The sequence below is a fragment of the Pan troglodytes genome, chromosome 17 (genome assembly GCF_028858775.2).
Source record: "Pan troglodytes isolate AG18354 chromosome 17, NHGRI_mPanTro3-v2.0_pri, whole genome shotgun sequence".
Classification (NCBI taxonomy): domain Eukaryota; kingdom Metazoa; phylum Chordata; class Mammalia; order Primates; family Hominidae; genus Pan; species Pan troglodytes.
This window is the reverse complement of record NC_072415.2, coordinates 61,431,884-61,576,062: the sequence shown is the minus strand read 5'-3', so window position 1 is coordinate 61,576,062 and position 144,179 is coordinate 61,431,884. Positions and strand designations below refer to the sequence as shown.

Below are 144,179 nucleotides of genomic sequence, written 5' to 3'. Positions count from 1 at the left end.
ATTAGCCTCTTTCATGCTAAGGGTCACGAAGATGGGTCTTTTCCATGGATGGCTCGGGGTTGTGTGTACTGCAGGAAGCTCATGACCCATGAGCCACTTGTGCATGATTTGGCCCAAAGAACCGTGCTAATTGGTAACAGGTTGCAACTCTTCATTTCCTTCTCACTCACCTTCTACAAGCACCTTTGGCCTTCTCCTTCACCCTAGCTGTTGCTCATTTGTTCTGAAAGATTTCCCTTCTGCTTTCAAGGGCTAGCCTGGCTTAGTTAGCCACAATGCCCCCACTTCCTACCCAGATGCCCCTTCATGAATAACCCCATTCATCCCATGCATGGGAGAAATTGGCTCATCCTCAAGCTCTGATTAATACAACCTCCAATACTAGTTTCTTTCCAACAAAGTAACCTGGTTTCCTATCAACAGACCAGTACCTAAAATCTAGGTAGGGTGAGGGGGTAGTTTAAAACAATGAGAAAGTCCAAGAACTTTTTGTTTAATTTTCTATTTGCTAATGACTTGTGCAACTCCCTCCTTTCGTCCCTTTTGCTTGGTTGATTGGTTGGATTTTTCTTTCCTTACTGGGGAAAATTCAGGCTATAACATTTTAAGAAGATTTTCTCTGGTTTGTATGTCAAAAGAATAGGTAAATCTTATGGTCCAGATGGGCCTGTGGGCGTAGTGAATTCCTGAAGAGATTCCAATTCCTAAAAATGTGGGAAACTCCCTCCCTCTGCCTGTAAGTGGCTGATGGGACACAGTGGTGATCATAGACTCAGGAAGACCACAGACAGAGAGGAGTGCATCAGATCGTCATGTACTAAAAACCTCCAGTATTAGAATCAAGACCTGGCTTAATCAAAGATATTTACCCACGTCCAGGCACTGTGTGGGTTGCTGTTGAGAAATTGAAAATTGTCACATTGCCCTTGTCACTAATGGGCTCACAATCTATGGTGAAGAAGAAATACATATACAAAGAACTCCAATCCAAGATAGAATGATATAAATTCCTTAAAAGTTCAAAATAAAAAGATCTGTGAGTTAAAAGGGAAAGAAATAGACAAAGACTAAATGGGGAGACAAAGAATGATCCTATGAAGGAAGTTAGGCTTGAGAAAGACCTTAGAAGAATAAGGAAGTAAGGAGGAATTAATCAGACAGAGACCCTTGCACCGGCTTTGTTTATCTTCATAAGGTGAACCATAAGGAGACATGATGTTATACATCTACTTACTCATCAATCGGTCGTCTCTCCACCCAATAGAATATGAGATCCATGAAGACAGAGGCTCTAGATGTCCTGTTTTTGTCACAGCACCAAGAGCAGTGCCTGCCACATAGTAAGCACATCATGGCTATTTGTTGGATACATGATTGAAGTGTCCAAGTAGTCCAGGCAGAAGGGACAAAGTAAGCAAAGAAAGACTGAGATTTATAAAACGAACAAACACATACTCATTTGTTGGCTATTCTGTTTCAGGAATTAAGTGCTTCCAAGGTATTCACATTTACTGTCTGTGTCTAACGCAGGGCTCAGCAAACTTTTTCTGTAAAGGGCCAGATAATAAGTATTATAGGCCTTCCAGGCCATACCGTCTCTGTGGCAACTACTCAACTCTGCTGTGGGAGCACGAAAGCCACCATCGATGATATGTTAAAAAATGGGCATGGCTGTGTTGCAACACAACTTTATTTACCAAAACAGACAGCAGGCCCAATTTGGCCCACAGGCTGTAGTTTGCCAATCCCTCCATAAATCAAAGGTAAATAAATTATTGCACTATACACTATTAACCACTGCACATAAATATGTGAGTAAAGAGAGAAAGAGACATATTATGAATCTGTTATGGACTGAATGTTTGTGTTTTCCCAAAATTCATATGTTAAAGCCCAACCTTCAGTGTGGTAGAAGGTGGGGCCTTTGGCAGTTGATTAGGTCATAAAGGTAGACCTAAGCCTTTAAGAATAGTATTAGTGTCCTTATAAGGAGAGGCCAGAGAGGGACCTAGCTCACTCTCCTTCTGCCTTGTGATGATACAATGAGAAGTCGGTGGTCTGCCACCCAGAAGTGAGCCCTCACCAAGAACCCAACCCTGCTGGCACCCTGATCCAGAACCCAACCATGCTAGCACCCTGATCTGGGACTTCCAGTCTCCAGAACTGTGAGAAAAAAATGCCTGTTGTTTACAAGCCACCTGGTCTGGGGTACTTTGTTACAGCTGCCCAAACTAATACACAATATCTGCACCACTGATTGATTACCTGACTACAGGTATTTTAGTCCCACATTATCCTAAGGAATAAAGGATTTACTCAGTCACATTAACGTTCCCAGGCATGAGTTGAAAACTCAGCTCAGTTCCCTCCAGAGCATTTTGAACCGTTATCAGATAGGATGAGCAAATTCCTAAGCACATGGCAGAGACACTGGAGCAGATGTCCCCAGAAGAACTTCCTTTCATGACTCAAGTTTAAATTTTCATTTGAAATATATGGATGACTCAGCACACCTCTCGTCAAGTGCAAATATATATGTGTGAATGTGGGATAAAATATTCATGTCTTTTGTGGGGATTTCACACGGAAATTCCAACTATTAGTAGACCATAATCACTCTGAGATGAAGACAGCAACAGTATAATATCGACCAGGTTGTACCACAACCCAGATTTAGTGACATGGGAGGTGGCTGGCCATGTACTCAGACAAGTTAGAAGGAAAGTTGATACAGGCACAGCTAGGGCTGCAGTAACTGACACAGAAATTCAGGCTGTCAGGAAGTGGAAGCCAAGGAAATCAGCCAGAGCAGCAAGGGTCAAGCAAGTATCAAAGGTGTAAGAAGGTCAGGGGTAAAACCTAGAAAACAACCAAGACTGAAAGTTTCAGACAGCTTGCCACTGGTTCAGAGAAGTCAGGAAAGGGAGCCAAAGGAGCCCAGCACAAAGCTGACCATTGGCCTTTTGGCCACATCCCAGGAGATTTGTCAGGTGGAGACTTACCAGCCCTTCCAGTGTATAACATTGTTCTGTTCGTGTAGTTCTCCTTATCTTGTGAGCAATGAATGTTGGCCAGGAAGACTCAAAAGTCACATCCAGGTTCTTTACCCAATGTCAAATATATCAAGTTAAATCAAAGGTTTAATTCCTTGCACCTTTATCATTCCTCATTTCTACACCTTCTATGGATGAGAGATTGATGCTAATGAATAAATAAATGGGAGTCTTGTGGGAGACTCATCTTCCCTGCCTGAGCATGCAGATAGATGCATGCCTGCCTGCATTCCCCACCTTCCTGTCAGCCATATGACTATGCATAGTCATGCATTCCCAACCTGCCTGTCAGCCATATGACTGTGTACTAACCGACGGGATGAGAATAGGAAGTGATGGGCTGTAACTTCCAGGCCTGGCCCCTAAAACTTCCCAAATGTGGTCTTTCATCTTTTTTTGTTTTGTTTTGTTTCGTTTTCGTTGTTGTTGGTGTTTTTTACAAAGAGAAACTCAATATTCTTCTTCCAAAAAAATGCACCAAAAAGGATTGAATACAGGATCACCCCTGGCCACATCCCCCATCCTAAGCAGGGTCTGAGATGAGGCCAGGCCTGACCTGGGCTTGGGAGAAACTGAATGGGCTCCCTGTAGCCTTGGCGAGGGAATTAGGGAATCAGGCAGGCCTGGGAGTGTGACTCTGCTGTTAGTACCAGGAGCCGCCCGAAGCTGGGCTCAGCGACAGGGCAGCACATGGCCTTGTTGGCTCTACCTGAGGGTCTGGGGAAGGGCTGGTGTCAGAAAGCTCCCTGCAGGAAGTCACCTGAATGACTCTCAGATTCCCAGACCCCCTCCACCCCCCACCAACCGCTGTAAACATGAGAATGGGCTCGAGAGCCCCCCACCGTTCCAAGCACCTCAGGACAAGATGAGGGTCTGAAATGTGTGGCTGGGCTTCAGGCAGCCCAGGAGCTGCCAGGCTTTCTCCCCTTCCACTTGGCTGGAATGGAAAAGACCCCCAGGGAAAAATGGGAGTGTATAAGATGGCAAAGGGACAAGATTGAAGGAACCCGGGTTCCTGAATCACTGTGTGGAGGGGAGCCAGCAGTCCAGGAGAACCATCATTGTTCTGTGATATGGGCTTTAAGCCTCTGAGATTGGCGGTATATCTATTGTGGCAGTCCACATTACTCTAACTAATGTACAGTAGAAGAACACACTTAGGTACTGGAAAATCTTTGCAACCATCTCCTGACTTCACAGAGCCTTCACACTGTAAAACTCAGTGTGAAAAAAATGAATAAGAAGAAATAAATGAAATTAAGTTAAATGAACATTCTTCTCATTTAAGCAAAGTTCAATCATATTTCCTATGCATAAAGAAAATAAATAAGTAGACAAATAGCCCTTGGGAACTGAGATAGGACTAAAGGATCTAAACTGATCTAATTCTTATAGACCATTGAGAAAATGGTGAAAATAAGAGACTTCTGAAAATGACCATACTATGAAATGCATAGGAGGACCACTAGCAGACACCAAAGAATATTTTCTTTTTCTTTTGCCTCAAAAATTACTGTTATTTTTTCTTTTTTCTCTCTATTCTCTCAACTATCATAGTTGTTAGTTAGTCCCACCTAACACTTGATTATGTAATATCTTTCCTTATTAGTTTCATGCAAATAACTGCAACTAAACTGCAATTCCCTAAGGGCAAGGACCAAGTTGTCAACACTTTTCATTCTGTCCCTTACCAGCTTGTAAACTGAGTCTACCATACGTCTCGGCCCAAGATCCACAATCATCATTGATCTGTGACCAGGTCCCTGTTTTGTTGTTTGGTTTGGTTTGGTTTGGTTTGGTTTGGTTTGGTTTGGTTTGGTTTGTTGTTTTTCCCCTTTATCCTCCAACGCCAATCTCAATTTCCCTTTCCCCAATAGAATTACTCACTTTAGTTTATTAAATGCATATATTCCCATTCCATCATTCATATTGTCATTTAGATATGTGTTCAACCTTGAAAAATAGTTGACATTATTTTGTGTGTGCATATTATATTTATAAATGATATTTTACTATTGATCCCATTGTGTACCTTGCTTTTTTCATTCAGTCTTTTGTTTTTGAGGTCTATGTATGTTGCTACATGTAAATTTAGCTCACTTCTTCTGACTCATCCATAGTATTCTCTAGCATGATAATTGATTTTGAATCCATCCACACATCATAAAAGTAAGTATAACAAAACAACTTGATGAGAAAGTTCCTAGTTGGCCATGAATTGTCTGGAATAGACTGGAATTTTATAAAATTTAACTATTTGGTTAATGACTCAGAATCAGATTTGGCAGTGTGTTCATTTCATTCACAAATGATAAGAGTTTTGGAGGTAAAGAGAGTAACCGGATGACACCCCACTCTCACCCCTCCCAGCCTGCTGTCTCTGTCATAATGTCCTCTGTCTTTATCTGATAGTAAATTTGTGAGAAATTAACTTCAGTAGTTTCCTGTTTTGCACAGCTTCTGTAAAATTGGCATGTTTGGGCAGTTCTTGGGAAGACAGAAGCGACTTACTGATGTTTTTCTTTAGATATCAAGAATACCATATTTTATCTTTCCTCTATCCTACACCCTACCATAATCACTCCCTCCTTTATGCAAAAAAGCGATGGTTATGATCTGAAACATGAAGCCCTAATTCAGTGTTTCTTAAGGTATGGTTCACGATGTCACAAGAATGTCACAAGAATGCCTCACAATGGCATCAGAAAGCCTCAGCATTTGTTAAAACGATGATCCCAGAGCCTTCCCCAGCTGAATCAGACCCTCTGATTGGGAGTAAGACCCCAAAAATTGCACTTTTTTCCACCTCCTTTGGTGACCATTGTGCATATAAAGGCTCAAACTCCTCCGTTATTTATTATGCATATAAAGGCTCAAATTCCTCTGTTAGTTATTCAGTGTGGAAATTAATGGTATTTAATGGGTCCAGATCGCAGCATACTTCATGGTTTTAGAATACTGTAATGAAAGCTACTCACCTGGCTTTACCACCTGGGCACTTGATCTTGAAATGTATAGCAAGAAGGATCCATGTAAGTACAAGCATTTATATGAAACAATATCCAAAGAGGCTTGTTTCACTTCAGGACTTTATAAAGATAACAGATTACTTCAAGATATCAGTTCAAGTTCTATATTCTATGCAGAAAATCATACTCTATTTTCTACACACATTTCTAGGTAACTGAATTCTGAACAGAGTTTCCTAATTGAGGAAATGGTGACCTCCTTTAAAGCTAAAAAGTCAAGCCTCATCCAATCCACATTCTCTTCTCCTGGAATACAGATGCTCTACTGTTAGAATTTTGTACATTCATCTTTGTGCACATGTTTGCCAATACTTGACTTAAAAAAATGGTGCCTGAGCCTGCTCTTTCCACAATTGGAAAGATTCTTTTAAGTTCACTGTAACCGGCAGAGATCCTTCCTACTACAATCAAAACAGAAGTGAGATCCCTTGTTACTTAGAATGTGAAAGCCCTGCTGCTTCTTGTGCAATCCCATTAAACATGACTCCAGTGATAATGAGGTTCACATTGGCTGGCACATGTGAGAAGGCAGGGTGTATTCAGCTCTGCCTCCTGCTCCAGGGCCATCTTTAGCAGGGCAATAGTAGAGGGAGCAGCATTGTCAGTGGGGGGAAAGACACAGGTCCAAGCCTCATGGGAAGTCCTGATGCCCAGGCGTGTACTGAGCCACACAGCATGAGCCAGGCATCTATTTGCCTCTGGCTGCCACATAGCACCCGGGCACTGAGGGCTAATGGCTCACAATTCAATGAAGTATCCTTGGAAGGGTTCGATGCAGCTTGCCTCATCAAATCAAGGCTCAGATGAAGGCTTTATTTTTTGGACAATAATCACTTAAAAAATTGCAATCAGCATTTCTGATTATCAACAAATCATTTGGAAATTATTATAATGATCTGATGAAATTTGTAGCTATTCTAAGCTACTTCCTAAGCAATATTTTAATACATGCATTTATATATGTATTATACATTATATTATTAAGTATTTTTAACATCACCTTTGAGTGCACACATATGCATGCTTGTGCACACATGAGTGTGTTTGGGTGGGAGAATGCAGTGAAGATTAGTATTTGATTTCTTTATGCCCAGTTTTGTGTAAGAAAAATCTGACTTTAAATCATAGAACTAGGTTTATATTTTAGTGGCGAGATGTTCTCAGCCTGATACCAATTAAGTAGATTGGCTGGGCTTCTAATCATTCTTTTAAATCCAAAGGCTGAAAGAGTGGTGTATCTTATTTTAGCTTATAACGCTTAGGAAAATATCTGTCCCTTTATCAAGACAGATAGTCCTTAGTCTCCTTGCACATCTTAATAAGTGTTTGAAGACACCCAAAGATTTATGTGAGATTACACTTATCAAGGGAATGGAGATCAAATACCTTGACCACTAAGAGCCCCCATAGTCAGGCTTAAATCACCCAACCTTCCACCAACACACACCTTCACTCCATTCCAGACAGGCTCTTCTATTCACTGTCTGCAAAATATGCATGCTGTTATGTGCCTTCTTGCCTCTTTCCTTTGCTATCTCATGTATCAACATCTCTACCTTTTCCCAAACTGGGTTACCTTACCCCTTCCTTTTAGCTTTTCCAAATCTTGTTCACTCTTTAGGATCCAAAAACTGTTCCCATTGCTTAACACGCATGGCCTTGCCCCATGCCCAGCCCTCAAAAGCCCTGCTCCATCTGAGTTCATGTAGCATATACCACATACTCATTTTACATTTATCATGTGCTGTCATGATGTCTCATGTCTGTCCTAAATTTTTGTTTTTGTTGTTGTTGTTGCCATGTTGCCTGTTCTATTGCCCTTAACTTTTCAAATGCATTATGCCTTCTATGCCTATGTAGATTGTAAACTCTTGAGGGCAGGGCTTATTATTTTTGAGTCAACGGTAGCCCTGGGTTCAGGAACCTGCACAGAGAAGTGTACATCAAAGTCCCCTTGTTTAATTTCTCTTGAAAGACTTCCTCACTGCTTCAGGCACTCCCTTTGTCAGCAAGTCTAAAAAAGTTGCTTGTTGTTGCCATTCAATCCCTTCATAAAGTGGGCAGTGTCCTCTCACAGTAAATGCCTTTCTTCTCATTTATGACATTTTTTAGCAGAAAATATATGAACTACATCACTTAAAAATACATTTAATATACCCTTTTTCAGACAGGCAAAAATAGTTATTCTTAGTTAAAATACATTTTGAAAGTTGTCACCTAGGGTCGAAGATTCTAGATTGTAAGCTCCGCTGGATATAGTGAGCATTTTAAAGATAAGAAGTAAAAATGATACCTTTTAATTTATGCATTATTTTTAGACTACATCTCATAGGCAAGATTCAATCTATAGCAAAGGCACCTTAACTTTAAAAAGAGCAGTTTAGTAAATCATTCCCAAGGATGCTCAGACTCACTGGTGTAGTTTAGGAATTCATGACAGCTTAAATCTGCTTTGGGGCACATAAGTGCTTTCTCCGGAATGCAAGTTTCTCATTTACACTTCACTTAATGCACAGACTCAGGAACAGAATGGTTGGGAAGCAGCAGTTCTCTGTGTGTGACCCACTGAGGATTGATACAGGAAAGGGAAAGTTTGCTTCATTAAAGTTTAGGTCCTTGGTGTGATTTTGCAAAACATTAGATCTCTCCTAACTGTGATAGTTAAGAAACTAGCATCAGTCAAACAATTTTTTCACTCAATCTTGTTTTCCTCACCTGTGGAATGAATATCCTAATATTATCACTGCCTCATAAGGTTCTTGGGTTGACCCCAGAAGAGGCAAATACCATCAACAGCATCTGGGGAGTAAGTTAATGAATAGACTTCAGTGCCTGCACTCTTGCTTTTGAAATCACGCTAGTTCGAAACTCTCACTTTCTCTTGAATTACAATATGTGTTTCCTTGAAGGTTTATCTCTCAGGAAAACTCCCTCAATGCCAATGTAAATTCTGTTCCAAGCCCAAAATTAAATCACATCCTAGTGCAACTCAGATGTCATAAAAGTAGATAAAAGGAAAGCTGAGTGAATAAAGGACACCAGTTCTTCTTGGAGGGAAAACAAAGTTTGATTGTTTTTTTTAAACTCTGAGACTTCTGAGATGCAATTCTTCTAATCTCTGAGATGTGCAGCCTAGAGATTTTCAAGAATTGAAAAAAGAAAATCCAAACAAAGAGAAAATACGTTTTAAAATTTTAACCATGGTCTTGAGGTTCTGTGGGGATAGCACCATCTAATCTGTTGTCTGTTGATGCATAACATACCATCCCAAAACTTAGTGGCTTAAAAATAACAACCATTTTATTTGCTCATGATTCTATGGGCCAACAATTTGAACTGGGCTCAGCTGAGTGGTTCTTCTTCTGGTCTCACTTGAGATCACTTACGTGGCTGCAGTTATTTAGTGGCTCAACTGCAGTTGAACGATGTAATGTGACCTCACTCGCTTGTATGGTGGCTGTTGAGACTGTCGGCTCTGTCATGTGTTTCCAGCAAGCTAGCCTGGGCTTGGCCACATGGCAGATGATTTTCCAAGAGGGTGAGATCAGAAGCCTACACCTAGGCTTGCAATTCCCACAGTGTCCCTTCTGCTGCATTCTATTGGTCAGAGCAACCACAAAACCAGGCCAAATTCAAAGGGAGGGAAATAGAGCCCAGTCTCCGTGGGAGAAACTGCGAAGAATCTGTGGCCTTTCTAATCAACCACACAGTCTAGTTTCCAAAACACAGAGGTGGGACTAAGTATTCTGACCTCAGAAGAATTTTCTTTTTTTAAAAGATTACTTCACAGGACAAAAAAAAAAATTGTTTTTTGGTAGAGATGGGGTCTCTCTTTGTTGCCCAGGCTGGCCTCAGGAACACTTATTTTGTGACAATATCAGGACCACAGGTATAAAAAGACTCAAGGTTAAGATATACATAGCATGGAATCAGAACACAAATAATGAAAATTGATTATTCATGAACTGAATAGTCCAACAGTGATAAAAAAAAGTGTGTGTACATATATATATATATATATATATACATATATATATATATATACTTTTTTTTAAATAATACATGACCATGGTATGAATATGAAACTTGATGAGTGATAGGGTTAAATCCCCTTGGAAATAAGCTGGGAAGATTTTGCAAAATATTCATACCCAAGCCTCACCTCAGATATACTAAATAAAAGTTCCCTAGATGAGAGTTTTTCCTTTATTGCTTAAATTTTTATAATGGAAATTTTCAAAGATACGCTAAGGTAGAGAGAATAACATCATGAATTCCCAGGTACTCATCACCCAGCTACAACCATTAACAGTTTCCCAATCTTCTTTTATCTTTCAGTGCTCCACACTCTTTTTTCTTTATGGTATATTAAGGAAAGTTTCAGACAATATGGTATTTTACTTGATATGTGTATCAAGTAAAGACTTCCCAGATGATTGATACACAAGTGGCTGTGACAGAAATAGTTGGTGGTCACCATGTAGTCCATGAGCTCCTCTACAATTCCCAGCCTTCTTTGTACTTGGGTCAGGGCCATGTGACTTTTTCTGGCCAGTAGCATAGCCTACGCTGATATTTAAAAAAAAAAAAACTGGTAAAAAAGAAACACAATGTTAGGGGCCCTATTTGCCACTAGCTTACCATATGAGCAGAGGCAAATCAGCAAAACTCTTTAAGCCTCAATTTCTTCATTCATAGAATGGGTAACAATCACATCCGTGGTCTCTATCTCACAAGGTTATCATGAGCGTGATATAGTGAAAGTAAAATCATTTGACAAGTTAGAAATTATTGTAAAATGTGATGTTTTACATCGTACCAGCAATAATTTTAAAACATAGTAACAGCTATGCACACTTGTCAGAGAGAAAAGCTTTTATAATTTATAATGTTCATATTTTTAAAATTACTAACATTGGAGTTGCATGTGTCTATATCCACGATCTGAAAACTTTAGTGGTAGAGTATATGGAGAAGAGATAGTTTTGAATCAAGCGATCCATTCTCTGCCACTCTTTGTTTATTTTGACAAATTTTCTTGAATACTGTATTAGTATTTTTATTGCTGCCATAACAAATTGTCACAATCTTAGTGGCACAAATGTATCATCTCACAGTTCTGCAGGTCAGAGGTCAGGGCTCATTGTGTTAAAGTCAAGGTGTTGCTGGCTGTGTTCCTGCTAGAGGCTCTGGGGGAGAAGCTGCCTTCAGGCTTATGCAGGTTGTTGACAGGATTCAGTTTCATGTGGTTGCAGGACTGAGGTCCTGCTTCCTTGCTGGGTATAGCTCTCATCTCGCAGCTACCTACATGCCTTGGCTCATGACCCCTTTGTCTTTAAAGCTAGGAAGAGCAGTTGAGTCTTCTCATGTCTCAGGCCTCTCTCACTAACTTCAGCTGATTTTAAAAGCTCATGGGGTCAGATTGTCTACCTGAACAACGCAGGATACTTTCCCCACCTCAACATCTGTAACGTTAATGACATCTGCAAAGTCCCTTTTGCCGTGTAACTTAACATATTCACAGGTTCCGGGGATTGGAATGCCATTATCTTTGGAAGGTCATTATTCATCCTATTGTAGCCATTGATTCTTGCTTTATGTTCTCAGTATCCTATCTTACGTCACTGGAAATATTACTATGGCTGGGTTTTAGCTTTTTATTTTTAGCATACTGTCTTTTCAGTAGGTTTAGTTAGATCTAGTTACTGTGACATATTCCATTCTATGTTTTACATTGCATTCCACTTGTTGTCTTTCTTATATAGTGCTCGGGCTTCTTAATGCCTCATGAAGTTTGCCAGGGAGCTCATCCACATGACCTTTAGACTGTAGGCTGCCTCTCCTTTTCACATCGTGTGTGTACTCTTGAAAGCTGTGACTCAGCTTGTGTTTTCCTCCCCAGGACTGAGGCTTGGGCAGGCCATGTCTTGCATTTGAAGGGCTCACATTTGAGGGCCTCTCCTGATATCCTGTGAGAGACTGGTTTGGGTTTTTGAGCCACTCTGCCTCTAGCTGGGACTTCTATTTTCTGTTCCTCTCCCCAGTCCCCATTGAGGCAGTGCTAATTAAGAGGCTGAGGCTTGAGGCAGGCAGGTTGTTTTGCCAAGCCCCTGCATTATAGGGATGCTGAGATGCAATTCTGTCTATGGATGAGAGGCTCAGCTTAGCTCTTCCTGTCCAGAGGTTGAGATTGGAGCTTCCTACCCAGTCAGTGCAAACTGATGTTGGAGGGGAGAGTATATGCCCAGAAATCTCCGCCTGCCCTTCTGTAGTCTGTGGCCCTCTGGTCTTCTCCCCTGGTCCTCTCTCACCCAAGGCTGTCTCTCCACCCTACATCATGTCCCATTAGCTTCAGATGGTAAGGGCTTTTCACAGCTTTCTCCCAGTCTGTTGAATGTAGTTGGGTATTCCCTCTGGCTGTCCATGCCTTTTCTGGCAACTTCCTGGCTGGTGTTTGGTGAGTGATGCAATGCTAACCTTAATCCCTTCGAATCACTTGGGCAGTGTCTAGCTGTAGCAGCCACTCACTGCATTAGGGACTGTCTATATCCATCTAATTCTTTCAGAACCTCCTAAGCTTCCTGTACAGTGTACATAATGAAAGTCAAACTGGGTAAAGCCAGATTACATTTGCAAGCTAGGAAACACACACACACAAAATCAGAAGGAAGAAAGACATGGAAAATATACAAACTATGTTAACGAATATGAGGTCAGGAGTAAAAGTGTCCATAGCAGCTTAATAAAAATCCCATAAGAACAGGAAAAAGAAGCTACAGAGGGGGCAATATTTGAAGACATAATAACCAAGAAATTGCCTCATAATTAAAAATAATTATAGTACATACTGAAAGGGCTAATAGAATATTTACCAAGAAGACATAATAATATTTCAAAAATATAAATAAATAAGCAACCAAACCCACACCCAGGTATATCATAATTTAGTAACATCAAGAAGAAAAATTGAAAACTAAAAACTTTACAGAGGGAAAAAGCAGAATAAAAATCAGAAGAACATCATTCTTCTCAACAGAATACTAGCAGTCACAGGAAATTAAAGAATAACTTCTACCACTGAAACAGTACATTTTAAGTGTTCTCACCACAAAAAAATGCTAAGTATGTGAGGTGATGGATATATTAATTGGCTTGATTTCATCATTCCACTATGTAAACATATATCAAGACATCACATTGTTAGGCCCCATAAATATATAATTATCATTTGTCAATTAAAATAAAAGTAAATAAATTTTAAAAGTGAAACACCTATGTAAAGTTTTTCTTAAAAACGTTAATGGTTTTAATTACATGTGAGTGATGAAATAAAGGTGTTTTCAATAATACCAGGCCTTAAAAGTATTCCAAGAGAACCAAGAGCAAACAAACCCCAAAGCTAGCAGAAGACAAGAAATAACCAAGATCAGAGCGGAACTGAAAGAGATAAAGACATTTTTAAAAACCCTTCAAAAAATCAATGAATCCAGGAGCTGTTTTTTAAAAAATTAATGAAATAGACAGACTGCTAGCTAGATTAATAAAGAAGAAAAGAGAGAAGAATCAAATAGACATAATAAAAAATGATAAAGGGGATATCACCACTGACCCCACAGAAATAGAAACCACCATCAGAGAATACTGTAAACACCTCTATGCAAATAAACTAGAACATCTAGAGAAATTAATAAATTCTTGGATACATACACCCTCCCAAGACTAAATCAGGAAGAAGCTGAATCCTGAATAGACCAATAACAAGTTCTGAAATTGAGGCAGTAATTAATAGCCTACCAACCAAAAAAAGCCCAGGACCAGATGGATTTACAGCTGAAGAAAAAGAAGTTGTCTAAATTTTCCAATGAGGTTAACATTATGTTGATAGAAAAACAGAGAGACAGCACAAGAGACTTTTGTTTCCAATCTAAAAGGGACTAGATTTACCCTCTCACCTGAGACAGTTTTTAAAAATAGAAATATTAGACATTAGACACATTAGACAACAAAAGACAATAATCCCTGAGAAAGGGTAAACAATGTAAGCTCCATGATTGTCCCAGATTATTGCCTGCAGAGTTTCCAGAGAAAGCTCAAGAAATCAGCAGAGGCTCCCCATCAAGTCTTCAGCTGAGTACAGCTCAGTGCATACACGTGAGGAAATTAGCTAATGATGAGGAAAAAACTATCCAAAGAAGACGAGGAAACGATGCTTAAAGCTCACATAAGGCTAAAACTAGTATGTATTCAAACCAGCCAGAGTGGAAAACCTTGTAATTTCACAGAGCATTTAAGTAGAGTATATGGAATGGTATGGTTTCAGTATTGGGGTAAAATTAGCCTTAAAGGCCTCTCTAGTTCTGCCTAACAAAAGTTGAAAGCAAGCCTTGAAAGGAACAACTGTTTCTAAGTAACTTAACTGCTTTCTAGAACAAAGTTCAAATATTTATAGAAGAATAGATAAAACTTTCAGCATCCCATATAGTAAAATTCTCAATATATAGCATCAAATAAAAAATTACCAAGCATGCAAAGAAATAGGTAAAGATTAGCCATCATATAGAATAATATTAATCAATGGAAACTGATCCAGAAATGACACAGAACTACAAAATTAGTAAATAAAAATAGTAAAGCATGTAACTATATTCTATATGCTCGGGAACATAGAACAAAGATTGAGCATGCTATGTAGAGACAGAGATGGTTTTTAAAAAATACATGACAAAATTTTAGAGATAAAAATATGACTGTGATGAAAATGCACTGGGTGAAATTAACAGTATCTTAGATACTAAAGAAGAAAAGATTAGTGAACCTGAAAACTTAGCATTAGAAACTGTCTGAAATGAAGCATAGAGAGAAAGAAAAGTTGAAACAAAAGTGGCCAGAGCATTAATGGGCAGCCTAATATACATGTAATTTAAGGAGAGTAAAATGTTTGAAGAAACAATAGCCAGAAATTTTCAAAATTTAGTGAAAGAAAAACACGGATCTAAGAAGCTCAGCAAATCTCAAACAAGAAGAAGCATGAAGAAAAGTACACTGCAACACATCATAGGCACAGTACTTAAAACCATTGATGAGAAATTCTTGAAAGCAGAATTATTGTAATAAAAGTTGTATTATGTACAGATAAAGATAATAGCCAACTTCTCATTGGAAATAATACAACATTGTAAATGTTGAAGCAACATTGCTAAAGTGCTAAAAGGGAAACAAATGCTGACTCTGAATTCTACACCAAGTGAAAATAATTTTCAGTAATAAAGGTGAAATAAAAATGTTTTTCAGATATACAAAATCTGACTAAATTCATTGTGCACAAACTTGCACTACAAGGCAGAAGGAAAATGATATTGGTACAGTGTACATTGCTAGGGTAACAGATGCACCAAAATCTCAGAAATTACCACTAAATAATGTATCCCTGTAACCAAAAACCACCTGTTCCCCCAAACTATTGAAATTTTAGAAAGATGGAAGTAGGGGTCTACACAAAATAACGAAGAGCACTAGAAAAGGTAAATCTGTGAGCAAATATAAAAGACTACTTTCCTTGTTTTTAAAATATCTTGAAAAGATAATTGTTTAAAACAAAAATAAAAAAACAATTTTTAATATATATAAAATGTATTACAATAATAGCACAATAGCCAGGAGGGGGACATGAAAATCTGCTATAATGAGGTTGTTATGTCTCATGTACTATAATATTACTTGAAGGCAGACTATGATAGGTTAAGGAGGTATACCATAAGCCCTAAAGCTATCTAAAAAATAAAAATAAAATAAAAATAAAAAAATAAAAGAGTTATTGCCAACAAGACAACAAAGGAGGTAAAATGGAGCCATAAAGTGTGTTTACTTGGTCCAAATAAAGACAAAGAGGAAAAAGGGAACAAAAAACAGATTGGAAAAAAAAAACTGAATAAATAGCAAAATGGTAGATTTAAGCCCAACTATAGCAATAATAACATTAAATGTAAGTGGTCTAAATACCCTAAAGAAAAGACAAATTATCAAATTGGATAAAAAATGAAGACCCATGTCATGCAGGCACAGTCTTGTTTATAATTATCTAAACTTAGACCCTAAACAGATACACACAAAATTATGAAATAATGTTGTATGGATTTCAGGAATACAATTACCTCATAAATTTTTAAAAGACTGCATTTTGATATTACTTTAGAAGTGTATCATGATATTTTTAACATTTTGCAAAATAACATTATCAACACCAACACTTCTCACAGCATTTGAGACACATTTCAACCTACCTAACGTGTCTAAATTTGCAGCTGTTGATTTGCAACAATTCTCCAAATAGATACAAACCTCTATAAAAGGTTTTTTTTTTTTGGATAGCTAATGACCAGTCATTTACATATTGAAAACACACTACTTTATTAAGCAGCCAGGGTGGCAGTTAAAGAAAAATTTTAAAAATAAATAGAAAACATGTTATTTTATAACGAATTACTTCCTTTCTATTTATTTTTCTTTATCACATTTATGACATAGACTTTTAAACATTATATGTATTGGTGGTTTACATTATATATGAGTTCTATTTCAGGACAACAAAAGTAGCATTCAAGCTCAACCATATCAAGGAAACATTCAAAACGTTTCCCACTGATCAATGTTATTCCATCTAATAGACCTGGAAACCACTGGCATTGACCAGCTTTCATAAATCACAGTTGAGACAGCTGAAGTCTAAAGAGGGAAAAACGGACTTATCTGAAGTCACACAACTAAGTTCATACTCCCAGTGATGATATATATGGGATTTTTCAGGACAGTCTTAAATTTAATGTCTCATTGTTCCTACAAATCACTGAACTATCTTTATTACAATTTCTAGATTACTTATTATAATGCGAAGAAAGACTGAAAAATCAGGACACCAGTTCTTTAAAATGTCATAGATAATGTCTCAAGCAGGAATTAAAACCAACAAAATTAAACACAGTAAATAAGGTACAACAACAGGAGGACAGATACTCTTCTTTATGAGCATTCAAATAATCTTGGTGGGGGATAGAGAAAGTGGGGAAAGGCTTCTGTCAGTTGAAGACTGCTGGGAGCAAGCCCCCCAAAATCTGGCCATAAACTGACCCCAAGACTGGCCATAAACAAAATCTCTGCAGCACTATGACATGTTCAAAATGGCCCTAACGTCAAAGCTGGAAGGTTGTGGTTTTATTGGAATGATGGCAAGGAACACCTGGCTCCCCCAGGGCAGAAAACTGCTTAAAGGCATTCTTTTTTTTTTTTTTTTTTTTTTTTTTGAGATGGAGTCTCGCTCTGTTGCCCAGGCTGGAGTGCAATGGCACAATCTCGGCTCACTGCAAGCTCCACGTCCCAGGTTCACGCCATTCTCCCACTTCAGCCTCCCAAGTAGCTGGGACCACAGGGGCCCGCCACCGTGCCTGGCTATTTTTTTTGTATTTTTAGTAGAGACAGGGTTTCACCATTCACGGGATCGTCTCAATCTCCTGACCTTGTGATCTGCCCGCCTCAGCCTCCCAAAGTGGTGGGATTACAGGTGTGAGCCATCACGCCTTGCCAAAGGCATTCTTAAGCCACAAACAATAGCATGAGTGATCTGTGTCTTAAGGGCGTGTTCCTGCTGCAGTTAACTACCCTAACCTATTCCTTTAATTCTGCCATCCCTTTGTTTCCCTTAAGGGATACTTTTAGTTAATTTAATATCTATAGAAACAATGCTAATGACTGGTTTGCTGTTAATAAATATGTGAGTAAATCTCTATTCAGGGCTCTCAGCTCTGAAGGCTGTGAGACTCCTGATTTCCCACTTCACACCTTTATATTTCTGTGTGTCTATCTTTAATTCCTCTAGTGCCACTGGGTTAGGATCTCCCCGACTGAGCTGGTCTTGGCAGAAGACAAAATTGTTTACTAATATAACACTTTGTATTGGAAAGAAAAAACTTGTTTTGAAACTAAAAAGTTTCACGAAAATATCCTGGCTAGTGAAAATAGAGACTAATAAAAAATTGAATGGTTCAATGGTTCTTAATCAGAGCTATGCCCTGCTAGGATTATATCCAAATATCAGTACAGAATGACAATGAAATTATTATCCTTATCAAAAGATGTTTTAGAAGTTATAGAAACACTAATATAAATTATCTTTAATGGTTCAAACTGGAGTGCCCAGTTTGCCAGCAGCAGCAACCAACACTGTGCCCCCAATATGGTACCATGACCCACCCAGGTGGCAGCTTGGGTACATTGAACCTCTGCCATCAAGAAGGAATTCTCACTGGAATAGACACTTATTCTGGACTTGGATATGTTTTGCTGCTCACCACCCTTCTGCCAACACCACTATCCTAGAACTTACTAAATGTCTATTCGTTTTCAATAGATCCACAACATTGCTTCTGACCAAGGAACTAATTTACAGTAGGTGTAAGAATTTATTGATCTTACCATGTATCTCATCTCCAGAAGTGACTGAGCTTGTAAAACAGTGAATTCCCCTGTTGAAGAAAGATTTGAATCCCCATCTTGGAGACAATTCCTTCCAGGGATGAAGGGCTGTCCTAAAGTGTGTGGAATATTCTCTGGGCAGCAATCAATATATGGTGCTTTCTCTCATAGTAGAAAGATTCAGATGTGGAAAATGAAAGGTGAACTCAGGAGGGCATCTTTTCTTACTCTCCTATAGCACTGATCTATGTTGGTTCAGTAGTGGTAGCCCCCATAGAGAAAAATACTGCCACCATAAGACAGAGCAAATAGTTCCACCAAATTCGGAGCTTGTGCTCTTCCAGTGTCTGGGACCTTTTTGCTTTCTCGTTATTTGGGGATGTAGATGCCTACTTCTGAGAGGCGTATTCGGCTTTGGAAATTCAAAGTAGTGGCTAAAAACAAGTAAACAGGTCAGTCCCTGCTTAGAACAGAAGAGTACACTAGAGTTAAAGAGGAAAGATTCAAAAGGAAAGTCAGGATTCTTCTAGGGTTTCCAACGTGACTCAACAGAGTGAATAAGAAAGTAGAGAGACACAGCAGAAGCTGGTCTTGGAATAAAGCATGGGTATTAAACCTGAGCTTCCTTCTACAGGGAGAGAATGGTTGCTTTTCCCATGTTACCGATGAGCAAATTCATGCTTAGAGAAGTTAAGTAACTTGCCCAAGGGTGCACAGACTCAAAGCAGATGTGCCCAGAACCCAAGTCTTAAGAAATAAAACATGCTATCTCTGACTCAATAGCTCTTTAGAAAAATAAACACATACTCCAAAAAGAAGTCACTAAATGTTCTGGGGTGAATTTATGCAGCTGCTGCTTTCCTGTTTACTGGAGATGAAGAGTAAGGAACAGAATATGTTCAAGGGGACAAGGTTGCTTGGTGACCATAAGATATCCGTTGGAAAGTCCATGTACTTTGAGGCTAGCCTTGGTTTTGAGAGCAAGCCTGAATCAAAACCACAGCTCTCAGGAAAGCAGAGGATGAGTTTCTCCCAGGAAACTGGCATCAAGTTATCTCATTCACCTTTCTCTCTATGCCCCAGATCTGACCAACGGGAACTTCCTGCCTGGCACTTTTAATCTCAAGGGAGCAGTGTGCAAAGGTGTAGGGACAGTCTAGGTCACCATTTGATACCACCTTTCCTCTGAACTATTGCTGCAGCTAGCTAACTGATCTCCCTTTTGGTCACACCCCTTACTCCCTCAAATCTCTCTTTGCAATAGCCAGACTAATCTATCAAGAAGGCAAAACCAACTGCAGTCCTACACAGACACCTGCATTGGCTCACTACACACACAGAATGCAACCTAAGCTCCTTAACACATTCACTGCCTCCAAGATCTGGTCTCTCTGCAACTCTCCAGCCCCATTGCTTACCACTCTACCTGTTCCACCTTCACAGTAGACTCTACCATCATTGAACCCGTTAGACTTTCTCACTAATGCCCATTCTGTTCTTTTACCTTGCCAGGCCTTTTTGCCTGGATAACTCTTACTATTCTATTCTTGAATCACTCGGATATTTTCTCCACTACGAAACTTTCCATAGCCATCCCCAACGTCATGCAGAGGCCCAGACTGGTTTAGATGCTTCTCCTTTCTTCCAAGGTCCACTCTGCACACTTCTGTTTCAACATTAACCACAATTAAATTATGTGCTATATTTGTGGCTGTATCCTCAGTGAGCAATTTGAGGACAAAAAAATTAATTAATTAAATAAATATGTCTTATTCATCCTGGGATGTAATAAGGATCATTTGTACAAGTGAATTGCAAGCATAGGAGTTCGGATTTTTTCTTATTATCTCTGTAATAAGCTTGCTCTCCTGTCTCTCACAATGATTACTTCGTCCCTTCTTCCTGACTCTCATAATTCTGATTAATTTCAGAATTAATCTTCACTTGCAGAGACTCTCATCTCTTACTTCATAATAAAACCAGAAGTCCACGAGAGGGAAATGCCTGCATCTGTTCACCTCTAAGTCCCCTAGCCTGCCTATATCCCCACCCATCTTCTCCTTTCTTCCTTCTGTTATGATCCCTCCCCCGTCGAAAGGCCCAGTCCACTTTCGTGTGAATATTTTCATGGTTAATGATAGCATTAATATTGGCTCTAAATCCTTCAAGGACCTTCAACCTAGTTTATTTCTGAGTCCAAACAAGCTTTATTCTCTTCCATCTTAAATTAAAAGCAAACAAGGCAAAAAGAACTGAAAACCTTCCCTAACCCAACAATTGCCCTATTTCTCTACTTAACATTCACAGCCCGCCTACACAATAGAATTTTCTGCATATCATGTCTCCAATTCTTCATTTTACCTTTCCTCTTCAGTTTATTCCAATCTATCACCTATTTCTTGCATTCCACAAAACTTGCTATTTTCAAACACATCAACAGTCACACAACTGACGAAATCTTACTAACCCTCTCAGCAGCATTCAACACAGCTCTGTTCTTCTTTTTGAAAAATTATCTTTTCCCGGCTTATGTGACACCACACCTTACTTTCCTGGCTGCCCTTCTACTTTTCTGGCTATTCCTTCTCAGTCTGTATGCCTGACTCTCCTCCTCTATCTGAACATTACTGGAATGAATCAGGGTTGGAACCTGGGCCCTCTTCACTCCTCACCCATCATTTTCTCTCTTGGCAATCTTAGGCACTCCACAGTGCCTATGATTTAGCCCTTTAGATGCCAAAGACTCTCAAGTACTGATCACCAGCCAAGACCTCGCTTCTGGGCTTCACATGGGAATATCCAACTGCTTAGTTGATATCTCCACCTGGGATGTCTCAGGAGCATTTCAAACTTAACATGTCCAACACTAATCTCTTGATCCTCCCAGCCCCAAACCCTCCATCATCTCTTCCAACATTTCCCATTTCAGTAAAGGCCCTTTCATCCATGCAGAGCTCATGCCAGAAACCTGAAAGTCATCCTTGGCCCCTTCCTTTCCCTCAGTGCTTATATCCAACCAATGACCAAATCCTGTAGATTTTACTTTCAATATAAACCTCTAGCCCATCCATCCCAGTTGCCACCCTGCTAGTGTGACCACCGTCAGCTCTCCCCTTATTTACTAAAGACTCTCCTATCTAGCTTCTATTGTCTGCACCCTCTAGAATCATTTTTAATTAACAAATATCAAATCTTAACATTTCCCTGTTTAAGACACACTGATGACTTCTATTGCACTTGAGATAAAATCCAAAACCCTTAAAAAAACCCACAAGATGTTATATGATCTTGTCCCTGCCTAATTCACCAGCCAAAACTCATTTCACCCATGCCACAATGGCCTGTTTTCCTTTCCTGAAAACTATCTAGCACATTCCTGATATTGGGTCTTCCTATATCCTACATCCCTCTACCCTGCCCCTGGCTAGTATCTATTCATCAGGATTAATCCTAAATTCATCCTCATTAAAGAAGGCCTCTCTCCTCTCCCAAGTTAAATATAATCTTCTTTTTTTCATATATCTTCCATAGTTCATAATTATTTATTTATTCATGTGAGTACTCATCTAATGACCATAAGCTTCATGGCACCAGGAACTACATTTATGTTGCTCAGAGCTAAGTCCTAGTCCCTAACCCAGTTCCTAGAATGTAATAGGCATTCAAAATATACTTGTTGAATAAATGGCCAAATGAATTGTAGACAACAGAAAGCTACTAGATGTTTTTGTACAAGAGGCTGACCATGTGAAGTCATTATTTGGTAAATTAAATCTTGTTAGTGAACAGAGAATAAATTGGAATGTGAGAAGACTAGAAGTCAGTGATCTGGTTTATTTAAATTGGGGATACTTGCAGCGAATATAGAGAAGAACATTTGAAGGCTATATTTCAAGAAAAAATGAACTGACTGTGGTGGCCTGAAAAGAGGACTACTTAAAGATGATTATCAATCAACTATTACTTAAGAAACTATTATGCATGTTTACTATGTACCCAGCACTATACTAGCTGCTTGTGGTACAGAGATAAGAATCCTCCAGCCTGCAATGGAATGTTATTCAGCCATAAGAAGAAATGAAGTACTGATAAATGCTGCAACATGAACAAGCCAGATGCAAAAAGCCACAAATTATCTGATTGCATTTATTTGAAATGTTCACAATAGGGAAATCTTTAAAGACAAAAAGCAGAGGCATGGTTGTCAGGGACTAAGAGAAGAGGGTGGTGGGGAGTGCTGATAGGTATGGGGTTTCTTCTGGGAAGATGAAAATGTCCCAGAATTAGAAATGATGGTTGCACAACTCTGTGAATATACTAAATAGAACTGAATTGTAAGTGTTAAACAGATGAAATATATGGTATATGAATTATATGTCAACAGAGATTCTTTTTTTTAAAAAAAAAGAATACAATAGCCTTGCCCTCAAAAGCTCACAGTGAAGATATTACACAAGTGCAAAGCAAAATATGAAAAGTGCTTTGAGAGAGGGAACCACTAAGTCTCCCCAAGATGCTGTAACCCTGGGCTTAATCAGGGTCATCTAGATTGCTGACGCTGGGAGGGGGTTCTGACCTGATTAGACTGGCATTCTAAGGGATGAACATTTACTGCAGGGACAAAGAAAAAGGGATGCAAGATGATGAGGAATTTTCTTCCCACCCCCTCCATACTTTCCCTGGTCACTTTGCAAACCTAGGAACAACCTTCCCTTAAACAGAAAGATATCTTTCTGCATATGCACATTTCAGTGAAATATCAGTTCATGAAAAAGACACACAGCTCAATGTACAGCCTCCAACCTCTATTGTCAGCCCAGAATGATGGCTGACATACACATCGGGGAGGCCTGGAGACCACAGTACTGCCAATATCAAACAGCCAGTAACAAGCAAGTCTTCATCTCAGATCAGCCTCTGATTGCTTGATATAAAATTATATAAGGTATTTTCCCTTCATTATAAAAGTGTTTGTCATTTTTGCCTTTTTCCATGCAATAATTTTATTTTAATATAATCATAAAATGTGTATAATTTAAAATTCTATACTTCCACATAACATTATGGCATGGGTACTTAAAATGTTATTACCTACTTTCTTAAGCAATTGGCAACTTTATGATGTTCCATCAAATATATATTTCACAGTTATCTTAACTAATCCCTGATGGTAAAACATTTAAGTGGCTCCCAATCTTTGGCTATTATGAAAATGCAGCAATAAACATTTGTACATAAAACAGTTTCATACTTAGCTTTATTTCACTAAGATAGATTCCCAAAAGTATCATTTATATTCCAATTTATTCTTTTTTTTCAGTCCCCTAGCAAAGGCACATTATTTTGTTTATATTGAGCTGAGTACTTTGATCAGAACTTACAACAGCCTGCTCCTCAAAATGACAATGCAATAATTAAAACTGGGAACCTGCCGGGCATGGTGGCTCATGCCTGTAATCCCAGCACTTTGGGAGGCCGAGGTGGGCAGATCACAAGGTCAGGAGTTTGACACCATCCTGCCTAACACGGTGAAACCTCGTCTATACTAAAAATACAAAAAAATTAGCTGGGTGTGGTGGCGTGCACCTGTAATCCCAGCTACTCGGGAGGCTGAGATGGGAGAATTGCTTGAACCCAGGAGGCGGAGCATGCAGTGAGCAGAGATGGCGCCGCTGCACTCTAGCCTGAGCGAGAGAGGGGGACTCCATCTCAAAACAAACAAACAAACAAACAAACTCTGGGAACAATCTCCACACTTTCTTGATACATTTAATACAACTAAATGATACATAGTAAAACACCCCTTTAACACTTGTATTGGACCTACTCTGTGCAGAGCATTGGTCTGTTTCAAAAATATTAACTCATTTAACCCTTTCAACAACTCTAAGTAACAACTGTCATTCTTTCCTGTCCTGGTTTTAGTGATGAGGACACCAGGGCAAGGCTGCACAGGTAGTAAGTGATGGAGCCAAGGTAATCCACACTGGGTTCAGAATCTGGCTGCAGAATCTGGGTTCTGGGCCACTACGTGGCACCCACATTTCGATCAGAAGATCCAGGTTCAGGTTCTAGCTCCTCCCCTCACTGACCTATCCGCAGGTCAGTAGGCTGCTCCAACTAGTTCTGTCAAATCTCTTACTAAAACATAAGCACACATGATTTTCCATAAATTCATGTATGTTATCATATAGTGCATTTTTAGTGCAGTCTTCTTTTCTTTTTTTGCTTAGCTACACCCTTCCCCCTTTCCACTCCCTCCACCCAACAGGCACTCATAGCCACCTCTGGATTCCATGTTAATGACCCAATACTTATCTTTTTATGATTTCCCCATTCTCACAGAATCATATGCATACACATACACCACACACAGTCTCATTTTATATGGGTTATCATTGTTTACACAGGAAGATCATATTTGTTTTAGTCAGGATCCAATCAGGAAAAGAGAAATCACGCTAAGATAATTCAAGCAGAGGGAATTTAATGCAAGTTATTAGTTACACCAGTGATGAGAGAGCTAAGAAACCAAACATGGAACAGTGAGTCAGCTGAGAGATTCGCAAGAGTAGGGAACTGCTACCAGCCCTAGCTGGAAGTGCAAAAGAAGGAGGTAATGTTATCTCATCCCAGCCCTGGGGTCACCTGGTAGACGTGGCAGCATGGCAAAGCTGTCCAGAGCCATGAAGAAATAGCACCCCTAAAGATGCAGCCTGAGGTGGATACCCTGGCTTCTCTCTTGCTTCTAACCCACAAATGACTCCCATTGGCTGAATTCAACTGTAGCCAACTGACACAGAAGCCTGGGAAACACATCCTTCAGGAGTCGGCCACCCTGCAGCACAGAGGAGATCAGAAGGCTGCGGAATGGATCAGAGCGCCAACATGCCAATAACCACCATGGTGTTATACACACTTTCCTGTACCTGCTTTTCTCAATCACCATTACCTTGGGAAAATCCCAGCAAATCAACAGGTAACCATCTCATACATCCTTTTCATGGCTACTTAATTATGTATGTAACTATTCTGCTGTTAATGATTATTCATGGTCTCATGTTCTTAAATGGGAATAATATTACCTTTCCTGCCCAGTTCCTCTAAATATAAGGTGCATCATGTAAATTAATGGAAGTGAAGCTACTTTATAAACTAGAAACCTCAGTATCAGAATGTAAGTTTATTTAAAAGTAGTATGTCACTGTGAGGTGGCATTCATGCTAATTGCTGAAAACCTGATGAAACCACAGTCAGGCTGTAAGACATGACTGAATCAGAATAGACTCAAATTCTGGGCACCAGAGAAATGCTCACTGGCTTGTACTTAACCCCTCAGGGAAGGCAAGTCCTAAGACCTCCCTCCACACTCTCACCTTGTTCTGCTTTCCAAAGTGCTGTTTCTTCATTTAGAATGAACAGTAAGTAACATTGGATTTATGCGTTGTAACAGCACTGTCCAACATAACTTGCTGTGATGACGGAAACATTTTACATTTGCACTGTTGGATACGGTAGCCACTAACCTCATGTGGCTATGAGTACCTGAAAGTGGTTAATATGACTAAGGAACTGAATTTTCCCCTTTATTTTACTTTAATTAATTGAAATTTAAATTATCACACTAGTGATAACTTAATGACTAGTGGCAACTGCATTCCATGGTGCAACTTTAGAGCCTCAAAAATCATTATCTCATGACAGTAATATTTCTTTTTCTTTTAATCAATAAAAAAGCAGGTTTTTATTTGCATATTTTGTTACATTTAAACCTAAGTATTTCATTTGGGGAGCTGCTAATGTAAATGGCACTGTGTTTTTAATTTTGAATTCCAATTGTTCATTGCTGGTATATAAGAAAGTGATTGAATGACTTTTATATATTAACCTAGTATCCTGCCATCCTGCTACAATTGCTTATTAGTTCCAGGATGTATTTTTATTAATTTTTTTAAATTTTCTACAGAGACAATCACATCATCTGTGAACAATGACAATTTTATTTTTTCCTTCTCAATCTGTATATCTTTTTTATTTTTCCCTCTTCTCTTGTTGCATTAGCTAGGATTTGCAGCATGATGTTGAAAAGGAGGGGTGAGAGGGGACATCTTTGCCACATTCTTCATCTTAGTGGGAAACATCTAGTTTCTCACCATGGATTATAATCTTATCTGTACGTTTTCTGGACATGTTCCTCATAAAGTTTAGGAAGTTTCTCCAAAAGTCCAAGCACCAGATATTCTGATTCAGAAAATCTGGGGTGGAGTTAATTGTATGTATCTGGAAAAATCTTCAGTTGACCCTCACATGTCACCCTGAAATACGTGTTTTTTTTTTTTAACATGGGGTTTTTTGGAGGGGGATTATAACTTACAATATATTTTCATTTTCTCCCCAATTCTCATCAATTCTAGGGCAGTCATCTTACATTTTTTGGAGAGTTTAAGGTTTTAATTTGTTCTACTTTCAAGGCAAAATGTAAGTATTTTTTGCATCATGGAATGTTAGGATCTCTCTTTTAGAGTGTAGTATTTCTTACTCAGGGTGACATGTGAGGGTCAACTGAAGATTTTTCCAGGTACAGATTCCTAACCCCACCTCAGATTTACAGAATCAGAACCTCAGGTGCTTGGACTTGAATGGTCTGTTAGGTGCCTTAAAGCTATAAATTCTCTATAAGAAGGAGAAGAAACAGAGAGAAGGTGCCTGCATTGTGTTACCTGGAAAGATTAATACATTAGCTTACCTACTGATTAGTGGAGATTAAAATTTCTTGGACTGACTTGTACTTATTATCTCGTATGGTCATCCAGCCGAGAACAAGACCCTACAGCAATGGAAAAAAGAAAAAGAGCAGCAGGTTTTAATAGAGTAAAAGGCAGACAAGAAAGTCCCCAGAATTTGGCAATTCCTTCTGAAGCCTTTGTGTTTGGCATCCCTAGGCAGCCCAGGGTCAGCATAAAGGCACTAGAAAGAGAGGCATGTTGTCTACAACTTTTACCTACTTAAAATGTTTCCCAGGGTCACCTTGGCAGTTCAGGGGGCAATGCCAGGGGATCTGGAACTTAACAGGTTCACAGTGTGAAAAGGAAAGGTGGCCCATGCCAAGATGCATCGTGGCTAATTAAGCAGTCAGCTGCTCCCATTGCACAATGGGATGGCTAACAGTGCTGCTGAAAGACAAACGATGAAGCAAAGCACTTATTAAATATCAACACAAAGTTGGAGGTGAGGTGTTAATTTTCAAGGCAATAGACAGTTGCCAAGACCTGTCACATAATTCTATTTCATCTTAAACTTATTATAAGCAATAATATAATACTGTCAATGACTTACCTCTATTCCTCAACAGGAAAGAAATTAATGGTGAGCTAAAACATTTCCAGCCCTGAAGTTAGTACATGACTTGAGGGGATAAAATTAGAAAGGGAGAGATATGAAAAATGCAGAATGAATGCTGCTAATGCTATCCTGGGCCCGATTGTTCAATGTTGCTAAGAAAGCATTAGCATGCCCTGCTCTGCTCTGGGTTCTGCCTGCAGCAAGAAGGAAAACTTCTTAGTCCTCATTACAATGCCTTTAATAAGTGCAAGTGTGGTTCAATGGAGCCTCAGACACTCCACCTTCTCCCTTCCCCTTGGAGAAAGGGTATAACCTAATAAACAAATTAGGATTGACAGGAACTACTGTGGAAACCTGACATTTCAAAGATGAGCTGAGGGATTTGCACCTGTCAGGTTAAAGCTTCCTAACTCACTTCTTTTATTATATCAGAAACTTCATTCCCTACCTACCTCCCAAACTGAAAACTTTGAAAGTGTTATCATTGCCTATAAGGAGAGCACATACTCTTCAGTCTGACTTCGAAGCCTTTACAAAATTTTCCGACCTAACCTTTCTATCTAATATTAATGAATTGTTCCCCTCTGAACCTTCACAGAATAATACAGATGGGAGAACATACTGGTGAGGTGACCAATGACAGGTTAACTCTTATGAGCTGCTTCCTTATCTGTGAAATGAATGGAGAATCAAGGATGTGATGGAATTGCCATGAACATGAAGTAAAGCTCCTGACACAGTGTTGGCTTTATAACATGCAGGCTGTCTTCATCTTCCCACCCTAGCTCACCAGTCAGACTTGTCTTCTCATTATCTCTAAAACACCTAGCAAATTCCCACTTCCCTTTCTCCCATTCCTGTCCCCCTTCCCCTCCATCACCCCCAAGCTCCTGCTAGAATCTGCACAATCTCCATTTCCCAGTTGTTCACTTAGCCAATCCTACAGTCCAGGCCTGACGGTCCAGGCCTCTCTGCCCCCTTCCAAAGTAAAGTCAGACTCAGTTTCTGCATTAAAAGAAGGACTTAAGGCAACTTAAATTTTTCTGTCCAACCCTAACATTTTATGACACAAAGAATACTTAGATTTTGCTTTGAAAGGAGAACAAATTAAGACCTCAAACTCTCCAATGAATATAAGATGACTGCCTTAGAATTGATGAGAATCAGGGGGAAAAAGAAAATACATTGTAAGTTATAACCCCCTTCCCAAAAAGACCCACCATATTATGTAAAAGGTTGGTATTTTAAAGTCTTTTGTAACTTGGAGCTTGTTTCATGCCAGGTAAGGACTCTACCATGTGTGTATCTTAATCTTTCCTGCAAGGTAGTGTTAATCACCCGTAGTTTCCAGATGATCGGAATACTGAGGGTCAAACCACTCAGTTAGTAAGTGAAAATCTAGACCGTGAAATCTAGACCATGGACTATGGTTGTGGTCTTGTGTAGAGATCTGGAATCACCCTTTCCATGATGTTCAACTTCCACAGATCCACCTATTTATCCAGCGCTGTAATGTACAGGATTCTTGGTTAGATACTGGGAAAGATGGACACTTGTATATAAGATGTGCTTCCTCCTCTTAATAAGTTTAGAGTCTAGAAAGAAAAATGAGGCACTATGTAAATATAATATAGAGGAAAGTCTCAGGACGTATCTTATTGGCATAGTATTTGAAGAAAATCAGAGAAGTGGGGACTCCTTGGAATGAATATGATCAAAGAGCTCTGTCCAGTTACCTACCTTTTCCAAACTGCATCTACCCCACTCTAGAGAAAAACACAAAGCTCTAAAAGCTCTGCAAACTCTTCAAAAAATACCTCAGAAGCTTATTTTTTTATACGTCCTTCATGATCAACTTTTGGAAGTCTTTAAATCTCCTCCCTAGCAGTAATTCTTCTGTAATTTCTCATTGCAAATGTGCTGAAGATAGTATATAAAATCAAAGTGATAAAGTTGGATTTTGTGACATGAGATTGAAATGTAAAAGCTAATACTTCATCTTAAAATGACCATGATATAAAAGAGAAGATAAAACATTTTCTCCAAATGGACTAAAGAAATCCCTAGTCATATTAAAAATTACTTACGATTCTCTTTCTTGGCACTCAGAAAGTAAGGTAGTAATAATTTTCCTCAGAACTCCTGAATTGATCATGCTTCCTTTGTGTCTGAAATCCATCTTTCAGAATCCAGTGTGATTCATCAGAGTCAAATATGAGCCACATTTACACACCAGCCTTACCCCTTAATAGTCCAACCTCTGCACAAGTAGCCCCGTGCATCAAAATTTTCCATAAGAGTAAACAGAAATTTTACACTTACTCTTCACCTTATTATGAAGCATATCTTTAAACTGACAAAACATTTGGGAGCTGGGCCAACCTGACAGCTTCAGTCACTTTGGAAAAGAATAGTAAAAATGTGTAATAATAAAAATAATAATAGGTTATGTTCATTGAACACTTTGCTATAAGCACTTTCCATGTTTTATGTTATTGAATAATGTTTTCCATCATTTAATCCTCTTAAGTGACCCCATAATATCAGTAGTATTATTGCAACCACTACGCAAATAATGATTAACCACTAGCTGGACTAGTGGTTAATATGCCAATGTGACAGCGTGAATGAAGAGCCCTCTCCACTCAAGTGAATCAAGCTAGGAAGAGGTTTCCTCTCCTACCTCCCACTCTCACCACCACCTCAACCACAGAAGTAATTTCATATTGGTACAATGTACACTATTCGGGTGATGGTTACACTAAAAGCCTAGACTTCACCACTACACAATATATCCATGTAACACAATGGCACTTGTACCCCTAAATCCATAAAAATTGATGTTTCTTTTTAAATGAATCATTTTATAAATCTTCCTTTTTCCCAGGGGGTAAGGAAAAAGACAATAGGTGCTGATCTGGGTGAGGATGAATTTTTTGGGAACCCAGAGATGGAGAATGGCCATAAAGGAAATAGGCATGGTGGGGTGTGGGGTGTGGGGGAGTATGCACAAAGTAGGTACACAACCAGACCTGCAGCAACAGTAGGCGCTCCAGCCAGTTCCTAGCATGGGGTGGGGAGGAAGGAGGTTTACTCACTTGGTCTGAATTGGCTTAGGATGAAGAGAAGTTCCAGAAAGATAGAAAGTAACAGCCTGTGATGGTGCCTAGAAATGATGGCCAAGTGTCTATTACTGTTGGTTAGCTAGTCAGACAGAAAGACATAGACAGAAATAAGCAGGCAGTAGGGTAAAAGCCAAAACTCGCCACCTCTTTCTCCTGAGTTTTTCTGTTGCTTGAACTCTCATGTGTGAGCACACATATTTCTTTACAGACTCCGTTGCACCCATTTTGCTTCTCCATCTCTTTCTTATCATCATGTGGTCTCTCTTTCTCCTGCACAACATGCCTCTCTTACCAGTGTGCCTCAATGCCCTGTAATTCAAACACTTAACGAAGTTTCCATTACTGTGGGAGAAATAAAGATGTAAGGGACTCAATCATTGCTTTTTTTTTTTTTTCTTTGAGACAGAGTCTTGCTCTGTTGCCCAGGCTGGAGTACAGTGGTGCGATCTCGGCTTACTGCAAGCTCCGCCTCCCAGGTTCATGCCATTCTCCTGCCTCAGCCTCCTGAGTAGCTAGGACTACAGGTGCCTGCCACCACGCCTGGCTAATTTTTTTTTTTCTGTATTTTTAGTAGAAATGGGGTTTCACCATGTTAGCCAGGATGGTCTCGATCTCTTGACCTCGTGATCTGCCTGCCTCGGCCTCCCAAAGTGCTGGGGATTACAGGCGTGGGCCACTGCACCTGGCCAATCCTTGCTCTTAAAAGGCTTACAGTCTAGTGGGAGAAGCATTATAAGTCAAATATAGAGCAGTTGTGTGATGCATCACTATCTTCTCCAGAATTCTTTCTGTTGCAAGCGATTGAAACCCAACTCAACATGGTCTAAGGAGAGTAAAGCAATGTATTGAGTTTCCTAGCTGGAAAAGGTAATGAGGTATCTCATGGGATAGAAGGATGAGCTGGAAGAACCAAGACTTTATAGACTAGAACTGGATCTCAAAACGAGCAGAATTCTATTCAGTCAACAAATATTCACTGAGCAGCTATTATGGGCCACACACTGTGCTAGGCACAGGAGAAACAATAGGATGCAAAATTGATGTTTCTCATCTTCCATCCCCTTGCTTTCATATTGCAGATGACTTTCTCCATATGGCAGCAAAGATGCCTGCCGGAAGCTCCAGAGTCACAGTTTGAATCAACAAACACAACAAAAATAGAGTTTCTTTCTCCCAACATCCATAAGTCAATTTCAGGGAAGACTTATTGGTTCACTTAAGTCATATGTTCAATACATGGCCTAATCAATATTCGGAGAGAATGAGGAGCTCTGATCAGCTCAGCTGGGTCACATGCCCTCCCCTGTGTTCATGAGATGACAGTCCCTCTGAGTGAATATAAGTGTGAGATGAATCCCGAAGTAAAGGTACAGGGCAATCCTCTGGGTGGTCTCTCCCCTTTCTTGTTTGTAATTCTCAAGAATAATTATAGAATGGGCTGGGAATACAGTATCCTAAGACAGGGAGAAACTGCCTGAAACAGCTCGGGTCTTGCTCCTGTTGCTTTTAGAGATTGTAACATCTTGAGTTAGGGGGTAAGAGCTGGGCCTTGTTTCTCTCTCCTCTAGAAGCAGGATGTCCTTCAAACTTTAGTCTAGTGAATCAAGTACACCCTGAGTTACATAACCAGGGTGGGCTAACTTTTAGGATCCCTAATCTGTGGTTCAAGTGAAATTGAGACTCAATCTGTCCCAGGGAAACTTTCTGAGCCCTGGGGGACTGGCTCACAATGAATCCTAGGATTCTGTTTTCTCTTGCTTCACATCTGTAACTAATAATTCCCTTCATATAACTTGTCACATGTGACTATATTCTGTCTCACCAGACTCAGAGAAGTTGGAAACTCATGCACAGTGAATTTGCTTCACAAAGGGATGCAGTAACTTGAAGCAGGAAAGTAATAAGGAGCAAAAACCAACACAGACATCAAGAGTAATGCTTAGGGTTGGGCACGGCGGCTTATGCCTGTAATCCCAGCACTTTAGGAGGCTGAGGCGGGCGGATCACCTGAGGTCAGAAGTTCGAGATCATGCTTGCCAACATGGTGAAACCCAATCTCGACTAAACATACAAAAATTAGCCAGGCATGGTGGTGCATGCCTGTAATCCCAGCTACTAGGAAGGTTGAGGCAGGAGAATCACTTGAACCCGGGAGGCAGAGGTTGCAGTGGGCCAAGATTGCACCACTACATTCCAGCCTGGGCGACAGAGCATGACCCATTACCCTGTCTAAAAAAAAAATTTAAAAAAAAAAAAAAAACTATGCTTAGGACAAACCGTTATGAGAGTTTAGATGAGGGAGTAGGTTGGGAAGATAAGGAATAGCTTCATAAGAAGAGGTATCTTGGCAAATATGTCATCTCTGTCCAGTGGTTTAGGTTTCCTAATGCACTGTGGTAGGTGAAATAACATTTTCTCAAAGATGTTTATACCCTAATCCCTGGAACCTATGAGTACGTTGTGTTATGTTGCAAAAGAACTTTGCTGATGTAAAGTTATGGACCTTAAGATGAGGAAATTCTCCTGGACTATATAGGTAGACCCAGTATAACCACATGAACCCTTAAAAGCAGATAATTTTTTCTGGCTGAAACCAAAGAGATGTGTCAGAAGAGGAAAGTGGAATGATTCCAAGCACGAGAAGGAGTCGATGTCCATTGCTGGCTCTGAGGCGTAGCAGCGTGGAAGGACTAGAGGTCTCTAGAAGCTAAGAGCAGCCACCAGTTCCAGAAAGTTCCAGAAATGCAGGAACTAATAGCTTATGATGGTGCCTAGAGATTATAGCCAGGTGCCCCATTGCTGTGGGTTAAATCAAGGCTTGGAAAACTGCAGGCTGAATTCAGCCCACCACCTGTATTTGTAGATCCCAAGAGCTAAGTATGGCTTTTTACACTTTAAAATAATTTTTAAAAGCAAAAGATGAATAATATTTTATATGTGAAAATTACATAAAATTCTAATGCCAGTGCCCATAAATAAAGTTCTGTTGGAACACAACCACCTGCATTCATTTACATATTGTCTATGGCTATATTTGGCTGCCATGGCAGAGTTCAGTAGTTGGTATCTGAGAGCAGAGGGTTTGGGTCTACAAAGGGTATCATGTGAAAATGTTTGACCTATTGAGGAAAACACTAAAGGAAGAGGTGAATACTAGCTCAAGCATTTTTTAAATCTGTGATACGAAACAGAGACCACAGCTACAGAAACCCAGAATGTGAGAAGTGGAAAGGCTATATAGCCTAACTCGGGCCTGGGAAAGACATTTCCAGTGGCCTGAGAGAATCCAGGTCTCTGGATTCTAGCCTGTGTTCTTTGCACGGTGCTACAATCTCCACGCTGGTGTTTCCCATTAAGCTCCTGAATCTGTCCCAGGGCCTTGTAGTTGGAGAGGGAGGCAGGGCCATTGTCTTGGCTGAATTCCATCAGCCACAGCCATCTATGTCAGGCTGACCCAGCAACTTGCCTTCCTAGGGCTAGCTTGGGTAGTCCCCTTGGTCATTCAGTTCATCGCAGACAAAAACAATGCTGAACATCTATGCAATGCTTTTTCTAATTAACCCACAAATTCCCTTTCCAAGCACTTCTGGCAGGTCAGGCAAGATGATGATGATTCTCTAGGTTAGTATTCACCATCAACACTGCACTACACACTGAAATCAGATGGTCTCTCTCTTACTCAATTTTCCCTTTAGAATAAGCAAGGTTACATCATTCACCCACAAAAAGCCAATGTCCCAGCCAGTAATTTTGAAAAGGAGAATTCATTACGAGAATCAAAGAAGAAGCAAGGCCAAAAAGCACTTGATCTGGGGAGGCAGAATGGTGCCCTAAGAAGTGCAGTAGACTTCAACCTTAGTGAAAATCCCACATTCTTTTATTAACAGGGCACCTCATTTTTCTAAGCCTGCAGTATGGGGGATAAAGCCTGTATCCCAAGTAGAGAGAATGGATAAGACAATGTGTCTGTGACTCCCAGACACTGCTCAAGGAAGGATTCACTAGACATTAGTTGTACCTAAAATGAAGTAGGTGGGCATAAGGAACCCGGGGAACACTAGAGACTCAAGGGATAAGAAGGGAACCTAGTAATGCATGCTCCCCTACCCCTGCCTCACCATCAACTACACCAGGAGTTGTTCACTTATGCCAAGTTGTTGCCTCCTCCCTCCCAGCCCTTAGGACATAAGAGAGGGATAATTGGAAAGGATGCACCAGCGAAGTAGACAGCATACCAATGAATGAGTCAGAAGGGCTAACAGGCTTAATTCTCGTAGGGTTAAATGCAAATCATTCATGCAACCTGGTAAATTGCTCAAACCATGTAGTGGACTGCCGCTTTGCTGGGGAGAAATAAAAGTTCTGAACCATAATCCAAGTTTCAGAGGAAAAAGTGGCTTCTAGACACTTCAAGAGAAGGAAGGCTGGCCACGTGGACACATTCCCTGGGCATTCAGATACTAGAGACTGCATGAGGCAGGCGTGGAACAAGAGGAAACCAGACATCAAGAAAGACGGCTTGGAATAAGCAAGTGAAACAACACAAGGAAACTATGGCTTGATTTGTCATTCTGCAAAGAACACTGGTGACCATCCTGTGCAGCATTGCACTGATGTTCACAATGGTTTACATGTTGACCTTGAACCCCAAGACGCCCAGCGGAAGCTACAGTGAGGTTACTGCTAGACTTAGAAGTGCATGCAGTTTCAAACAGGAAGACCTGGTTTTGACTACTGTTTCCATCTCTTGCTGGTTTCGTGACCCTGGGAATGTCACAGTCCTTTCTTTAGACCTTGATATCTTCACTTATAAAATGAAGGTTAGACCAGGTAAACTCAAACCTTTCTTCAGGCTCTGGTTCTAAGAGGAAAGGGCATATGACTAGGGAAAAAAAGCTTCCCTCCCACACAGAGTTTGCTGCATTCCTTGTTTATATTTTTCTGGGGCAGGGAACATGGTTCTGTAAAATTCTCACTAAGTTGAGAGAATGATGATGTACATGAGTCTCGATGGCCAAGGAGCTCAGGTTATTACTTCAGTCCACAGACACTCTGCACTGTAGCCATCTCTTCAGATCTACAGCAAAAGAAGACTGTGTTTGCTTCAGCTGCTTTGGAGTCAGGAGGAGGGAGATGGCCAACTCCATTGTCTTGCAGCTCTCAATGCATCTGTGTACCTGTGTTTCTCCAACATATCTTCACCATACTTGCCAATTTTCATGCCTTTTAGCATGTGTTCTTGGTTCCTGGACTGTTTCATGTCCCAGCTGGTGTTCTTTTCTCCCACAAGCTGCCTCAGAAAACATGGCCCTGCTGTCTGTCCACCCACCTCCCTCAAAGCTACTTTCTTTCCCCAAATGGTGCCATGCCACTGAGTCCAGAGAAGTTGTCATTCCAGTGTTACTGAGGGCCAGAGAGTATGGAGCCAATTCTAGGTCTCCTTGTCTCCCATTGATTGCACACACACACCAGAAGATGAGTGCACACAGACTCTGTTTCTTCCTTTTCTCTGTCTTTAACATCTCTTTTCAACTGGATTCTTCTTCAAAATGAATGCAGTCTGGTTGTAAAACCAAAGAGAGGGATTGGATATCTCCCTCCTGTATAAATGATAAAACAATGCATTAACTCCTCACAAATTTGTGATGTGCCTACTATGTGTCAGACATTGGACTGGCTGAGATGAATGCAGTGAAGAATCAGGAACGGCCCAGAGAAGATTAAAAGCCAAATCACTGATCAGTGAGGCATCCCAAAGCTGTTCCTTCAAGGGAGTTAGCCAATGCATTCAAGTGAATGATCTTTTCAAGGAAGCCTTGTCAACAGTTCAGGTCTGCTGCTGTTGGAATTGGAAACACTTTTCTCCATAACATTCCCAGTAAGGTTCCCTGTTCTGTCCATCACTCGGATGTAGGGAGAGGTGTGTCATATGGTGTCGGTGTGGGAAGAGTACTGGATGGGGTTAAGAGCCCTGGAGCTTAGGCCCAGCTCTGACATTTAACTAGCTTATACATTCACTGAGGTGTTTGACCTAAGGTAAGTTCTCTCACTGTGAACTATCCAATGTAGGAAGATTGGAGCCCATTGTTTTCAGTGTCCCCTTGAGCTCTAAAATGCTCTCATTCTATTACCTGCTGCCTGAAATTCACTAAGAAAGGCATAGTTTGAAACCTGCAGGAAGGAGAAATGATGTGGGGAAAGGTTCTTACAGGGGAAGAGGACCCAAGAGATGGTGTGTGGTATTTGTAGGGGCCAAGTGACTGAGGCTCCCTGTGAAGAGGGATTGGGATGCAGACACAGATCAATTCAGCCAGCAGGGAAATCCTGCCTGGGCAGTTAGATTGACATCATGAACGACTTCATCTTGCCCCATGAAAAGCCTAATGAGCATAGGGCTTTTTGAAGCACAGCAGACCCGATCATGAAGGGTGTGTGTGCATGCATGCATGTGTTTACATGTGTGTGTGTGCATGTGTGGGCACACATGTGCACTTCTCCCTGCCTGTGTTTAAGCACAGGCTTCCACCTCACATCTGAGTGTCAACCATTCATCACTTTAACAATCTCCTCTTTGCTTTCTAAATGTCCTCCAGCCTCAGCTACCTTTATTTCTTCCCTCTTTCCTTTTTTCCTCCTTCCTTTTTCTCCCTTCCTTTCTCTCACTCTCTCTTGTGAATACATGGTTTAAAAAAAAAAAAATTAAACAGCATGGCTGGGTGCGGTGGCTCATGCCTGTAATCCCAGCACTTTGGGAGGCTGAGGTGGGTGGATTATGAGCTCAGGAGATGGAGACCATCCTGGCTAACATGGTGAAACCCCGTTTCTACCAAAAATATAAAAAGTTAGCTGGGCGTGGTGGCGGGCACCTTTAGTCTCAGCTACTTGGGAGGCTGAGGCAGGAGAATGGCATGAACCCGGGAGGTGGAGGTTGCAGTGAGCCAAGATCGCACCACTACACTCCAGCCTGGGTGATAGAGTGAGACTCCGTCTCAAAAAAAAAAAAAAAAAATTAAACAGCACAAAATAGCGTAAAGTGAAAAGGCTCCCTCTCTTTCCTTCCGCTGGCCCCTAGTTCTCCAGTTCCCTCTTCAGACACAATCGCCATTACCAGTTTTTGGCAAACTTTCAAGGATATTATCTGCCCAGACCTGCATGTATTTATTCATAAAGCCCTTTTATACAAAGGTTCTGCCTCCTAATTTTCCCAAGTTTTGTTCATTTACAGTACAACTGTACTTCATTTTATACAATACATGCACTCAGAAAGCTGTATAAATCCAATTTTTTAGTTATTAAAGAAGAAAAAAAAAGATGCACTAAAGAATAAGGTAATTGATTTTTTTTAATCCTTGTGCTAATAATTATTTCTTCCCACCCCTCTACCATTGAATCAGTTGTGTGTGTACTTTGGTATTGGGGTTTTCTTAAAACTGAGCACTCCTGCATTTTAATTGTTCTCATGGTTAAAACACATTGCTCTCAACTCAAAAAAATACATTATGACTTTTCAGACTATTGTGCATTTTATAGTTTTCCATAATGAGCCAAGCAAGCCTATTAGTATTCAAACCCCAGCAGGGTAGTGGTGCCCCAGAAAAGTGCACTGCAAGTGACCTAGATGAGAGGATCAAGTTGAAACTGTATTACATAACTGCCAGCAAGATGTTCACAAGTAGCGAGCAAGGAGCTAATCGATGCTGAGCACTGCCTTAAGCAGTGCGAGAAATTCAAGAAGGTCAGGTACTTACACCTTAGGTAAAGACAAATCTTGAATCGAGCTGAAGAAAAATCATAAAACAGATTGAAATTACCTGCCAAAATTATGCATAATTGTGCCAGGCTTCAAGCATCATTGGAATTCTGAGAAGGCAGACAGAGGAGGTCAGTGTGACCAGTGGGATCGGAAAGGCTTGCTGGAGAAGCTGAGGCTGAGTGGGCCTTAAAGGATGAGTGGGGCTGAACCAAGGGGGAACAGGGGTGTGTTAATTTCCTAGGACTGCTGTAACAAAGTACCACAGACTAACCGGCCTAACGTAACAGAAGTTTATCCTCTCGCCTTCAGGAGGCTCAAATCTAGTATCCTGGTGTCAGCAGGGCGGTGCTGCCTCTGAAACTTGCAGGGGCGAATCCTTCCTTGCATCACCCCAGTCTCTGCCTCTGTCCTCATATGACCATCTTCTTGTGTATCTCTGGGTCATCACGTGGACTTCCCTCTTACAAGGACACCAGTCATATTGGATTGGGGCCACCTTCCCTGGGATAACTTCACCTTAACTTACCTAATTGCAGCTTTAGTGACTCTATCTCCACATAAGCTCACGTTCTGGGGTACTGGGGATTAGGACTTCAACCTATGTTTTGGTGGAAACAATTGAATCCATAACAAGTAGCAAGGATTTTCCACATGGCTCTGTTTCCAGTCTGCCTCACCCTCTGCCCTCACCCTGGGTAAATTCAGTGCCCAAGGACCTCACGTCTCCTTCAGCAACCCATTCACACAGCCTCACTACAGAATATCTTATCCCGCCAGAACTTCTATTTCTGCAAAATAGAAAACTCTGCGATCATCTTGTCTGAGCCCAGTTTCCTGCCCTTCTACTTTGCCTTCTTCCCTTCTCCCTCCCTCCTCATAGTCCCAGTCCACCAGCTCCTTTTCCTCATCTGCTCCCCACTGTCTGGATTCACAATCCTCTCCAACCACCTCAGACCACACTAAGTCACCTGCGCTCTCACCAATGATATCAACATCCTTGCCCTCTCGACAGCTCAACTTGCACAAGGCCTGCCTCTTGCAACCATGGATCTATAGTGCAGTGGAAAACCATAAAAAGGCCTAGATACTTCTCTAGAAGAAAAAAAAAAGTGAAGTTCAATCTTAGCTGTATGTTAGCATGCACATTCTCATTCCCATTCGTTTCTATTCCCCGTTTCCCACATGAACTCCCATACTCTCCCCACCCTTCCCAAGTCCAAATCTTATCTGCATTTTCTTCCTTCCCTCTGGAAATGACATTGTCCTCTATTACAAGCAGCAAATTGAGGTCCTCAAATATAAACTTGTTTAACCTCCTCCTGCTATGGCTCAAAATGTATGCCTAGCTTTTCTCCCATGCCCATCCCTCCTCTAGAGTTCCATGGCACTTTCATAAGGAGAAGGGAACTCCTATTTATTGAATCCCCTCTCAAGTTCCAGGCATTAGGCTAGGAGTTTGCATATATTATTTCATTTATGTTTCTGCTGTGACACTGACACTGTTCTATCTTTGCTTGTTTACCCTTCTATGTGACCCTCCAACTACAAGCTTCTTGGGAAAATCTCTTGGCCTCTTTACTCATTATGCATTATTTCATGTAATCCTCTAAAACTTTAAGAACCAAGCGGAGAACTGCTATTATCTCTAAGTTACAGATGAGGCAAGAGAGGCTCACTGAGGGTAAGTCACTAGACCAACCTTATACTGCTTGGAAGTAGGGGAGCAGGACATAGGCAGAGATACTTCTATCTACAAAGCCCGTGTGCGAAGGACCAGATCGCATTGAATGAACTGAAGGGCACAGCACCAAGCCAGGCCTAGACAAGAGGGAAAATGAAAGGCTGCTCCTACTTCCTCCATCAGACGCCTCTCTTCTCTTTCACCGGGAGCTGCTCCCAGAGTCTGGAGTGAAAAACATCTGAAAATTATTCAATTTCCGTAGGCATCCTCGCATCCATTAGTTCAACAGATATTTAATGAGTACTCTGTATGTGTCAAAACTCTGTGCTCAAAGCTGTGAACACAATTATGACCAAAGCAAATCTGACTCCCTTTCTGCCCCCAAGAACCTTGCAGGCTAAGGACCCTCTCCAGAAATGAACATAAAGATGAACGGGGGCCATTCCTAGCCCAGTGCACAGCCTGTCCACAGCCTTTCCATTTCATCCAGGACATTCAGGCCTGAGAGCAGGGATGCATTCTCTCCTCCAGGGAGCCCTGGGGAAAAGGAGAAAGAAGCAGGCTGCACTGTAGTTTTCTCTTGTCATCCCTAAAGGGAAATGACAGGCAGGGCTTCTTCCCGTCACTGGATTTAGATATCTCAGCTAGAGCTCAGACTGTTCCCAATGTGCATGAGGAAGCAGAATCCCACACCAGCCCTGACTGCAGCTGTTCACCTGTCCCCACTGCCCAGGTATATAGAATATGTGTGTGTATCTCCCAGTAAGCTTCTGCTTGTGCAGTGTTTCTCCATTTCAGCACTATTGATGTTTGGATTGAATAACTGCTGTCCTGTGCATTGTACGATGTTTAGAAGCATCCCTGGCCTCTACCTACTAGATGCCAATAGCAACATCACCAGCCCCCATCCCAGTTATGACAACCAAAAATGTCTCCAGATATTACCAAATATTCCTTTGGTGGGGAGGGGCGAGGAGTGGAAATCAGCCCCAACAGACAACTATTGCTCTAGTGCATTGAAAATTGCTTGGATGATCTCCCAGAGACCAACTGGGGATGCACATTACCTGAATGCCACAGAGAGGCCACTCTAAGGAGGACGACCCTGTGCAGCCAGGAATCTCCCGCAGCAGAAGGCTGCAGAGGTGACCACCGCAGCTAGGATCCACAGCTCAGATTCAACACGTCCAACCCCACCTGGAAACTCAGGGAAGGCCTACCTGTGCCTGGGAGCCCCAGGGCATTTGTAGCAGGGCCCACAACAGGATAAGTTATAGGATATTCCTGCTGAGGTCTCTGATCTGAATGGTTGAAACTTGTATCTTATTTCCAAGGTATTTCCTGCTAGCTACCTTGTTTGCAATCACTTCCTGGAATGCTTTTGTTAAAGTATTGTCTTTTTTTCTCATGCCTTCTCCTTTAAAATGTGAACCTCCCCAGGAGAGCGCAGTATATCATGGACATTTTATATTGTATTAGCCGATAAATCACCAGATCCTGTGAAAATCAGACACATGTCAGACAGCTTTGACTGGAAGTTTTCTAGATCTCCCAAAGCTTCTCAACAGGTGGCTTTTCAGCCATATCTTTTATGTGCCAGGGTGAAAACTGGCTGAATTTGAGTGTATTATTATTATTATTTTATAATTATAATAATAATTATATTATTATTTTATAATTATAATAATAATTATATTATTATTTTATAATTATAATAATAATTATATTATTATTTTATAATTATATAATAATTATATTATTATTTTATAATTATAATAATAATTATATTATTATTTTATAATTATAATAATAATTATATTATTATTTTATAATTATAATAATAATTATATTATTATTTTATAATTATAATAATAATTATATTATTATTTTATAATTATAATAATAATTATATTATTATTTTATAATTATAATAATAATTATATTATTATTTTATAATTATAATAATAATTATATTATTATTTTATAATTATAATAATAATTATATTATTATTTTATAATTATAATAATAATTATATTATTATTTTATAATTATAATAATAATTATATTATTATTTTATAATTATAATAATAATTATATTATTATTTTATAATTATAATAATAATTATATTATTATTTTATAATTATAATAATAATTATATTATTATTTTATAATTATAATAATAATTATATTATTATTTTATAATTATAATAATAATTATATTATTATTTTATAATTATAATAATAATTATATTATTATTTTATAATTATAATAATAATTATATTATTATTTTATAATTATAATAATAATTATATTATTATTTTATAATTATAATAATAATTATATTACTATTTTATAATTATAATAATAATTATATTACTATTTTATAATTATAATAATAATTATATTATTATTTGACAAGGAGTCTTGCTCTGTCACCCAGGCTGGAGGGCAGTGGCACAATCTCGGCTCACTGCAACCTCTGCCTCCCAAGTTCAGGTGATTCTCCTGTCTTAGCCTCCTGAGTAGCTGGAACTACAGGTGTTCACCACCACGTCTGGTTAATTTTTATATTTTTAGTAGAGATGAGGCTTTGCCATGTTGGCCAGGCTGGTCTCTGACCTCAAGTGATCCGCTCACCTCAGCCTCCCAAAGTGCTGGGGTTACAGGTGTGAGCCACCGCACCCAGCCGAGTGTATCAATTTACGTGGAGTTTTCCTGATTCTGTTATGCAACCCATCACACCCCAGAACATCTTAACTAGTGTAATGGTACTGCATTAGAAAACACCTCTTCCTTTCCATGACCCTCCATTTCCAGGAGGGTCCTCAATGGGCACCTCGGTACTGTGGTGGAAAATAAGGGCTAGTGCTATGGAGCAGAGAAGGATGGAGGAAGGGAATATGGGGACCCCTGCCAATTTGACTTTTCCCACCTGCTTGGGTGAGGACCTGTGGAGACTGTGACCTGCTATATTTATTTCTTAAGGAGAAATCATTCTATTGGTATTTACTGAGAATTTACTTTGTGCCAGACCCAGAAGGGTTGATTTGCACTCTCTTTCCTTGCAGGCCTTGTTCTAAGGTGGAAGTGGTCCCACTGGCTCCCCAGTGATGGCTGGAGAATGTGCCATTGGAAGCATGTTGCCAAGAAATGAAGTCATGTATCCTGCTCAAAATCAGTTCAGTTCCAACCAATTATAATACGTGGATTTGAAGCTGAGACAATGGTGTACAGGAAGGCCCAAGAAATCCAGATGTGACTGGCTGTCACCCAGAGTTTTTGACTAGATAGACAGAAGAGAAGATCCAGAAAACTTCTTTGGGCTTCTTTTCAGCAGACCCAGAGATCTGGGCTGGGAACACGCACTCATGCCAACCCCACCCTGGAACCAAAACCACTGGGAAGCTGAAGTGCACCCCTTGTGGGTCTCCTGGACAGGGAAGCTAACCCATCTGAGTTAACACCCCACTTTCTGTGATAGATTCTCTGCTTCTACATGGCTGCAGATGCCCTGAAAATGGCTTGGCCATTGGTATAGGCACATTCCAGTGTTTCTTCAAGTGTGGTTGTCTTGGTCCATTTAAGTTGCTGCAACAGAATACCATAGACTGCGTGGCTTATAAACAACAGAAATTCATTTCCCATGGTTCTGAAGGCTGGGAAGTCCAAGATTAGTCACAGCAGATTCAGTGTCCAGTGAAGCCTTCCAGGTTCAGACATAGCCATCTTCTCACTGTGTTGTCACACAATAGAAGGGGTGAGGAGGCTATCTGGGGTCTCTTTTATAAGGCCACTAATCCCACCACTAGTCTAATTAGACTAATCTTGGGTCTCATTGATGAAGGCTCCACCCTCATGACCTAATCACTTCCCAAAGGCCTAGGTTTCAACAGAGGGATTTTGGGGGGACATAAACACTTAGTCTCTAGTAATGGTACTTGCTATGGTTTGAATGATGGTTGTTCTCTCCAAAATTTATATTGGAACTTAATACCATTGCAACAGTATTAAGAGGTGTGGCTTTTGAGAAGTAATTAAGTCATGAGGGCTCCCGGCTCATGAATGAGATTTGCACCCTTATAAAATAACTCAATGGACTGGGCGCAATGGCTCACACTTGTAATTCCAGCGCTTTGGGAAGCCGAGGCGGGCGGATCACTTGAGGTCAGGAGTTTGTGACCAGCTGGCCAAGACGGTGAAACCCCATCTCTACTAAAAATACAAAAACAAAAACAAAAATAGTTGGGCGTGGTGGCTCATGCCTGTAGTCCCAGCTATTCAGGAGGCTGAGGCACGAGAATTGCTTGAACCCAGGAGGCAGAGATTGCAGTGAGCCGAGATCATGCCACTGCACTCCAGCCTGGGCAACAGAGTGAGACTCAGTCTCAAAACAAAACAAAAACTCAAAGTTAAACAGGGCCCTTCTCTTTTGCCCTTTTATCCCTCCCACCATGTGAGAAGCCAGCATTTGTCCTTTCTGGGATGCAGCAACAAGGCATCCTCTTGGAAGCAGAGAGCAACCCTCACCAGACACGAAACCTACTGGCATCTTGATCTCAGACTTCCAAGTCTCCAGAACCATGAAAATAAATATTGATTGTTTATAAATTGCCCAGTTCGTGGTATTTTGTTATAACAGCAAAAAAGGACTAAAACAGGACTTCAACCACCTGCATCAAAATCAACTGTGGAGTGTGTTTAAAATGTACATTAAAAATGCAGCCCCACTTCAGACCTAATAAATAAGAATCTCATAAGGATAGGGACCAGGTGTCTGACTTTTGTTAGGCACACTGATTAAGGAATCATTGGCAAGGTGAAAAGAATGCAGACTTTTAAGCCAATTGACCTACATTCAAACCCTAGCCCTGCAACTTCTAGACTGTGTGGCCCTAGGAAAGTTATTTAACCTCTTCTTCATTTCTAAAGTGGAGAGAAATAAAACTACCTAATAGCATTTGGGATAAGAATCAATATGGCCGGGCGTGGTGGCTCACGCCTATAATCCCAGTACTTTGGGAGGCCAAGGCGGGCGGATCACGAGGTCAGGAGATCGAGACCTTCCTGGCTAACACAGTGAAACCCTGTCTCTATTAAAAAATACAAAAAATTTGCTGGGCGTGGTGGCGGGCCCCTGTAGTCCCAGCTACTCAGGAAGCTGAGGCAGGAGAATGGCGTGAACCCGGGAGGCAGAGCTTGCAGTGAGCCGAGATGGTGCCACTGCACTCCAGTCTGGGTGACAGAGTGAGACTCCGTCTCAAAAAAAAAAAAAAAAAAAAAAGAATCAATATGATAATGTGTTAAAAAATACAAGCTCAGTGCATTGTTTGTGCTTTCATAGTAAATGCTCAATAATAGTACACTGCTATTATTTTCACAATAATTTTGTGGAATTTAGTCAAATGATCCAATGAACTGTGAGTCCTCAAACCTGCTGAATCTTTCTGGAACCCTCCAGCTACGCCCTTGCTGCAGATTGCAACAGCCAAAACCAAGAGATATGTGTTATCCTGGATCATTGTTACTCTCCAGTGGAACCTCCCAGGCAGGCTCTTCCCAGCCCAGAGGACCTAACAGAACTATACTCCCACTAGACCTCTGAGAATGACAGGCAGGCAGAGTGCTGCTAACCCATCTGCTCTTTTTTAAACCTTCAGACACCATGACTTCTAAAGACCCTGATCTCAGCAGCACAGACATCACCCAGAACCGGCCTTACCCATCATACCACTGCACTAGGCTGGCACCTACAATGCAGCTGACAGGCACAGTGTGATAAGTAAGCTATTTTCTGAGTCTGCACAAGAAATGTTTCATATTCCAGAGCTCATACAAATGGAAGAGGCTGCTAAACAGCAGTGTCAGAGAGTTATGCATAAGAGCATTATGCGTTTCACAAGGAAATTATTTTTAAAAGCTTTTCCACTGACAGTTTCTTCAAAGGGAGACAACTGTTCCCTTTGAAAGTTCCTATTTTCTAACATAGATAAGCAGCTTAGGCCTGCTTAGGGGGTGACTAAGTGCTCCTTTACACTCTTATTTCTACCCTGGATTATTTCAAACCCTAGGCCTCACAGGAAATCAAGTCCCAAGCTTCGGGATTAGGCAGGAGATCTCTTGATCCCCAAGTTCTGAGCTGTAAGAAAAAGACTCCAGTTTAAAGGGGAGAGGTTCCTCCAGTTAGGTATTTTGGGGACTAACCTTCCTTATTTCATAATCCCCTCAACAATCACAGTCCTAATTCATCCAAGGACCTGCAAATGTTAGGTCCTATAAGAAGACAGCCCATTGAAGATCTTAAAGACAAGTGCAAACTCACTGAGATGTCTCAGGAATCGTTACACAAGGGACTTTATCTGTGTTTTTTATTTTTGTTTCTTAATTTGGGTGATGAGCACGTAAGTACCCAATGTTTTATCCTTTACAAATTTTTATACATCTGAAATATTTTCATAGGATAATGTTTCCTGATATGCAATGAATATGCCTGGAAGACGTCTTCTGGACAGTCCCTAACCAATCTGGGTACCATCCAGCCTCTGACATGGATTCTTTCAGCTCCTTCCCCTTGGTCATCCTAGCACGTGGTTGCTATGACCCTCTAGCGGGCAACATCATTTAAGAGCAGGGACCTTTGAATTTCCAGCACATTGCGTAAGGCTGAACACCTGATAAGGCTATAAGTTGACAATTTTGCTCATTAAATTGTGGCCTTTCCCCCTCTAAGAACCTCGCTTTTAGAACTACAACTATTTCCCTCTCTTTCCCCAAATGAACCTACTGTATGATGGCCAAGGCCATTTCAGTGAACACACAGTTGTATAACAGTGTGTTGGGATCTCAAAATTTATAATATAGTTCATATAAGTTATATGCATATGCACTTATATTTCATTAAATCAGCTTGATGTGAGTTTAAAGCATAACTAGTTTCCCAAAACTCATGCTGTTCTCATACCAGTTATCTCTCTGGTTCTTCCTTTAGCCTAGACCCTTGGGTTATTTTCTTTCTTTCATGGTCATCTTGAGGTAGAAGGTGGAACTCAACTCAGGAGGTGACACTCAACTTCAGAGGCAGGACTTGGACACTGGAGCAAAGTGAGGACTAGCTAAAACAGGGACAGGGCAGAAGTAGCTTTCCACAAGACATGCCCACCAGTGTGCCATGGCAATTTACCATTTCCATGACAACACCCAGAAGTTGCCATCCCTTTCCATGGCAATGACCCAACAACCTGGAAGTTAGCACCCTTTCTGGAAATTTCTGCATCTGCCCCTTAATTTGCATATAATTAAAAGTGAGTATAAATATGACTGCAAAACTGCCTTTTAGCTGCTACTCTGGGAGCACTGCCTACGGGGTAGCCCTGCTCCATAAGGAGCAGTACCTCTGCCGATGCTGTACACTGCCGCTTCAATAAAAGTTGCCAACACCACCAGCTCACCCTTGAATTCTTTCCTGGGTGAAGCCAAGAACACTCCCGGGCTAAGCTCCAATTTTGGGGCTCGCCTGCTCTGCATCAATCTTACTTCCATCTTCCATTTGAAGATGTACTCAGAGAAATGTTCTGACTTTCTCCTGTTCATGGTTTATTACACTCTCCTGGCTTCCCTGAGCAGCCAGTCTCCACCAGCAATTCTCGAATTCCTCTTGGCCCTCCTTTTCTCTCCTCCTCTCTTCCCAGCCCCAGCACTCTTGGGAAGCCCAGATCCCTCACAGCTTTGTTCACCAGTGTCACCTTCCAGGCCTCCCCACTCCACACCTTTCCTACTCCTGTGTCTTCCCTCATCCAGAACCAGAGGCCCACCTCTGAGCTTTCAACCCCTAGTAACTTTTCTCCTTGTGCTTTCCTTTATCCACATGGGAGCATAAATGAGCTAAGCCAGGTTTTTGTAGGCAAGAGCCTGCTCTGGCCCTCAGAGGTGCCCTCGCACACGAAGCAACGATGCCACCACTGGCCAGGGGCAATCAGTGAAAATCCATAAGAGCAATGCTCTTTCCCTCTGACTTATGCTGTGTTTAAAATGAGGAAAGGGAGGAGGTACAGTGGTCTTGCTGGAAACCCAAGATCTCATCAACTTATGACGTTCACCTTGTATACAAGGGTCCCTAAGCCTGCAGGCACCACAAGGGAAGATGGGTAAGGCTGCTTAAATAGCAGTCCACCAGAACCAACTGCTGCTCCTCTCTGATCCACAGGCTTTGTTGCAAGGTCTAGATTACTCTACAGAAAGTTTCTCCCTTTACAGTCAAATTTCTCTAGGAGACACCTTTTTCCTTCTTCCCATGATGCTTGCCCAATGGTCCTACCCCTCCATACCCGCATTATTCCTCTTCCACAACCAATGGAAGGGATTCAGTTTATCTTCAGCCCAATTGTGAGCAGTGTTTATGTTGTTGTGGTCAGTGTTGTTGCCATCGTTGTTTATCCTGGAGGCAACACCACAAATGTAAATGCCTCTCAATGAACTCTCAATTCCCAGGACTCCAGCCAAAGCAGAGCTGTACCCCAAATCTCACGTCATCTAAGTAAATAGGTTTTCTGCTACAGAGTAGATTAAAATCAACTTCAGAAATTAATACCCTTAATCATCCAACTCTCATTTGACCCTAGTTTGGGTAGTATTCTTGGAGGACCAGGAATCAGAGCAAATTATTTTTTGGAGATAAATTCACTGGTAGCATTGTCCAATTTTGAGCTAGAGTGTCTCACATTTGATCATTTTTCATCCCAAGGAGATACCGCAATCTCAGTAAGAGCTTAACTCAATTGCATTGCATCCTCCTCCTCCTCCAAGCAAGTGCATTTCTCAAGGCCAGATGCCCATTACTAACACTGACTCCACATGGGAACACATCCACCCCACAAGCAATAATCATTATTGCCTTCCCTAAGAGCTGTGTCACTGTCAGACTGATCTTTGGTTAAGCATCAACAAGACTTAAGAACCAGAAGCAAAATCCCAACAGAAAAAGTTCAGTATCTGAATAAACAATAACTGTATAACTGAAAAACTGTTCAAATAGTTGGAACAAGTTTATTGCTGAGTATGCAAGGCAGAAGGAAAAAAGACTACAGGCTTATTTCTTCATTACTAAATTCATTTATAAAATGCTGAACATTAAAAAATATGTACGTTATTCATTGATTAAAGATATGAATTCAACCAAAGTTCTATTTGCAGAATTTGGAAATTAGGATTTTTTATGATATGAGAGGTAATAAAGGTTAATGCCAGCAGTTACCTTAAGGAATCAGTATTTGGGTGGCAAGAGAAGGAAGGAGTGGGGGATGTCTGGTATCTTCGTCTCAGTGCTTAGAAGCTGATTACCAGATGAAGATTTATTAAGAAAGTGCTCCCAGGGAAAATCAGTAACGAGGTAGACGCGAACATTTATCTACCAACTGTAGATGACTTCAAGTGTAGTTTTTTTAAAAAATGTGTCTAAGAGCCTTGCTACACTAAATGTGTTCCTTGACTAACAACATTGGTGACACCTACAAGATTGTTCAAAATGCAGAATCTGGGATTCTACTCTAGACCTTCTGAAGCAGAATCTGCATTTTGCAAAGTTCTCCAGGCAGTTAGAATGTACATTAAATTTTGGAAAGCACTGCCTTATAGAAAGCTAGATACAGTGGGAAATAGCCATATCAGATAGCTAGTGACATAATACCAATTGTGAAAATTCAGACAGATGAGCTGACAAATTCCCAAAAATAGCAAATTAAGCCCTTTGACAAATTAGTTATTGGATCATACAGAAATAGCCCAAATCTGCAAATTTTGGATTAAAATTGTGACCCTATTTTTAAAAAGAGAAAGCTAGTAGATACAGCTACAGTCTAAAAAGAACAACAGAGATGAACGTCTACTGCCAGAGACAGCCATTAGTCAATCGATATGTACACATCTTGTTTAAACTTCTGTTGTGAATAATAAATAATTACCTGTTAAAAATTTATTTCTCCTAGTAAATAATGAACTCTGAGAGACCAGAGACAGTGATATGTGAGCTATTTCATAAAATCTTCCAACACATGTCTACATAGTTGAGGTTCAGTAAACATTTGTATGTGAGTGTCATTTCTTGATAAGACTATAAAACCAGTGAAAATGAGTATTTCAAAAATTAAACAATATGTACTTAAGCAATGACACTAACAGTTAATTTCTTCACCAAACTCTCGTGAGATATCTACCATGTTGCGAGCATGTGTCAGGTGCTATGCATTCAAAGACAAATAAGATGACAACTGGCCTGGGGGGGAGGGGACAAGAGTTTAGTTAGGAGATAGATATATCTGCAGGGAGTCTCAGTATCATGTGGTAAGATCTGTGATGTATGAATGGAGTTTGAAAGCAAATTTAAGGGACTCCAAACTCAAACTGTGGCAGAGGGGTAGAAATCAGAGAAGTAACTCTGACCTCAGACATGCAGGATTAAAATACGACTAGGAACACAAAAAGCAATCGGAGGAAGGTATTTTAGGTAGATGGAACAGCATGAGCAGAGAAAATCTACAGCTCATATACCGAACTAGGAGTACTTCAGAATAGTTGGACTGTGTATGTGTGATAGGGACTGGCATGAAATAAGCTGATGAGAGAGGCAGGAACCAGACATACAGGGCATTATATGTTGGGATGGAAGCTGGTGATCATCATACTCCCCATTTGGGACCAAGGTGCTGGGAGTGTTGGCTCCTGTTGGATACAGCTGGGTCCCTCTGTGAGCATTAATTGCTTCATCCAAAGGGAGCCAAACCCAAGATTAAGGCCTCTTCTCAGGAGGCAGTCCCACAACCAGTGACTGGTGGTTGACTACAAAAGTTTTTGCCCGTTGCTTTAATGCTAGGTAACTGTGAAGAGTCAACTCAGTCCACCAGCTCCCTGTGGGATCAGCTGAGGCCTCTATTGCAACTACTGCTTTGCAATTCATTCAATTCACTGCCCAATTCTGCTTCCTCCCTTATTGATTTCATGCTCGAGAACAGTCCCCATCACAGCGTATGCTTCCTGGGGAATTTAATCTGACACTATTGTTATTAGCAATGATCCTAGGAAGCAAACTTTAAAATGAGATTTTGGAGCTGGATCACCCACCAGCTGGCTGAAAATGAGAACCCCATCCATGTTTATAGGGTGAGTACTGATAACCTCTGCCATGGCGTAGTGGTGCAATCGTTAGAACTCTGACTGGTAGTAACCCGGGATACAGTGCCAGTGGAAAGAAATACATGAAAAGAGTGCTGAGAGAAATAATATCTCAGGTTCAGCTCAATTTACGGGCTTGAATTTTATCCCACAGACAGTGAGAAACCACTGAAGAATTGCTTTAAATCATCTTCTTAATGGTTGAATGAAGAATGGATTCAGAGAAAGCTTGAGGCTAAAAAATAAATTATGATATTGTTATAGTACTAGAAGCTAGAAATGAACCACAAGGGATAGTGGCCTCTCCTGGAGATAATTACACTAAGTCTTGATTGCCACTGTTAGGCCAGAAAGGACGAGGGAGGGAAGAAAAGTTACTAGAACCCAGAGACAGACAGGGCTGTGTGAAAAGGACTGCCTGGCAAACACCTTTGATTAAGGGGCACAGCTGGCATGTAGTAAGCCCACAGAAACAGAGCTAGGGACATAAATACTCCAACATCATTCTCTTCACTCCCTACAAGCTCCTGGTGCTTGCCATGGGCTAAGCCCACATGAAACCCAGAGGGCACAGAGACCTGTTGATACTGTCCATAGAGGCCAGCCACCCAAAGCTCAAAGTAGAGAGAAGGGTGAGAGTGGATTTGGGAAAACAAATGAAGGATACTCGGCACTCCTATGTGCAAAATAGAGGCCAAAACACACAAAAGAAAGGAACCCAGAGGAAACAGAGGCAATATACAAAGAGAAAGAAACAATCATTATTATCTTCCCAGAGGTAAGTGAAGACATTGGATGCATGAAACAAGAAAACAGTACAATTTTTAAAAACTCAGAAAACAAAAAGCTCTTAGAACTCAAATTTTGTAATCATCAGAGGCCAGGAAGGGTAGCAGGGAGGGAAAAAAATATGAATGTATTTATTATTACTGAACTGTATACTTAAAAATGGTAAATATAGTAAATTATATGTGTATAATTTAACCTCAATTTAAAAAGTTTTTAAATGAAGTTAAATTTTGATGGCAAAAATAAAAATTAAGTAGAAAGGCTAAAGAATAAAGTTGCCACAGTTATCCAGAAATTAGTGAAAAGACAAAATGATAGAAAACAGAAAAGAGAAAATTAAGGACATATACAGAAGTCCCAAAATTTGAATAACAGAGGTTGTATAAAGATAGAACAGAGAAATGGAAAGGAGAAAATCATTAAGAAAATAATTCAAGAAAATTTCCCGGAACTGAAAGGCATAGATTATCCCATCAAAAAAGCCCACTGAATTTCCGACACAGTGGATGAAAGTAAACTGACTTCAAAGCACCAAGAATGAAAAAAAAAGATTCTACATGTTTTTTGGGGGAAAAAAGCAAGTTACATGCAAAGTCTAAGAGATGAACATGGCTCCAGGCTTTTCAACAGCAACATCAGAAGCAATGCCTTCAAAATTATGAAGGAAAATCACTTCCAACTTAGAATTCTCTACCCAGCTAAATTATTAATCAAATATAAAGGAAAAATAAAAATATTTAAACATATGAAATGTCTTAGAAATTTAACCCCTCATGTGCTCTTTCTCAAGATATGCTTAGATGGTGGCGATAGAGAGCCACAGAGTAAATTAAAACATTAGCAAATGCAGCAAAGAAAGAAATGAAGAGAATTCCCAGGAAGACAGGGAAGAAACACCCCAGAATGACTGCTGTGAATCAGACAGAGAGGGCAACAAGAGCAGATTAGAGCAGAGTAATTCAAGACATTGAAAACACTAGCATGCCCCCTGTCATTGTATCATTGTGTTGACCTAAGAACAGAATGCCTGGGAGACTCTGGTCCAGATTCTAATCTGTACCTGTTTTATCCTGATCAAGTGCTAATGAAGCCCTCATTCTCCTCACATACCTATTGCATGGACCAGCTTAGGACACTCATTTTGTTCTACAGAAAAGTTCAGCTTTGACCTACCCCTAAGAGCTTAAAACAGGCCATGGTAATCTTTGAAGAAGAAAATACACAGCAGCCCACTTCCCATGCCTGTAATCCTGCTGGACATATAGTACCTGGCCTACGTGGGAGCCCTGCCAAATACTTCAACGAGGTAAGCCTGTGTTTCCAAGAATCTCTTGTGACTTTGCTCATTGACCATCCTAGAAAGAATACCTGGTAACTCTTAGTCTCAGAGAATCTAAGACTCTTCAGTCTATCTTCTACTGAGAGCACTCATCTACTACATTCTGTTTGCACAATTGTATTTGTTCTTGCTACCAATTGTTTCAAAACTTAATAATGTATCTTTTAATAATACCTAACCAAGTGGCAAAATTATAAATAAAAGCAAGAGAATGATTAAAACAGAAATCTAGACAGTGGTTACCACCGGTTGGGGGAAAAGGGAAGATACACTAGTAAAGGGGAATTTCTAATTAGTGTAATAATTAAAAGAGTGTAATTGGATTGTTTGTAATACAAAGGATAAATGCTTGAGGGAATGGATACCTCATTCTCCATGATGTGATTATTCCATAGTGTATGGCTATATCAAAACATCTCATGTACCCCATAAATGTATACACCTACTATGTACCCACAAAAATTAAAAATAAAAATAAATTTAAATAAATTAGTGTAATATATTTCTTAACATGAGTTTTAGATTATTTTTTAAATTGTACATATACATTGTACATTTTATATGATATTCTGTAAGTTTGGAACATTGAACAATAAATGAAAATTTAAAAAGAAAGGAAATGAAATCAAGAAATTTTAAATAGATGAAAACAGTAAGTGAGATCAGGCAGCAGATGAAGTCAGGGAGAATTCAAAGATGAAGTTTCGGCCATGGGACACAACTGTTAAGAGTAAGTCTGAAAATAAATACAAAGAAAATTATATACATTGAGATGGCAGCCCTATAGAAATTCAGGAAGAGGATATACAGCAGGCAATAGAAATACATGGGTGTGGAACTCAGCAGAGGAACCTGGGCTGAGAGAGTAGCTCTGGCAGAGTTAGGATATAGTTGGCAGTTGAAGCTATGACACTAGATGAGATTGCTTAAGAAGCATCTCAAATGAGAAGACAAAGAACACAGAGAACATAAAGATTTAAGATGTAATCAGAGAAAGACTTGGATTTCAAGTTCCTAGAGTTGAAAGTGGAGGTTAACAATTTAGTGATGGATCTGTCCTGCTTAGTGTCAGGCCTCTGAGCCCAGGCCAGGCCATTGCATCCCCTGTAACTTGCACGTATACATCCAGATGGCCTAAAGTAACTGAAGATCCACAAAAGTAAAAACAGCCTTAACTGATGACATTCCACCATTGTGATTTGTTCCTGCCCCACTCTAACTGATCAATGTACTTTGTAATCTCCCCCACCCTTAAGAAGGTTCTTTGTAATTCTCCCCACCCTTGAGAATGTACTTTGTGAGATCCACCCCTGCCCACCAGAGAACCCCCTTTGACTGTAATTTTCCATTACCTTCCCAAATGCTATAAAACGGCCCCACCCCTATCTCCCTTTGCTGACTCTCTTTTCGGACTCAGCCCACCTGCACCCAGGTGAAATAAACAGCCATGTTGCTCACACAAAGCCTGTTTGGTGGTCTCTTCACACGGACGCGCATGAAACTTAGAACATTAGTTTTCATCTGATTTCTTTTTCTCAGAATATCTGCCAGTACATTTGTCCTCTGGGTCTTGGAAAGCTATGACCAATTGGTATGTAGGATGGAGAAAAACATGATAAACCAGGTCCTGGACCCTCTTCCTAAAGGTGTGATGATTCCAAATGTCTTGAGAAGTTCAACCAGAAGCCCACTAGTAGCAAATAAGTACCAGGCACAGGACCAAATGGGAAGATAAAATTCAGAGTTAAAATGAGCAAAGGTCAAGAAGAGAAAGCATACAGCCGGTGTCCAAGCAGACAGATTGAGTTGAGGATATCAACAAAAACAAGGAGTAAGCCTGCATTGACTTCATACTAAAATCAGCCAAAGAAAGACATCACAAGGAATATGAAACTGTACACCAGTATACTCATAAACATAGAAACAAAAATCTTTAACAAAATATAGCAAATTAAATATATACATAAAGTATAACACAGCATGGCTGTACTAGGCATCTCCAGAGAAATTGGCCAGTAGAATATATACAGATATATAAGACGAGCTTTATTATGGGAACTGGCTCATGTGATTACAGTGGCCAAAAAGTCCCATGATGCACCATCTGCAAGCTGCAGAACCGTGAAAGCCAATGGTATAACTCAGCCTGGGTCTGAAGGCCTGAGAACCAGGGAAATCAATAGTGTAATTTCCAGTCCAAGGCCAAAGGTCTGAGAACCCAGGGCCAGAGGGGTCATGGGTTGGCAGGGTAGGGAGCAGCCACCTGTGTAAGTCCTGGAGTCTAAAGGCTCAAGAACCAGAAACTCAGATGTCTAAAGGCAGGAGAAGATGGATGTCCCAGCTCAAAAAAAAAAAAAAAAAAAAAAAAGGGAGAGAGAGAAAATTTGTGCTTCCTCTGTCTTTTTGTTCTATTTGGGCCCTTAATGGATTAGATGATGCCAGCCCACACTGGTGAGGGCAGATCTTCTTTGCTTGGTCCATTGATTCAAATGCTAATCTGTTCTGAAATACCCTCACAGACACATCCAGAAATAATGTTTTTCCAGAGCTGTCTGGATATCCCTTGGGCCTATCAAGTTGACACTAAAATGAACTATTACAATGGCCAAAAAGAGTTTATGAATGGAAACTGTCAGGCCTCTGAGCCCAAGCCAAGCCATCGCATCCCCTGTGACTTGCACGTATATATAGGCCCAGATGGCCTGAAGTAACTGAAGAATCACAAAAGAAGTAAAAATACCCTGCCCCACCTTAACTGATGACATTCCACCACAAAAGAAGTGAAAATGGCCAGTCCTTGTCTTAAGTGATGACATTACCTTGTGAAAGTCCTTTTCCTGGCTCATCCTGGCTCAAAAAGCTCCCCCACTGAGCACCTTGCGACCCCCACTCCTGCCCGCCAGAGAACAACCCCTTTGACTGTAATTTTCCTTTACCTACCCAAATCCTATAAAACTGCCCCACCCCTATCTCCCTTCGCTGACTCTCTTTTCAGACTCAGCCCACCTGCCCCCAGGTGATTAAAAAGCTTTATTGCTCACGCAAAGCCTGTTTGGTGGTCTTTCACACGTACGCACATGAAAGAAACAATAGTGATTTGAATTCAAAAATCAATGAAATTCACCATATCAAAAGACTAAAAGGGAAAAGTAATATGTCTTCTCAATAGATGCAGAAAAAATTTGGTGAAATTCAACACCCATTTACAGCAAAACACACATACACACATACACCCCCCTCAGCAAATTAGCAACTTGACAAATGGCATCTACCAAAAAAAAATGTACAGCCAACATTATATTTTGTGATAAAAAGCTCAACACTTTTTGTTTGCTAAGATAGCAAACAAGGCAAGGATGTCCACTCTCACCACTTCTGTCCCACATTATACTGGAGACCTTAGGCAGCACAATAAGGAAAGAAACAGAAAAAGACGTATACAGATTAGAAGGAATGAATTAAAAGTATTTGCAAGCATCATGATCATATACACAGAAATTCCTAGAAAGTCTACAAAAAGATCTAAAAGTGAGCTTAGCAAAGTCTCAGGATACAAGGCCAATATACAAAAGTTAATGTATTCAATATACTAGCAATAACCAATTAAAAATTGAAATTTTAAAACATACCATATATAGTATCATGCAAAAACATTTAAAAATTAAGAATAAATTTAGCAAAATATATACAAGACCTGTAACTGAAACCAATAAAACATTGCTGGAAGAAACTAAAAAGACTTAAATAAATGGAGATTCATGCCATACATAGGGATTGGAAGACTCCATATGTTAAGACGTCAATTCTCCTCAAATTAATCTACAGATTTAATCATATCTCAATCAAAATTCTAGCAGCATTTTATAGAAATTGGCAAATACTCTAAAATGAAAATGAAAATGCAAAAACCGTGAATATCAAAATAACTTTTAAGGAAAAAAAGTTTAGGAGACCAGGTACATTATCTGATATGACAACTTATTATAAACCTAGTATGCAAGATAGTGTGGTATTGTGGGGGTGGGGAAGATTTACAAATCAATAGAGCAGAAAAGTGTCCATAAATAGAACGACAAATACATGGTAACCTGGTTTTCAACAAGGGTGCCAGGGAAATTCAATGAAGAGAAAGGATAGTGTTTTCAATAACTGGAGCTGAAGCAATTAGATATCCATATGGATAAAATAAACCTTGACCCTTACCTCGTACTATATGCAAAAGTTGATTAAAAATATATCATAGGTCTAAACATAGAAAATAAAACTTCTATTAAAAAAATAGGAGAAATCTTTGTGATGACCTTGAGGGAAGCCAAGATTTTTAATATAGAACACAAAAAGCATAAATCATAAAAAGAAAAAAAGACAAATTGGACTTTAAACTCTTGTTTACTGAAAAATACTGCTGAAAAAATGAAAACGTAAAGCACAGGCTGGGAGAAAATATTTACAATTTACATACATGGCAAAGGACTTGTATCCAAAATATATAAAGAACACTACAACTCAATAAGTCAAACAATACAATTTCAAAATGAGCAAAAGACACTTTACAAAATAAGCTATTTGAATGACCAATGAGCACATAAGAAGATGCTCATTATCAACAGTTACCTGGAAATGCAAATTAAAACCACAATGAAATATCTCTGCACATCCACTAGAATGATTAAAAGTGAAAGGACTAATAATACTAAGTGTTGGTGTCCATATGAATCAACTAGACTTCTCATGCATTACAGGCAGGAGTGTAAAACAGGACAACCATTTCAGAAAGTTTGGCAGTTTCTCATAAATGTAAATATATACATATTACATGACCTAACAATTTCCATTCCAAGGTATTTGCCAAAGGGAAATGAAAATATATGTCCATGCAAAGACTTACACATATGTTCATAACAGCTTTATTCATAACAGCCAAAAATCACTGTGAACAATTGACCATTTCAAATCTGAATGTATTATTTTCACTAACAAAGGGAAACAATCAATATGTTTTCCTTATAATTCTGATTCCTTAGAGAAGTCCAGCTATCTTGTGCAGGATCTGGATTTTATGAATTAAAAAAAAATAAAAATACCTTAATAAAAATTTTTTAAAATTTAGCCATCTCTAATTTCTTGCAGGATAAAGAAACTCTTTGAAGACAAACATTACACCTTATTTAGTTTTATATCCTTCATACCTAGTTTAGTGCCTGGCACAGAGTAAATGCTAAACAAATGTTTCTTGGTCATGATACAATTTAGCACTATTTTAGGTCCTTCAAAGGACATAATATTACTTTATCACAATGTTAGTATGATTTAAAACAGACATATTTTCCCTTTATCCTATGTCAGGGGCTCTATAGGAAGCTCTCAGCAGCCACATCTTCCATACGGGTTGAAGTTGGCCTTGCCATAGTAGCTCTGGCCCCAGGGGTCAAGATGAAGTCAGTCTTTCCTCTTCTAATTGCCCTTGGCTAAATCTGGGCAGTCATAATTGAGGAAAATATTAAGCATTATAATTCCAAAATCAAGAGCGTTCTAGATCAAGTTTTAAAAGGAACTGGCCGGGCGCAGTGGCTCATACCTGTAATGCCAGCACTTTGGGAGGCCAAGACTGGCGGATCACCTGAGGTTAGGAGTTTGAGACCAGCATAGCCAACATGGCGAAACCCTGTCTCTACTAAAAATATAAAAAGTAGCTGGCTGTGGTGGCACACACATGTAATCCCAGCTACTTGGGAGGCTGAAGTAGGAGAATCGCTTGAACCCGGGAGGCGGAGGTTGCAGTGAGCTGAGATTGCACCACTGCACTCCAGCCTGGGAGACAGAGTGAGACTCCATCTCAGAAAAAAAAGGAAACTGTAAGGTCAATTCTTTCCTCTGATTTAAGAAACATTTTACTGCTGGTATAGGGTGCCTCATGAAATGAGAAAAAAAAAAAAAAAAAAAAAAAAGAATTTGTTTCCTAGCTCCTCCTAGTCATATCATTAACGTCAAATTCAGCCTGATTGAATATGTAGTATAACTTGGGTGTGATTCCAGACTTAATTTCCAGCCATTATTAGGTAGTTAAACATTATAAACTTAAAATGGCAACAGGAATTCTATTTCGATCTGGATTTACATCATGATTGTCAACCTCATCTAAACTCAAGAAAATCAAAAGTACATTCTAAGCAGGGTGCAAAACAAAAAAAAATAATATTTAGAAAAAAATTATGTTCACATAAACACCAGAGCTGTTTCACACCTTTGTTTCCTATCAAGAAGTGGTTTGGAATGTCAGCAGGTAAACACATTTAATTGTTTCATCCATTGCAACTAAGAGAGTCATCCCTTAATCATAGCTGTTCTTGTAAAGGCAATAAAAGTGCCAAAGTTCAAAAAAATGTTTTAAGATAAGATACATGCTCAAAATTCCCCTGGGAAGATTAGAGGTCATTATCAAAATAAAAATGAGCTACAGTTTTCCCAGAGCAATCGCTACATTGTTTATTCCTTTCACTTTCTGGTCTCTTTTATCATAATTGCTGTTCTTTGCCTTTGAGAGGATGTTGGTGCAGGGCAAAAAAACTCCAAAGAGCCTAGAAGTTCTTTCCTGCAGATTTTGCAAGTTTTAGTCACTTGTTTCTCAAATAATTATATCTTATAAAAGACACAGCCATCTTAACTTTCTGGAGGTTAGCTGAAAAGTTACAGGCACACTTAATTGCTACAGGAAAAATGCTTTGGAAGAAAGATGTGCAGACTGTATTTTGATATATCACACTGGGTTCCACTCTGAGCTCTGCCTCTTATTGTATGACCTTGGCCAGATGGCTTAGCCTCACTGAGCCTCAGTTTCCTTCTCCATAAAAATATTGTTGTTAGGATTAAGATCTAGGTAAAGTAATGATCTGTGCCACAGTTGACTCTTAACAAAAGTACCTATAAAAGGATGAGAATGACTGATATGATCTCTGCCCTTCCATGAGCTTATATTCCTTCAAAGATCCTGGAGGACTGTTATTTAATGGGATGGTAGGGAAAGATCAGTAAATATTTAGGTCTCTGGGTTTGAAAAAAATATATTAAATGCCCATTTAATCAATCAACAAATTTCCAGGCATATATTCATTTGCATGTATGTCCTTCCAATTGGACAGTAATCCTTAAGGGAACTTTTGTCTTTGTGACCCCAATACCTGGCATCCAGGAGGTCTCAATAAAGATTTCCTAAAATAAGTAAGTCTGACACTGCCTGAGACTCAGTGCAGAAAAAGAAGGCTAAAAATAGTTCTTCGTCCTCCAGGAATCAATAGTCTAGAGTTGGAAAGGGCAAAACAAGTGTGGACTGGACCAGGCTGGAAAGACTTTGCAGATTTTCTCAGCATGGATTACCTGCAGAAGAATCCTTGGGGGCCTAGTGTGGAACATGAGAGTCTCACTGAAAAGTGCAGTTACCACCCAATACTGACTCTTTGGGACTAAGGCTCCTGAACGCAGCAGATACGTGAGGAAGCTTTAAAAACACTGACCTAGAGAACCACAGAATGAGCCAAATAAAACCTCAAGCCTTTCTTAGCCAAGCACTTTATTTTTCAGGTGAGGATGCGAAGACCTAGAAAGATGAAACGATTTCCCTGGGGTCACACAGAAAATTTATACCTCAAGACCCTTGACTTCGAGTTTTTGCTATTTTTGCTATTCTGTGGAGACTTTTCTCTGTTCAGGAAAACTCCTGCGATGAACTGCATTTCTGCAGCCTGGCTCCTCCACCCGATCCAGGAGCCACTTCGGATGATTTGGTAACTCCACGTCCAAGGCTGCTTTTTCAAGACACTTTTTTCCTTGGCATTGGCATCAGCATTTTCGGTCCATCTATGGGAAAAATGCTAGTGATATTCCCATGTTAATAATTTCAGCTACAAGAAATAAAACAGCGGATTGAGTATTGCTTCTTTACTTCAGGGAAAAAAAAAGTGTCTCCGTGTTTTGATTTATTCTGTTTCGTTTTGCACACACACACACACACACGACATCCTGCCAGCCTGCCTCTCCCTAAACCATTCATGCACTTTTACTGTTGGTCTTTGTTCCTGCTCTCTCCTTGGCCTCTCTCTAACAGTCTTCCCTAACTCCCACTCCACCTGTTTCTTCCTCTACTCAACCATCAAGGTTTCATTTAAGGATTACTCCAGTCATAACAAACAGTTCTTTTCTCCAAGACCCCAGACTCCAGATGTGCAGCCTCTGCCTCTGTGTTATTTCTCAGATCCTTTACTCCAATGCTGTTCAAGCCACCTTCTAGATGGCCAACCTCCAGGAAGCAGGAACAAGATACATCCTTTTATTTATTTTTTGTTTTTTGTTTTTTTTTTTAGTTTTCCACTAAAAATCACAGAATAATATTAATAAAAAAGAAAAGTCACAGGCTTGGAGAAATTATTTACAGTTTACATATATGGCAAAGGACTTGTAGCCATAATATATAAAGAATGCTACCATTCAATAATAAGAAGTCAAACAATAGGATTTTGAAATGGAAAGGGTACACAGCTGCTAGCATTAGAGCTGAGGTTCAAGGCAGGTACATTGGGTTCCCAAGCTCCTGCTGTCCTCCCAGCCTCTCTGCTCTGCTGCATGGGCCTCCCTGTTCTTGATGCCCTCTCCTGCCTCAATCTACTCCATCCTGCCTACCTCCCAAACCTGAATAAAAGTTTGATAAATAAAGAGAGAAACAAAAAATCCTTTCCTATTTGTATACTTCACGATATTTAGGGCCAGGCACAGTGGCTCACACCTGTAATCCCTGCACCTTGGGAGGCTGACTTGAGGTCAGCAGCTTGAGACCAGTTTGGCCAACATGATGAAACCCCATCTCTATTAAAAATACAAAAATTATCCCGGCATGGTGGCGCACACCTGTAGTCCCAGCTACTCTGGTGGCTGAGGCAGGAGAATCGTTTGAACCTGGGAGGCTGAGGTTGCAGTGAGATGAGATCATGCCACTGCACTCCAGCCTGGGCAACAGAGTGAGACTCTGTCTCAAAAAAAAATTTATATATATATATATATATATATATATATATATATATATATCTGAGGAATTAAGTAAATTATATATTAATAATTACATGAGTGAAGGAATAGTTAAAGGGCAATAAGAGAATTCAACTAAAAAATATGTTTATTATTACTTTAGGAAATAATACTTGTGAGCTTTTTTTAAAGTAAGATAATAAATTTTTAAGAAAGGTTAACCAGGTCAACAGAGCAGCCAGGATTTCAGGCCCTTAGGCAGAGCCTCCGTGATGCCACAGGGTGAAGAGGAAGAATGCAGGAGGACCACCTGAAAACACCAGACAGCTGGACGGCTGTGACTCTGCAGCATTAGGGAAATAGACAGCTGGACGGCTGTGACTCTGCAGCATTAGGGAAATAGACAGCTGGACGGCTGTGGCTCCACAGCATTAGGGAAATAGACAGCTGGACGGCTGTGGCTCCACGGCATTGGGGAAATAGACAGCTGGATGGCTGTGGCTCCGCAGCATTGGGGAAATAGACAGCTGGACGGCTGTGGCTCCGCAGCATTAGGGAAGAAGAGGTGGTGGCAAGGAGATGGCTGTGGTAATTTTTATTTCATATTATATAGGTCAGTGCTTTGAGAACACTTTCATTCAATATTTTTATCCCCACATATTTTCAAACAAAGTTTAAGGACTCTGGAAGTCATATCACAAAGAAGAGGCATGCAGAACATGGCAGGAATACTATAGTTTTCATTTGTGTCCATGTATGTAGGAAAGATTAAGAAAAAAGTGCACAAATGGGCACTTGGCATAGAAATAATTTTTACAAAGACCTGGGCGTTAGAGGAAAGGCAACAGCATCCAAAAATAATCCTCTATACCTATAATCACTACAAATAATAAGTGGTAGCTGTGAAAATCTTCCATCAGAAGTAGAGTCATTAATGCCTATAAAAGAGATGAGAAGCATCTGGAGATTTGGGTAGAAGCTGAAGACAAATAGCCTCCCTGAAAAGCTCAGGTGATCACAAATAATTCACTTAACAAATATTTATTAAGCATCAAATGAGTTTAAGGCACCAAAGATGAAATACTAATGGAGCTTATAGAGCTTATAAGGGAAATAAGACATTTTCATACATACTGTATTACAACTCAAAACTGTTGAGTAAGCAAACACTATGTCCTAGAATTCCTCTAGATACTAAAATCAGATTCATTAAAGAAGACAGTCCCTGTCCCCAAAGCACTGACACTCCAGATAGGGAGACAAGCAATGCATATAAAATGATGTGCAAACCATATAAAACATTTTAAGCAAATATCTTAATCAAATAGTACAGCAAGTAAATGCTCTCTGAATTTTGAAAATGAAGACTTATAGTCTAAGATGATGGGGTTTAGGGAGGTTGGGAATAGATGAAGCTAAGAAACTGAGGTAATCCTTGAAAGGTGACTAGAATTAGGATACAAGGAATGACAGGGTGAGGGAACTCAGAGTCAAAAACACAACACACAGAGAAGACAATCAAGAGAGTGACTTGAAGATGAAGAGTCTGCTCATGATTGAGTCATAAAAGTTACATTTCGGCTGGGCGCAGTGGCTCATGCCTGTAATCCCAACACTTTGGGAGGCTGAGGCGGGCAGATCACGAAGTCAGGAGATCGAGACCATCCTGGCTAACAAGGTGAAACCTACTAAAAATACAAAAAATTAGCCGGGCGTGGTGGTGAGCGCCTGTAGTTGCAGCTACTCGGGAGGCTGAGGCAGTAGAATGGCATGAACCTGGGAGGCGGAGCTTGCAGTGAGCCGAGATCGAGCCACTGCACTCCAACCAGGGTGACAGAGCGAGACTCCGACTCAAAAAAAAAAAAAAGTTACATTTCGAGAGAGGATGAGGAAAGATTTTTTGAGTGTCTTGAATCCTGTTCCAGAACTATGTGTTCTCAAAATGTGTTTGTTGGCACATTGGCATGTGGCATTACATCAACCATGTACAAAACCAAGTTGATCCACTTAACCCTAAGGGTAGGTCCTACCACCACAGAAATGACCACAACCTAGGTTGCCTGCCAAGCCTCTCTTCCCCAAGCTAGGAATGCAATTCCTTCATCTAATTCCAAGAACTCAAGATTCCAAGGACACAATAATTAACACAGAGCAGAGGAAAATACAAAACTTAAACATTAGCAGGGTAGATGCTGAAATCCTGAGCAGCCGTGTCACAGTGTGCTTAGAAGTAACTCATTAAAGCATCTTTTTTCTCAGCTATTCTTAGTGGTTCTATGCAACTTTGAAAATTGGATCTCTCTGCCTCCTTTTTCACAATTTTACAATACAGAGAAGAAAAACATTCAACTCTTTTGCAAACTGAAAAAGGAATATGCTTAGAACATTTCTTCCCATTCCACAATAACTCAGAGGCAGCTAATGAGATTTTCTTTCCTTCCTTGTGCTCCCAGAAGCCATCCATTCTCTACCAGACAGGGTCTAGCCACAAAAATTCCCCAAAAATTTACAGTTTTTCAGACAGCTAGGAGAGGGATGAAAATGGTTTAGTAATGGGAGTTGCCATAAAACTTATAATTACAGAATTTGCTACAGTGAATACCATAATGGAATGTTTGTTTAAATCAAATAACCATTGACTCTCTCTGAAGATGAATGATTATTCTATATCCCATTTTCCCCAAATGTACTAAGAGAGCATTTTTACACAACAATGGTTCTTCTATCTTTCTTTGCCACACCAGCGGGAATGGCTACAGCAAGTCACCTCCCCTTTACTCAGGAACCCCATGCAAACAGCTAAGCCTAGCAGTGGCCAGCAATATAACTAATCCATTCTCATAAGACCTTCAAGATGAGCAGACATGTCATCTAACAGACACAGCAAGGGCAGGCCAAGGAAAAAACCACTCTAGCCCTGTGTGACCTTGATATAATCTACCTTTGTCAGCCTTAGTTTTTGCATCTGTAAAGTCAAGGGGTTGACTTACTGCATCTCTAAGATCTGAATCCTCTAACATTCCATGATTTTAAATCAGAAGGAAAACTTGGCTTAGAATAACTAATGGGTACTAGGCTTACTACCTAGTGGTGATGAAATAATCTGTATAACAAATCCCCATGACCCAAGTTTACCTACGTAACAAACCTGCACATGGACCCCTGAACTTAAAGGTTAAAAAAAAGAAAGAAAACTAGTCTCAGGATTAAGCTCATACTCACGTCCTCAACAAAGCAGGCTCCACATAATTTATCCCCTGAAGAACCTGCACCAAATTCCTTGATGAAGAAGTTCATGAAGGAGGCAGAAGGATTTTCCTCTCAAAATCTCTCCTTTTCCTTCTCTCGCTTATTTTATATTCTAGCTGGTGTTGGGAATGCACTTTGCAGCTTGAAGCCCTTTATGAAAAGAGTAAGAATCATTTTCATTCTCCTTCCTATTGTTGGCCAAGTACGAATTGTCCCCACAGGACAAGGGGAATCGAGAGGATTAATTAATCTTTCTGAAGTGCTTTGAAGAAGAGGAATGCCATGCATAGTACTAAGCAGAATTACTACTAGGCCCATTTTCACACCAAAGAAAAGCCCCAGAATAAGAACACATTTCAAGATTTAAAATAACGGCCAGGTGTGGTGGCCCATGCCTGTAATCCCAGCACTTTGGGAGACGGAGGTGGGCAGACCACCTGAGGTCAAGAGTTCCAGACCAGGGTGGTCGACATGACAAAAGCCCATCTCTACTAAAAAATAGAAAAATTAGCCACATGTGGAGTGTGCCTGCAATCCCAGCTACTCAGGAGGCTGAGGCATGAGAATTGCTTGAACCCAGGAGGCAGAGGTTGCAGTAAAGCAAGATCACTCCACTGCACTCCAGCCTGGGTGACAGAGTGAGACTCTTGTTTCAGGGGGAAAAAAAAAAAAAGATTTAAAAAACAGTACAGTAAACAAAAGCAGGGAGTCGGGGAAGTCAGAGTGGGGTGATTCTATTTTGCTTTGTTTGGAAAGCAGGGAAACCCAACAAAGGAAAACAGGACATTAATCAAAAAGATCCACAAGAAAGCTCTCGAAAGTACACGTGTTTTGAAAGAGAAAAAGGGGAAAGATAAGGATGGAGGGACCTGAGTCTGCAGATTAAAACCCCATCCTGTGAAGGAGAAGAATTTGGGAGCCAGCTCTTTCACTGGAGGCATGTGAAAGACAACTTTGTGTCCCATTCTCCAAGACCTTCTGTAAATCTCTCTTTCAAAGAGAAATCTATTCCTACAGACAAGCTATGCTGTAACCTGCAACAGAGAAGGAGATTTCTACAGTGAGTTCATCACTCGGGTCTTGGGAAGAATTTTACACCACTGGAAAAACCCCAACCCCATGATAACCAAGAAACTCACACTACTTTCTGCAGGGCGAATACAACTTTTCATAACAAAAACATTTAAATCTTGGGCAAACTGACATAGAGAACTGAGACACTTATTCTACCAATTCAGACCGAGCAATAAAACACTGGCTTTCTTCCTGGGTGTAAAAAAAGGCCTGGGGCTAGCACTGTTCCTTACTATGTGAGGTACAGTTTCACCTTCTGCAGTTCATAGATTGTCAAATGCCCCTACCATGTGAGCTAAAATTCTGGTCAATGCTGTTGTTAAACATGTAGAGGACCAGGTCTCAGCAACACACTCAGAATCATCCCTCAGAGCAGCCTCTGCTATTCCAGATCTTTGTTTTGCAAAGAAGATTGTAAATTCCTACTTCTTCAATGCATTTCATCAAGTATTGGTGGATGGTCCACAAAAAATTCTAAGTAATCACCTACTCTGTGAATGCTAATGTCTGTCAATCAACTAAAGTTCTTCCATGATCAAAAAAAAAACAAACAAAAAAGGGAGTCCATGTAAACACAACATGAAAAATGAGTTAGACAATTTAACGATCTATGGTCCCCTTTGCGTGACACACATTGAAGAATTGTTGCTATCTAGGATAGAAAGAAGCAGAGAAAAAACCCAGGTCCTCCCTGTCTTGATTTGTAGCTTTATAACCTTGGAGAAGTTATTTAACCATCCTAAGACATGGGGATGTGGAAATCTGCAAAATGGAAATTATAATATCTACCCCATGAAGTTGTGATTAAATGGAATTAGGCATGAACTCAGCCCAGTACTTCCACTCAGGTGTTTGTTTTTATTACTATGTGAATTTTTAATTTATTTTATTTTTATTTATTTATTTTATTTATTTATTTATTTTAATTTATTTTTAATTCTATCTATAGAACAGATAGATATCTATAGAATAGATAGAATTATCTATAGAATAGATAGATATTTATGGAAAAAATATGAAAATGTAGTTCCAATCCCGTTAACACAACTGTTTCTTATTTTTCCATGTTGTCTTCTAATTTTTATCTTTAAATATACATACATTATACATTTATATATAAATGCAACCTTTTTATATTATGTTATAACTTAAATTATACTATAAACACTTTTTCATTCTGTTTCATAGTCTCTGTTATTACAGTATGTAGAGATTCTATGATGTTCATCAGGTTGGCACAACATAGGTTAATAACAAGTTCCTCCACTGGGAATGGTGATTGAGTAGTAGAGAGACACTAAACTTGGAGTCTCAAGACCTGGATTTCTCATTTTCTCTTTCAAAGCACATGTGCTTTGCTGTGGATCTTTTTGAGTAGTGCCCTATCTCCTGGTTGGATTTCTCTGCTTCCAAAATAAACAAAACTTTCCAAACTCTACCACTCACTTAGGTCTGAAACCTTAAAGAAATCACACTTTCTAAGCCCATTTCCTTATTTATAAACTATGAGAGAAAAACAATAAAGCCGGCTACCTTGGAGGATTGTTTTTGAGATGAAATGAAATAATATGTGTGAAAAGTCCTTGTAAACTATAAATTACTACACCACATATGTTTAAAAAAAATCAATGTATTTTATAACTTTCTCTTTCTTTTAAGTGATTTCCTTGATATAATTTCCCAAGAAGGAATTACTGTGTCCAAGAGCATGTCTTTTTTTTTTTTTTTTGAGATGGAGTCTAGCTCTGTTGCCCAGGCTGGAGTGCAGTGGCACAATCTTTGCTCGCTGCAACCTCCGCCTCCTGTGTTGAAGCGATTCTCCCACCTCAGGCTCCTGAGTAGCTGGGATTACAGGTGTGCGCCACCACACCCGACTAATTTTTGTGTTTTTAGTAGAGACGGGGTTTCATCACATTGGCCAAGCTGCTCTTGAACTCCTGATCTCAAGTGATCTGCCTGCCTCAGCCTCCCAAAGTGCTGCGATTACAAGCATGAGCCACCACGCCCAGCCCAAGAATATGTCCATTTTAATGGCTCGTGATAGGTACAGCTACATTACCTAAAGCAGGAAGGGGAGCTTGAAAAGAAATGGATAAAGATAAGCTCAATCCATTACTCCAGCACTCTCAAGAACCATGGCACAAACACAGAGCTATATGTGTGTATATGTATCAGATGCATACACACATGGATGTGAAAATGATATGTGTGTGTATGTGTATATAGAATATAAAATGGTTTGTTTTGAAGAGTGTCAAACCTGACACTAGAGAGTTGGACATGAAAACAGGAATGCAAGTAAAACCTTTCTGTTTATTTTATTTTTATTTTTACTAGTACTATTAATATCCATCCACAAGTCATGGTTTGAAAAAAAAAAAAAAAAAAAAAAAAACACGGGAAAACCAGCCTTTGCCATTCAAAAAGAAAAGCCTTTGAATGCAAGTGGATGCTCAAAACTTGCCCTGGCACATGCTTGTCCACCACATCTGCTGCTCCTCTGTGCTAGAGGGGATGGGCACCACAAGGGAGAAGAAAATGGGAAACTTCCAAGGACAGGCTTCAGAACATGGTCCCTTAGACAGGATGAAAATGAAGAAAAATGAGATGTACTGGCTCAGCTCATCTGTGGCCAGAAATACTTCATTCAGCTCAATGCACCTCACTTTTTATACCCTTTCTCCTTTTTTTAATCACCCCTTAATAAAAGCTCCTTTGAAAATGTTCAGTCTCCTCTCTGGGGTGGGTGGGGAGAGCTGAGGGGTAATGGGGCTGTGTCCTCCCCGGATGATACTGGGCTGACAGGCTGGTGCATGCCAAGTGGCTGGATATGCAGTGGCAGCTGCTGTATAAGGGCTTGCCAAGAGTCTATGGGGTACTAGCCCATCTAGAAGGACAGATATCTGAGGCTGGTGTCCCCTTTGTGTTGGGAAGCAGTAACAGGCAGAGAGCACCCAGACCCACAGCAAAGGTCATCAGTTGCCATCAAAACCGATCTCATGAACTCTCATCTAAATCACTTTATCATACACATATACTAAATCAGAGGGACAGAGAACCAACACCAAACCACTGTGACCTCTGGCCTAGAGAACAGTCTTTTCAATCTGAGCCTCATTCATGTACCTAGCAACACCTAATTCTCCTTACTTCATGGAGTTTGGCAGTAGTTCACGGCCTCCTCCTAATGAAGAGGAAGTCCCATGGATGCCAGAGCAGACAAGATGCACTTTGAATCTCAGCTTCACTTGGGAAACCTGGGACAAGTTCCTTAATTCTCCTGTCCCTTAGGTTCCCTATATTTTAAAATGAGCTAATTCAAACCTCCCTCACCCGTCCCCTTAAACAATCAAAGTTACATTACTAAACACATTTTCTAAAACCAGCAATTGAAGCCTACAAATGCAATGTCTGTTTTACATTAACACTTAAAAGATCTGCAGGCTCATACATATTAAGTAAACAGCATAATAACAGAATTTGGGCTTTCATTGTTCTTTCCACGAAATACTTAATTTAATTTAGTGGCATCGTGGACACAAGGAGTCAAGCTCTGGTCTCAATTACTAAAATACAACTCTCAAATGTACACAGAGGATCTTCTGAAAGCTACTTTGATTCCAAAATGCAACAGCCCAGAACATCATCTCACCATGTTTACAATAAAAATCAGAGAGACTATGAAGAAATTGTTCACATAAATTGATTTTTTTCCAGAGAATGGCTGCAGCAATACCACAAGGAGAGTTTTCATGACCTAGTTCATATCCTGTACGGCTTTCATTTCGGTGGAGTTATCAAAATCCTTATCCTCCTACCTTCCTTCTTTTATCCCAGACATGTGCATATAAAAGGCAGATGATATAAATAAAGGTCGAGCTAATCTCTGAGTTCCATAGTCCATCCTTACAGATCAATGTCCTTAAACCATCTGAAAGCTACAGAAATCTCTCTGTTCCCGTCTTGGTTCCTATCATATTATTAAAGCATTGTACAAATGTCTCAGTCAAATTTTGTATCCCATTAATTGTGGATAGAAAATTCTGGCCAATGAAACGAGAGTGGAAGTCTGCAAGAGAAGGATCTAGGAAGGCATTTGCATTTCCCAGTAAAAGTTTATGTCAACCCTTCCTCTTTATCCTTCCTCTTTTGCCCTTCTTTCCTCTCTCTTGTCCCTTCCTGGAATGGTTACATGGCTACTGGAGCTGTAGCAGCTATCTTGCAACCATGAGAAAAGAACCAGGAAAATTAAAGAGATATGAGCCTTAACATCAATAAGCCACTGAACTAAAGCTGAGAAATGCTACCTCTCAGCTTCTTGTTATGTGAAAAATAAATAAATCTCCATTTGCTTAAGTCTTTATATTTGGGTGTTCTATTATATCCAATTGGACAAAATGCAAACTGATACACCTGACAACTTTTCTTTCCCTCAAGATGATTTTAGAGCAGGCTGTCTTTTTTATAGCTCCACTGGAGAGGCATTCACTCTTACACAGGCTCTAATTACACCAGGCCTCAGAGCATGACAGCAGCCCCCTCTCCATAACCCCAGTTTCCGTAGATCTTGACCATCAACAAACACGTGTCACATAAACATACACACAAATAACACTACCAACCTGTGTCACATAAATACACATGCAAACTTACCAGCAAATAACCCATGTCTGTTCAAGCTAAATTAGAAAAATCAGTCAAAACAGTATCAGCAGCCTACAAGATGTACTTTATTTAGGGTGAAACATGTATCATCAACTTAGAAAAGAGAGAAAGAGAGAGCCAGGCGCAGTGGCTCACACCTGTAATCCCAGCACTTTGGGAGGCTGAGCTGGGTGGATCACGAGGTCAGGAGTTCGAGACCAGCTTGGCCAACATGGTGAAACCCCTCTCTACTAAAAATAGAAAAATTAGCCGGGCATGGTGGTGCACGCCTGTAATCCCAGCTACTTGGGAGGCTGAGGCAGGAGAAGTGCTTGAACCCGGGAGGCAGAGGTTTCAGTGAGCCAAGCTCGCACCACTGCACTCCAGCCTGGGTGATGGAGCAAGACTCCATCTCAAAAAAAAAAAAAAGAGAGAGAGAAAGAGAAAGGCAAAGAAGAGAGAATGACAGAGTAACAGAAATACCTATCAAACTGCTATCATTATCTTAATAATTAATAGGCACCATAACTGAATACAATCTTTGTTCCTTATAAAGTTGATGAGTAAGGTGCCAGAAATAAAAATATTTGTGTTATCTCTTTACTGCATGTGTACCACTAGGATCATCCCCTCCTTCTTCCTCCTTAGCCTCTTCTCTCTCCCTTTCCTTCCCCTCTTCTTCTTTCCCCAATCAGGAATACAGAGAAAAACCCATCCTCTCGAATATCCCAGCTTCTTTATGATATTCATCCACACAGAGTCCTAGAATTTTTTAGTCTTATAATCCAAACTTTAATGAGTTTAAGAATCCCCTGTAACCCCCTCTTGAAATGTGATCACTCTACCTCTGCTTGAATAATTTCTGCCTGTTGCTATCATGGCAGCCAAATGCCACTGTTTTACAGCTCTCCTTGCTAGCAAAAATTTCCCTGAGTTAAAGTTGGCCTTGTAACTGCCTCCAATCTCTCTTAATGACCACTAGAATGACACATTATAGCCTTTTGTTGCATGACAGGCCTTTAAGATACCTTTAAAATTATTGCTAAAAGTCTCATTTTCTTTCAGTTCCACAATTTGGCTATCTACAGCTTAAGCATAGCCCTGGGAACTAGATGAGATAATGCAAATAAAGCATCACCAAGATACACTAGGAGGACTTTGTATAAGTTCACCCCATGTCCCCACTTGTATCTGGGATATGTCACTTAGGTTAAATTCCAGGCTTAATTTTCCTGAAATACATATATGAATTTTTCTCTATAGATAAGTCTGTTCTTCCTTACTTTGCTTACCAGTTAAAAACTGTTAAGAATACAAGAGTCTATACATATGATAAAATTGCTTGGAACTATACACGCATACACAAATAAGTGAATATAAAAACTGCTGAGTCATGGATAAGATCCGTAGCATGTAAAAATGTCGATTTTCTGATTTTAACATTGTATTGTAGTTACAGAAGATGTTACCATTGAAGAAATCTAGATGAAAGGGGATTTCTGTACCCTTTTTGCAAATCTCTGCAAGTCTATCAGAATTTAAATTTTTTAAAATTAAATATTGTTGAGTAAGCCAGAAAGAACCTAAGACCACACTGGCTTTCTTGCTTTTCCTAGTATACCATTAACTCACTATGAACTAAAATTTTGTTGAAGTTGTTATTTATATGAATTTCTGGTATTCCAGGACTTCCCATCTGTTCTTGTATACTTGAACTGTAAAAAAATACAAATATTTATCTCTTTTAAATTTGACTTGTTTTATTTTTAAACTCAGTGTTTTGGCCTGTCAAGATCTTCTTAAATCTTGATTATGTTATCCAGGGAATTAAATATCACACCTTGACCTTTCTGCTATCTGAAAATAGGCGAATTATACCTTTTATCTTCATCAAGGCCAAAGGAATCCAAGCTGACAAGGATCCATTAATCAGCACTCTTCATGTACATTTATAGTTTGCATTATTGAGTAAATTATAAAGACACTTTGATGTATATTATCATCCAACCCTCATTTCTCCATTTTACTCTCAAGGATATCATGGAAAATTTTACAAAACACGTGGATGATGTCCTCCGAAATGTTTTTGTGCATTTCCCTAATCTACAAATCTAAAAACCCCATTTAGATTTTTAAAATAACGAGCTCAGAAGCCACAAAAGAAAAGGACAATAAAGTTGACTACATTTTTTTAATAAATGTGACAAAACAAAAAGTCATAAGCAAAGTTGAGGACAAATCACAAACTGGAAAAATATTTGCAACATATGAGATCAAAAGACAATGTTATTTAATTTATAAATATTATTTATGTAATAAAAAGTTAAGCAACATAGAAATGAACAAAGGTTATGAAGAAGAGTTCAGGAAAATAAAAACATGAATGGTGGACAAACTTTTGAAGCAATGCTTAACCTTATTAATGAATAAATGCAAATCAAAACATAGAAATATGATTTTCCCTTATTAGATTTCCAAACACAAAACAAAAAATGTTAAAGCCTCATAGTGACAATGCTGAGAAAAAACAAGCATTCTCTTCTGCTGCTGGCAAGATGTGTGTACATACCCCTAGGGTCTCTTTTTATGTTGTTCCAGTTTCCTTGTCTTACAACGATACCAGTCAGATTGAATTAGGGCCCACCCTAATGGCCTCATTTTAACTTCATCACATCTCTAAATGCCCTGTCTCCAAACATAGTCACATTGAGGTACTGGGAATTAGGGCTTATGATGGTTAATTTTATGTGTCAACTTGATTGGGTTAAGGGATGCCCAAATAGCTGGGAAATCATTATTTCCAGGTGTGTCTATGAGGATGTTTTTGAGTCAGTGGACTGAGCAAAGAAGATCACCCTCAACAATGTGGGTGGGCATCATCCAAGCCACTGAAGGCCTGAATAGAGCAAAAAGACAGAGAAAGGGCAAATTCACTCTCTCTTCTTTTTGAGCTGGGACACCCATCTTCTCCTGCCCTTGGACATTGGAGCTCCTGATTCTTGGGCCTTTGGACCCCAGAGCTTACACCAGTGTCCCCCTCCACCCCCAGGTCTCAGGTCTTTGGCCTTAGACTAGAAGTTACATTGTTGGCTTCCCTGGATCTCAGGACATGAGACTCAGACTCAGTGACACCACTGGCTTTCCTGGTTCTCCTGCTTACAGATGGCAGATTGTGGGATTTCTTGGCTTCCATAGTCATGTAAGCCAATTCCTATACTAAATCTCTTTTTTTATAAATATTTTTATGTATACACACACATATAAGATATATATGAAATCCATATTATATATACACACATTTATATAATTTATATATATCTATATTCTATATATACCACGTGTGTATATACACACATATATACATATAAATGTGTGTATATTTAAGTATCACATATATCACCAATTGTGTGTGTATGATATATTATATATAATATATACACACCATATAATATGTAATATACTATGTATACATATACAAGCATATATACATATATTAAACTATATATTACATATAAACATATATATTACGTATTATGTATATATAATATGTATGTATAAACATACTGGATATGTTTATGTATATATTATATATAATATATACATATATAATACATGTATATGTATTATATATGTAATGTATACATATATGTATGTATACATATAATATATATGTATGTATACATATATACATACATATATATGTATATATTATATAATACATGTATATATTATATATAATACATGTGCATATTATATATAATACATGTACATATATAATACATGTTCATATTATATATAATACATGTTCATATTATATATAATACACATACATATATAATACATGTACATATTATATATAATATGTACATGTATTATATATACATGTGTATTATATATAATATGAACATGTATTATATATAATATATACATATATACATATATAATATATACATATATAATATGTATGTATATATTATATATAATATACATATATAATATATACAATGTATACATATACATATATACATATGTATATATTATATACACATATTTACATATACATATATACATATATGTATATATTATATATACATATTTACATATACATATATAATATACTTACATAATATAGACATATGTATATATTGTATACAGGTATATATTATATATATTACATGTATTACATATAACATACATGTATATAATATATACCTATATATACATATATGTATATATTATATATAACATATACATACATGTACATATAGGTATATATTATATATAATATATACATATATTTTATATATGTACATATATGTATATACTGTAGATATTATATATACATATGTGTATATACTGTATATATTATATATACATATGTGTATATATACAATATACACATATATGTATGTATTATATATACATATATACAATATATACATATATAATATATACATGTATGTATATGTTGTATATGTGTTATATGTATATATTATACATGTATGTGTGTATATATTTTATATATGTATATCATATGTGTATATCATACACACACACAATTTGTTCTGTTTCTTTGGAGAATCCTGACTAATAAAGGGCTTTAACATACAAATTTGGGGGGACATACACCCATAAGACCATCAGTACCAGAGATGTTCACAGGAGGCAGGGTCATTGGAAGGACACCCCCAGGAAAGGCCTCAGAAGCAGGAGAGAATGGCCATGCAGGACAGCGGGTGGTGTTACATACATGGAAGGGAAGGGTGGTCATGGCAGCCAAGGGAAGAAACATGACCAGAGCCCCAGAGCAAAAGGTTGCAAGATGAGCTTGTGGGCTAACAAGAAAGTAGAGTTTCTGAGACCAAAGAGTAAGCTGAAGGAATGGGAGGGAAGCAGATTCCAAAATTTTGGGAGACCTGGCTGAAGCGTTTAGCTTTGAAGTGACAGCCCAATAGGGAAGTGGTCAAGAATTCTAGGAAGGGGAAAGCATGAATGAAATTGCTCATTTGGGAAGATTTCTCTAGAACTGGTACTGGGTGGTGGTCAGCAGTTCACACAGAGGAGACATGAAAGAGAGTGAGACAGAAGCGTCTTTATTGACAACGAATCAGGACACACAGAAACAAGATACTTGCTCAGGAGGAAATAAGCAAACAAGGAGCATTAGAGGAGCAAAGTCACTCACTCCCATCACTCCAGGCTTCCCCAAGACCGTCGCAGCATTTTCCTGAGTCTCTTGCAGGTGTGAATTCAATTTTAATAAATATTGGTTTCTCCAGAGTTTTGAGATCATTGATAATGGCAAAAATGTTGCCTGGGAAGTTTAAATTCTACGTAACATCATTATTATTGCCATGGCTTTTGTTAAAAAAAAAAATCATCCAAATCATAAGAGAGAAACAAAAGGTTGATATCTGCCCCTCCAAAACACAGAGAAACATACAAATTATATTTCCCTGTTTCCAACCCCTAGCCCAGACTCCCCAGCACCACCATTGCAACTTCCTGTTCATGAGCAATTTCTGTTTAAATTGAGAGCCCATTGGGCAAAAAGCCTGATTCTAATTCTGCTCTCTGACAATGCCCAATGCTATTGATGATGCAGAATTGATGTTGAAATAGTAGTGATAATAGTAATTATTCCTGCATGCCATGCTCAGTACTGATCACACCACCATCCACAATGAAATAAAAACAGGCACATGCATCCAGGACATCCCCATCTCCCCAGACAGCTCCAAGGAGGCTGCCAGATGATAGAGAAAAGCTGTGCCCTTCCTCTCCAGGACAACTGCTGCCTTCCAAGTGGTAGAAATTAATTCAATAGCTCCCAGGACGGCTTCGACAGGTGATTCTTCTAAGAATGGACCATTGTCAGAGGTGCGTGGAGTGGCCTCGCTTTTGCATTTTGAAAGAAAGCATGTACTCAGAACAGCAGAGGTGTCAGTAATGTGAAACTGAATTGCCTGAATTGTCTGGGAGTGCCAAGAACCACAGCAAGGTCAGAGCTAGGTCAGCACTAGCATCCAGCTTCCTGCGCGGGGAGTCTCTGCGCGCATCTCTTTGGTACAGGTCTGCGGCAGTAGCCCTGCTGAGGATACTCTTCATCCTGGTGCCATAGTGCTCCCAAAGCCTTCCAGGAAAGCAAGATGGCGGGGTAGTCCAAAAGGCAGGCTCTGCAGCGAGATGGTCTGAGTTCACGTCCTTGCTCTTGGTGTGTGGTCTTGAGAGTGGGACTTTACATTTATCTCAGTGATTTGAAATCCTGAATCTGCCCTTCAACGTAGGGTTGGCAGCCTTGTAAAGCTGGGCAGATCAACTGACTTTATCTACAAGTTGATGATGATGCCTACATGACAAGGTTGTTGTAGGTTCTAAGTGAGATAATGCACACAGCACACTCCTCCACCCCCGACGTGATAAATCCTCAATAGGCAATAGAAAGTTTACCTCTGTTATGCCTCTTATCACATCGTATTTTAGTTATCTGGCATGTTTCTATTCTTCCCATGAGTGTTTCTTTAAACAAAAATGTGGGTGCCTCCAGTTTCCAGGGCTACATTTTATTAATAGGTGCATCCCAGCACCTAGCACAGTAGAAGCCTCTCACTTGGCAATAAACACATATTTGGAGAAATAATGAGCAGTCAAATCATTGAGGCTGATCAGACTAGAAAGGGAAAACAGGAAATAATCATTTATCTCACAAATATAAAGGAAGGGCTTTTATTTGGAGGGGAAGTCAGCTAACTATGGGATGTCCAAAGGAAAACCAGGATTAGAGATGCAGAGTGGCAAGGAAATTAAGATCTGTATAAGGAAGAACTTTCTTAGGATTAGACAGGTGGAGAGGGAGGAGCAGCTGCCTTCAAATGTGGCCACTGTGGAGGGATGGGACTGTGCCCGGATGCCCTCCCATCAGGATGGGTGTGCTGCTGCCTGAGCATGGAACAGTGAAGACAACGCCACCGGATAGTGGGGGATAAGGAGCCTGTAAGGGAGCAGTAGCAGCAGGCAGATAATTTTGTATTCACTACTACAGCGCAGTGTTCCAGGAGTGTGCCAGAAGAGATCGTGGGTTCTACTTTTCCCCTCTCAGACTCCAAACTCCACACACACACACACACACACACACACACACACACACACAAAGAAGAGAAGCTCTGGGAAAGATTTTCTTCCTATTTCACAGCAAAGATTTATTTTTAATGCCCCCATGTGGGAAATGAGCAGTGAGCCGGGACGGGCTACCCAGGGGAGAACACAAATGCGCCAAGGCATTAGAAAGACTCTCCAAGGAGACAGATCCTTGGGAAAGCATTGCCCTCGGTGTGTTGCCAAAGCCAGTCTCCCTGTCTGCCAAGACAGTGCAACTCCCACGGGCTGGAGCTGCCCCAGGAGCCAGAGAAAGCCAGCCATGAAGGACGTCTGCCCAGACAGATAAGTGATAGTCAAGGAATTCTGGCCGCCCTCATTCTCACATGAGCCTCGCAGGCTCCAGGGCTGTGTTCAGGGTGACCAGGATCCAGGGCTGTGCCCAGGGTGACCAGGCTGCAGGGCTGTGCTCTGGAGCCAAGCAACTTCGCACTGACCCACCACAGCTGGAGCTTTAACCGGCTCTTTGCACCCCCCTGTTTTTACTCACAGGTTCTGAACTCACCGACCTCAAGAGCAGGTAGTTTTCTGGGCTGCCAGTGGATGCTAATTATAGCCAGGCCAAGCAGAGCGGCTGCTGGGTCACACCTGTGCTGTTACTGCAGTTTCCCATGACTAGAGATTCTTAGCTGTTAGTTAAGGACAAAGTGGCCCAGGGTCAGCAGCTGAGAGCACAGGTGCCTGGGGCCACCACTGACACAGCCGCTCACCCTTCTCTCTGCCACTGCTGGCCTTGGTCTCCTCTTTGTTTTTCTTGCCTCCTCTCTTCTTTCTTTCCCTGCCCCACACCCTCTTTCCTTCTCCTCCTTTTGCTCTCTTCCCTCCTTTAGCCATTCCCATCTGCCTTGAGACAGCAGATTTCCTGGTAATATTTTGACTAGGAGGTGGCTGACTTCCACTTGCAAGATCACATTTTTATTTAAAAAATTGATTATGCACCTGGCATGTGCCAGGCACTGTGCATTTCTGTGCTGTGTGTTCGGTTGTGTGTGGAGGTGTGGGTGTGGGTTTCCCAAAATTCTGCCAGAGGAGTATGTTCCATAGATTTTGCTTTCCTCAAGTACTTTTTACTCTCATGCCTAGAATCACTCAACATGAACATTATTCACATTCTTTATCTTTCCAGAATAGCCTCCCAAAACACAGCACTGCACCTGCAGCCTGGACCCCTCCCCTCCTCAAGAACTGTGCTCCTGCAGTGATAGCTTCTCCCTCCTGAATCATCATCTATCTCTGGTCTTGATTCTTCCTGTCAACCTATGAGCATGCTTTAGGGTGCCAAGTTGACAAGGGGTGAACATGTGGACTTAATTTTAGGTGTCAAATTGATCACAGAAGAAGTGAAAACATGGGCAAAAAATACAAGAAGTCTGCCCTCCAAATTATTGAGTCGTGTACAACTTCTGCCCCTTGACACAAAGTGTCGTGCTTGCCTTTCTAGAATGCCCTTTGTCATAGAATAAAAAGAATTTGACAAGCTCAGTGACATTGAGATTCCTCCAGTGTTCCAAAACACATTAAATAGCGAACTATCCTTGACTGGGGATTTGACTAATGAAGAAGATACACTACTTATATTTACCACTAAATATAACATGAAAAAAACTAGCTCATGCTTCAATTTGGCTAATGGATGGCACTTTCAAAACTGTCCCCACTGATTTTTTTTTTATCATCTATATACAATTCATGCAAAAGATTCTAAAATTTATCCACTCAATTATGTTTTAATGGCTGGGAAAAGTGAAGCACTTACAAATGCTTATTTGCAGATCGGGTGGACTTTGCAGAAGAAAATAGATTTCAAGGGAATTTCAAGATGTTACCAATAAAGATGTTTTTTTCATTCAGCCCAATGCATCTGACAGAAAATTTAGATGAGTGGCTTGGCCATGACATACAGCAACAACAGAAACTTCAGTTTAAAAATTTGCCATTTGCCTGCATTGGCATTTATTCCAGCTGATGACATTACAAAAACTTTTAATGAATTAAAGCTGCATTTGCCTGAAGAAGCCAGCAAAGTTAACGAATGGTTGAAAAATAATTAAGTGCATGGTAAGATAAGAAGGCACTTACATAATGGCATTCCCTTCAAATACCAGTATTGTTTCTGCCAAATGTGTGGTATGTATATGAGTGTGTGCGGAATGGATTTCCACACACCCAAAACAACATCGAGGCATGGCACAGAAGATGGGAAATTTTAATATGGAATGTTCATGTTGTTGTATGTCAAATCACAGGAGAATTTCAAACAGAACAACATCGTGTAGAAAATGAATGTGAACATACTCTCCAACAAGAGCCATGGTCTAAAAGGAAAAAAGCATCTATTCATTATGATGCAAGACTTCAAAATATAGTTAATGATCATGAAAATTGGCCACCTCTTATGATGGACTATCTTGATGAAATTACCCATAATCTATTCCTGTAATACACTTTTTCATATATTGATTTTTTTTCCATTTGGGTTTTTTCTTTTTTTCTTCTTTAGTTTTGGTTTTGTTTGTTTATTTTTGAGATGGAGTTTCACTCTCATTGCCCAGGCTGGAGTGCAATGGTGCAATATTGGCTTACCGCCACCTCGGCCTCCTGGGTTCAAACGATTCTACTGCCTCAGCCTCCTGAGTAGCTGGGATTACAGGCATGCGCCACCATGCCCAACTAATTTTGTAATTTTTTTAGTAGAGCTGGGGTTTCAGCATGTTGGCTAGGCTGTTTTAAATTGACAGCATTATGTTTTACCATTCGCTATCCTATCTTTGCATCATTTCCAACTCTGGAGGTATAAGTTGTGTAGAGGCTTTTAGAGAGTTCGAATTCATTTAATGCATTTTTTACAAATTTGACTCCATGAAATTATCACATTATCACAACGTTGACTTTGTGTATAAGCATTGTGCACTACGCATAATTTAAAACATTGAAACTTTCTCAATAAATTGAGATGTCCTTTTTGTACATCTGCATTTGTGAAAGATAAAATTTCACAAGATTTCAGCTCTTTAGGTGACTGCATGTTCTGTGGTAACCCGTCAAGGTTTTTGATCGATCTTGTCAAAAAATTTAGGTTGTTTGTCATGGTATTTCAGATGACCACAGTTATAAATCTGGGTACACACAATTCCAACCATAGTCATATGCATGTCTACATTTCCCTTTTGACCTATTTCTTTTTTAATATAGTTCATCTACTTATAACTATTATGCCCGTGCAACTGCCATTAACACACTTGAGTGTTTATGCTTGCAAAAATATGTATTAGTGTCACCTCATTAATTGTGTAAAGTGGGCTGTGAAATATCCTGTCATGTTTTTATGTTTCTTAAATAAACCCCCTTTTCTAAATGTAAATAAATCTTTTAAAGATTTTTTTTTCCAGAATTAAATTTTAAGGATTTTTATCTTTTTGGATTTCAACATTCAGAATTATGGTGTTCTGAATTAGAATCAGCTTCCTTTGTCAGGTAGTTTCATACTTAATATTGGCCATCTGTGTTTAGTGTATATCATCACATAGTTAGATGAATGGAGCTGATGGTTGAGACGGCTGAGCAAAACTTCAGTTGTCTTTTATTTCATATGCATGGGATTTGTGCCTGTAAACCAAAACTTTCTGCCTTCTTCCACTTAGCAATGTGTGGTGGCCTGCAAAACATAGATTTGTATTTGAAGTTCTTACAACGTGTCCAAATAATCATATGCCATTAGTTTTTTTATTAGCTCACAAAAATAACAAATATTTATAAAGAATTATTTATGTGGTAGACTGATTAAAGAGACCAATACACTCTAAGATTAAAACTTTAGAACAAATAAGACTTAGAGGAATTATTTCCCCAGAAAGGGACACAAGCCAAAATTATGAGAAAAAAAAAAAAAGGCAGGTAAAGTGTAAAACCATTCATTAATGACGCATTCTCTCTGAGTAATTAAGAGTTCCATTTAGTATGGGGGCACTCCCAATCTTTGAATCTGACAGCCTGGAGGCCGACTACTTCTCACAGTGCTTCACTGTGGGTCCCCATGGGACAGAAATCTAAACTTAGGTAGAACATAAGGGATATTCATGGACCCGTCCAGGACAAGACTTCATCCATCTCAAACTTGTGTCTTTGTACCTTAGGGAGAGCTAAAGCTTGGCCATCTGTGCCCCATCAAGGAAGGGTGACAACTGGTGTGAAGAAGAATGAAAAACTCCTTGTTACACTGTGTGTGTGTGTGCGCGCGCGCACACGCACACACGCGAAGAGTCAGAAAGGTAGCTCATCTCATATTCTGCTGCTAGGAGTGATCATTGACATGACCTCTAAGGAAGGGAATTTGACAATATTTACCAAAATTACAAATGCATACCCTTTGATTCAGTGATTCCATTTAAGGAGTTGATCCTACAGGTATGCTCTCCCATGCATGCATGAATGTACAGTTATTCGTTGCAATAGTGTTTGTTAAAGCAAAAACTAGGAACCGCCCTTACATGCCCTTCATCAATGGACTGGTCTGTGGTTTAGACGCTGTAAGCAGAGGCATTGCTGGCCAAAGTTCAAGCTCTTTATCCAGCACCAGAACATCTCACAAGGTGGAATCAGCCCAACTTCTCAGCTTCATTTTCCAACTCTCTCGCTATGAATTCCACCCTCCATTTGAACTTTAAACTCCTGCAGGACAGAGACCTGTCCTGAGGCAGCTTTGTATGCACATAGGTGCCACAGTGGTCAGCTCAGATCGTGCTATGTGGACTAAGTCATTATCTGTGGGTGAATGGACACCCGAATAACCAGTCCTGATGCCCTAAACTCCCTCTCACACCCTTTCTTCACACTGCTGCCTCTGTCTGGAATAACCCTCCTCCCTCTTTGGTGAAACCCTAGTTATTCCTTACAGCCCACTTTAACCTTTCCCAAGCCAACATGTTTCTCTCCCATCTCTATCCCCAGAGCCCTTTCCCAGTACCTATTACAAGGCAGGTCTCGTTATACTCTTGTCGTTGTGTAGATCTGCCACCCCTTTCAGATTATAAAATCCTTGAAAGTGAAGACTATTTGGTATTTTTATCCCCAGGATCTGTCATAGTTCCTGACACACATTAGGTACTCAACAAATATTTGTTGTTGAATGACTTGTGAGGGAAGGAAGAAACTTGGAGAATCTTCACTAGTCATCTTATTAGCTGAGAAATATACATCAGCATTTCAACTCAGTGAATTGCTATCTTGGAAATCCAGAGGTCCTAGCCTTTGGGATTCAGATAATGAAGCAACAACATTTTAATGGGAAGGAGGAGGCATGGAGTTACTTTATCATTTCCAAAACCCAATTATTCTTTGAGATATACCAGAATTCAAAGAGAGTTTTTTCTTATCAACAGAGTTTCCCGCAGTCCTTTTTTGAGACATGGTTTTTGAGCTCTGTAACCCCTGAGTCCCCCATAAGGAAACTGAGCAAGTGAAGGCATCCAGGCAAAAAAAAAAAAAAAAAAAAAAATAGCCACCTTCTAGGGAATGCCCGAAGTTGGAGCAGCCATCCCAGTTGCTATAACCACAGTGACTAAATGGACTAAATGATGAGCTACTTCTGCCCTCTCCTAATTAGGTGGGAAAAGTCCCCAAAGAGGCAACTGAGACAGCAAGAACCTTTAAGCTGTGCAGCAGACACTAATGCTGAGCTATTTTCAGTAGCAATCAGCATCCTGGCCAGGTAAACACCAGAAACCTGTTCTGTTTAGGGGCAGTCCTGCCTGACTGGCTAGTGGCAGCAATTTAGTTGATTTATTTATGAAGAACCCATATGAATGTACTCCCTAAATCACTGCTAGCTACTCCAAGGTTGCAGTTTTAATGTTATCACTGCTTATTCAGCCAAGAGAGGCAGAAAGACTTCCCCATAACTCACAAAGCTCCCAATCCCCAGAGATTCATCACATTTTGATTCACAGCAGCCCCACTCCAGGAAGGAACAAAGGCATCATTCCAATGGGTTCATTGTTCTTTCATCCACTCTCTCATTCATTTGTTCAGCATACCTTATTGAGTATCCACTGATGCCAAGCACTGTGCCAGGCATTATGAGACTAACAAAAATTAAAAAGGCAAAATTGCTGCCTTCAAGCAGCTCTTATAGTCCATTAGGGAGGGTAAAACGTGTACATAATTAACCCTAATTGATGGCAATACTGTAGACTACAAAAGCTTTGCACGGTTTTGAAAAGTGCTAAGGGTGATTGCAAAATTCTCTTGTGTCTGGGTCCATCTATAAAAACTTCCTGAAAAAGATGGCATTTGGACAAAGTTATGAGGGAAACCTAGGCTTTGCCTGCATAGCATCTTAGAAAAGAAAGTAACTCAAGTAAACACAATTACATCATGAAAAGGCCATCAGATTGAGATAGAAGTAATCTGAGATCTTGTCCCCTAGCTGCCGCTTACACATATGTGATCTTGAGCAATGCTCTTGGGCATCTGTTTGTTCATCTAGAAGGTGCAGGATAAACCAGAGAATCTGTGGCCCCCATTCAGTTCTGGCATTTTGTGTGGTACCCTGCGCTCCTGACATAGTTTGGATCTGTGTCTTTGCCCAAATCTCATGTTGAAATGTAATCCCCAGTGTTGGAGGTGGGGCCAGGTGGGAGGGAATTGGATCATGGGGGAGATTTCTCATGAATCATTTAGCACTATCTTCTTGGTGCTGTCGTCTTGATAGTGTGTAAGTTCTCATAAGATCCAGTCATTTTAAAGTGCATGACACCTCCCCTCTCTCTCTCTCTCTCTTGCTCCTGCTCTGGCCATGTGATGTGCCTGCTCCCACTTTGCCTTCTGCCATGATTGTATCTTACCTGAGACCTCCTCAGAAGCCAAACAGAGGCCGGCATCATGCTTCCTGTACAGCCTGCAGAACCATGAGCCGATTAAACCTCTTTTCTTTATAAATTACTCAGTCTTAAGTATTTCTTTATAGCAATGCAAAAACAGACTAACACGGCTCCCAAATTAGGAGGTGAGGTATCAGGAAGAAAGGAAGACAAGGAGTTAGCCAACCCTCAACTACATACTTCTGCTCAGAGACCCCCACGACAGATGATCAATAATTCCAAGGCATGTCCGCTGGTGCACATACATTGAGGCACACCAGTCAGATGTCAGCAGAGAGGTGTACATGAAGGGGAGAGCAGGAAGGAAAAAGATTAGCTAATTTAAGCAGATTTTTAATAATTTCTCAGGCTGGACATCTCCATCTCCAATAGATGATGTCTCAACTCCACTACTGCAGAAGCAGAAATGAAGGAGATTTGAGGTGGCTGTTGGTTTTTACTTTTTCTTACTTGTTCTAAACTGTGCTATTACAATAGAGGAGGTAGGCTGGGCAAACCGTATATCTGCACTGCACTTTCAAGAGCTCAATGAGAGGTATCATCGAGAAATCACAGCCCCTAAATATGATGGCAGGAAAGGGCAGGAGGGGAGAGAGAAGAGAGAACAAAGCAAGATTAAGCACCAGAGAAAAGGAAAGCTAAAATGACTTCCTTTTTTCCAATGAAACTTCTAGTTTTACTCTTAAAAACCTCTAGTAATAACCCCTGTGCCCATTTAAGAGCAGGGTTCTCAAAACTTCAGAAACTGGCAGCCTGTTCTTTCCTTTTTTTAACCAGCCGTATTTCATTTCTGGATCATCGCATAATATGCCAAGGGCCCTCCACCCCCATACCCCATCACCTGCTCATTTACCTGAGCTACCTTCCAGACTCTGCATCTGTGAGAGCCCAGCAATAGTTCTTCTGATTCCATTCCCAGACACTCTGAGAAAGAGGCAGCCTCAAGTCCTAATGTGGACACGTTTATACAACCAGGCACAGACAGATATAATTAGGCAGTAGTGCGCCTAATCAGAGTTTGAATTTTCTTAGAGGTGCACAAACAATACTAATTTGATGGTGAAAGCATCTGTGTATCAAATTTAGAGGAAATGACCCAAGGAAAGCATTTGATTAGAAGAGACAAGAAAATGGAGAAGGCAGTGGCTAAGAAGCAAATTTGTTTTTTTGTGTTTTTTTGTTGTTGTTTTTGCTTTTTGATATTTGGATGGCAGGTAAACAACACTATTTACCTGAAGTGGATCTCTTTCTTTTGAAAAATTAATTTGTATTCAGAAACATGTGTGGCTCATGCCTTCATATTGAGGCTGTAAGCACTGGCAGGTTGCAGTCTAGCATTTGATCAGCCCCTCTTGAGAGCAGGGAGGCCTGCCTTTCACCAGTCATTGGCTCAAATCTCTGTATTCCATCTCTGAGAATTTGTGCAACAGGCACACAATTGTTAAAGTGTTTAGAATATCAGTTGATATGTAATTTTACATTCTGCTTTCCTCCCATTACCATTACAATATTTTTTCATAATGATCTTAGTAATTATTTATAATAATGTCATGGGTGTACCACAAGTAGATATGCCATATTTACCAAACTGTTCCCTTTGATTAAACATTTAGATTGCTTGCTCTTTTTAAATTAAAAATAATACAATACAGCACCATGGAATCTTGGGACGAAATGAAAAATGAAAACTACCTTGAACCAAGCATGAGATAAAAATCTAGTGTCTCCCACCTTACCAGGAATTCCTCACTGGGAGCAGAACTAACAATCAGTATTTAATTGAGCACCTGCTAAGTGTCATACTGGAACTCTCTAAACTTGTCATTATTGAGCTTGCTAAGCAAAAATAACATAGATAAAGATCTTCCTTTCATTTTCTCATCTGTCAGCTTTTGTTTTGAGTGGTTTTAGGACCAAACTCTTCTCAGGGAATGAGATGTTGCTGTGTTCCTTAATGTTTTCATCTTAGCTATGATGCAATAAACAATATTCAGGATGCCATCTATTGCTAATTGCATGTATATGTTTTTTTCTTTTCAAAGACAGTCATGAAAAAGGTGAGAAAATGTATTGAAAGTTAAAATTGGCAAAGCTGTGGTCCTGAACTCTCAAAAGCATCAAAGCAAATGAAACTGCTGTGTGTAGATAGCACTAGAAGGCAATCAAGAAAAGCCAAGCAAAACAGCGGGACCTAGATAAAAAGGGTTAACAGAAAGCAAGGGATTCAAAAAGGGCATCTCAGCAGCCAAAGGAACTCCAGGTTTTCCCTCTTAACAGATGAAACTGAAAGACACAGATTTAACTACAAATAGGCAGATAAACGAGAAAGCCTTTGCAATGAAGTACAGGCAATGAAGGCTTTGAAGTGCTCATAGAAGAAAATCCAAACTCCCAAGCAAAGTAAGCAAGGCCGGCTTACCACTTCCCTCCTCACCCAGTGTTTACTCCAACCCAGACCATCCCTGGCCTCCTGCCCTCTCCTGCCTCTGTGTCTCTGCTCACCTCATTTCCTCCACCACGAAGGCTGTGCCTCTTTCTCCCTAACATCCGGCCAAAACAGCCTTATTCCTTACATCTGGCAAACCCAGTACTAAAGTCGCTCTCATGGGTACAAAATAGTAGTTAGAAAGAATAAATAAGACCTACTATTTGAAAGCACAACAGGGTAACTGTCATCAATAATAACTTAATTGAACAATTTAAAATAAAAAGTGTAATTGCGTTGTTTGTAACTCAAAGGATGGATGCTTGAGAAGATGGATATTCCATTCTCCACGATGTGCGTATTTCACACTGCATGCCCATATCAAAACATCTAATGTGCTCCATAAATATATATACCTACTATGTACCTACAAAAATTAAAAATACAAATAAAATTTTAAAAATAAATAGGTAAAGTCGCTCTCATCATGAAACATCTCCATGTCCTCCCAATTGGAAGCAGTCTCTTCGCCATTGCACAAAGCTGTGGTCCCTCTCCTGCCCTGCCTGCCACATTCTGCCAGACTGTGCCTCTCTCAGCTCATTGTGACTTCTTGTTCATCTCTGTATTGCTCACAGCACTTGGCTCAGTGCCTGCTCATAGTCACCTCCCAATAAATGTAATCAAACCACGGACCAAACAAAATAGTTACTCCATTAATTGAGGTGGAAGTTGTAGCCTGGAGCCCAAAGAACTTTCCTCAGTTAAGGGAAAGCACTACAGGGAAGAGTGATGACGACAAGACGTGTAAAAGTGGCCTCGGGACACAGTGACTTTGTGAGAAAATGACTACTTAGAAGTCATCAGGAAAAGGAAATTGGGGGTTAGACAAACCACCTTATCTCTTAGCTCTCCCTCCCCTTCCCCTGTCTCCCTGGAACTCCCCATCCTCCTCTAGATAACAGAAACTGCCGCAAGCTTGTGTGGTAATAACCCTGAAATTTTTTGATAAGGAGTATGGGTTTGGAGATTTCTTTTTCTTTCTTCTTTCCTTCTATGTTTTGCTTCCAAGATTACACAGTAAATTCACAAGAGAGAATATTAAAGCCAAAATTATGTCAATTGTGTCTCAAGAAGGTGCTTTTAACAGGATGAAGTGGATTGGGGGAGAAAGGCAGGAAGCTGAAATAATGTCAGAGCCCGATTTGCTGATGGATGTGCCGCTCCTTGTGAGTGTAGCCAGCCTCCCAAGTGTGTGCAATGGGAGGTGTCAGAAGCAAACAACGTGCTGAGTGTACGGGAGGGAAAGGGTTCCAGACAGCCCCCACCACTTAAGCCCTGCGCTTTTTAAAGGTCAAAACAAGTCCAGTGCTCACTCCTCCATCCAGATCAACGACCCTGTGTCCTCCCTTCTTCTCCGTCACTTTTTGAGAAACACCTGAACCATATTCACATTGCTTCTCATTGGCTCTGGCCACACTCATTGCACTCATACAAACCTTTTCCCAGCTCAAAACTCCAGTGTAAGTTCTCCTTTCAGCTCAGTAAGACAATGAGTGACCTTGCCTCCTCCAACATGCCCAAGACCAAGGTTATTAACAGAAGTCCCTGAATTCTCTCCTCTCCGAAATTCTCAGTATGTGTCTACCATCTCCATCTCTCTGTGCTCAGAGGAAGGAGCCTCAGGGGACACCCTAGTTTCTCTCCCCATCTTTACCCTTCCACTCCCTTTCATTCTCTTGGTTCTTCCATCAACACATGAAATCTGAGTTCATCTGGGTTTCTTCTACATGTGTTTTTTGTTTGTTTGCTTGCTTCCTTAACTGTATCATTCACTGATAGAGAGAATTTATTTGGATTGATCTATTTACCATCTTTTCTAATTTTCATTTCCACTGGGCAAACATATTTTACAAAATATTCAACATATACTTGGATTTTTCACTATTATAGTGCAGCCAGGGCAAGGGACTTCTGGTCCACCCCATACTCCCTTTTTAAAGGATATGATCTCACTGTTATATTAACAAAGAAAATTAAGTTATAAGTTTACTCTTTCTATATGTCACCCATGTAACATTTTACATCATCAGCCTTTTCTCCATCTTATGAATAAATCCATTGAAATTAACTAAATATTGTCAAATTTTTAATACATTTTATTATTTCTTTTCAAATATTATTTTCAGGGAAATAAAGTTAACTTCCCCTCAGGTGTTCCACAATGACTCTACACCTCTGATTTAGCTTTTACTATATTTTCACATGATGGTATACCCAGACATTTTTTGCTTTAAGACAAACCCGCCCTCATTCCCTATCATTAAATTTATTATCAGTCAATTTGTCTTCCCTCTTGCTTTTCAGATACAGCTAAAATTTCCAGTGAATGTCTTACAGTAGATTTTCAGTAGAGTATAATAAGTCATTTCACATGTATTCATCACCCCAAAATGTTGTATTTTAAAACCGCAATTTTCTTAATTGGCTGAAAAATAGTATGGCTTAGTTTCACTTGGTTATGCTGAAATAATTAAACACACACACACATTTTTAATCAAGAAAGAAAAATATCTTTAAGATATGCCGATTTGAAAAGGCTGCAAAGTAAAAAACAAAATAAAGCCAAATATGAAATCTAGTTTGTAGTAAACAAAACAATAATTGGCAGGTTAAATGGATGAAAAAATGAGGCATGTACAGTGAAAAATAAAAACCAAGGTAAAGATTTCAGTTGGTGAAATTAAAAGCCTATGAAGTTTTATGGTCTGTTTTCCAAAGAATTTATGTTTCAGTGTGAATTTTTTTTTTTTTTTTTTTTTTGAGATGGAGTTTCACTCTGTTGTCAGGTTGGAGTGCAGTGGTGCGATCTCAGCTCACTGCAACCTCCGCCTCCTGGGTTCAAGTGATCCTCCTGCCTCAGCCTTCCAAGTAGCTGGGACTACAGGCATGCACCACCATGCCTGGCTAATTTTTTGTATTTTAAATAGAATCAGGGTTTCACCATTTTGGCCAAGGTGGTCTTGATCTCTTGACCTCGTGATCCACCCATCTTGGCCTCCCAAAGTGCTGGGATTACAGGGTGAGGCACTGCGCCCAGCCTCAGTGTGAATTTTTAAATACTGCAAACATATATGTCATGTAGAATTAGGTGTCAATGTTAAAACTTCCAATTTTGCATGCTAAGTTTATTGAAGAAACACTGTAAAAGCCTAGTGTTTGCAAAATTCTATGTGTTGGCAAATATTATAAATACCATAATTAGTTGATACTATAAAGTCATGATGAATTCAGAATTAAAAGAAAATCCGCTTCATAAATATTTCATTTGATTAAAAATGCCAGAGTTGGATGTTCTAAATGAACTAAAAAAAATTAAAGTCTTTTAAAAATAAGACCATAGACCCAGTGGCTCATGCCTGTAATCCCAATACTTTGGGAGGCCAAGGTGGGAGGATCACTTGAGCCCACAAATTCGAGACCAGCCTGGGCAATACAGTGAGATCTGTTCTCCACAAAAAAAAAAAAAAAAAAAAAAATTAACGCCATTAATATAATGTAGTCTGTATATGTATGCCTTTAGCTGCCATTTGAAACAACAACAAAAAACATAGAAAATATTAAAGATGATATAAGGTAAGCTTATAATTCTCTCATGCTTACACTTCAAGAAAAGAAAAACCCCTGTACTCATTTATAAATAGTCTGTTTACCAGTAAATACACAGAACTCTCCTTATCCCAGAATCCGTTTGCATTTGCCACTTAACTAGGCTTTGTCCCTTGCTTTTTGGAACCCAGATTGCATTCTGAGTGTTTTTACGCTTTTGGTGTGTTCTGTGATTTGTGCAGGGGAACCATATTATGAAGTTTTTTTTTAACTTCTATTTGAATAACACCAAAAACTGTGGAAGCCTTCCTCCAGTCTTTGATGATCCAGACCAAGGGATTGTTCTTTTCCCACTCTTTTTGGAGCTCTGGCAAATCCTCAAACTTAGTTAGACTGGAAAGGAGCAATAGTGACTTAAGTACAATGGAACCACTGCTGCTTATGAAACACATCTTAGACTTATGGAGTGTGAGACTGGCCCAAAGAAGGGTCTTGGAAGCAAACTACAAAGATATTTTTAGCTTTATCTGAATTACAGAAACATCTTCAAAAGGACTTTCTCATTCTCACATCTCCATCCTTCAGGTCTTCAAAGACTAGCTCTTAGACTAGGGTTGGTTGCCAGCAAAACGGATAAGAGTAATTCTCCTTTTGTGTTTCTTGTTACCAGGTCAAGTCAAAACCAAGAAGTCTTGAAACAGGGAAATGTAAAGTTTATGTCTGTCTTATTTTTCAAGTTCCCATGGCAGAGCAATACTTTGCTTGTTTCAATTCTACGATCCTTTCACTTTTTCATCCAGTTACTCCAGTTTGTCAGTAAAATACTGGCACTCTAATTGGCCTTTCTTCTAGTTAATATCAGAGGGAATTCCCTGTGTTATCAATACAACGTTCTCTAGATGCTCAACCTCAGGGTGATCTTTTGGAGAATGTCTAAAAATGCCTTATCACACTAAAGATTATTTGATGAGGCAACTTTAAGGAATATCTAGGAAATTCTAAAGATCTAATTTTTGACTGAAAGGAGACTCAAGACATTGCTCAAGAAGTCTTGTATTCTTGAATCTTGTTTCTTTTGGAAAGAAGTGCCTTGGCCACCAGCTGGTTATGACGATAGTCTTTACAGGTACTTAAGCTTGGCAACCAGTTCATGAGAATGGGCCCAGTCTGTTCCACTATTTCATCAGGTTTGGTTGTTTCTCCTATTCTTGCCAACAAATCTTCATGCAGAGATATGTAAGCATTCAAGTCACCAAATATAAGCATGAGTGCCCCCCATGAAACAAGAGACAACTGTAGTATGAGCTCATGGTATGCCTTTCTTGCAACCTTGAGATCCTCCATTAAATCCTGTTCCCTTCGGGACATTTCACATATAGCCCTACCCTGATGTTTCTCCAGTAATGACTCCTTCACATACCATCTAATATCATTAACCACAATATCTTCTTTTAGTTGGTGTTGGGACCATTGATCTGCTAAATGACCTCTGAGCACAAGTCTCGGATGTGTTGTCACCATGAAGCGTAAATATATTTTTACACTAAAGCTCCATTTCTCACAGGAGAGATTAAGATGCCAAGGATATGACTGGAGCTTAAAGTCAGGGCTGCTAAGGCTTACGACATTGGAATCTTTCTCCCTTCAATTCCTTTTCAAAGTGAAGGCTCAGTGGAGTGCAGGTTTTCAAAAATGGAAAGGAGCCACCTCTCTAAGATAGAAAGGAATATCGCTTGTCAGGATCTGGCCCTGGATTGGGGTGTTGGCAGAAGTCTAAGTGGCACCAGAAATACTAAGCCCAGAGACCTGGAGGCTCTGCCTCTGTGGCTGGGCTGCTAGTCTTGATTTCCCATCTTTAAAAAACCCCTCCCCACAGCTCTTCTACTGTCCCACTTTCCTTTGCTGATAATCATCTGGAAAATAATAATAATAATCCCATTATTCTTTTGTCAATTCAATGATATTTTATTCTACCCTACCTCCTCCAGTAAACATAAACTGTGTCTCAAAGGTTATGAATTGCTTACTCTTAATTGTCAAAATCCAGCGATCCCTCTTCAAAACACCTGACTCTCTGTAATTTCAGAGCAATGCTGATCACTTCTTTCTCAAAATTCTCTCTTCCCTGGGCTATTAGGAGACCCTTGTAAGTGTCTTGTATCCTGACCCCCACCTTGTCCTTTAAAAATATTCCAGAATAATCTGCCTTCATCTTCTTTCCTTTTCCTTTTCTTCTCTGTACATTCTATATAAGGGTTCTCCAGAAGGACAGAACTAATAGGCTATACACATATAGGAAAGGAAGTTTATGAGGGAAAATTTGCTCACACAATCACAAGACAGAGTCCTACAATTGGCTGTCTCCAAGCTGAGAAAGAAGCCAGTTGTAACACAGTCCAAGTCCAAAAGCCTCAAAAATAGGGAAGCCAACAGTGCAGCCTTCAGTCTGTGGCCAAAGGCCCAAGAGCCCCCAGCAAACCACTGGCGCAAGTCCAAGAGTCCAAAGGCCGAGGAACCTGGAGTCAGGTGTCCAAGGACAGGAGGAACACATGGAAGCACCCATCATAGATGAAAGATGAAAACCAGAAGATTCGACTAGCCAGCTTATCCCAGCTTCTTTCACCTGCTGCCATTCGATTGGAAGGTGCCCACCGACATTGAGGGTGAGTCTTCCTCTCCCAGTCCACTGACTCAAATGTCAATCTCCTCTACAATACCCTCACAGACACACCCAGAAATAATAATTAACCAGCTATCTAGGCATCCTTCAATCCAATCAAATTGACACCTAAGATTAACCCTCACACATCCGCAGCAGCCTCATTGTTTCCATCATCTTTATAAAAATATTGCCCAAATCTACATCAGGATGGTGTTTTACAAAGATGCATGAGCAACAGTGGTCAAATGCAGCAGGAAGGGAAACATGGAGGGCAGGTATATTCCCAAGGAGACTCTTTCATCAATCCAGGTGCAAGGTGATGAGGTAAAAGACTGTGAATCATAATGAGATATCATTTCACACCCATCATGAAGGATATTACTTTTTTAAAAAGGAAAAAAAGTGTTGGTGGAGATATGAAGAAATCAGGATCTTCATGCATTGTCAATGGGAATGTAAGACGGTACAGTTGCTGTGAAACATAGTTTGATGGTTCCTCAAAGGTTAAACATAGAATTACCATATGATTCAACAATTCTACTCCTAGGTGTATACCCAAGGGAATTGAGGAGACTCAAACATATTCCTGCACACCAATATTCAGACCATTAATCTTAATAGCCAAAAGGTGGAAATAACCCATGTCCATCAACAGATGAATTGATTTTTTTAATGTGGTATATACATAAAATGGAATGTTATTCAACCACTAAAAAGAAGAAAATTCTGATCCATGTTACAACACGGGTGACCTTGGAGACATTTGCTAAGTGAAATAAGCCAGTCAGTCACAAAAGAACAAATATTATATGATTCCACTTATATGAGGTTACCTAAAATAGGCAAATTCATAGAGACATACTGTAGAATAGAGCTTACCCAGGGCGGGGGAAAGAGGAAATGGGAAGTTATTGTTCAATGGGTACAGCGTTCCCATTTGGGATGATGAAAAAGTTCGGGAAATTGATAGTGGAAATGATTGCACAACCTTGTGAATGTACTTAATGCCACCAAATTGTACACTTGGAATGGTTAAAATGGTCAATTTTATGTTATGTGTATTATACCACAATAAAAAGTTTTATTTTATAAAAGGAAAAACCAAAACATATGAATGGCAAGTGAATGGAGGACAAGTTTCATCTGAAATAGTTTCAAAGGAAGAAATAAGAGGCCTTAATGGCAAATAACATAGCGATACAGAGGGCAAGGAGGGCAGAGAGAATTGAAAGAGTAAGATCAATCTTCATCCTCATTTTATGTTCATTTTGAAGTTACTCACTCATTCGTTCATTTATTCTACTAACATTTATTAAGCATCTACTACGTGCCACACACTGTTCTAAGTACAAGAGATAGGGGATATGGAAGTTAATAAAATAGGCAAAGTCCCTGATCTCATGAAACTTATTTTCTAGTGGAGGATAATAGATAAGGAACACATAATCATATAAATGTAAAATTTGTCAAGATGTAAAAAGTGCTATAAAAAATAATAAAAGGAAATAGGAAATCATGGGGCGTAGAATGCTATTTTATATGCAGTAGTCAAGGAAGACCTTTCAGTTAGGTCTAACTGATTGATCAAAGGTCTAAAGGAAGTGAGTGAGTGAGTTACATAGGTATTTGTGTAAAAAGCCTTCAGGAAGAGGAAACACTAAATGCAAGTATATACAAAGTCCTGAGGTTGGAGAGTTCAAGGAAATCAGCAAAGAGCCCATGAAGTAGGAGCTGAGTGAGTGATGGGGAAGTAAGAGTTGAGGTCAGAGAAGAAGTCAGGAGGGGGAGATCCTGTGGACTTTGGCTTTCACTGTGAGAAAAACAGAGAGCTGTTAAAAGTTAGGGGCAGAGAAAGGATATAATCTACTTTGTATTTTAAAAGCTTATTACGAGGAAAATACATGGTTGGGGTTGCATTCAGGGGGATCCTTCAAGACCACCCTCAGATTCAGTGATCTGCTACAAATAACTCAGAACTCAGCAAAGCTATTAGACTCACTATTGTGGTTTATTCCAGCAAAACGGCACAGATTAAAATCCGCAACGGAAAGAGGCATGGTCCAGAAGAAAAAGGTGCAAGCTGCCGTTTATCCCTTCCTTGTGGAATCAGATAGACAGTGTTTAATTCTACCTGCAATGTTGTGTGAACTGAGCAATATTCCCAAGGCATCAGCCATCACAGAAGCTCACCCAAGCCTTGATGTCCAGGTTCTTTAATGGGGGTTGGTCATGTCGGCATGACCAATCACCCATGCGGTTGATCTTAATTACTCAGTATATTAGTCAGGGTTCTCCAAAGAAACAGGACAACAAGATGTATATACAGAAAGATTTTTTTTTTTTAAGGAATAAGCTCGTGCAATTGAGGCTTGGCAAGTCCAAAATCTGATGGAGTAGCCCAACAGGCTGGAGACTTAGTGAAGAGTTAGTTCAAAAACAATCTGCTGACATAATTCTTTCTTTGCTTTACCATAGACTTCACACACACACACACACACACACACACACACACAGAATTCCTTCCTCATCAGGGAGGGTCAGTCTGTTCTCTTATGACCTTCAACTGATTGGATAAGGCCCACCCACACATTATGGAGGTTAATCTGCTTTACTCAAAGTCTACTAAGTTATATGTTAATCTCATCTAAAAAAGATCTTGACAGAAACACCCAGAATAATGTTCCACCAAATATCTGAGCTCTGTGGGCTCACCAAGTTGACACATAAAATTAACCATTATGCTCAGTCTCCACTCCTCCAGAAATAAAGTTGATACCAGTTTTATTACTGGTTTTATTGTCTAATTTTTATTACCCAAAGCCCTCACCATTAATCACATTATTAGCGTAAACTATCTAGAGTGGCCTAAGACGTCAGGTAAACAAAGGCACTCTTATCAGTCAGAATATTCCAAAGCCTTACAAGTTACTTCCCAGTAGCCAGGCAAGGGCCAAACTTTCTTTGAAATGTACAAGGTTTGGACAACTGAAACCTGCTGAGTTAATCATTTACCACATAAGGGTTAGGGTGGAAGCAGGAGCAAGTTAGATTTTTGTCTAGATATACAGCAAAAATCCAGATGCTAGATAGTAGTAGTTTGGGTGACGGGGGTAAAGATGAAAGTTGTGAGAGGTGGGCACACACCTTGGAAATCTTTTCCTGGTAGAACCAACAGGGTTTGTTGTTGAACTGGGTATGAGATGTGACAGAAAGAGAAGAGTTGGGGTAATGCCAAGGTTTTTGGCCTAAGTAGTTAGAAACATGGGGAAAACTGAGGAGAAACAGGTTTGGGGCAGCAGAGAAGAAATGGTGAGTTTGGTTTGGAAATATTATGTCAGCCTCATCACAGTTCCCAGTGGAGATGGACAGTCAGCAGTTGTATTTACAAGTGAGGAGAAATTGGAACTGGAGATAAATATATTGGGAGTCGTCAGTCCATGGGTTAAGTGAGGAGAATGAAGAAAAGTATGTCCAAGAGCTAAGCCCTTGGCCATGCCCACATTGAGAAAGAATGACTAAAGGGAATATCAAAGGATCACCTGGTAAAGGAGCAGAAAAAGCAAGACTGAGTGCTTATCTGCAAGCCAAGGGAAGAGCTTTTCTTTTTTCTCCTTTTTTTTTTTTTTTTTTTTTAAGATGGGTCTCACTCTGTCACCTAGGCTGGAGTGCTGTGGCACGATCTCGGCTCACTGGAACCTCCACCTCCTGGATTCAAGTGATTCTCCTGCCTCAGCCTCCTGAGTAGCTGGGACTACAGGAGCATGCCACCATGCCCAGCTAACATTATGTATTTTTAGTAGAGACGTGGTTTCATCATGTTGGCCAGGCAGGTCTTGAACTCCTGACCTCATAATCCACCGCCTTGGCCTCCCAAAGTGCTGGGATTACAGGCATGAGTCACTGCGCCAGCCAGGAAGAGCTTTTCAAGAAGCAAATGGTCAATTGTGCCAAATGCCTATCAACAGGTCAAAGAGAGTATCTTTGAAATGATCATTGAATTTGGCAATTTAGATGTCATGGGTGACTTTGCCAAGAGAAGATTTCAAGATGAGTGGAGATAAAAATCTGTTTGGAGTTGGTTAAAGAGGAAATAGGAACAGAAGTAGGAATGGTGACTACTGGTAGCTGTTGTCCTTGTCATATTCTCCTCCCTGCTGTGCCTTGGCATCTACTCATTGCCCCGTGGCCCCTGCCTAGAATTCTGCATGTTCCGGCTTTTAACTAATGCTGTCTTCAACATGCTGGCCTCGGCAGTGGAGTGGTTCTAGGGAAGCCACACTTCCTTTTACTGCTCTTTCCTAATCCCCCTGCAGCCATGACACCATGTAGACTATACTGTATGTTTGAACAGACTTCATGGAAGTATGGAAGTTAACTGGGGAATAATGAAACCTGATGTCAAATATAACTATTCCAGAGTTCAAGAGGAAAAGGACCAAAAATTAAACTCTTCATGGGGGGGTCCCCTCATGGGCACACACCAGCTTCTAATCTTTCTCCCATCTCTAGAGTTTTTTCCTCCTCTCCCCTCTCCCAGTGAGCCATCACAAGGTTGGTCTTGCCTTAAGATTCATGCCCCATCACCGCTATAGCAATTCCTGGGACACAATGATTCCTCCATGATATGATCTGCAGAGCCTTTAGCTGAGAATATACCATTGAGGACAATGTGAGTCATGTTTCTTCAGATTTAAAGCTTCATATCCGAGCCATTCCACACCCTAAAGCAATGGTTTCCAAAGGTTGGCATGCCTAAAAGTTACTCTGGGACTTGGTGTGTAAACCAAAAGTATCTGAGATAGGTCTCAATCAACTTAGATTTTTTTTGCCAGGGTTAGATGACACACACAGAAGAAAAAGCACAGAATCACAGAAACAGTCTATGGTCTACCTTTCTCAAAAGATGACTTCGAGGGCTTCAATATTTAAAGGGGAAAAACAGGCTGGAGGGGAAATAGGGAGGGCATGGCAATCCACATGTTGCAAGAGAAAAGGAACAGGTAGGGGAACAGTCAGTTATGTATTTGTCTCATGCTCAGTAACTCAGCACTTTACAAAAGATAAGGTGAACATAAATTAGCTACCTATGGAGATACTTAACCTTTTATCTGTAGCTCTCTGCTTAGGGACAAAAGGAAAGGCAGTTTCTGGCATGACTCAGCTTTCAGCTTCATTTTTTTTTCCTTTTGGCAGAGTGAATTGGAGTCCTAAGTTTTTATTTTCCTTTCACAAGTGTAAATGCACATTCCTGAGCTCCACCCCCAGAAATGCTCATCCAGTGAACTTTAGGTGAGGCTCAGGAGCCTGCACTTTCAAATGATACATTAAGAAAAGCATTTCTTAAGCAGGTGGTTCTCTGACTTCCCCAGTTAGGGATCTGCATTCTTCAGAAGTTCCTTGTGTCTTCTGTGGTGCTGAGACCCTTCAATTCTAGGTCATACCTGTGTAACTTATAAAGTAAAGTGGTTTATTTGGGGTCACAGTCCTGCAGGCTCTGCAAGAATCATGGTGCCAGCATCTGCTTCTGGTGAGGGCCTCAGGAAGCTTATAGTCATGGTGGAAGGCGAAGGGGAGCAGGCACATCACAGGGCAAGAGCTGGAGCAAGAGATTCAGAGAGGTAAGTTCTCAGACTTTTAAACAACCAGATCCCGCATGAACTAACTGAGCAAGACCTCACTTATCACCAAGGGGATGGTGCTAATCCATTTAGGAGGGATCCATCCCCATGATCCAATACCTCCCCCTAGACCGTTCCTCCAACATTGAGAATCACATTTCAACATGGGATTTGGAGGCGACAAACATCCAAACCATATCAACACCCCCATTGAAGCTGGTTGGACCTGCAGGAACTCATGCAAGAGATGGGGGGTGGGGAATGAGGGCAGCTTCCAAGACCCCTCTTACCTCCCTACCAGAGATGATGCAGTCATTAGCACAGAATGGAAACATAACTTGAATCAAGCTACTGATTAAACTTGGGTCTGGTTTCTTGGCTGAGGTCAAAATACATTCATTTCCCTGTCCCTAGGGCTCACTCAATTTTATAGGTCAGTCCTTGGCAAGCCCTATTGACAGAAAATTAAGTGAAATAAAATAACTGGCCCTTTGGACCAAAAGTTCTTTTAAACAATATGCAAGACTCAAGCTTGCATATTTGTCTCCTGTGACACTTGGCCTCTGACTGCTATTGGGCTTATGGTCCAATGACATCATTTCGGCCTCTCCGAGGAGCATTTCCTGCTAATAATCCTTCCTTATAACACCTCCTATTGCCTCACCCTCTTCTACCCAGGAAGTACTTTCTCTTTGTTCTCTTCCACGGCTCACAGTGACATCAGTGATCCTTGACAGCCAGAGTCAAAGTGGCTTGAAAGATGGGGGAAGCCCACCCAGGCTCAGACACATGGGCATGCCCAGCTCCCCCCAGAACAGTTTCAGGTCCCCCTTAAAGCATCAGGCTAAAGATACACCCTCTGAGGCAAGATTTCTAACTTGTTAATGTGTTAGCAGCAGAATGCTTTTTCCCTCTCAAGATTTATACAAAACCCACTGTACACTTGTGCAAAAACCAGATAAAAGTAATCTTTCATGATTCACATTGAGTTTGGAGCTTACAGCCCAGCCATCTCCGCCTTTGCTACCCTCTCGGCATTGCCGTAAATGAAGTGGCTTGAAAAGTCCCTGTTCAGTAAGATCACCGTGACTTGTAGATCCTTCACAGCTTTGGGCTCTAGGTCTTCCCAGCCTTGAGTCATCTCTTACACAGAAATGACCTGGATCCTCTTCTTCTACCTAAATGAGAAATCTTGCACATCTGTGAAGTCCTGAACCTTCCATCTGACTGCAAATTCATAAGATAAGATTGAACAACACAACCCCTGATGAAGAGTCAATGCTTCCCACAGCTCCTGGGGCTCGCCTCCCAGTTCAGGGACCTCTTTCCTGCTGGGATCAGCACCACCTGGGAACACGCCCTCTGCCTTGTCAGAAATCGTGTTCACAGCCTACTCGCTTCTTGACCCGTCACATTCTTCTCTTCCCCATCTCTCTTCTCAGATCTATATTTTTCTTTCTCTTATCTTTGTCCCTCAAAGTATTGCCCAAGCAGCCATTTCATAGGTTAGCAAAAAGAACTGATGTGAAAGTTGTCTGTAAACAGTGGTAAAATAGGACACCGAAAAAAAAAAGCAGCATTAATTTAAAAAGGCCAGGAATTTCCACTAAACACACAGGATTGTTATAAATACCAACACTTCCTTTTTACAACACACATCACATAGAAAAAGTGTAGTAAGAGGGGTCAGGAATTTTTTCTTAGAGTTTGTCTTTTACATGCACCTAAATAAATAAGAGCATATATATAGTTTCAGTTTTAAGTCAAGACCCAAACCTTTTCTTTAAACAGTAGATAGATAAGTGTAACATTACAAAGTAATTATAAATTAACTTTGCATTTCATTTTTTTCAGTACTTGGTGCATGCAGAAAATGCTAAAAGGTACATTTGAAGTAGAAAAATGTTGTGCATGTCTGAAATTTCTTCCTGGCTTCTATTTCCAATTACTTATTTAATGATACTAAGCAAGTCTGAATGAGAAAGAACATCTATTCATTCAAACCTATGAGATGTGGAAGAAAAAATCTCATTGTGTTCCATATAGGTATGTGCTATGTAATGCATTTTTTAATGATCAGAAAAATGCCCACAAAATTTGGTGATATGTCACTGATGTAAACTGAGAGCTTGAATTTGCTCATGGAAGGCATCATCAGCCAATGTAAAATACCTGGGATGCTAAGCCTACCAGGCTTACATATTAATTACGTTAGGTTGTGATGACCCATTAAAATGATGCTCCCAGAAGCAGCTGACCCACACTTTTGAACCTTTCCTGGTATTTTAGATGCAGTGATCATTCCCATGTCTAAATACTTACTACCAAATATGAAATGTATAATAGTGTGCCTTATAGACAGCATAGGAGGGTCAGGGACCCACCTGGGTCTAGGAGAACAATGGCATCAGAAACGTGGATGCTGTCAGGGGTCCCAGATGACTCATCCCTTCATGTGGGCTTCATTCTCCTTACCACGTACCACCTTCTTTCACACAGCAGGAGACATGACCACCTTGTCTCCAGCTCTAGAGAGGCCGTGGGACCTGATGTCTCAGTTACCAGTTCCAAAATCTCAGGGTAGTATCAGCGGGGTCAGGCTTCCATCCCCAAACTGGACGGGGGGAAAGGGCCTGTGTAAAGACCATTTCACGTGCTCCCCTGAAACACAAGGTTGGAAGGAGCATTTCCCAGCAGAAGGCAGCGCTGTTCTAGGCATACAAAACCCCAGATGTCAAAACAATTTCTGAATATTTATGTTGTATTTGGTGAGGCAATATACAAAAACACTTAAAGAGTAGTTAAGCACAGGAGCTATCCCTAGACAATACATGATCTCTTATCAAAAAGATATCATGGGAAACTTGGAAAACATCATGCCAAATTAAAGAAGCTAGTCACAAAAGAGCACATATTATATGATTTCATATATAGAAAATGTCCAGAATAGGCCAGGCACAGTGGCTCATGACTGCAATCCCAGCACTTTGGGAGGCTGAGGCAGGCGAATTGCTTGAGGTCAAGAGTTGGAGGCCAGCCTGGCCAACGTGGTGAAAGCACATCTCTACTAAAAAATAGAAAAGAATTTAAAAAATTAGCCAGGTGTGGTGGCACATGCCTGTAATCTCAGCTACTCAGGAGGCTGAAGCATGAGAATCGCCTGAACCCAGGAGGCGGAGGTTGCAGTGAGCTGAGATCAAGCCACTGCACTCCAGCCTGAGTGACAGAGTGAGACTCTGTCTCACGAAAAAAAAAAAAAAAATGTCTAGAATAGACAAATTTATAGACAGAAAATTGATTCACAGTTGTATTGGCCTGGGGTGGGGTGGGAAGATAGCATTAGGAGGAAATGGGAAGTCATCACTAAAAGGTATGAGGTTTTTTTCGGGATGATAAAAGTGTTCTAATATTGTTTATGGTGATGGTTGCACATCTCTGTGAATATAGTAAAAGCCATTGAGTTACACACTTTAAATGAGTAAATTATATGATATATGAATTATATCTCACTAAGACTGTTTTTAAAAATGAAAAAAGATATCACCGAAAAGAAACGTTCAACCTTAAATTAATAGAATCTTTGTTTTAAAACAGTGAAACTGCAAAGTGGCAAGGTGTTAATAATGGTAACAAAGCAAATAATTTAAAAATAAAATATGTTTGTAAAAAAACAATCAAAGATCTCTGCTGTAGGAAAGGTGACCAAAATATAAATTTTAAAATGAGTAAATATTAGGGCGATAAGTTTGAGGATGGAAGCTGAATTTTGAAATAAATTTTAAATCTGCTGTCTCATTTTTACTTTGCTTCTCAATCAACATTAACAAACAGAATTCGTGTTTTAGCCTTCAATTTCTTACCCTCATGCTGTTAACTTTCTGGCACACACTCTGATTATATTTTAATAATGAATGCACTGCTTGAGAGGAATATTTGGAGAAAAAAAGAGAAGGGAACAAAAGTAAAGAAATCATATACTCCACAAGAACTTAAAATATAAAACATCAATAACTTCACAAAAATATCTAACACCTAACTCTTCTTGTGAAAAAACACTGAAGACCCCTAGGTATTCTTTGAGGAACACTAACAGGACCCAGAGGCCATTCATGGCCCCCCGAGCTGAGAATGAGATTCCTCCAGTTTGTAAGCAGTTTTCAGCCGTCTTCTTTCCCATGATCCTACCCTCAGCCCAATGACAAGGGCAGAGCAGATATTGTTTTCTCCACTATATAAATGAATTAATGGAGGTTCGGAGCAATTGAGCAACTTAATCAAGTTCCCACCTTTGGAGAGAATAAGGATCTAGGATCTAGTGCTCCTGAAACCAAATCTAGCTGTCTTTCTGTGGTGGTCCGCTGTCTTTGAATGCACACAGGTGAGGTTGATATTCCAAAACATCTAACAGAAGGCAGAACACAGGCACCAAATATTATTTTTTCAACTTTTAAGTTCCAGGGTACATGTGAAGGATGTGCAGGTTTGTTACATAGATAAATGTGTGTCATGGTGGTTTTCTGCACAGATCAACCAGTCACCGAGGTATTAAGCCCAGCATCCATTGGCTGTTCTTCCTGATTATTGACTATTCTTCCTGGATAACCAAAGGGAATTCGTTATTCCCTCTCCTCATCAACCCCTGCCCCTCCGACAGTCCCCAATGTGTGTCATTCCCCACCATGTATCCATGTGTTCTCATTGTTTAGCTCCTACTTCTAAGTGAGAATGTGTGGCAGTCACCATATCTTGAGAATGGACATTGGCTGCAGAGCAGCAGCAGAGTCCAGAAGGTCCCCGCTGTGCCAGACATTAACTCTGCAGTTGCCAAATTTAGCCTTCAATTTCCTAGATTGCGTGAGAGAATTGGGGTGATGGCTATTGTATAATTTTAATAACCAGGATAGCCAGAGTTCTGGTGCACTCTCACTGAATACTAGCTTGATTCCCATTGAATATAGATTGAAAACACCTGATATTAGCAGTAAATATTATGACCTCTGAGGCTATATACAGTTGGACAATAAGAATTTAGCTTTTCCTGGGCCTGAATCATATGAGAAAGTTGGAAATGTTTGTGTCCACTATTACTACTCATCAGTGAACATATTTTATAGAGAAGGGAAGAGGACTTAAAAAGGGGGCATCTTCATCTAGCTGACACCAACAACTCAGCCAAGACAAAGTTACTGGAGATTCCTAACAGAATTGATCTTCCTTGTGGAACAAAAGATTAACCAACCTTGAAATTATGACTTACTTCTTAGCATATAGCACAGTGGAGAAGAGCTCAACCTCTGGAATCAGACTGTATGAGTTTCAGCGATGGCCCAATCGCTTACTGGCTGTGCTTCAGTTTCCCCATCTGTAAAATGGGGATCACAACATCCAACTCATAGGATTTTTTTCTTAGAGTTAAATAAGCAAGTGGATGTCAAATGCCTGAGACCCGGTGAGTGCTCACTAAATGTTAACCATTATTGTTAGCTGTGAGGAACAACCCACCAGGATTAGAGGACTCCAGGAGAGAGAGGGCCAGAAAGGGAATTACAATAAGAACCCATATGGTCTGGAGACAAAAATTCTAATTGCCACTCTGCCCACGATAAAGCTATTTTCATCTTCAATACTAATCTCCTTTTTTTCTGTATGTCATGCCACCAAGGAGGCATTGGTGAATGTCTAGTAAACTAGATGATTATATGTTTTCTCTAACTCATAAAATGAGGTGATTTCCAAATGTTTATCCCTAGGTTTGTTGATGTAATGAGCACATTCTACTTGTTACTAAATAGAAAAAAGAATCTGAAGAAAAGCTTAGAGGCGTAGCATTCTAACATTAGGCACTAGGGGGAAATCTTATTTGATGGATGTGGTAGGAGGTATTATCTCTTATAAATATGGGATGCTTCTTTAGGAGGCAAAATTGTTTCAAATAAAAAAAATAGAAAGCCTTTTTATGACTGTTGAAGACGATATGCCCAAATGGATAATGCTTTAAAACTTGGAATGGATTGCACATTTAAAACTAAACTCTAAAATAAAATAGACATTATAATTCCAAACAAGAGCATCCCTGGCATTTCCTGTAAAAGGAAAGGACTTTTGGTGTGAGTTGGCCTTGGCAAAGGACACAGCCTGGCAGGCCCCAGCGCATGTTGCCAGATGAAATATGCATGCCCAAGTGGCTGATTGGCTCTGACTGAGACACGTGGTGGCCCAAGTTTTCTGAGGCTCCTCAGAATGCAGGTGGCCTTCGTATCAGACTGGCTGAGGGGCAAGGCAGAAGTCAATTGATATGATTCAGCTCTGTGTCCCCATCCAAATCTCATCTCAAGTTGTAATTCCCAGTGTTAGGGGAGGGACTTGGTAGGAGGTGATCGGATCATGGGGGCAGATTTCCCCCTCACTGTTCTCAGGATAGTGAGTTCTCATGAGATCTGATGGTTTAGAAGTGTGTAGCACCTCCTCCCTTGCACTCTCTCTCTCTCCTGCCACCCTGTAAAGAAGGTGCTTGCTTCCCCTTCGACTTCTGCCATGATTGTAAGTTTTCTGAGGCCTCCCAGTCATGCTTCCTATTAAGCCTGTGGAACTGTCAGTCAATTAAACCTCTTTTCTTCATAAATTATCCAGTCTCAGGTAGTTCTTTATAGCAGTGTGACAACAGACAAATACATCAATCGACTACCCAGTGGCTCCTTAAGGAGCATGACCAGCGGACCTGCTGTATTGTGGAGTATCAGAACAAGGGCCAGGCTAACAAGTGCATCCAGCATCAGCATGGGTTACATAGAAATCTCATTTATTTTGCTACCGTCACAGACACCAGCCCAACCAGTACTTCAAAAGCAATGAGACAATCTTCCAGTTGGCTGTTGTGAGGAGTAATTGAATGTAATCCATCTCTTAGAAAATGGAGACAGGATTTTTACCAACTTAATTGCTTAAAACATGAACGAAAGCCCTGTGGCTCTTTTAAAAACTGTGAGTGTGCAAAGAAAGCTAACTTAACTGTATTCTCAATGTAAATATTTATTTTAACAATTAAGCAAATCCCTCAATAAGGTGACCCCAGGTGTTCTCTTTCCTGGATGTGGAGCATGTTTGGATAACAAAGACATCACTGGCATCTGCAAGCCTACTTTTTAGTTTCAACCCAAAGAGGAAATTGAGTAGGCCTCGGGCAGGAATTGGTGGGACTCCTGACTGAGCCCTTGCTACATAGACAGGTAACCCTGTGCTCCTTCCTGCCAGTTTGTCAATGCCTTGAAATAAAGCTTACTTTTCCACACAATCCTCCTTCTCCTAATACTTCTCCTCCTCCTTTCTTCCCAATAAAGGAATCTGATGGAATCAAGAACGTAATGAAGCAATAAAAGGCCTAATTGAAGCTGAAAGCCAATTCCATCCCTGACCTTTTGCAGGAACTTATTTTGGTCACTGAAGTGTTAATGTTGCACTACAGTGTTATATCATGCCCTGGTTACCAGGAAGAATATCTCCCCAACCTCAGGACAATCAAGGTTTCTCCTCCCTGATTTTGGCAAATATGGAGAAGCTACCCATAAGGAATGAAAGCTGAACCTAATAAGCATTAGGGCAGTGTGTCTAAAGTGCTCTCAAGGAAATCTGGAGGCACAGTTAGAGCCTTTCTCCAGACACATCACATGTATCACTTAGGGTAAGCCAGTCTAGTTGCTGTAATAAGCAAACCCCAAAATAAGTAATGGTGCCAGCATAATAAAAGCTTATTTCCTTCTCAAAGTCCAAAGGGAAGTTGCTGCAGGCCGGGCGCAGTGGCTCAAGCCTGTAATCCCAGCACTTTGGGAGGCCGAGGTGGGCGGATCATGAGGTCAGGAGATCGAGACCATCCTGGCTAATCTGGTGAAAGCTCGTCTCTACTAAAAATATTAAAAAAATTAGCCGGGCGTGGTGGCGGGCGCCTGTAGTCCCAGCTACTCAGGAGGCTGAGGCAGGAGAATGGCAAGAACCCGGGAGGCGGAGCTTGCCGTGAGCCGAATTCAGCACCACTGCACTCCAGCCTGGGCGACAGAGCAAGACTCTGTCTCAAAAAAAAAAAAAAAAAAAAAAAAAAACAGAAGTTGCTGATTGGACACAGCCTCCTTCATCTTGTGCTTCTGAATATATTCAATACGTGGCTTTCAAGTTTTCTTAGTTTGTCTGCATCAAGCCAAAGAAAGGGGAAATAGCACAGAGTTCCCATTAGAAATTTTTATGGGCCAAGTCATTTCTGCTTCACATCCCCTTGGCAAGAACTCAGTTACATAGCCAGACATTACTGCCTGAGAGGCAAGGAAAGATAGGGTAACTGTGGGCTCCAGGAAGAAGAGAAGCGAGTTCATTGAATAACTAGGCAGTTTCTGTGTGTGGATTATATTGCTGTCCCTTCTTCATCACCCTCCTTGTCTACATGATCTTCCAATAAAACCTTGCAGGACCCTCTCACTATGCAATGGCATACATCACTTCCCCTTCCCTTTGGGTATGGCCATAAGACACTTTTGGACCATAGAATGAGACAGGAGTGACAGGTTGCCAGTTTTGAACCTTGGCTTGAGAGATCCTGTATGGGTGCACCTGCTCTCTTTGCCTCTCATCACCATGAGAAGAGCATACCTGGGCTAGCCTGCTTGTCCTCAGGCAGGATCAGGGACATGCAGCACAGCCAAGTCTCTCTAGTCTAGCCCAGCTCAGATCAAACTACCCTTAACATCAGATTCATGAGAATTATCATTTTAAGCCACCGAGTTTTGGAACAGTTTGTTAGGCAGCAGATTTCGGCAATATCTGTTACATTCTGCTACATCACCACTCAACAAATATTTTTTAACTCTGAAACAGAAATCTACAACAGTTTCACTACTGATATCACAATTAAAAGTCAATCCTTCTTCCCTTCAAGCCTTATTTAAAAAGCATATGTAATAGTTCAAAATTTAGCTAAAATTAAGTTCATTTTAGATTACCTAACAAACCTTTGGTGAATTGGAACACAAATGTCTGTTTTTAAATGCATCCATTTCTATATTAACAGTTTATGATTTGGTTGAGGGAACTAATGCATTGTTGCTGGTTATGAAACAGAATAATATGGTTATAGTTAGCATCATTTTCATATACTTTATAAAGAAAATTTTTATGATGATATAATAAAGATATGAGCATTGTTTGTTGTGAAAGCTCCAAAAATGTACTTTGAGTTCCCATGGATCAAGTTGAGGGGTAATTATTTATTTACTCAACAGACTGTGTTTCAATGCAGTTGTTGTGCCTCTCACTGAAATGGCTCCGTTGTCTGCGGTATATACCCTGGCTCTTGGTCTCGGTCAAGAAAGAATTCAGGACACGGACATACATGAGGAGTGGGTTCAGGAGCAGAAAGTGTAATAGAAAAAGAAAAGAGAGAGAAAAAGCTTCCTTATGTTGAGAAAGCAGGTCACCCAAAAGAGGGTTTATCTTTTATGGTGGAACGCAATTGGTTTGTACAGAGGCTTGAAGAGGCGATGTTTGATTTACATAGGGCCCAGGGGATTGCTTTGACCAGGTGTGCCGTTTACATAGCCCACAAAATTCTGGCCCTCCCACCCTAGTCTTTTATTATGCAAATGCGGCCTCCACCTGGCAGCGGCCTTGATCTCTGTACACGTGGTTTTATCTGGAGGCTGCCATGACACCTGGCACACGTGATGACAAGGAAAAGAGGGCGGGAAACGCCATATTGAATGTACCTGACTTCCAGGTACAGCTGCTTCCATTTACATATAAAAGCTTCTAGTTTCCATGTCTATGCCTGACTTCTCAGGCTGCTTTCTGTTAGAGAAGAAATAGTTTGGGGTTCCTTCTTTTTAAAGGAAAATTCCAGGGAGAACTTTCACCCTTTCTAGCTGCCTAAAAATAATTTCTTAATAACTACTGTATTATAACTTCAAAATCTCTAGAGATATGGGGAGAGAGACACTGGTTGGTTAATGACCAGCCAATGATATGAGTAACCCTAGTTGCAATCAGGTGTAATGGGTGGGGTGGAGAGAAGAAGGAAAGAACAAAGGGAGAGAGGAAGTGAGGGAAAAAGGAAGAAAGGATGGAGATGACACAACACATGCATGGCCAAGAGATGAAAGGAATGGTCAGATCCCATAGAAAAGCATATGAGAAAAGCAGCCACCTCAAAACATGCCTAGTCCAGGCACCACCTAGTGTGACTGTCACAGCACTCCAGGCAGAAGCCATCATATATGCAAGAATCTAGAGCAAAGAGAACATGCCTCTGTTATTAGTCATCAATGCTCTTTCATCCCTTTATTGGTTCTTCATGTTGTAATCTCCTATTTCTCCCTACTCAATACTGAATGAAGTGCCCCTCCTCTGTTTGTGAGCTCCCTGGATTCACCTCATCCTATTATCCCGCACATCATCTAAAAATTGCTGTCTACACATCTATATTCCCTACTAGCATGTAAGTTATATAGAGAGCAGAGACTATGTCTATTTTGTTTATCCATCATCTCCCTGGCACTAACACAATATCTGACATGCAGTAGGCATTCAGTAAGCATTGTCCGAGTCATGAGCATCATTTACCTATATGCCTTTGTGCTTGAGGAATCATGAATATCTACACAATGGATACATGCATTTGCAAACATTTCATTCACTCTGTCTATTTCAGGAGGATTTTTTTTGCTTTAGTTTCCTGAAATCCTTGGAGATTCTGAGCTCAAATATTAAAAGATAGCTACATAAATAAACATTTAAAATATACAATAAATTCTTGTCATCCTTGAATTATTCAAATGGCTTTGAGAATATTTCCACTGATATGATGATTATAATTGCCATTTCATTTTCATACTTTTTTTTTTTTGAGACGGAGACTCGCTCTGTCACCAGGCTGGAGTGCAGTGGCACAATCTCGGCTCATTGCAACCTCTGTCTCGTGGGTTCAAGCGATTCTCCCGCCTCAGCCTCCTGAGTAGATGAGACTACAGGCACGCACCACCATGCCCAGCTAATTTTTGTATTTTTAGTAGAGACAGGGTTTCCCCATGTTGGCCAGGATGGTCTCTTGACCTCATGATCGGCCCACCTCAGCATCCCAAAGTGCTGGGATTATAGGCGTGAGCCACCACACCTGGTCTTATAAACATGCACTATCTAATGACATTTTGGTCAACCAGGGACCATGGCCCTATAAAATTATAATGGAGCTAAAAAATTCCTACCACCTAGTGACATTATAGCCATCGTAAAGTCATAGCACAATACATTACTCACATGTTTGTGGTGTAAATACACCTACTCCAATGCCAGCCATTTAAAAGTGGAGCAGATACATTTATATACAGCACATAAAGCTTGATAATGTTAATAAATAACTATTACTGGTTTGTGTATTTACTATACTATACTATTGTTGTTAATTTAGAGCGTACTACTTCTATGTTTTTTTTAATTACCTATAAAACAGCCTCAGACAGATCCTTCAGGAGTTATCCCAAAAGAAGACATTGTTATCATAGGAGATGACAGCTCCATGTGTGCTATTGCCCCTGAACACCTTCTAGTGGGACAAGATGGGAAAGTGAGAGACAATGATATTTTTAAAGTTTAAAAGTTAAAAAAAAAAAAAAAAAAAGAGCCAGGTGTGGTGGCTCATGCCTATAATCCCAGAACTTTGGGAGGCCAAGGCCGGTGAATCACTTGAGGTCAGGAGTTCGAGACCAGCCTGGCCAACATGGTGAAACCCCATCTCTACTAATAATACAAAAATTGACTGGACGTGGTGGCCTATGCCTGTAATCTCAGCTACTCAGGAGGCTGAGGCAGGAGAATCACTTGAACCAAGGAGGCAGAAGTTGCAGTGAGCCGAGATCATGCCACTGCACTCCAGCCTGGATGACAAGGTGAGACTCCATCTCAAAATAAAAAAAAAGTAGAAAAAAAGAGAAAATAATTGCTAAATACAAAAAAAAACTTTTGGAATAAGAATATCAAGAAAGAAAATAATTTTTACAGCTGTACAATGTGTTTGTGGGTACTTTTTTCCTTCATTTATTTATTTATTTATTTATTATTTTTTATTTTTGAGACAGGTTCTCACTTTGTTGCCCAGGCAGGAGTGCAGCGGGACAATCATGGCTCACTGCAGCCTCGACCTCCCAGGCTGGAGTGATCCTCGCACCTCAGCCTCCTTAGTAGCTGGGACTACAGCTATGAGCCACCAGACCTGACTAATTTTTGTATTTTTTGTGGAGAAGGGGTCTTGCCACGTTGCCCAGGCTGGTCTCTAACTCCTGGGCTCAAGCAATCTGCCTGCCTCGGCCTCCAAAAGGTGTTTGTGTTTTAAGCTAAATGTTATTATAAAAGAGTCAAAAGTTAAAATTTAAAAGTTTGTAAAGTAAAAAAGTCACAGTAAGATAACTTGTTATTGAAAAAAGAAAAATATTTTTTATAAGTCTAATGTAGCTTAAGGCTACAGTGTTTATAAAGTCTGCAGTAGTGTCCAATAATGTCCTAGGTCTTCACATTCACTCACTTCTCACTCACTGACTCGCCTAGAGCAACTTCTAGTCCTTCAGGCTCCTTTCTTGATAGGTACCCCATACATGGGTACCATTTTTTAAAATCTTTTATATATTATTACTGTACCTTTTCTGTTTTGATATACAAATACTTACCATCGTGTTACGATTGCCTACAATATTCAATACAGTGACATGCTGTACAGGTTTGTAGCCTAGGAGCAATGGGCTATACCTTATAGGCTAGACACGTAGCAGGCTATGCCATCTAAGTTTGTGTAAGTACACGCTATGATGTTTGCACAACAGTGAAATCACCAAGCAATGCATTTCTCCTAACCTATCCCCATCATCAAGCAATGCATGACTATTTATTGCAATATCATTTTATTGCATATTTCTCATGACATTTTTATTTTAAAAAAGTATTTTCTGAAAGTGTTTAAGATATTTTTAATCCTTTTAAAAGTGAATAGCTAACTTAGATCCTTTTGGATTTGTGACCTTTTGCAAACATCAGTTCATACTAAATAATGTTTATGGTACAAATTTAAAATTACCTTTTTTCTGCAAAGTCTACAATCACTCTACTAGAGAATCTTCTGCTCTTCTGTCTAACTCTTCTAATGCACCTTGCATCATATCTGATTAAATCTAATTGCTTTCACATTTCCCAACCATGTTATCTGAGAGTGATTGCAGGATCAAATTTTATATGAATTTCTTCAAAATATGCCAATTTATACTGATGAAGAGATTATCAGACATAATCTCTGAATTATTCCCCAAAAATGTAATTATAATTGGCACAGTAGAGGCCACATCTCCTAGTAATGAATTCTAAGTATGTACAGTACCTGGAACAAAGATTGGTTCTGGATATTTCAGCCCAAAGTCTAGTTTGCCGAGGTTGTTTTTGCAGCCACATCAACACCATTGCCTTACACTGCCCTCGTCAGTCTTTTAAATTAATGCCTGTTATCTAAAGACGATTTTTTGATTCTTCAATTAAGTAAAAAAAAAAAGTGTGCACTTTACAACAGGTGTAGAATCAATGAAATACTCATTTCGACCTTCTTGTTTTTGTCTTCTGATTCAAACATATGTACAACAAATGTTAGTTGTTTAACATTTTGTCCCTGCCACAATCTGATCGAACTGAGTAATACATACCTTTTACATTTTTATGTGTGGCATTTTGTCTCACTTAATTACCTGTTAAATTAATCATTACAAATCAAATTCTCCATCCTAGAGAGTGATCATTTATTTTACAATTTCTTATCCATCTTACATGTTTGGCCATTCAAATTTTGAAATTATTTCTAGCGAACTTAGAAAATTTTCTTTTTTCAGTAAATATTGTGCCTCAGAAATCTTTGTCATGCTTTGTTTTGAAGAACATCACGCCAATGTTCTCGATCAGCACTGACTTGTCTGCGTGGAATACTATTGATTGTTCACTGTTTATTCAGCCTTTTTGTTCCATTGTAGTAATTGCATATGGGACTTTTTGTGTACAAGTGACATTTCACGATTGCAATTAAATCTTCATTCAGGGAAGAATATGAAGTTGCAAGTTTGCCAGGATTTCTTCTGATGTGTTCAAGTTACGAATGTGATTAGAAAAATGTTCTGACTCTCTTTCTTCTCTTTTTTTGACCAATAACTAAATCCTCATTAAATAAGCAATTTGCAATGCACTGTTTGCATATCTTATGTGGGTTATATTGAATAGAAATCTGCTCCTTTTCATTGTTTTCCACTTCTAAAAATTTAAGCACACTACTTCTTTGAAATTTTTTTTTCAGCTTTTTTTTTATTTTTCTGAGCTACATTTTTACACTGTCAGTTTTAATTTCTATCCAATCTCTATTTGCATTCATTCTCAATGACCTAGGAACTTCTGCCTCTCAAAGCCTCCCTGTAATATGACAGTGTTCATCTCTGATACACAGCCCCTAAACTTTGTGGTTGCCTTTTTTCCCCTAATGTACATCCTTTATAGTTTTTTACATTTTATTGTGCTAAATATATATAACTTAAAATTTACAATTTTAACCATTTTTAAGTACCACATTTCAGCATTAAGTACATTTACAGGTTGTGCAAGCATCACCACTGTCTATTTCCAGAACTTTTTCATCATCCCAACTGCAACTCTTTACCTGTTAAACAAGAAGAACTCCTGGGCCGGACGTGGTGGTTCACACTTATAATCCTAGCTCTTTGGGAGGCCGAGGTGGGTGGATCACTTGAGGTCAGGAGTTTGAGCTGAGATCATGCCACTGCACCCCAGCCTGGGCGACACAGCAGGACTCCATCTCAAAAAACAAAAACAAAAACTCCCTACTTTCCCAGCCCCTGGAAACCACTGGTCTACTTTCTGTCTCTATGAATTTGATTACTCTAAGGATCTCATATAAGTGGAAAAGTACAATATTTGCTTTTTTGTGATTGGCTTGTTTCACTTAGCATAATGTCCTCAACGTTCATTTATGTTGTAGCATGTGTCAGAATTTCCTAATTTTTAAGGCTGAATGATATTCCATTGTATGTATTGTGTGAGTCCATTCACACTGCGATAAAAAGGAATACCTGATGCTGGGTAATCTATAAAGAAAAGAGGTTTATTTGGCTCACAGTTCTGCAGGCTGTACAAGCACGACACCCACATCTGCTCGGCTTCTGCTGAGGCCCAGGAAGATTTTAGTCATGGTGGAAGGGAAGGAGAGCTATTGTATCCCTGGCAAGAGGAGGAACAAGAGAGCAAGGAGAAAATGCCTAGGCTGTTTTAAACAATCAGATCTCGCATGAACTCATTACCACAGGGGATGCAGCAAGCCATTCGTGAGGGATCTGCCCCCATGACACAAACACCTCCCATCAGGCCCACCTATGACACTGGGAATCACATTTCAACATGAGATTTGGAGGGGACAGATATCCAAACCATATTATGTATTTACCACATTTTGTTTGTCCATTCATCTATTGATGGACATTTGGGTTGTTTCCACATTTTAGTTACTGTGAATAATGCTGCTACGAACATTGGTGTGCAAGGCTCTATTTGAGTCCCTGATTTTAGTTTTTTGAGTTTATACCTAGGAACGAAATTTCTAGGTTACACAGTAATTCTATATTTAACTTCTTGAGAAACTTGTGGCTGCCATTTGCACCTAAATTTTCTTCTGCTCCTTTAATATTCAGTTGTTTTAAAAGGTGAAGTTCTTCAGAATATTTTTCTGGGTATTGTGTGTGGGACAGAGCTAACTACATTTTAATGTGAATGGATATTCAATTGTATCAGACTCATTTATTGTATAGTGTTTTTCTCCCACTGCTTTGAAGCTCTAGTTTTGTAATACTCTAAATTGTCACATAAACATAGGTCTCTTTCTGGATTCCTACTTTTTCTATTGAGCCAATGTCCAGAGCTATACAAGAGCTCACATTGTGCTTTTTTCAAACTGTTCTTAGTTTTTCTTGCACATTTTTTTGCTCTAGATGAACTTTAGACTCAAGTTTGTGAAATTCAGTTAAAATTTTCTAGGAATGTTAATTAGAATTGTATTGATTGACAATTGAATAGGGAAGAAGCAACACTCACAATATCAAACTCTTGCATACAAAAACTTGGTATTTCCCTCCATTAATTCAGATCAGCCTTTCCTTTCTCCACTAAAGATCTTCTGCATCCTTTTTACCTTATTTTTAAATTTTGTTGCTACTGTGAATGCGAAACAAGGATTTCTGTCTTTAAAATCATTCAGGAAAAGATCTATTTAATAATAGCAATATTATGCTTTAATCATTCCCGTATTTTTAGACATTTAAGCTTTTTCAACTTTTGCTATTATAATTTAGAAAAAAATGCTGCTATATATAAATCTTTGACTACATTATAGATTTTTTTCTTGGACTCTTTGGAATAGATTCTGCATATTTCTGGATCAGAGAGTAGGGACAATTTTAAGGTTCTTAAGACACATTCTTGATACATTGCTTTCCATTGCACTAAAAATCAAATTTAAACTCTTCCCCATTATCCCCACAGCCCTCCCTACACAGCTCTTGCCTCTCTCTCCAACATAATCTCTTGCCACTTTCTCCCCAGTCCACTGTGCTCCAGCCCTATTGGCCTTCTCTCTGTTTCTATAACACACCAAGCTTATTGCTGAAATTTTGATGGCTTAACACCATAAAAGCTTATCCCCCACTCCTCCATCTTGCATCTACAGTATCTGGAACGTGTGGACTCCAAGACTGCTGCAGGCAGCAGAGGGGGCTGGAGGAAGCACCCTGGTTCTTAACTGCCTTGACCCAGATACCAAGATATCACATCTGCTCATAGTCCATTGACCAAAACCAGTCACATGACTCAGCCTCACTACAAAGAAGGGCTGGAAATATCAAGAAGACATGGAACATTTGGTGAGCACTGTCTGTCTCTGCCAAAATGCCTCCCAACGTCCCATTTGCCTTTGCCTTTCTATCGTTTCCCTGGAAGTCAAATAGTCTTTTATAGGATTATTAGCTATTAATAGCACGTATAATAACTACTGATATCTATTAATAGCATGTGTTCATGAATCACTTGCACATATCCTTTCCACAATTATTTATAGGAATTCTTATTTGTTCATTAGAGCTATTTATATATAAAAGCTATTTTAGGATTTCTTAATGATTTCATTTGTCATCCGTTCTAGTTTTTTTCTGTGTTTGATTTGCATTTAATGTTATGTATTTGGCTGGCATGGAGAAGTTTTTATTTTAAAATAATCTGTTTTCTATTCATTACATTTGACTGGCAATAATCAGATTTTTGTTGTTGTTGTTGCTTTTAAACCTGCTTTCTTATCAAAATACTACACATTCACCTATATCTTCTTATTCTTATGGTTAGACTTTTTACATTTTACTTTTCAATAAAAAATATAAAATTATTCGTTGCTAGCCAATGGAAAATATGAGGAACTCTCCCAGAACCTAAATATGAGATTACATAATGAACCAGAACACAGATATGCATCATTACCTTAGACAAATTGGCTACCAAGCTGAAGCTTTATTTAGCATGGAAGGTGTGGGGAATATGCTAAATAAAGGAGTACCAGAGAGATGCAGTCCAAGGAGAAAGTATCATAATCAAACCTATGTGGCAGATACATCCCTTTGGTAGAAACAGACACATCCGGCTATCATCAGCCACTAGAACATCCAGCTCTCGTTCCAGTTTTGATTCTAGTTCTCAGTGTTCAATTATGAGTTGTCTTACCATGTTGCTTGCCAAATCTGGTCTGCTGTTTATGTTTGTAAATAAAAAATAAAGTTTTCTTTAAGCATAGCCACACCCATTCATTTATATTGTATATGGTTGCTTGCCTCTCCAACAACAGAGTTGGAGTAGCTATAACAAAAAGGCCAAATGGCCCACAAAACCTAAGATACTTACTATCTGGCCCTCTGCAGAACAAGCTTCCTGACTCCTGCCATAGTAAGTGGAAAAGGAACAAGATAAAAGGAACCTGGACCCTCTCTTTAACCAGACTTTAGAAATACACTTCTAAGCCAGGCATAGTGGTTCACACCTGTAATCCCAGCAGTTTGGATAGCCAAAGTAGGAGAATTGCTTGAGGTCAGGAGTTCAGACCAGCCTGGGCAACATAGCAAGAACCCCATCTCCATAAAAAATGTAAAAATTAGCTGGGCATGCTAGTGCAGGCCTGTAATCCTAGCTACTTGGAAGGCTGAAGGAGGATCACTTGAGCCCAGGCATTCAAACTATGATCACACCAATGCACTCCAGCCTGGGCTACAGAACAAGACCCTGTTTCTGGGAAAAGAAAAAGGGAAAAAGAATAAAGGGTATTCAATTAGGAAAAGAGGAAGTCCAATTGTCCCTGTTTGCAGATGACATGATTGTATCTTTAGAAAACCCCATTGTCTCAGCCCCAAATCTCCTTAAACTGATAAGCAACTTCAGCAAAGTCTCAGGATACAAAATCAATGTGCAAAAATCACAAGCATTCCTATACACCAATAACAGACAAACAGAGAGTTAAATCATGACTGAACTCCCATTCACAATTGCTACAAACAGAATAAAATATCTAGGAATACAACTTACAAGAGATGTGAAGGACCTCTTCAAGGAGAACTATAAACCACTGCTCAAGGAAATAAGAGAGGACACAAACAAATGGAAAAACATTCCATGCTCATGGATAGGAAGAATCAATATTGTGAAAATGGCCATACTGCCCAAGGTAACTTATAGATTCAATGCTATCCCCATCAAACTACCATTGACTTTCTTCACAGAATTGGAAAAAACTACTTTAAATTGCATGTGGAACCAAACAAGAGCCTGCATAGCCAAGACAACCCTAAGCAAAAAGAATAAAGCTGGAGGCATCACACTACCTGACTTCAAACTATACTACAAGTCTACAGTAACCAAAATAGCATGGTACTGGTACCAAAACAGATATATAGACCAATGGAACAGAAAAAGAGGCCTCAGAAATAACATCACACATCTACAACCATCTGATCTTTGACAAACCTGACAAAAACAAGAAAGGGGGAAAGGATTCCCTATTTAATAAATGGTGTTGGGAAAACTGGCTAGCCATATGCAGAAAGCTGAAACTGGTTCCCTTCCTTACATCTTATACAAAAATTAACTCAAGATGGATTAAAGACTTAAACAGAAGACCTAAAACCATCAAAACCCTAGAAGAAAACCTAGGCAATACCATTCAGGACATAGGCATGGGCATAGACTTCATGACTAAAACACCAAAAGCTATTGCAACAAAAGCCAAAATTGAAAAATGGGATCTAATTAATCTAAAGAGCTTCTGCACAGCAAAAGAAACTACCATCAGAGTGAACAGGCAACCTACAGAATGGGAGAAAATTTTTACAATCTACCCATCTGACAAAAGGCTAATATCCAGAATCTACAAGGAACTTAAACAAATTTACAAGAAAAAAACAAACAACCCCATCAAAAAGTGGGCAAAGGATATGAACAGACATTTCTCAAAAGAAGATATTTATGCAGCCAACAAACATATGAAAAAATGCTCATCATCACTGGTCATTAGAGAAATGCAAATCAAAACTACAATGAGATACCATCTCATGCCAGTTAGAATGGTGCTTATTAAAAAGTCAGGAAACAACAGATGCTGAAGAGGATGTGGAGAAATAGGAACACTTTTACACTGTTGCTGGGAGTGTAAATTAGTTCGACCATTGTGGAAGACAGTGTGGCAATTCCTCAAGGATCTAGAACTAGAAATACCATTTGACCCAGCAATCCCATTACTGGGTATATACCCAAAGGATTATAAATCATTCTACCATAAAGACACATGCACACATATGTTTATTGTGGCACTATTCACAATAGCAAAGACCTGGAACCAACTCAAATGCCCATCAGTGATAAACTGGATAAAGAAAATGTGGCACATAATACACCATGGAATACTATGCAGCCATAAAGAAGGATGAGTTCATGTCCTTTGCAGGGACATGGATGAAGCTGGAAACTATCATTCTCAGCAAACTAACACAAGAACAGAAAACCAAACACCACAGGTTCTCACTCACAAGTGGGAGTTGAACAATGAGGACACAGGGAGGGGAACATCACACACCATGGCCTGTTGGGGGCTGGGGGGTGCGGGGAGGGATAGCATTAGGAGAAATACCTAATGTAGCTGATGGGTTAATAGGTGCAGCAAACCACCATGGCACATGTATACCTATGTAACAAACCTGCACGTTCTGCACATGTACCCCAGAACTTAAAGTACAATAAAAAAAGAAAAAAGAAAAAAAGAAAACAAAACATTTCTATCTTTTTTGTACCACTGGATTTTTGTGGTATCTTGCCATAATTAATCATCATGAAACAAATCCCTTCAGAATATATATACATCAGTCAGATTGGGATAGGCTATGTTGTACCCATCACAACGCTTAAAATCTTGTGTGCCTATAAGAAATAGGTTTATTTCTCACTCCTGCTATGTGTCTGTCCACTGTGAGTCAGCTGCTAGTTCTGTTCCACTTCTTCTCACTCCAGGACGAGTGAAGGGAACCCCCATCATTTGAACTATCATTGTCGCCCCAACAGGGAGAAGGAATATGGAAATCATGAGTTGTTTCTTAAAGCTTCCACCAGAAGTTACAGTTCTTACTTTTGCTCATGTTCTGTTGACCAACGTTAAGGTCTGTGCCGGAGCAGGTACGGTGAGGCCCTGCCCCACCTCACCTCAGCTGCTGGAGCTTCCCTGGAGCACAGTGCAGTTCCCAACAAGCTGGCAGCTTCCACCTCAAATGCCTGCTTCTCTCTCCTATTCCCAGGGACTTTTCCCAACACCAGGGCTGGTTCCACTCACACAATCCAGAAATACAAGGATGTTAATGCCACTGCAGCAACATTCAACAGCTGGAGGGTGGTAGTTGGTGATCAATGCCCCAGTATCCCACTTTTGTTTTTTTAATGACACAATTCTATGGCAAACTTCACTTATTTCTCTGAGTGGCCTCATTAGAATTGAGCACCAGTTGCCCATAGCTAGCTTTCCCTCATCCCTGTCTCACTTCCCCACTTTTTTTTTTTTTTTTTTTTTTTTTTTTGTGATAGAGTTTTGCTCTTATCACCCAGACTGGAGTGCAATGGCGCAATCTCGGCTCACGGCAACCTCCACCTCCCGGGTTCAAGTGTTTCTCCTGCCTCAGCCTCCTGAGTAGCTGGGATTACAGGCAAGCACCACCACCATGCCCAGCTAATTTTTGTATTTTTAGTAGAGATGGAGTTTTACCACGTTGGCCAAGCTGGTCTCGAAGTCCTGACCTGCCCACCTCGGCCTCCCAAAGTGCTGGGATTACAGGCGTGACCACTTCCTCACTTTCGTTTCCTGAGATCACCTTCCACATATGCTACACTGCACCCAAGACTTTGTCTCAGGGTCCACCTTTATGGGAAATCAAATTAAGATAAATGGCCATGCCTAATTTAAAGGGAACAGGAAAAGCCATTTCAATAAGACTTCAGAATGACAGTAGCTCTACTGACTCCCACAGCTTCCAGCACCTTCTAGGGTTAGTTCCCAAGAATCAGGGCCACACATTCCAATCACACTGGGCTTTGTCCTTTTGCCTTCGTTTTTCTGCTTCTATACCACTTGTCATATTCTCTGCCTGGATTATTCTTTCCTTCTTGTTTTTAATATCTGTAATCCAAGTTACTCCTTAATTTAAGACCCAACCAAATATTGCCTCCACACTGCTTTATCTGATCCTGCCATCTCTTACCCTATCCCCCAAAGAAGGAAAAAATCCTTCCCTCCTTTAAACACCTAATAGTCTTTTACACTTCTTACTTTCTATCTTGCAATGTAATTATGTTACGTTTTACCTACCCTAATCTATTGCAGTCTTATCAATGAGAAGATTTTTTCTCAATCCATCTTTATCTTCCTCATTGCGTAAGAGTGCTAGTGCATAATAAATGCTGTTGGCCCATGATTGGCTAGGTGAGTGGCTGATTTTCTTCATTTGGGAATGTATTTATCCCACTCCTACTGAGCTAACCAGAACACATTTCCCATCAGAAGCTAATACAGAAGAAAGTTGGTTTATGTTTGTGTACAAAATCTGTGACAATTCACTGTAGCTCCCTCTTTTCTCACAATAAATGATTGATTGCAAGAGAAGTGAACTTAATTTTGTAGGGCATTTTCCATCTTCTGAAGTACATGCATATTTTTACTTAGCACTGTGTTATTCTGTTTAGGATGCTGTAGCAAAAAACACCATAAACCAGGTGGCTTATAAACAACAGAAATTTATTGCTCACAGTTCAGGAGGCCTGAAAGTCTAAGATCAAGGTTCTGGCAATTCGGCGTCTGGTGAGGACTGTTTCCCTGCTTTGTAGATGGTGGTTTCTTGCTGTGTCCTCACATAGGGGACGGGATGAATGACTTCCTTTGGGGTACTGTCCTCATGACCCAGTCACCTCCCTATAACCCCACCTTACCCCACCTCTTAATAGCATCACCTTGGGAATTAGGTTCCAACAAATGAATTTTGGGGGCACACAAACATTCAGCCCATAGCAAGAGCATTTGTGTTGTGTGTAAACTTTATTGAAAGCAGAAATGAGAGTGGTCTCACCTCTGTATACAATTTGGGGCTCCTAATACAAGAGACTTAAATAACAAGAAGACCCTGTGTTTTAACAATAATTGCACTTAATTTGAAATGAAATACAGCCTAGAAAACAAGCTGTCCTTGGACTCCATGGCAAGCCTCTCAGAAGTTTGGGATAAGCTTTGTGCTTGAAGAAGTGGCTGCAGCTATTGTTTTACACTTCTTAAAATGAAGGTGGTAGCTGCCAATGTAAAATCAACTGTGGGCCAGATGAATAGACCCACATATTTTGGACAGTTTCCTGCATTGTCTTGGTGATCTGACAGCCCCAGGCTCAAAGAACCCTGTTCATTTAACAAATATTGACTGGACTCCTGCTATATGCCAGGGCCTGTCCTAGGCCCTGGGAACATGACAGTGAGCAACAGCGTGGCTCCTGTCCTCAGAGAACGAACATTCCAGTGTGTGTGTTGTTGGGGGAAGCTGTCCTGACCTTACCATATATTAGCTATGTCATCTTGGGTAAGTCACTAGATCTATTTTAACCAACATTATTATTGCTGTTTATAAAGAGGATATAGTATCCAGCAGCCTCATCTTCCTGCAGTAGGATTCAGATGAGATCATCTAGGTGAGTCCAGACTTAGCTATGATTGGGTGTGGGTGCCCAGGTAGAATGAATACTTGAAGGGAAGCCATGATGGGTCCCTAAGGATTCATGGAGTTATTTGCATATCTTCTCCAATGTCAAGGGCAGGTAAGTCTCACCAGGCTGGGCACACCAGGGAGAGAAGCAGCTGCCTCAGGAATCTGTGTCTGGAAGGAATTATACGAACATTTCCAAGGGAGAAAAAGAAAAGCATAAGAAACTTATAGTTGGTCCAAAGTAGGACTTGCCTTTTCCAAAGTCCAGCCCTTACTGGCCATTTAAAGAAAGCTGCCTTTGGGGAGAGTTAGAAGATTGGGAATATGTGGTGGGAACTAGGACAAAGAGGTATGAGGAGATTCAGGGCAGATGCAGCATTTGGTTGTCTGTCTCCAGTGTATGTGAAAGGTTCCTTCCAGTTATTTTCTCAAGAGTTCACCTTAAGAAGAGCCACAGTGGGTGGCCGGGCACGGTGACTCATGCCTGTAATCCCAGTACTTTGAAAGGCTGAGGCGGGCAGATCACTTGAGTCAGGAGTTTGAGACCAGCCTGGCCAACATGGTGAAACCCCGTCTCTACTAAAAATACAAAAATTAGCCAGGCATGGTGGTGCACGCCTATAGTCCCCAGCTACTTGGGAGGCTAAGGCAGGAGAATCGTTTGAACACAGGAGGCAGAGGCTGCAGTGAGCCAAGATCATGCCACTGCACTCCAGCCTGGGAGACAGAGTGAGACTCCATCTCAGAAAAAAAAAAAAAAAAAAAAAAATGGAGAGCCACAGTGGGGAATATGTTAATATGTTTAAAGTGCTGGTTTTACCTGAGGGAGGGAGATCAAGGAATATTTATCGTGGGTAGTTTCCAAAGCCACAGAAGAGATGTGTGCTCCAGAACCGTGTTTCTCAGACTTTTTTTTTTCTTTTTCATTATTGTACCTCTATGAAGAAAAAAAAATTATTTAAACTTTAAATTAATTAATAAATTTCCATTTGAAATTAAATTTCTCCCTAATGAGAGAAATTAAGTATTAAGGACTACGATTTTGTCAGGTAGCATTGAGCTACCTGACAAACCACAAACCATTGTAATATCCAAATTTCTGCAATCCCCTAAGAATCAATTTTCACCTCTTCAAGCACAATTTCACCCCTGTTGAAAATTGCAAAGGAATTCTTTAATAGATCGATGAAATATCCTGTAGGATACTCCCACTCACTTTTCCCAGGTCCCATGCTATCTGGTGGGCCAGGTGCCTTAATACAGCCCTGAACATGCGAAACTGAAGACAGGGCCCTCTGGGTGCAAAGGGTCTACCAAGATGCAATGTCCTGTGAGACTTGGCCTAAAATACCCACCTAATCTTAAACTAGGAAAAGAACAAAAGAGCAGTGAAGTCAGCAACCCAAAGGGCTTTCACAAAGCAATTTAAATGTACATGCCAGATTGACTATTGGATATTTACTCAACACCTATTCCGTGCAACACACTGGGATAAGACATTATTTTGGGCTTGCTGATCTTAAACAATGTCAAATTTTCAGTGGTCATTTGCAGGGAAAATGTGAGGGAGCAGCACAAGCCTTGACTCAAAGGTGGGGACAGAACACTGCGGCCTTCACACAGGAGGCCATTTCCGTCTTTATAGGCAGCCATCCAAACTGGATTCAGCAATCCATTTCTCCAAAACATCATACATGGCAACCCTGAATTAAAGACAGGCTTCAGAGAAAAAAATGTAGGGAGTTCCTCTCCCAGACTCATCTCTTTTCCAGAAAAGTCTAACAGGAAATTAATCAAAAGGTACAACAGATCTTATGAAATTTCTTTTGGAGCCTGAATATATACTATTCTGCGTAGCTGGGCTAGTAACATTCTGGTTTAGGGAACCAAATGTCCTCACTGATCACAATAATTTGTGTCTTCATATAAATTACTTCTGATCTGGAATGTTGTTTCTTCTTCTTTCTAAGTCTCCTGGTGAATTTTTATACCTTTGCCAAAGATCTGATACTCAGGAGAAATTAAAATCAACAGAGAAATTAATGGGCCTGATTCTTACGTAACTATGGAACTCTGTAGGACAATTCTTTCACAAAGAAAACTGGGCACCTTGAGAGTGCAATTAAAGGTAATCCGAATCTAAATGTGGGGCAGAGTTAAGAGGATCAGGACAGCTACTCAAATCAAGTCCCATGGTAGGGTGGGAAGAAAAGAGAGAGGAGGTAACCAGAGGGAAGGCAAGTTATCAAGATGAATACGTAAGTTTGATTATGTGACCAAATTCACCTTAACCATATCAAGTCTTTACTTCACACCATTGGGCAAAACAAATTTTAATTCATATGTAATTTTAAAAGTTCAGGAAACCAGACTTCAAAATTTATTCAATATGGATCTCAACTTCAAAATTTAAGGCTAAGTCAGGCAGCATTTCATTATCACAGTTGAGTACATGTCAGACAACAGATAGCATCTTCTGGTTGAGATTTCAACTGTATTTTATTTGATTAACTCGGCAGAAATATTAACTCACACAGACTTGAGAGTTATTTAGCATCTGCAGCTAGCAGTTATTCAAAATGCCAAAGGGAAAACCATCAGATAGCTTTTCCAAATGAGCAGAACAAGCATATTGGGCTATTGTAGGTATTTGTATTTGGGAAAGTTCAAAAATGCAAATGAAGGAATGAATTCAAGCACATGTTTATGTATGACAAAGCTGTGTAGATTTATTTGCAAATTTTTGCAGGTCCATTTATGGAATTGAAGGAGAAATAAATGTGAGTTGACTGGCTTTTAACAACTATTAAACAATCAAGACCGAAGCATTTGGGTACACTCTGCTTTGCCTCCCCAGGCACCTTCTAATGCTGCCTAGCTTTCCTAAGCAAGAAACCTTGACATTATTTAATTTCATTGTTGGTGTTGCTTCCATAGTTCCATCAACATTATCATTCACATGGGAAAGAGAAATGGAAACGGTTAGATCAAATTCAGTTTTGTTATACGTATGCTTGGAGTCATAAACAACTAGGAAAGAATAATTTATCAGACACTTCAGCTGTTTTGACACAATATCAAGTGAAATGAATACTTGAAACAATTTGATTAGTGTAGAAATTCAGTCCGGATAATACTTGCATCAGGAAGTGTTTTTAAACTGAATATGTTCTGGTCTACTTGTTTCAAATCAACTAGACACTTTGCCAAATCTCTTCTTCACTTTGTGTCTTATGAACACACTGTTATTTAACATCACCTCTCCAGTTAGGTTCTACCCAAACTGGAAGTGAGGTAAAAAGATAACAGCTGACATTTGCCAACAGTTATCAGTTTCGATTTGCAAGAAAAATCCTATGAACCATACTTTGTCATTTTGCCAAAACAACTGAATTTTAAGGAATTGTGTTTTTAAAGGTGATCTGTATAATGTATGTAATAAAATCAAAATTTTAATTTTATACATTTAATTTATAACTTAAAACATTTTTCTATATCTGAATGTACAAATTGGGGCAGGGGGAGTCCTTTATCAGACCTGTGCCTGAGTTTTTGATTGGGAAAATAGTTAATTCTCAATCATGATTATGTAGACAGTTCAGGAACTGCAGCATAAGAAATGTCAGTGCCTTGGATTATGGCAGTGGACAGAAGCCAAGGGTATTGCCAAACATCCCACAATGTACGAGACAACCCCCAATAACCAAGAATCATTAGGCTCAAAATGTCAATAGTGCCAAAGGCAAGAAACTCTGGATTATGGCAAAGAAAACCAAAAGGTTAGATTTTCTTCAGGAACAACTGTTAAGTTATGATTAGAAGGTAGAGAGAAAGATAAGCACTGAGCTGGGAGTTAAGAGGTATTTCTAGTCCTTTTTCTGTCAACACACCAAACAAAAACTTAATGATTTAAAACTGAAAAATGATTAATTTAAGCAAGTTAAATATTTATAGGAGCCTCGGTTTTCTCCTACGTGAAATAAGGACCCCAAGCTTTACATTTTCTAAAAGCCTTTCAATTATGCCTTTCCATTAGGCCAGAACTTGATTTACTGAAGTATTTTACCATTTATAAAATTATTTTACATCCAGCATTTTATTTATTTAAATAAATAACATAAATATTAACACTTCGTGATCAATAACATTTGCATAATAAATTTAAATTGGGTTATCTAAAGGAAAATACAATCCTATCAGTGCTTGGGACCCTCCAAGAGACGAGTTGCCTCAACCCAACCTGCCCCCCAGACACCCCAGCCCACCAAGAGTTGGAGGCTACTTCCCTTCCCCTTCAATCTCAGTTGGTCTTGTGACTTGTTTTGGCCAATTAAATGAGTGCCAGTGCTGTGCCAGTCCCAGGTCCAGGCCTAAATAGGCCTGGCGGCTTCCACTTTTACATTCTCAGAGCCAGCTGTGATGCCATAAGAAATCCAGACTAGACTACTGAACTATCAGAGGGCCGTCTGAGAAAAGTCCCGGACAATGAGAGGCCACTTTGGATATGCCACCCCAGCTGAGCTCCCAACTGAGTGCAGCTGCAGTAGTGACCCAGTCAACATCATGCAAAGCAGAAGAACCACCAAGATACGCCCCACTCCTGGGCCCACAGAATGTCACAATCATACATCATTGTTTTAAGCCATTACGTTGGAATTTTGTGTTTCACATCAATAGATAACTGAAACAGAGCTTTGCTGGCAACTCAAAGAAATCCTCTTCAGCGTCATCTACACGTGACTTTATCTTCTCTGTCACGGACAAAAGGCAGAGGCATGACTGTTCCCAGAATGTTCAGTGGCCTATCACTGCCTTTTATTTTTCCTAACCAGAAAGAATTTCTATTGCAACCAAGTTTCTTCCTACCCCCTCCAACTAATCTGCTTAGCTTTGCTGAGAAAGTTAGTGTGATATTACTAGAGAACTCAGGGAATGATACGATGCTGGAACAGATCCCTGTTTTCCCAATTATAACACAAGCTGTACAGAGTTTTAGCTGCTGCTTCTAATGTGTGCAAAATTCAGTCACCTTGCTTCAATGTACTCAGTATAATCAACACAAAATGGCTGAGCCAAGCCTGGAAATTCTTATTTTTTTCCACATAAAATACAGGTGGCTAATTGTTTCAACACTCAAATCTCCAGACTATTTTTGACTTGGCTAATGCTGAAAAAGATCAAATGTGGGGGAAAAAAATGCAATAAGTTGCCAGATGCATTTTTGTCTTGATTCAGGTGTTTCTATGTAAAAGTATAAAACCCTGAGGATAGCTGGGCAGTGGGAGACCTTGAAGATGACTCCCAGGCCATACCTGCAGGCACCATGGTCTGCCTTTGATTTCCTGCTTCTCAGAGGAAAGCTTACAAGCCAGAGCACTGACCCAGTACCCTGAGCACAGAGAGGACAGGAGGAGCCTCACCCCTGCTAGGCTTTGCCCACTCCATCTCATTATTTCCTACTGGAAAGTTTTGGCAGGAGAATGCAAAAGTTGGAATTTTGGGAAAGGGAGTCTTTGGTCCAATCAAAAGTCTCAGAGTTAAATTAAAAAGCCCTGAGACTTCTTCTAGAGTCCACAAAGCCCCATCCTCAAGCATATAGAAAATCGAAATATAATCTTTGAACCTGCCCAGTGCTATCAGGTCCCACATCCCACCTCCCTATCCTTGCATCCTCTGAACATTTTCTCTCTCTGAACATTTTAATTACATTCAAACACAGTAAGATACACCTTCCATTTTTATTGTAAAAACATCCCTTTGAATGTTGCCAACTGGCTTTCTAAAAACGTTATTTCAATTTGCACTGCTACCAGTTTTGCCAAAGCATGACAAAGACAGAAAATAATTATTTTAACAATTAAGGGTGGCTTAACAGATGAGAAATGATATTTGATTTTTTAATTAACCTTTTTTATATAGGAATATATACAGTGTTTGCTCATAGGAGTCATCTCAAAATCAAATTATTACCTAGACAATGAATATAGTCAGTAATTAAAACCAAAAGAAATCAAGATCTCAAAAATTTCCATAGCTTTTCATTTAATAATTCTTATACCTCACACAACTGGAAATTCATGCACATAAAATAACTAAAAGAAAAAAGTTATAAGGTCAAAGACAGCTGATTTATCCAGTGTAAAGTGATTTAGTAATGCAGTCAAAATTCGAAAATGCCATTCTTCCCTAAATTCTTTGACATGTGACAAGAATTTTAAATGGATTATTTTAGCTAGTAGGCAACTGCAAAAATACCAGGCAGAGATAAGGAAGCTGTGTGAGTATTTTTGGAATTCAAAATTGTGAGAGCAGATGAGATTACGCAAAAGATTACACAGATGGAAACTGGCCCAGGATTAAGCCAGCACTGACAATAACACAATGTGGACTGTCTTCTAAAAGAAGCTAAAAGAATAGAGAGGCCTAGAAACAGAGCCAGGAGAGAGTAGGGTCTTCCAAGTCTGAGAGAAAAGGATTTGGGAAAAGGTTGGGGGTAGGGGAAGACTGTCCAGCCTTAACAAGCAGAAAAGTGAAGGTATTTTCAGAAGAAAAGGACGCTTTTGAACTTGAATCTGAAGGGACTATGGATGCTCTTTGACTTACAATGGGCTTACATCCCAGCAAACCCATCATTAGTTGAAAATATCAAGTTGGAAATGCATTTAATATATTTAACTTACCGAACATCACAGGTTAGCCTAGCCTATCTTAAAGATGCTCTGAACATTTATATTTGCCTACAGTTGGGCAAAATCACCTAACACAAAGCCTGTTTCATAAAGTTGAATGTCTCATGTAATTTATTGAATGCAGTATACTGTAGAGTGCAGTATTAGTTGTTTACCCTGCTGATCGTGCAGCTGAATGGGAGCTGCGGCTCACTGCTGTTGCCTAGCATCATGAGAGAGCATCATTCTGCAAATCACTGGCCCAGGAAAAGGTCAAAATTCAAAGTACAGTGTCTACTAAATACATATCACTTTAGCACTGTCATAAAGTCTAAAATTCATAAGTTAAACCACAGTAAGTTGGAGGCCCTCCAATCCTGCCCTCCAATAACTGTGTTACCTCTCACTTCTCACCATCAGCTGTAAGTTGATGGAGAATGCAGGACAATGCATTACTCCATCCTCAAATAATTAACAATGACTAGAAAACAAATCAAGGTCATTTCAAGGTCTGGGATCCAGAAAGAGACAGAGGACCGGGTCAGTGGACACCTTAGTGTTTGAGGAAGTTGTAAAGCAGGAATCAGGTGTGAATGCAGAGAGGAGGGAGGCAGAGGGCAAGAGTTAGCTGATCTCTAGACAGGGGACTCGAGGCCAGAATTCTTGTCCTGCCCTCCTGGTTCCTGCCCTAGCCATGTTGGGCAAGTCACAGCCCTTCTGGAGGACCAGAAAGGAAACAATCTCTAATGTCATTCCTAGTTCCAAAGATCTATGTCCTAAGGACAGAAGATTTGTGGTGGGAGGAGAGCTGGGGTGGGGGGATGCTGTGCAAAGAAATACATAAGCTTGTGAATTAACCCCCTTCCTTTTTAAAATAAAAGACAATATATAATAATTTAGAAATTTTAATTTTGTTAGAAAGCAATAAGAAATGGTAGGGGACAAGAAAACAAACAATGAAGAAAAGAAAAAGAAAAGAAATGGTAGGGGACAGAAAAGATATTTGTATTCATGGGCCATGCCTCCAGAGTTCAAACTCTGGTCATCTTAATATGGAGTCTAGTTTTAATATAAGGAACCAGGATAGTGCTTGAAAAGGAAATATCACTATTACCTGATTTTTCAAAAGATACTCAAGTCTAAGTTTTGGCAAAAGGTAGTTGTTAGTTTATATAGTTTAAAACATTAGTAATAGCACATTTTCTTGTCTATATCTTTCTGAGACAGGTTAATTTTCATTTCAGGGACATGTACTGATGTTGGGAGATGGTTCTCCATGGGCTTTTTGCATTCCTGCACATTCTTGCTGGATGTGCCAGAAATGCAAGGTTCTTTATTGGGGCCATTTTGCAGGGGTGCATTTGCAATGTGCACCTTGAGAGCTGAGGGAAAGGCTGGGTGCTGTGGCTCATGCCTGTAATCCCAACACTTGGGGAGGCCAAAGTAGGCAGATCACTTGAGGTCAGGAGTTCGAAACCAGCCTGGCCAACAGGGTGAAACTCCGTCTCTACCAAAAAATACAAAAAAAAATTAGCTGGGTGCAGTGGTGTGGCCACCTGTAATCCCAGCCACTCAGGAGGCTGAGGCACGAGAATCGCTTGAACCCAGGAGGCAGAGGTTGCAGTGAGCCGAGATCGCGCCACTGCACTCCAGCCAGGGTGACAGAGTGAGACCGTGTCTCAAAAAAAAGAAACAGAGCTGAGGGAAAAGAGCAAGTAAGCCACTGCCTGCTATAGAATGGCTGGTTCTCCACCCTCAGTGTTTTTTGTGACATGACCCACTGCATGTGTAGGTATCTATGTAGGACCTAATTCTTACCCTTGTGGGAACTGGGGTTCAGGGGGAAAAGCACAAATTCTGATACTCTGGCTACTGCTTTTGCTGTGAGTAATAAAGTCTTTCATCTCTGGGAAAAAGAGAGAAGAATTTAAATTGCCACTCAAAATGCCCATGACAGTCACAATAGTTATAAAAGTAGTCCCTTCTTTCATGTCTGCACATCTGAGGCTCTACATACAAGGATGATGTTATTAAAGAGAGCTGAAATGTAACTGGTCCCCAAATAAGGTGTCAGTAATAAAGTTTTATTGGAACACAGCCATGCCCATTCATCATGCCCATTGTCTATGGCTGCTGTCCTGCTGAAAGGCAAAGCTGAAGCACTGGGATGGAAGCAGTATGACCACAAATCTGGAAATATTTACTACACGGCCCTTTTCACAACAGTTTACCAAGCCCTGCTCTAAAGCAATGGTTCTCGATCCTGATCACACACTGGAATCACTTGTGGAGTTTTAAAAAAAAAATACTAATGCCGATATCCTACCCCCAGAGATTGTATTCAATTGGTCTAAAGAATACAATTGCATAATTGATAAAGGAACTTTGGCATGTGGGTTTGTAAGAGTTGCTTCCATCCTGTGATTATAATGTGTGGCCGGAGTTGACAAGTTTTTGCCAAGGTTCCCTGAGCGAGACCCTACCAGAGCAGGGGCTACATCTTCAGAAGGCAACATACTCACAGCTTATCTTAGTTCCCCTGCAGAAACTAATCAAAAGCTAATATTGGTATTCGAGTTTCTGTTTTCCCAGAGAAATTGTTTCACAAGTGTCCACCTAAAGAGTATTTCTCTGTCTTCTGAACAACCAAAGCCAGGCATTGACGGTTCTCTTTCTCAATGGCCCTGATGAAAGAATACATTTAATAAAGTCCTTCTAAAATTCAGTGTCAAGAGGAAAAAAATAACTCTTCAGGTAAATTTGTAAACAACCTTTTACCCAGCAACTAGAGCTACAAACACCTAAGTCCTTCATCCGTTACATTGGAACTATAATCTGTCCAGATGGCAGGTATATCTGTTTCTTTGATCCATTTATTATTTATTATTTGTCTTATTTTTAATTGCTCTGTTTTTCTCAATTATTAATTATACAGATCCTTTTTAAAGGCAAATATTAGTAAATACAGATGTATATGCTTACTTCATAAAAATAATATAGTGTTTTTAAACATGTCTGCTGATGTTTTGACACTTTCACTGTCAAGAGTGGGATGTGTGTCCCTTCCCCTTGAATCTGTGCCAACTGTCATGACTGGTCAACCAATAGAGTACTGTATAGTGATGCTACATGGCTTCCAAGGGCCAACTGCAAAGGACAAAGCCATTTCCACCCAGCTCACTGGAAACACGCTGGAACCCTGAGCCCCTGTCTTAGTCTGCTCAGGCTGCTATAACAAAATACCATAAACAGCACGGCTTAGAAACAACAGAAACTTATTTCTCACAGCTCTAGAGGCTGGGGGGTCCAAGATGAAGGCACCAGCAGATTTGGTGTCTGGTTCATAGACGACATCCTCCCATTGTATCCTCACATGGTAGAAGGGACATGTGAGCTCTCTCTGGGGCTTCTTCTAAAGGCACTTTTCCCACTCAAGAGGGCTCCACCCTCATGACTTATCACCTCCTAAAGAGCCCACCTTTTAATAGCATCACCTTGGGAGTTAGGATTTTAACATGTGAATTTTGGAAGGACACAAATATTCAGTCCTTACCAGCCACCATGTAAAGTCCTACCACCCTGAGGACACCATGCTGCAAGGAAACCCAAACCACCCCATGCAGAGAAATGACACAGGGTGGGCCTGAGAAAACACAAAGATAAAAACTCCCTGCCAGTCCCCAGATAATCTAGGTTCCGGCTTTTCTAGCTCCAGCCCCATCTGACGACCACCACATTGGAGACCCTAAGCTAGAAGCACCCAGCCATATCCTTCCAAATTCCTGACCCACAGAGACCAGGAGAGATCATAAATGTATTGTTGTTGTTTGATGTCACTATATTTTGGGACAGTTTGTTAGGCTGCAATAAATAACAATACATATATCCATAATAATAGTAACATGCAGAACAATCTCCAACAAAGAAGACTTCATGCCTCCGCTTCTCAGTCTCCCTGTAGCCTATCCTATTGTCAGAAAATATTAGTTAGTGACAAAGTTCATCCATTCCAGAAAGAATCAATAGTAGATACTAAAATCATTAGGTGAAAGGTTAATGGAAAACTCAATAGTATCACCCATAGCTTATTTTCTTATCACAAAAGGAGATGCCTTCCTTTACAATAGAGGGATCTGGCAGTCATCACCTTGAACAGAGTAACCAACACAGTATCACAAATAGTGGGACAGTCAGCCAGACATTAAGTGCCTCCTGCTGTGATGCAATATGAAATACACAGCATAACCACCTCTGAGCTATTATCACCAAAAATGTAGTGGATAAATTACCCTTGGATCAAGTGACCATCCCTGTACTACAAGAGTTGGCTAAGGAAGAGAGTTGGCTTGAAATGTAACTTACATTGTATAGGAATTATTGGGAAGAGAGAAACAAGATAAACAGGACTGTGAGGAAACTATCAGACAGATCTAGGATGTAGGACAGTCTGCCAAATATCTGGCCTAATTTCTTCCTTTAAAATAAAAAAGAGGAAGACACTTCTAGATTAGGAGAGACTTGAAGGACAAAATTTAACAATTCAATGCCGTGCCATCTTTATATCATGGTGTGAAAAGAAGCATCTATAAAAGACATTTTGAGGAAAATTGGGACTATTTAAATGAGTCCCAATTTTTCTTCTTTTTATGCTTATCACATAAAACACAATTGGCACTATTTTCTTAATAGTTAGGTTATTAGTGACATTAAGAAAATAGTGCCAATTGTGTTTTATGTGACAACGGTATTGTGGTCATGTAGGAACACACCTCTTTTGGAGATGCATACTGAAGTACTTAGGGGAAATATGTTACAATATCTGTAGTTTACTTTAAAATAATCCAACAACAGAAAAGAAATACGGAGATAGAGCAAATATGGAAAAATGTTAATAAGTGTTAAATCTAGGTGGTAGATTGATGGATACCTATTCTACTATTCTTTCTACTGGTCTCAACATTTGAAATTTTTCATGAAAAAAGTATTAAAAGCTTAAAAGTGTATTGAAAGCAATGTTTTTTGTTTTTTTGTTTTGTTTTGGTTTTTGGTTTTTTTTGAGATGGATTCTCGCTCTGTCGCCCAGGCTGGAGTGCAGTGGCGCTGAACTCGGCTCACTGCAAGCTCCGCCTCCCAGGTTCACGCCATTCTCTTGCCTCAGCCTCCGGAGTAGCGAGGACTACAGGCGCCCACCACCACGCCCAGCTAATTTTTTGTATTTTTAGTAGAGATGGGGTTTCACTTTGTTAGCCAGGATGGTCTCGATCTCCTGACCTCGTGATCCGCCCGCCTGGGCCTCCCAAAGTGCTGGGATTACAGACATGACCCACCACTCCCAGCCAAAAGCAGTATTTTTTTAAAACACTCATCATCCAGCTATTCTAACTCAGGTGACTAATACTACAATTAAATATACATTCTTCAGGAACCCCCACACCAAAAACAAACAAACAAACAAAAAAACCCCAGCTGATAACCATTCCCCCAGTGCCACCTATTTTATAGAGGATAATTTTGTTGAAAGGAGCAGAGACCCCCACACACACCCATTCCCTCAAGCCTGGTAAAGATAAGTGGGGTTTATTACTAAGCTCAAATGATCTCATGAGGAGTCAAGAACAGGAGTAGAGGAGACCCAGAATTAAGGAACAAGAAGTTACCTCAAGAGAGTTCGAATAGAGAGTGTTTCCAGAATCAGTGCAGTTGCAGGAACAGATATTCTTGCTTTCCCTCGGCCGGAAGAATCATTCTCTTTCTCTCCCAGACTCATCTTCTTTCTCTCCATCCTCAGTGTGTTGACTTCTCATTGCCATCACAGCCTCCCTGAGCCTGACTCAGCTCGCAAGACCTTTCAGCTACAATACCCATATCCAACTGGCAGCTTTCTTTTGTGTTTCTTCATTTCTATTCACCCCAGCAAGACCCTGATTGGCTCAGCTCATCTCTGTGCTGGTACAGTAAGTCCAATCAGCTGGGATGGTTAAGTCCAATCAGCTGTGGCCAGGGAGAAACTGAATCAAGTGATAAAAAGAACAGCAGCTGAGACAACAAGGGCTTTCTGTGAGTAAATTCCCTCTGAGGGGACTGTGGGCAGGGAAGACAATAGCATCCTAAAACAATCTCTATCCTGTCTTATAGAGAGCATTCTGAGCTGCAGGGCGATTTTTGCAAGGATGTGAAGAAGAAATTCCTGGGTTTCTACATCTCTGCACAGGACCATTGTATCCCATGAGATCATTGTCTAGCTGATTAGTATAAAGCAGTGATTATCTCAGAACACAACATTTACCTATGATTTTTCTCTGAACTGAACACATACCTGGAAATAGATGAAGCAAGATGACCAATCCTCTGTCTGGGTTTGAGCAATACAAAACAATCACAGACTTTCATTGAGATCTAATATTACCCTTCCCTTATTTAGCCAGTAAACATACATTGAGTGAATGTCTGCTGTGTGTGTGTCACACTTTACTAGGGGAAATGCAGGTACACACAAAGAAGGAGAAGGCAAAGCCTCTGTGGGTAAGAATATTACACTACTGTTGAGTGAAATGATATACACACTCCAGAAAACACAAATAACAAAAGTAATTGCATCAGAGGAGAGCTGTCATAACTCAATGTATGCTAAGTGTAAAGTAGATGCTACGAGGAAAGCTGGAAAATTCAGATAAAAAGCTTTCTGGAAGGAGATTGGCCTTGGAGGACGGTAAGTAATTTTAAAGAACGTACTTCATGGTAGAGAAAACAATAAGATCAAATGCAAGAAATGTGTCAGGCAAGTCTTGAAAAACAGATCACAGGCAAACCTGATTAAAGAGGATTGTATTGAAGACAAGTGGACGGTCATTTTGAAAAGGGGGGATATGGGGACCAGGTGGTGAAGGAAAGACCTTGAATGCCAGGATAATGAGCTTCATCTTCTGAGTAAGGCTTTAGAGTCAGGAAGGGAAGGGATGAGATCAGTGTTTTAGGAAGTGCTAGTGTCAAGGGTAGGCTGAAAGGCCAGAGCACTTTGCAATTTACAAAGCATCTTCACATATGAGTCATCTACTTCTCTCCTGGCAAATGGTTTCTTATGAGGCTTTTAGAGGCTGGTGCAGGGCAACATTCAGAAATCTACACAGACTAGAGTTACAGCAATTAAAGAGAGTAAGTTACCGGCGCCAGAATGGTCAGACAGATCAATGATGCAAAATGGAACATCTGGAAACAGACCCAAATATTTATATTTATATATATAAACTTAATATTTTATCATGGTAGCATTTTAAGTCAGCGAAGGAAATAGAATAATTTAATAAATGGTTTTAAGGCAATTGACTAACCACTTAGGGAAAAAAAAAAAATAGGTGAGAGGACTGCCTTACAACTTACACCAAAAAATTTTTTTGAATGGATGAAGAAGTGGATCTCAAATGTTGGTTGATATTTAATGACCTGGAGAGTTTGTAAAAGGAGAGACTTCCAGAGATTCTGATTCAGTAGTTCTTAGGTGGACCAAGAAACTACAGTCTATAAGCCAGACTGTGATAAACACTTGTTTAAAGACAAATATAAAAGATGAAACTACAAAAGCATTAAAAATAGATAAATATTTATGTGGTTCTTAGGAGGGGAAGCATGACACTGAAAGCAAAAAAAAAAAAAAAAAAAAAGATTTGACTCCAAAAAAAGTAAATACTCTTTATATCATGTAAACACCAATTTCCCCTTTGCTTCCATTTAGTATAGCTAAAAACTCTGGAATATATATATAAATGAGGAAACCGTGAAGGGTGGAGAGAAGAAGGCAGGAGGCTGGGCCATGCATGGAAGCTCACATCTGTAATCCCAGCACTTTGGGAGGCCCAGGAGTGTGGATCAGTTGAGGTCAGAAGTTTGAGACCAGACTGGCCAACATGGTAAAACCCCATCTCTACTAAAAATACAAAAATTAACCAGGCATGGTGGCAGGTACCTGTAATCCCAGCTACTCAGGAGGCTGAGACAGGAGAATCACTTGAACCTGGGAGGCAGAGGTTGCCGTGAACCGAGATCACGCCACTGCACTCCAGGCTGGTCAACAGAGTGAGATTCCTCCTCAAAAAAGAAAAAAAAAAGAAGAAGACAGGGGAGCTAAGGACTTTGGGACCTGAGGTGAGCTCCTTGATTTTCTTTTTGTCTCATGAACCCCAGCCTGGATGGTGGAGAAGCCAGCAACCCAGAAATGCCATCAGGTGCAGACAGAAAAGCCCAAGAAAAGCCTGCTCTCTCTAGCCCAAAGAATGTGGAATGGGCAGCCGAGCAGGACAAAAACTTTTAGGCAATGATATGATTGGGCTCTGTGTCCCCACCCAAATCTCATCTTGAATTGTAATCCCTACATATTGAGGGAGGGACCAGGTGGGAGATTATTGGATCATGGGGGCAGTTTCCCTTATGCTGTTCTCGTGATAGTGAATTCTCACGAGAGCTGATGTTTTCGAAGTGGGACTTCCCCCTTCACTCTGTCTCTCTCCTACCACAATGTAAGACAAGCCTTGCTTCCCCTTCACCTTCTGCCATGATTGTAAGTTTCCTGAGGCCTCCCAGCAATTCAGAACTGTGAGTCAATTAAACTTTTTTTTTAAATAAATTACCCAATGTGATGGTTAATACTGAGTGTCAACTTGATTGGATTGAGGAATACAAAGTATTGATCCTGGGTGTGTCTGTGAAGGTGTTGCCAAAGGAGAATAACATTTGTGTCAGTGGGCTGGGAAAGGCAGACCCATCCTTAATCTGAGTGGGCACAATCTAATCAGCTGCCAGCGTGACTAGAATATAAGTAGGCAGAAAAATGTGAAAAAAGATTGGCCTAGCCTCCCAGCCTACATCTTTCTCCTGTGCTGGAACACTTCCTGCCCTCAAACATTGGACTCCAAGTTCTTCAGTTTTGAGATTCAGACTGGCTCTCCTTCCTCCTTAGCCTCCAGATGGTCTATTGTGGGATGTTGTGATCATGTGAGTTAACACTTAATAAATTTTCCTTTATATATATATTCCATTAGTTCTGTCCCTCTAGAGAACTTTGACTAATATACCCAGTCTCAGGTAGTTCTTTATAGTAGTGTGAAAATGGACTAATACAGGCAATAACCACTCTATTGTATTCAAACACCACAGAAAAACTGTGGCCTTACCCCTGCTAGCCAAGGCTAAGTGGAGAGCCTGGACTTCCACTTTGACCTGATGGAAATAAGGTTTCCCTTCCCCTCCTTGCTGTGGTTGTGTCAGAGGTGGCCTAATGGAGAGCAAACCCAGCTGTAAAGAGTTGTCCCTCCACAGTGTCATTGGAAGCCATGTAGGGGCAATGACAGGGAACCTCTGCCCTTCCAAGCCAGAGTGGAACCAGCAGAGGCCTTGTGGGGACCCTGAACTCCCACCCCACCCAGGAGTAACAAGGATCCTCTGTTGCAAGGAAAGCCAGAGGGGAACCTGGGCTAGAACCACACATGGCAATAATGAGACAGTGCTCCCTCTTCCCCTGCCAAAGCTGTGTCAAAATAAAAACCTTCTATAACAGAAATTTTAAATAGGATCCAGAGCCTCACAATATAATATCCAAAGTATCCAGGTTTCCATTGAAAAGCATTTATCATACCAAGAACCAGGAAGATCTCTACTTGAAAGACAAAAGGTAATCAACAGATGCTGGTGTAAGTTGAATGGTGGCTCCTAAAAAGAGGTAAGTTCATGGACCCTTTGAGTGTCACTTTATTTGAACAATAGATATAATTGCAGATATAATTAAGAATCTTGAGATTAGATCATCCAGGATTACCCAGATGGGCCAAAAATCCAATGGCAAGCATCCTCATTCCTCATAAGAGACAGGAGAGAGCACATGAACACAGAGGAGAAGATCATGTGAAGACAGAGGCAGAGACTGGAGTTATGCAGCCACAAGCCTGGAGTCACTAGAAATTGCAAGAGACAAGGGAAGATTCTCTCCTAGAGCCTTTGGAGGGAGCACAGCCCTGCCAACAACTTGATTTTAGAATTCTGGGCTCCAGAATTGTGAGAGAACACATTTCTGTTGTTTTAAGCTGCCAAATGTGTTGTAATTTTTTGCCCTAGGAAATAGCCCTAGGAAACCAATACAGATGCCAATACCAAGATGACCCAACTATCAGAGATTTTAAAACAATCATCATAAAAATGCTTCAATAAGCAATTACAACTATACTTGAAACAAATGCAAAAATTAGAAAGTCTCAACAACAACAAAAAAGATATAAAGACCAAGTGGAATCTTTAGAACTGAAGTGTACAGTAACCAAAATAAAAAACTTTGTGGATGAATTCAACAGCAGCATGGAGATGACAGAAGAAAGAATCAGTGAACTTGAAAACAGAAATATAGAAATAACCAAATCTGAAACACAGAAATTAAATAAACTGAAAAAGAATGACCAAAGAGATCCTCAGGGACCTGTGATACTGTCAATAAAGTTAACACCTGTGTTACTGGGGCTGAAAAAACGAAGAGAAAGAGGGTAGAGTTAAACACAATTAAAAAGTTAAAGACAAATGGGAAAAAAAATCCATCCTATATATGATACACATATATTTAGTTTAAGATCCTTTTATACCTACATGCCTTTCTAGGGGATCTTTCCTGCTCACAGTCTATCCTCTTCCTCAGCCAACTCTTATTGTACAGGGATGGTCACTTGATCCAAGGGTAATTTATCTACAGGCTACCAATAGCCCAAGACAAGGTTCTCTGGGGAAAAAAGAGAGAGAGAGAGAGGTGACAGTTATCTGCTCAGCCAGTTTCTCTTTCAGCTGGTGCTATAAACTATAGCTATTAAAATTATAAACAGGGTTGAGCATGATGGCTCATGTCTGTAGTCCCAACATTTTGGAGGGCTGCAGCAGGCTGATCAGCTCAGGAGTTCAAGACCAGCCTTGGCAACACAGCAAGACCCTGTGTCTACAAAAATTAGCCAGGTGTGTTGGTGCGTGCCTAAAGTACCAGCTACTTGGGAGGCTGAGATGGGAGGATCACTTGAGCCTAGGAGGTCCAGGCTGCAGTGAGCCAAGATCACACTAGAGCACCCCAGCCTGGGCAACAGGACAAGACCCTGTCTCAAAAAAATAAAGTATAAACAACCATAGAGATAGGTGACGTTTTCTGCTGAACCAGTTTCTCTTTCAACTGGTGCTATAAACCATAGCTATTCAAAGTATAAACAACTATAGGGAATTGGGCTAAGATAAGTATAATAATTGTAATATGAGAAAACTTGTACACTAGTTGACAAGAAATAATACCAATAATATATTGGTAAGTGTTAAAAAGAAGATACCAAAACAGAATGTATAGTGTAATCACATTTGGTGGGAAATATCTATGTATCAAAATATGAAGAGTAAAGGAAAGGAAAGAAATTAAGATTTTTCTCTCCTATTTTTTCTTTTTTACTAAGTTACACCTTCTCCTATTCTAACAATAAATACAGTTACTTGCATAATTTTTAAAGTAAAAATAAGAACTTAGAAATGGAACAATTTGATTTGCTTTGTGTGGGCTTGGTTTTTACTTGAAATTCACATAACCTATAAATCCTAGTCCAGTGTTAGCTGAGAAATTAGACAAAGTTTAACACTTAAACAGGAAGAAACTATTAGTCAAAAAGACATCCCCTTCATCCACACACTAAGGCCGATTCATTTGAGGACTTTCTTTCTTAATCTACATGTATTACATTAAATTATTACTATCAGAGAAAATTATAAATAGTGAACAAAATGAAGAGCATGCTTCTAAAAAATATTTGCTTTTGAAAGAACAGGAAGTCTATTACATTCATTTTTTCTTTGACTACATCCAAATAACAGATTATGAGACTACATAATAATAAAAGAACAAAATTGACCCATGTGTGAACAAGTGTGCATGCACATGTGCACACACACACACAAACCTCCGAAGGGCCCCAATACAATATCCAGCATAACATAGATTGGTCCCCAAAACAGGATCCCCCCGGAGGCAATATTCATGTAGGTTAAATTAAAGTAGTTGAATCTGTTGACAGTCACACTCTAGCTTCCACGTGGATTTTATGGAGCCTCTCCAGTAACTGTTCCCACCTAGAACATCTCTTGCTCAGCTGGAACAAAGTTGTAATTGGAAGTGGTGCCATGAAGATGACAAAAGAATTGTTAGATGTGCCGCCATCATCACATAAAGTGCCAGACCTGCTAATTCATACTCAAGCCCCACCTGCTTCTAAATAGTAGACATTGACCCAAATTACCCATATAAATACACGCAGCTTTCTATCTACCTGGAGCTCAAAGCACCCTTGGTGTTGTTAGACAGAAAGGAAATGGACATCAGCCAAGGGCCTGGCCAGTGCTCAGCATGCCCTTGGTGTTTCCTATGTGTTGGGTCATGTAATCCTTGTTTTAACACTTCGAGCTTTCTATTATCTCCATTACACAAGAGATGGCTAAGGCTCAGAATAAAGAAGCTTGGGAAACAGGCCGATTTGTGCAGTGGCTCATGCTTGTAATCCCAGTACTTTGGGAGGCTAAGGTAGGTGGATCCCTTGAGGCCAGGAGTTTGACACCAGCCTGGGCAATGTGGAGAAATCCCATCTCTACTAATACCAAAAAAAAAAAAAAAAAAAAAAAAATAGTGGGGAGTGGTGGCGGGCACCTGTAGTCCCAGCTACTAGGAGGCTGAGGCAGGAGGAAAAGCTATGAAATTCCTGTAAGTCTTCAATAGGTGCAGCTTCCACATCAGTCCTTCCCCAAGATGGTTTCCCTGGGTTAGTGCTCCTTGCCCCTCAGCCCAGCAAACCCACTATTCCCACCTAAAGCTCCAGGTATTGTTTAGCAATCTCTCCACCTCCATTAAAACCTATTCCCAAGACATACCACTACATTTGGACCTTTAAAATCTAGCCAAAATTGGCCAAGTGCAGTGGCTCACTTCTGTAATCCCAGCACTTTGAGTGGCTAAGGTAGGAGGATCGCTTGATCCCAAAAGTTTGAGGCTGCACTGAGCTATGATTGTGCCACTGCTCTCCACCCTAGGCGACAGAGCAAGTCCCTGTCTCTAGAAAAAAAAAAAAAAAAAAAAATATATATATATATATATATATATATATATATATATATATATATATATGTAGCAGAAACGAAAACTACCACACTCTCTTCTTGGGGAAATCGCATTCTCATCCTGAACTGCTTTTGCTTCCCACCACTAGTGAAGCAGTCCTTTTCCATCCTTCTGAAATGCCACCAGTAGGGGGCCATCAACGGGCACTGCAGGGTAAAAAAAGATGTTATGAAATCCCTCTACATAATTTGCAGGGCCTGCTACAAATTAAAAGCACAGGTTCCCTTGTTCAAAAATTATTGAGAATTTCAAGATCGTGGCAGCAAAGCATAAAACCAAACACAGGGTCCTGCTAAGCAGGGGGCCCTGTGCAACTGTTGGAGCCCATGAAGCCAGCCGGGTCCATACCATACTGTCCTGCCATGGCCTGGGCTCCTGCTTAAGCCCAGAGCCGCACCATGATGGGCCCACATCCTCCCCACCTTCCTGCCCTCTGCCTCATGGCCACCACAACCACTCTCCTCTCCATCTTCTCGTACAATCCTGTCCATACACAAGGAAACACCTTCTTCATCCTGCTCCCGAAGACAAGTGTACAAGCCCCTTTTCATGTCAAGGATTTCACTCTTAATTTCTACACTGCAACAGATAAGGGGCAAGAATCATAACCAGCAGAGAGGATACGGAGCTTCTTAAAGTTCTCACAGTAGGGATCCCTAGTCTCCAGGGCCAGATTCCCTCCTGAGATGTCTTAGCTGTGATGTCTTTAGCTTGCATTCCTGGAAGTGGGGCTCACAAAATACCCCCACCCCAAGAGAGGGCCATTTAGAAGGCTGTGTTCCATAGTGATTATTACCAGGACCAGGGTTGCTAGTTCCATCATTTAGTACCTATCTGACACTCAGCAAATTACTTACATAGCTTCTCCAAGCCTCAGTTTCCTTATCTATGACATAGTGATGATAAAGCAACCGA

At 40.1% G+C, this 144,179-nt stretch overlaps 1 protein-coding gene and 1 long non-coding RNA gene across 2 annotated transcripts; one reads left to right on the top strand and one right to left on the bottom strand.

The window, feature by feature from the left end:
- Positions 1-58,109: 58,109 nt before the first annotated feature.
- LOC134808611 (uncharacterized) lies at positions 58,110-135,973 on the bottom strand. Its single transcript, XR_010151941.1, has 2 exons — positions 135,760-135,973; positions 58,110-61,593 (listed from the first exon to the last, which is right to left on the bottom strand). It is a non-coding gene; the product is annotated as an uncharacterized LOC134808611 (long non-coding RNA).
- LOC104003161 (SS18-like protein 2) lies at positions 106,309-106,946 on the top strand. The gene is made up of 2 exons (XM_016933738.3): positions 106,309-106,357; positions 106,741-106,946. Exons 1-2 carry the CDS (start codon positions 106,309-106,311, stop codon positions 106,944-106,946), a joined length of 255 nt encoding a protein of 84 aa, XP_016789227.1.
- Positions 135,974-144,179: the final 8,206 nt, after the last annotated feature.

What these genes read in the sequence shown, in the direction of transcription:
- LOC104003161 (XM_016933738.3), top strand. Translation starts at nt 106,309, where the DNA reads ATGCAGGTGGCCTTCGTATCAGACTGGCTGAGGGGCAAGGCAGAAGTC. An exon ending in GAGGGGCAAGGCAGAAGTCA is followed by an intron (nt 106,358 to 106,740) that starts ATTGATATGATT and finishes ACAGACAAATAC; the next exon opens with ATCAATCGACTACCCAGTGG.